Here is a 135139-nt window from a genome sequence, read left to right on the forward strand (position 1 = left end):
GCTCGCCCTCCTGCTGTCTATCGTGTGCCTCACGCGTGTGACACCCACAACGGATACACACTCCCAGTGTTGTCCTTCCAGCATCCAGATCCAAGAGTTAAATTTCATTTCTTTAGAAATTATCTTTTTTGGGGGACGGGGGTTGGTTTTTTGAGACAGGGTTTCTCTGTGTAGCCTTGGCTGTCCCGGACTCACTTTGTAGACCCGGCTGGCCTCACAGAGATCTGCCTGCCTCCGTCTCCCTGAGTGCTAGGATTATGGGTGGGCGTGTGTCACCATGCCCGGCCTAGAAATTACCTTGTCTCAGCTAATCTGCTATAGAAAATGAACTGAGACCCTTCCCAGGAATGAATGGTTTTGCAGCTGTAAGACCCAGGGCTGACTAGTATTCAGGGCTTGTTAACTCCTCCAGAGATGTCTCATCAGGGCCTACTCATCAGGGCCAGTCACGGGGTGTTGGGGGGGAGTGAAGGGGAAGGGGAAGAGTGTGGAGGTGCCTAGGTGCTTGTCATTTCACAGTATGGGGATCCCTCAGCTCTGCTGTGTATAGTGATTGCTGGGCATGGGGGACACCGGGGTTGAGGGCTGTTACCTCGACACAGAGAAAGGGAGGCTGGGGGATGGAAGGCGGAGTTGGGGATGGTGAGTGCAGCCTGTCACTGCCTCTCCACAGAAGAAATGGCTTGTGGTCACTGGCAGGACATCACGGCCACAGTTCTGTATCTGCCCTTACGCAGTCCTAAGCTAGATTGACAAAAGCAGGACCAAGCACCACTCTCTTAGGTTCAGGTCAGATGTCACCTAGGTTCCGCCCCTGGGGAATTGCTGACGTCACCGGGCGTCTGTCTCTGGAGCTCGTCTCTACAACAGGTCTTCTCTATCCAGGCCCCTTTGAAATCCATCTGCTCAACAGTTGTAAGCCCCAGCTGTTGCCCTGCCCCTCCAGGCAGTGGGGAGAGAATCAATTATCTCGACCTCAGCCTGCAGCCTGTGCCCCGGCCACGCCTGCGAAGCCGCGCTTAATGTAGCTCTAAGCACCCCAACAACTGCTTTTTACAGGGGTCCGCACCTGGCAACACCATAAACACCATCTCAGCTATCAGGAGTCTAAAAATCCTACCCCTCCTGAGGAGATAGGGACCAGCATGCACTGCGATTTCCATCACAGATGGCCATGTGCCCAGGTGTGAGTATTTATTTGGGAGATATATATAAATATATATATATTTATATTTATAAATATATATATATCAAAGATTTTTACAATTACATCTATGTATGCGTTTGTTTACTTTGCAGGTATGTGTTACAGTAGAGCTCAAATGTGTGGGAGTTTCTGCTCTCTCCTTCCAAGATGTCACCCCCGGTATTGAACCCCCGGCTAGGAGTGCCAGCAAGCCCTCTAACAGACTGAGCCATTTTGAGGACCCAAATAGACTTTGTTTTTGACATAGCGATACACTATGTAGCTCTGGCTGTCCTGGAACTCACTGAGTAAACCAGGCTGGCCTGCCTCTGCCTCTGCCCACCTCCCTACCCCCCGACAAGGTTTCTCTGTGTAGCTTTAGCTGTCCTAGACTTGCTTTGTAGACTCACAGTGATCCACCTGCCTCCACCTCCCTGAGTTCTGCCATCATGGGCGTGCGGCACCATGCCCAGCTCTCCGGACTTTATCTTTACCAGTGTGCTCTTCACACAGTAGCCTGTAATTGCCTTGTCTCTGCTGAGAAAATTCAGGCGTGTTACTCAGGTTTGTTTTTAGAACTCTTAACAGGGCTAATTGAGAATGTATTCATTGCTGACTTGGCCCCCTCTCCACCTGTGCTTTGATAATTATAGCAATAAGCATCGTGACTGAAACATCGTGACTGAACCATCGGCAGGGGCTCTGTGTCCTTCGGGACCCTTTCAGGATCTGGTGTCTGACTTGCTGGTTGTCTGGTAGGTGGCAGGCTCTATTGGACCTCGAGTTTTGAGGCCACTGGCCTTGCTTCCAGGGAGATTTGTTTGGGAATGTGTTCCTTGGATGCTTTGCAACGGTGCCATGCAAATGGTTTAAACGATAAGACACAAAAATGTAAAGCAAGATGGTTCACATTCCTTGGAGGAAAAGGCAGACCCGTCTAGGATGGTAAGCATTCCTATGAAAGCCTTCTTCATCTACATTCTGAATATGGAGGCGGACCCCTCCTCCCACAACTGCTGGGTGAGTTTAATCTCCAAAATCAGAGGATAACCGTATAAAGAAGGAGACATAACCCTACCTACTGAGTTCAAGGTGGGGCCTTTGGGAAATGATTCAGTTAGATTTAGTCCTTCTGGCCTCTGAAGAGAAGTATATTACACTGAGACACATATGCCTTCCTGCCAGGATGTGAGGAGGACAAGGGAATTGTGGTCCAGGCCTGTATGTGCCTTCAGGATCCAAAGCTGTGGGTTAAATACATACCCATTCTCCATATTGTTGCCTGCCCCAAATATGTTGCTATAGTAACAAAAATCTTCCTAGTGAGTGAGTTCCATCGACAGAACTCTTCCCTCCTTTGGGTGTCAGTAATTGGTGCAAAAGGACAAGTGTGTTGCAGCACAGGTGCCAATGGATGCTGAGGCTTGGACCCAGAGCCGTGCAGGAACCACTGAGCTACCTATGCTCCCAGCTCCAAAGCAAGACATAATTTTTTCGGTCATGTGCCAGTTTCTTGTTTCTGACTCACAGCACAGTTTGTCTTCATTTACCATCTACTTCCTCATGCAGGGTTTAGCCCGAGTTCACTAATATATGCAAAAAGTATTGAGATATAGTCAGATTATTTTAAGAGGACATGCTCGTTTTTCCCTTGAAGACCACATTTGCAGAAACACACTGGGGAAGGCGTTCCTCTTCTGGGGTCCCTCCTACTCTTTGGAGTTCTTTCTCACTTTTCCTTAAGAAATCCATGTTTGTATTGATAAAAAAAAATGTAGTAGAAAAAAAGCATTTACTAAACGAATAACAAAAGAAAATCAAATAACGTTGGAATAATACTTATCAAGAGGGGGGCCCTTCTGTTGTTTTCTTTGCAAACTATACATTCTTCATTATCAGCAGAGAATTGAAACTGTTACATCAAATTGACAGCACAAGAGACAAAGCTCAGAATTCAGGATACTATGTATTACTAGCCAAAACTCTAACTTAATGATAAGAACCCTCAGGAAATCCAGGCAGTGGTGGCTCATGCCTCTAGGCCAGTGAATCTCTGAGTTCGAGGTTAGCCTGGTCTACAGAGTAAGTTCCAAGACCAAATAAATAAATAAATAAATAAATAAATAAATAAATAAATCAAAAACAAAAACAAAAAGAATCCACGTGACGTCAGGTGCATAAAAGAACCAGTGAACCACCGGGCACAGTTTTCAGAAGCCATTGTGCCGGGCTGGGATGGGAACTAAAGTGAACAAAGCAGGCACAGGCCCTTCCATGATCAAGGTGGAGGGGAAAAGCAAGAAACAAAGCAAACCCAGATGATGGCAACTAATTTGAAGAGAATGGACCAGGTCCGTGTTGGCCCAGAGAGAAGGAACACAAGTTGTAGTCTGGGTAGTCAGGGAAGGCCTCATTGAGAAGGTGACATTTGACCCGACACTCCAATCAAGGAGTGAGTGGAAAAGGCTCTGGAAAATACTATCGATGATTGAAAGTAAAGACCGTAAGACGAAGCTTACGTATGTAAGGGACAGGGCAGGGTCGGCAGGGACCTGGTGATGGAGCGTGCGATGGTATGAGCCAGACTCGTGAAACAGACAAGCTCTAGATCTGGATCATGAGTGTGTGTGTGTGTGTGATGTCGTGTACATGTGTGTGCATGCTTGTGTGTGTGTGAGTATCTGTGTGTACGTGTGTGCCCGTGGGTATATGACGCGGTATAAATCTGTGTGCATGTTTCTGTGTGTGTGGTGTGTGTAGCATCTGTGTGAACATGTGAAAGCGTGTGCATTCCTGTGTGGGAGGGAGGGTGCAGGAGATCAGCCAGGCCCCATGTATAGTAGGGAAGCACCCTACCACGAAGGGATAGCCCTCTTTTATTTTAGATTTCGAGACAGAGTTTCACTAAGTTATTCAGGGTGGCCTTGAACTCATTCTGTAGTCCAGGGCTGCCTCAGTCTCCGGGGCAGTTGGGAGTATAGGCCTGTGCCACCAGGCCCAGCTTAGGGTTTGTGCTCCAAAGGTTCATTCCGATGTTAAAAACTCAGTACCCTGTGTGGCAATGCTGAGACGCGGTAGGACGCCTGAAGGGTAGCAACCTTGGAGAGCTGGCTAGGCTACTGGGAGATGCTGCCTCCCATGAGATGGAGACAGTTCTCCTGGGACCCTGGGGTAGGATCTACGAAAGAGGCAAACGGATCCTTGTGAGTTCGAGGCCAGCCTGGTCTACAAAGTGAGTCCAGGCCAGCCAAGGCTACACAGAGAAACCCTGTCTTGAAAAACCAAGGTGGAGGGGACAAAAACAAAAAACAAGATGAAAACAAGCAAACAAACAAGCAAACAAAAACATTGTCTCCTGCCTGCTCCAAGTTCCTGTCTTCCCTCCCACATAATCACTGCCCCCAGTGTGCTGGGAGCTCGGACACACAGGCCACGCCCAGCTTTTTACCTGCAAGCTACTGATTCAAACTCAGGTCCTCATGCTTGCTTACCTCGTGCTCCTACCCACTGAGTCATCTCCCCGGAAAGCTAATTTCTTTAAAAAAACAAAAACTCATTCGCTAGAGGATGCCTCCTGGGTGGGCCATGGGATTTCAAGGCTCCGGAGAAAGCGCCCTGCTAAGGTGACACTTGAAAGTCTGGAGAAATACTTGGCAGTGCCGAGCACAGCGGGAACGCTTGTTGCCCTGGCCAGTGGGGAGGAATCTAGAAGGCAGGGGAGGTGAGGCTGAGAGGCTCCAGAAGGCCTTCGGGACTCAGCAGGAGCACCCTCATCCTGAAGAAGCCTGGGCGTGGCTCCCCTTCCGGTCAGGACCACGGTGGAAGTAGCCGTGACAGAATGGGCTCATTTATACCGACGCCCCAAAGTAATAGAGGCCGGGTGGCGCCCGGGAAGACTCACAATTGCTGTCTCTGGCTAGTGTGGACAGAGGGTCGGGCGAGGGGCCTTGACCCCAGGGACACAAGAGGTAATTGAGACAGCGCCATGTTCTCAGGGGCAACCTCGTGGGTGTCTACACTGCACGCTCAAGGGTATGTACACGGAAGAAAGCCACATCCCTCCAGATCCGGCTGAGTGGCAGGGCAGGCTGGGTCCAAGGAGGACGGACCGGCCACCCCCGCAAGCGTCTCCTGTAATCATTCTTCAGAGAAACCTGTGTGTACTCGGGTGAGGAGAGCAGAAAGGAGGAGCGCCCGGTCATTTCGAGGCCTATCAGCGCGGGGAACAGCGGGCTCGGCTCCCGGGGTTAGCTGTTCCCTTCCTGTGTTTATGGGCCTCTGCCGGAGGCTATGGCTACGGTGCCCATAGCAACCAAACCTGGCCTTTACCTCCCAGGTGCTGAGCCTATAGCCGCGTGCCACCAAGGCCAAAGGATGGTAAGCCAGCGCTTTGCCAGCTAGGCTGCACCTCTAGCCTCCCTTTGTCTTAATTAAGCGGGTTTCCAAGTACTGACTCCACTTAGAGCCTCGCATGGGCTGGGAAAATGTCTTAGCAGGAGCAGCACCCCACCCTCCTCTCCTCCCTTTTAAAGCAGAACTTTTGTCCTTTAAGGATGCTGGGAGAGAGAGGGGGAGGAGGAGGAGAAGGAGGGAGGAGAGACTGAGAGAGAGAGAGAGAGATATGGGGGAGTGAACCTAAATGTAAAAACGTATTTATCTTTTTTCCTAGTTCATAAAAGTCACTCGACCGCTGTAAACCTTGATCTCACTTGTGAACCTCGGGAAGACCTTGCTGAGGGCCAGCGAGGTGTCTCAGCATGGAAAGGTGGATCCCTGGAGCCCTCGTGAAGGAAGGAGAATTCTAGCCGACTCTACAAAGCCGTCCTGGGAACTCCACGTGTGCGCTGTGACACTCACCCCCCCCCGCCCCCACACACACATACCGAGAAAAAAAAAAAAAAAAGAAAAAGCATTAGAAATGCCTTCCACCTGCTGCCAGCGTGAGCCAGAAGGTTCTCTGAACAGCACTCACAGGCTTTCTCAAGGTTAACATCAGCGATCCCGGCCTTAGTCCCGAGTGCTCAGCAGGCGTCAGTGTTAGAGCTCCCTCTGCTGGCGACACCACGAACACAACAGGCTCGCCAGTCTAAAAGCAGCCGGACTAGACCAAACCACTCAATGTTGTTTGTTTGTTTGTTTGTTTGTGGGTGCAGTGAGCTTTATGATGGTATTCAAGAGAGTAGGGCTCCATGGGCCCCTCCCGCTATTCTGGGGGTCTGGGATGGAAACTGTGAGGGAGATGCTCAATGTTAGAGCAGCTGAGGCCCTCTCTCTCTCTCTCTCTCTCTCTCTCTCCTCTCTTTCTCGTCCTTGCTGTGGTGGGAGGTCCAGGGCTTCTTACTCCTTGGAGGCCATGTAGGCCATGAGGTCCACCACCCTGTTGCTGTAGCTGAATTCATTGTCATACCAGGAAGCGAGCTTTACAAAGTTGTCACTGAGGACAATGCCAGCCCCAGCATCAAAGGTGGAAGAGTGGGAGGGAATCACTGTTGAAGTCGCAGGAGACAACCTGGTCCTCAGTGTAGCCCAGGATTCCCTTCAGTGGGCCCTCAGATGCCTGCTTCACCACCTTCTTGATGTCATCACACTTGGCAGGTTTCTGCAGTCGGCATGTCAGATCCACGACAGCCATATGGGGGTAGGAGCATGGAAGGCCATGCCAGTGAGCTTCCCGTTCAGCTCTGGGATGACCTTGCCTTGGCAGCACCAGTCGATACAGGTATGATGTTCTGGCAGCCCCATGGCCATCACGCCACAGCTTTCCAGAGGGACTATCCACAGTCTTCTGGGTAGCAGTGATGGCATGGACTGTGGTCATGAGTCCTTCCATGATGCTAAAGTTGTCATGGATGACCTTGGCTAGGGGGGCTAAGCAGTTGGTGGTGCAGGAAGCATTGCTGACAATCTTGAGTGAGTTTTCATACTTCTCGTGGTTCACACCCATCACAAACATGGGGCATCGGCGGGAGGGGCAGAGATGATAACCCTTTTGGCCCCACCTTTCAAGTGGGCCCCAGCCTTCTCCATGATGGTGAAGACACCAGTAGACATACCCGGTACCAGCATCACCCCATTTGATGTTAGTGGGGGTCTCTATTCTGGAAGATGGCGGTGGGCTTGTGTTGATGACAAGCTTCCCCTTCTCAGCCTTGACTGTGCCATTGAGCTTGCCATGGGTAGAGATGTACTGGAGCATGTAGACCACATAGTTGAGGTTGATGAAGGGGTCATTGATGGCAACAATCTCCACTTTGCCAGATAAGCAGGCAGCCCTGGTAACCAGGCGTCCAGTACAGCCAAATCCGCTCACTCCGACCTTCACCATCGTGTCTAAGGGACGAGGCTGGCACTGCGCGAAAAGATGCGGCTGTGTCCGGAACAGGGAGGAGCAGAGAGCCCACTCAACTGTTTCCTACATCCTGTCCGCCAAATCTAAAGTGGCTAAATTTTAAAATGGATTCTAAGTGTTTATATGGATTTAATTTTTTTAGTTTATTTTGTTTGTCTTTTGAAATGAGATTTTTGCTACTTTGTTTAGTCCGTCTTGAAATCGTGGTCTCAAGTGATCCTCCTCCCTCAGCCTCCCGAGCAGCCGGGATTAGAGGCAGACACCTCTGTGTCTGAGCCCAACTTTTAAAACATGCTTACAAACTGGTCATAGCCAGTGGCACCCACTTTATCCCAGCCCTCAAAACGCAGCAGAGGCGGGCAGATCTCTTTGAGTTCGAGGCCAGCCTGGTCTACATAGTGAGTTCCAGGACAGCCAGGGCTATCTAGTGAGACCCTGTCTCAAAAACAAAACAAAACAAAACAAAACAAAACAAAACAAAACAAAAACAAAACAAAACAAAAAAACAAAAAACAGGGGCTGGAGAGATGGCTCAGCGGTTAAGAGCACTGGCTGTTCTTCCTAAAGGTCCTGAGTTCAATTCCCAGTTCAATTCCCTACATAGTGGCTCACAACCATCTATAATGAGATCTGGTGCCCTCTACTGGTGCGTAGGCAGAACACCGTATATGTAATAAATAAAATAAATCTAAAAAAAGAGTTTAAAAATATATTAAAAAAAAATAAAACAAGATAAATGAATAAAATGCCTGTGCAGGAAAGCTTGTAGTTTCCTGTAAATTTATAGTTTGTCAGTCCTGCTTATGAACTGGTGTCTAGTCACTCCTGTGAGGAGACACCATGACCAAGGCTACTCTTACGGAAGAAAGCATCTAATTGGGGGCTGGCTTACCGTCTCAGAGGGTTAGTTTATCATCATGGCAGAGAGCATGGCAGCACGCAGGCAGACACACACGGTGCTGGAGAGCTGTCTGAGAGTACCTGCGTCCAGACTCACAGGCAGCAGGAAGAGAGACTGGGTGGGGAGTGAGCGTAGGAGACCCCAGAACCCGCCCCCGCAGTGACACCCTTCCTCCAGCTAGGCCACACCTCCTTACAGTGCCACTCCTTATGGGCCAAACATTCAAACACATGAGTCTACAAAGGCCATACTATTCAAACCATCACAACCATTTAAGGGCATAAGATGATATGCATTCTGTTTATGAATTTGTAAGAGTGTGTATTGCTCTTGCAGAAGCCTGGGGTTTCATTCTTGTCACCCACATTCCTCAGTTCAACTGCCTATAACACCTGCTCCAGGGAGGTCCAGTGTTGCGGCCAGAGCTCACATGTGCACACTCACACAGACACAAACATTTTCAAAAGAGCCACTAATGGTTCAAGACCAAGTGAAGCTCCCTTAGGAATCTACACCGAGAAAATCAGCAGACAGTGGGGATGGATGTTAATGTGAAAATACTATGCCTGAGTCGGGTATATACCTAAAGTGGGTGTGGTGGCCCGTCCCTTAATCCCAGCACTAAGGGAGGCAGGGGCATGCAGATCTCTTTAAGTTTGAGGCCAGCCTAGTCTACAAAGCAGGCCAGGGCAGTGAAAGCCTGTATATATACATATTCCTGGGTGTGGTGGTAGTATGTGCTTGTAATCCTGGCACTGAAGAAATTGTGCCAGCCTAGGCTAACCAGAAACTAGGCTAGCTGGGCCAGCCTGAGTTAGATATTGTGACCCCTCCATCTCCAAAAAAGAAAAAAAAGGTAAATACACTATTATTGTACTTTTATTTATAATATTAAGAAGCAACAACAAGGGACTGGAGGGATGGCTCAGTGTTTAAGAGCACTGGTTGCTCTTCCAAAGGACCCAGCTTCAAATCCTAGCGCCTACATGGCAGTTCACAACTGTAACTTCAGTTCCAAGGGGATCTGACACTCTCACACAGACATACACGGAGGCAGAACATCAATGTAAATAAAATATAGTAATAATGATGATGAAAAGGTATTTGTTTTGTTTTGTTTTTGAGACAGGGTTTCTCTGTGTAGCCTTAGCTGTCCTGGACTTACTTTGTACACAGGCTGGCCTCAAACTCACAGCGATCTGCCTGCCTCTGCTTCTCGAGTGCTGGGATTACAGGCCTGGGACACCATGCCCGGCTGTGGTGCATTTACTTTAAGAACTGCTGTGCAGCAATAAAACCAGGACTAGTTCAATCACATATAAGATGAAGTGTTAGAACTTGGAGGTCATGTTTTCACACAGCACAGAGTGACATAGAAAGTGGGATGAGGCTTGGAGATAAATCTACATCTTTCTGTCGATACAACTCCAGTTTTACAAAGAACAGCGGACTTTCACAAATGACAGGAATCAAAGGCACTCCAGACTTCAGAACAGGTGTCTCCCAGGGGAGAAGACAGGGAATTTAAACTTTTTTTTTTCCTCAAAGTTTGCTACATATTTCAATTTTTTTGTAATAATTCTGTTACTTTCATAACAAAAAAATGTGTGCAATCTAAAAGTCAGCCTGATTTGTGTTTCATAATCTTCATGGTTATAGATACAGAAATTGACTATCAGGTTTCATTAAAATCTAAGCTTGGGAAATAATTAAATATGTTTTTTTGTTATTATATGTATCTGTGTATATCTGTATGCAGTGAGAGCATGTGTGTGTGTGTGTGTGTGTAGGTGAGACATGAGATCTACCTCTGGCACTGTTCCTCAGGAGACATTATTAGACATTATCTATGTATCTATGTATGTATCTACGTATCTATCTATGTGTCTATCTGTGTATCTATGTATCTATGTATGCATCTATGTATCTATTTATGTATCTATGAGGCAGAGCCTCTCACTAGCCTGGAACTCATCAAGTACTCTGGCTGGCCAGCAAACCCCAGGGTATCAGCCTGTCCCCACTTCCTCAGGGCTGGGATTACAAGTGTGTGCCACCATGCCCTGCTTTCCTTCATAGGGCTCTGGGGATCACTCTTATGTCTTTGTGCTTGCAAGGCAAAGGCAAGCACTTTAGCGACTGAACTGTCTCCCCAGTCCCTAAAGCCCAGGCTGATCTGGAACCTCCTGGGCCATGAACCTTGAACTTCAGATCCCTGCTTCCACCTCCACAGTGTTGGGATTACAGGTTCAGTTTAAATTTCTGTCTTCCTTTTGTTTTGAGGGACAGTCTTGCTCTATGGGCCAGGCTGGCTTGAGATCTTTCCATGTAACTTGTGGCAAGCTTCTTGCCTCTGCCTCCTGTGTCCTGGGATGAAGGTGAGCATCCCTTCAGTGTGGGGCTAGAGTGGAACCCAGGACTTCACGAATTGCTCCAGATTAGCTACATGGTCATCCCTAAATACAGTTTGTTTTTAAAATTTATCTTTACTTATTGACTTTATTTTATATGTGTCAGTGTTTTGCCTACATCTATGTATGGGCACCACTTCCATGCCTAGAGCCTGAGGAGGCCAGAAGAAGGGGTTGGATCCCCTGGAACTGGAGTCACAGATATTTGTAGATCACCATGTGGGTGGGGGTAATTGAACTCAAATGCTCTGCAAAAGCAACAAGTACTCTAAATCACTGAGACATCTCTTCACATTTTAAACTAGGATTTATAGTTGAAAAGGTTTTCTTTTCTTTTCTTTTTTTTTTTCAATACAGGGTTTCTCTGTATGTTTCCTGGGCTGTCCTGGACTAATTTGAAGATCAGGCTGGCCTCAAACTCACAGAGACCCGCTTGTCTCTGCCTCTCAAGTGCTGGGATTACAGGCATGCGCCAACACAGCCCAGCTAAGAAGTGTTTTAACACAATCTTTTAATGGCTTAGTGGGTAAAATGTTAGCTATACATCTAGGAACCTGAATTTGGATGCCCAGACTCTCTCGTCATAGCAGGCTTCTTCAGTGAGGGCTGGTGACCCACACTCAGGTCTCTTTTGAGTACAGATCAAGTGCTTATAGTTCGACATCTCCCTAACCCCATCGTACTTTAAAAACATCGTTACAAAGTCTACAGTCCATGACTATTTTTTACAGTTTCATAAAGAACAAAAAGAGAGGGGTTTGAAGCTTCATAACCTAGAGAAACATCAACATTTAAGAAGCTAAAAATACTGGTTTCCTTGACTTTTTCACCCCACATCACACACAAGTAGCTAATTGTGACACTGTGCCTTTTGGGGGGTGGAGAGTTGAGAAAGGGTCTCTCTGCACACTCCTGGCCATCTTAGAACTCACTTTGTAGGCCAGACTGGCCTGGAACTCACACAGAGTTCCCCCTGCTTCAGCCTCCTGAGTGCCAGGTCTAAAGATGTGCCCTTTAAATATGCACGGATACTAGCCTTCAATCAAGAAAGGAAGGTATGTTCAGGTACCCTTTGAGCAGCTTCCTAGAGCATCTGTTTGAACAAGCTCTCCACCCATCAAGCTGTCCCTGAAGCTGCGCAGAGAATGGCTGTTATCCTCTGCTGCCTCCAGAGTCATCCTCCTCAGCCGCAGCCCCGACCCACTGTGTCTCTGAGAGAGGAGGGCGCCTTCTGAAACTATTGTTCGGGCTGGTACATTTCACAGGAACTCCCCACCCACTGCAGTCACAACTCATCCTCAGTCCATTATTCATGCCCCTTACAGCTTCCTCATGGGCGCTCTCAGCTCCTGCCAAGTGTAATTAAGCCGAGTGGGGACCTCCACAAGCGAACCACACATGCCGAACAAACTCTTCAAAACAGACGCGGCTGCTGTGATCAAGAGTCAAGTTTTGTGTGAAAAGAACAAGAGCCGAATTGTGTGTCTAGTCTTTTGTGCTCAGTGTTGGCCAGCCGCCCGGGGAAGCCAGTCTCTTAGTTCCGAAGAGTTTCATTTACATAGAGAGGAGGCTGGAAGAGTGTTGTGAAATTTCACACAGGGTACTGGAAGATCACATAAGGCTAGTGCCCGACCTATGGCAAGAATGACCCGCTTTTTAATAAAAGACTGGTACGTCAGGAGACGGACGGGGTGCTAAATGGTTGCAGAGAGCAGCCATCATCGCCTGTGGCTCTTCTAAAATCTCAGCAAGTATGGAGGGCTGTGGTACCCTGGCCTGCTGGCAGGAACCAGCTGAGGCCCTTTAGGAAGGAGGCCATCACCTCCACCAACTAGTCCCGTCTTCAGCTCTTTCATTTTTCACGGTTTCAGTTAACGGGACACAAGCTTGAACTGAAAATAGTTAAGTGCAAGATGGCAGAAATCAGTAGTTCCTGAGTTTAAAAAATCATTACTGTTGTAGTTTTAAAACAGCGTCTCTCTCTCTCTGTGTATAGCACAGGCTGTCCTGGAGAGTCACTGTATAGCTCAGGCTGACTTTTAAACCATGGCCATCCTCCTGTCTCAGCCTCCCAAGTGATAGGATTATGATTGTAAGCGTGAGCCCACCACGCCTGGCTTAAATGTTTATTATAGAGTTTCATTGCTAGTCGTTGTTAATTTTTACTGTGCCTAATTAATAAGAAACTTTTTTGGATACAGAACTACATAACTAGGGTCTGATGCTTCTTTTTAGTTCAAGCCATCCACTGAGGACTTAGAACACACCCCTCAGAGATGAGGTGGGTCTACTGTCCTCCTCGGAGGGGCACCCGAGCAGATGGACTCCCAGTGTGGTCTAGGGCTCAGCTTCAGCGTCAGATAGCATGGCGTCACTTCCGGTTTGCCTTTCCGTTTCAGGCTTACGGTGGATGGGTGGATGCTGGGAGGCTCAGCATCCACTTCCGGTCGCCATGCCACCAAGCTTCCTCACTGTTGTAGACTGTAACCCTCCGGAGCTGTAAGCCAGCATAAGCCCTTCCTTCTATATACTGCCTCAGTTGTGTGTTTGTAACAACAGGAAGGTAATGAATGAATACATACCATCATCAACAACCGTCACAAACTCAAATGCCGTGTTCCATCAGCACAGGAAACACACCTCTCTATACAACTGACCCCCGAATGCACAGATCATCAAACAGTTTAAAGCCCCGTGTTTTGTGACAGATCTATTGGAATAAACCACCATGTTATTTCAAAAATTATAACCCAGACTTGAGCTTCTGATGTGATAGGCCCCGAGGAAAGAAAGAAAGATGAGGAGCGAGTACAGATTTGATCCTCTGAGGCTACCTGGGTAAGCCACGGGTCTCTCTACCAGCACACGAATGCCAGGCAGTTGGCTTCTCCCCCTACCTGACGATTCCTTTTGCCGGAGCGCCTTGCTTCTGCAGCCGACATGCAGCTGGGCCGCTTGCCATTCTGTGGATAGTCCAGATGTAGCAGGTCTCGGCACTGAGCGTGGCAGATGTATTTACCCTCTGAAACAGAAAACACGGAGGTTTCCTGTGGACATGAACGGGGCTCTATCTATCCCATGGGCAAAGGGAAATCTAAATCCCCTGTAACAGAGCCACACCCAACTTCACGTAGTGAAAATAAATGAGTTGGCCCTGTCTGCTCACAAGAAAATGGTGAACTGTTTAATTCTAGGCAATCTTGGCTTTCTATGAAATCCAGTCATAACTTTATCGATTATCTTTTATAAAAGCAGGATATTAGGTTTGTTGGTTGGTTGGTTATTTTTTGTTTTTGTTTTGTTTTGTTTTTGAGACACAGTCTCACTCTGCAGTCTAGGCTGACCTCAAGGCTTGTTTTTGGTTTTTTATTTTGTTTTGTTTTAATGTGCATGGGGGTTGCATGCCCGGTGCTCATGGAAGCCAGTATAAGGCATTAAGTCACCTGGAAGTGGATTTACAGATGGTTGTGAGGCATCAGATGGGTGCTGAGAATCAATCCTGGGTCCTCTGGAAGAGCAGCCAGTGCTCTTACCTGCTGAGCCATCTCTTTGGGCCCAAACCCTTTATATTCTTGCCTCCACCTCCCTAGGGTTGCAATGACAGGGGTACACAGGCATGCCTGATTCACAATTTTAAAGAATGAAACAAAAGTCACATAGCATGAACTTCATGGTTTAAGCAGAAAAACTCAGTTGTTTTTTAGTATGTTTAAAATATTGAGCAATTTTGGCCACTATCTGACTACTAGCCATGTCTGCCTTCCCAGAAAAACAAAACAAAAACCTTTACAACCATTGCAAAAAGAAACCTCTGTGAGGTTGAGAACAGTCCTAATTTATGGGTGTAAATATAAATATAAATTTAGAAGTTCATGTAGCAAAACAGTAGCTCCCTCCACTAGAGTCTGTGACCTCTGGAGTTATGAACTAACAACCACTAATTGATTTTCTGTCTCTATGGATTTGTTTATTCTGAATATTTTATACAAGTGAATTATATGGCACATGGCTTTTTTTTTTTTTCTAACAACTTTGACTCAGAATATTTCCAAGGTCTGTCTATATTACAGCATGGTCAGAATTTCAATTGTTTGTACACACAAACAGTATTCTAAGACATGAATGGGTCATAATCTAATTCATTTATCACTTGATGGATTTGGGGTTGTTCCTTCTTTCTGTCTTCATTATTTACCTTTTAATTTTCCTTCCTTCCTTCCTTCCTTCCTTCCTTCCTTCCTTCCTTCCTTCCTTCCTTCTTTCCTCCCCCTCTCTTTCTTTCTTTCTTTTTTGAGACAGGGTTTCTCTGTGCATTTTAGCCTTTTGTTTATTTTGTATCCGGAGGCGGTTGAGCATGAACTTTGTAGATGACAGTGTCCTGTTGTGTTGTGATGTCAGAAAGTTGGAGACGCCTGGAGTGTTTTAGAGCAGGAACTTGAGACAAAGTGGCAGCTGTTTTTAACCTTAGCAAGAATTAGGGTAAAGGGACTGGAGAGATGGCTCAGTGGTTAAGAGTGGCTGCTCTTTCAGAGGACTGAGGTTAAATTCCCAGCACCCACATGGTGGTTCTAGGAGATCTGACACCCTCACACAGATATATGCAGGCCAAACATCAATGCACATAAAATAAAAATAAAAAATTAAAAAAGAATTAGGATAAGAGCAGAGTGCTGCTCTGAAGGGGTTCTCAGAGGAAGGTGGGCATTTTAAGAGCACAGAGATATCAGATCAGAGAGAAGGAATGAGGAGAAAAACAGTGGGGAGTGTGGGGAAGGAGAGCATGATCAATGAGCCTCGAGAACAGTTGTGGGGCTGGAGAGAGGCTCAGCAGGTAGGCGTGCACATCGCTCCTGCGGGGGACCTGGGTCCCCTTCCCTGCACCCACAGAGTGGTTCATAACCCCATGTAACTCCAACTCCAGGAGGTTTACTATCACCTGTACATGCGCTCATATACAAACACAGACTTAAACGTTTGGAAATAGTGCTAGAAGTCTGGGGAGATGAGAGAATACTTAAGAGCACTTGCTGCTCTCATAAAAGACATGGGCTCAATTCCCAGCACCCCACAGGAGATCTGACGATCTCTTCTGGCCTCCACAGACACCAAGCACACACTTTTGGTGCCCATACATACATAACAAGCACTCATGCAGACCTCTAAGATAAAAATAATGCTTTGAAAAAAAATCAAAATAAATCTTACACACTTTTGGTGCCCATACATACATAACAAGCACTCATGCAGACCTCTAAGATAAAAATAATGCTTTGAAAAAAAATCAAAATAAATCTTTCTTCCTTTCTCCTCCTCTTCTTCTTAAGAAAACAATTGGGTTGGCAATGCAAAGTGTCATAGCAGAGAAGATGAGCTTAGGGCCAGGGACTGGGAAGTCTAAGGCAGAGGAATTTGCCTGAGAGGACATGAGAGATGAGAGAGAGGGAGGGAGCCTCAAGAAGTCTCTGTGGAGATTCAGCAAGTCTCAGGGAGACCTGGGGCAGACTAAGACTAGAATTTGCCCACAGAGAACGTGGATGCCGGTACATTAGTAATCAGTAAAATATAGGTGCTACACCGATAGGGAAAAGCCACAGTTCTTTACCTGTTGTTATGTTGTGCAGGCGAGTGAGCTGGGCTGCCCTTAGCGACTTTTATGGTCCTGACAACGTCTATGTCACCATCTGCATCCTATATCGTCACCTGGGCCAGGTGCTTCTGTTATAACAGGTCTGCCACTCCCACCTGCTCTTTCTCTGCTCTCTCTTCTCTTGCACTCTCTCTGCCTCTGTTTCTCTTCTGGGGGCCCCCACCATGTCTCTCTCTCTTTTTTCTCTCTCTTAACACCTGTCACCCCACCTTATATACTAAGGTATAGATAGAATTCTGTATTTAAACTCAGAATAGGATAGGATATTGTTTTTTGTTTGTTTGTTTGTTTTATTTAAATGCAGGTTTAGTGGGAGCAGCACTTGGCAGGCTCATTGGTCCCAAGGAACAAAGTCATAGAAGTCCCCATGCTGGGGGAGACATAAAAGAACATGCACACAGAGAGAGTTGGGGAGAGAAAGAGGAGAGAGAGGAGAGGAACTGCAGAAAGGAAGAGGTCAGAATTAATCTTGAGTGAGGAAGAAAATGTGTCTTCTTGATACTAAAGAGCTCCCTCTTAGAAAAGTGTGCACTTTTTTAAAAAAAATATTATTTATACAATATTCTGCATGCATGTGTGCCTGCAGGGCAGCAGAGGGCACTAGATCTCCATATAGATGGTTGTGAGCCACCATGTGGGAGCTGGGAATTGAACTCAGAACCTTTGAAAGAACAGTCAGTGCTCTTAACCTCTGAGCCATCTCTCCAGCCCTGAGTGTGGGCTCTTACGCAGCTCACTAACTCAATTTGTGTGTGTTGGCTTTCCTACCATGTAAGCACATGTAAATAAGCAAAATGACCATTTCAATCTAGTTCTCCGGTAAGAACAGACAGCCTGAAACTTTTTTTTTTTTAAGGTACATCACTTTAGAGGGGGAAGAACATGAAATAAGGAATTGAAATTGGCCACCTTCTCCTGCTAACATAATACCTGCAAGGAGCAAACACAACCACAAGCAAAGTGCAAGATGGTCTCTCCTTGTCATGTAGTCTGGATAAAATGGGAATGGTCTTCTGAAGGAGCACTGAGTTACAAGACACATGGGCTTACCTGTAAATTCCATCCTTGCTGACAGACACTTTTTGTTTTGTGCTTTTTTTAAAGATACATTTTTATTATTTTAAAAATCATGTCTATGTGTATACAGGCGCTCCTGCGGGCCACACTGTCAGTGTCTCCTTGGAGCTGAGTTACAGGCAGTGGCAAGCTTCCTGGTGTGGGTGCTGACATTTGAACTCAGGTCCTCTGGAAGAGCAGCACATGCTCTTTACCACCGAGCCAGCTCTCCAGCCCATTTTGTGATTGTGACAGAGTCTCAGACTTGCTTACTGTGTAGCTGAAGATAACCCTAAACATCCAATTCTCCCCAGCTCCACCTCCCCAGTGCTGGGTCTAAAGGTATGTAATACCATTCCTATTGTGTATAGAATGCTGGGAAGTGAACCCGGGACTCTGTGCATGCCACACAAGCACTTACCAACTAAAGTACATGCCTAACTTCTTAAAAGGCACTTTTTTTTTTTGTAACACAGATAAGCATTGCCGAACGGGTGTGCACCTTACAATGAAAGGCGTGCTGCAATCTAACTGCCAGCGGTGCCCATGCTCACAGATACATCACATGATGGTGGTTAGCGAACTGAGGACGCTTAGCTGGGGCGTAGCTCAGGAGGGAGAGTACTTGTCTAGCAGCTACAGAGCCCGGGACTGGACCCCAGCACCACATATATTAGGCACAATGATGCCATAATCTCACCTGGCACTTGGCAGATCCAGGCGGGAGGACCAGCAGTTCAAAGCGGTGAGTTTGAGGCCAGCCTGAGATATATGAGATGGCCCATCTCAGGAAGATTTAAAAAAAAAAAAAAATGGTGCTGGCGTGGTGGTGCACACCTAGAGTCCCAGCCCGTAGGAGACAGAGGCAAAAGGGTCTCAGTGAGTTTGAGGCCAGCTTGTTCTACACAGTGAGAGCCTGTCTCGAAAGGGAACCACCAGCGATGGTGCCCCAGATGTTACAAAATCAGTCCCGCTGCGCGTCTACAAGGCAAGCTGTTCCCGATAAGTGACTCCTTAGTGCTGTAAGAGCCTCTAACACTGGAAAGATGGTCATTTGGTGCGCACTCAGCCTGCCCCGACATCTGTCATAGTTTACTGTAAAGTCGGGCAGCTTGGTACGCACATCAAGAAAGAGCAGGTCATGGACCAAAGTCAGAGGTTTCCTTTTCGAAACTATTCCAATATTCCAACCCTTTCACCTTGACAATCTCTCTTTCGCTCTACACACACACACACACACACACACACACATACACACACACAAAAGCCGCTCTCCCCCCATTCCTAATGGGAATGTTTTTCCCGTTTCTAATGCAGAGGCCTTGACAAGTCTTGGGACGGGGCATCTATCAATCTTTTTTCCCCTCAGTATTTTATTCCTGTTCAAGCGTCACAGAACATCTGCTGATAAGCAAGACTTCCCCATTTTCTGAAAACCCAGGGCACCCCGGCACCCCAGGCATCCTTCAGAGATACTGCGACGCCTCAATACGTTTCCTCAGTATTCACCCGTTCCACCACCCAAATGTTTCCTTGCTTGCGGAGAAAGACCTGGAGCCACAGACACCCAAGCCTGAAAGCTCTTTCGTCCTTTTAGGGGGACTCTGAAGAGCAAGACACATGTCCTCGGTATTTATAACTGGTCAAGGTTCCATCTGTTCCTGAGGATCAGACCTTCTGAGCTGTCCCGTACACTGTGGTCGCCGCCATCCTTTGTTCTACTCATGCAACGTTTGAAAGCCCGTTTGTCCTACAAGAAGCAAAGCTTCCTGGGGGAAATGGCTTATAAATGAACTCAGATGACGAGAAACCCAAACCCAGCCAGTCAGCAGGCCCGACTGAAGTGTTCATCCGCGGGGGGCCCCAGAACCAGCTGCGTCCTGCAACATCAAAGGCCTAAACAATTGAATCAACGTGGGTTCCTGATCCCTCCCCCGCAGCCCCCGGGCCCTCAGACATCTGACGCGAGGAGATAGCTTACCCGGTCTGTGGGTTTTCTTCACCTGAAAGTGGATTTTATCTGAGAGCTTATAAATCGCAGTCCCCATCTCCGAGCTGGGGCCAGCCCTGCTGTGTAGCACAGGGAGACAGCTGGGGGTGACAGGCTGAGAGAGCCAGCCCCACTGACCTGTGTGACTCAGAGCCTACCAGGCAGGGGCCTGGCCTCTCTCAAGCCCCGGCTACATACATGTTTCCAGCAGGCCACCAGCTTGCTCTGCCGCTCACCTCAGGGGCTGCCACACTTCCACACCTACATCCTACCCCTAGACCTCGCTGGAAAAGGCCGAGAGGCCGTAGGAGTGATCAGGGGTGCCTATTACATACGGCTCGTTAAGAGACTTCTGGACCCAGACACTGAGAGCTGGCTAATGTCTGGCAACTTTAACCGCCCCTGTTTCTCCATTTCTTCTGTAAGATGAGGAAAGTAATGGTTCCCATCTGATTCAGGTCATTTCAGTTTTTACAGATTGAACAGTGCTCCAGATTGAACCCACAGAGCCCACAGAGCCTTGGACAGGCTAGAGGCCACACAAGCCCTTCACCCCGGGGCTCCTTCTGTAGCAGAGGAGGCCAGAATGGGGTGTTGGATCCCTTGGAGATGGAAACAGGCGCTTGTGCCTGCTGTGACCCGAACTACAGTCCCCTTGGGTAGTCTTAACTGCTGCGCGGGTTCCAGCCTCCTGACTGGGTTTTAATAGGTGTGAAAAACGCCTAGGCGGCTTGTCCTGGGACGCGGCTTGGCGAGGGTGAGCCACTGATTTTAGCGGAGTCTAAAAAAAGCCCTGCGCGCTGCTTGTTAAGAAAATCAGCACTAACGGGCAGGGCGGCTGCCTGACCGGGGTACCAGGTTTTAAGGATCCTGGGGACCTGCCCATCATGTGACTAGTTAGATGCGGGTTCTCGGGGCTGGAGGAGGCGGAACACTGCGGTAATACATAGCCATGACCCGAGAGGGCTGGAGAGGCTCCAGCAAGGCTGCCGAGCGCGCGCAGGGTTTCAGATGCAGTCTGCAAGTCGTGAGCGCTGCTGGGCGCGTCCTAGCTCAGCATCTAGAGCCACCGCAGCCCCTCGGGAGTGAGGAATTCACCTGTGACTGCCTTCTCTCCCGGGAGCTCCACCTTCTGCGGGCCACCAGGCATGCCCTCCCTCCCTTACTCCCCCAGGACACTCTTCTTGGGAAGCGCGGAAAGCGGATTTTATCAGAGCCAGATCTGCAGAGAGAGAGGCTGTGAGGATTTGGTCAAATCCCCCAACCGCACAAAAATAGCAGTTCTTTTTTTTTTAACCCCCTCCTCAGCTGGTTCTGTCACTCAGCAGGGTGGCGTGATCCCCGGGTCTCAGTTGTCACCTATCTGAGATGAGCCATGCTCCCACGAGACCTCTGGAGCCCTACCATCTCTCCTAGGAGGAAGGTATGACATCACAGAAACCAGAGGCTGATCCTTAGTCTGAAACACCAGAAAGTTTACGTTTGTTTGTTTGTTTGTTTGTTTGGTGTGTGTGTCCTGGGAACGTGACAAAGAGTCTTACATATGCTAGGCAAATTATCTACCACTAAGCTGTTTTTTCTGCCTTAGCAATTTCTCTTGAGAGTAAATTAGAGAATTAGGGAGTGGCATTCAAAATTCCAAAGTTTTGTTTTCCGGGGGAGGGGGGAACGTGATTTTAAAAAAATATGATCATTTAGAGAAAAACAGGAGTAACTGATGACAGCAGCACGGTGTAAGTGTGGCTGATATCACTGTGTTCTGTGCATAAGATTGTTAGAATGTGCCATTCCAGCCCGTAGGATGGAGGCTGAGGGGGGAGGGGTTAGTCTGAGGTCTACACAGACTCTCTCTGTCTCTGTCTCCAAAAGGGCGCGAGGATAAAATGGCAATTGTAATGTTCTATACACTTTAACTCAATGAGACCAGCAAAGAGAAGCCTTCAAGGTGGTGTCACCAGCCTGCGGTTCTTGCACTCAGGAGGCTGAGGAAAGAGGATTGTGAGTTCAAGACCACCCTACACTGTGGAATTCAGAACCAGCCTGGGCTACTCAAGACACCATAACAACAACCCAAGCCCACCAACCAAAACCACCAAACAACAACACATTCCCCTGTAGAGGAGAGAGTACAGAAATAAGTCCACACACAGAGGTCAACTGACTCCAAGTGCAGAAAGGCAAGTCAGTGGAGGAGGGCTGGTCCTTTCCACAGTCCGGACTGAGACCCTAAGTAATTCTGATATCCCTTGCGCATATTTAATAAAGGAATCCATCCTGACACCAATTTAACACTGCCTGGCTGGGCAGTGGAGACACACACACCTTTAATCCCAGCACTTTGGAGGCAGAGGCAGGCAGATCTCTGAGTTCAAGGCCAGCCCAGTCTACACAGCAAGTTCGAGGACAGCCAAGGCTATACAGAGAAACCCTGTCTAAAAAAAAAAAAAAAGGATCCTGGTTCGAAGCATAAAATGTCCCATGATGACAGCTGGAAGAAAACTGCAATGGCTATTCTTCCTTGTCAACTTGCAATTTGACTATATCTTGAATTAACTAAAACCCAAGCAGCTCAGTATACCTGTGAGGAATATTTCTTAATTAAATAATAAGAAATGGGAAGATCCACTTGTTTTTCAGGACAGGGATTCTCCTGTGTCCTGGACTCGGAGGCTGGGCTCAAATCCTCAGCAATCGCCTGCCTCTTCCCCCCAAGTGCTGGGATTAAAAGGGTAAGACAGCACGCCCAGCTGGGAAGATCCACTTCTAATCCAGATCTTGTGAGGCCACGATACATCTTCAATCAGGGCCATACCTTCTGCTGGCAACCGAAATAAAGAACAGGGAAGAAGCAAGCTTTTGCTCTTTGCCTGCTTGTCTTTGCTCTCATTGGCAAATCCATTCCTTCACCGGCATTAGAGCCTACTTCTTTGGGATGCCAAGGTATATGGAAGCCCAGCTGAGACATCCGGTCTCGTGGACTGAACAAGCACTGGACTCTCGGACCTTCTGTTGGTACACTAGCTGGACTACAGCCTGTAAGCCCCTCTAGCCAACACGTAGATAAATATACGTATTCCGTTTGTCGGTTCTGTTCCTCGAAAGAACCCTGATTAACACAAGACCTTAGGCAAAGGTTTGTAAGACTGCTTTCTTTGTTTTACAATCTTATTTATTTATTTATTTATTTTACATTCTCTATGTGCACGTGAGCGAGTGCATGCCTGTGCCTGGGGCTCATGACTTGCAGGAGTCAATTCTCTCCTTCCACCAAGGAGGTTTGAAGATCAGGTCAGGTTCTCAGGCTTGGCAGCAAATGCCTTTATCTGCTGAGCCCTCTCACTGTCCTTACTCATCCACTTCTTTTGTGTGTTCGGGGGGAGGGGAGAGGGTGTGTTCATACTGAAAATTGAACGCTAGTCACCCCGTGTTCCACCACAGCTATGCGGGGCGCCTTAGGCAGAAGAGTGCTCGCCTAGCACACAGGAAGCCCTGGGCTCACTCCCCGTCACTGTAAAAACCGGACAGGTAGTGCAGATCTGTAACCCTAGGCAGGAGGGTCAAAATACAAGGTCAACCTCAGCTACATAGAGAGTTTGAGGGATGCACAAAACAAAAACCATGGGTGCAATGGTAGATGCCCATAGTCTCAGCTCCTGAGGTAGGAAGCTTTGCTTGAACCCAGGATTTTGAAATTAGTCTAAGCAATGTAATGTTAGTGTGTCTGTACACACACACACACACACACACACACACACACTGTGCATGGAAGCATATTGTATCATACATACATATTCTATTCTGTTAGTCGGGTCTAAAAGCTCAAAAAAAAGCTGGGCATAATGGCACATGCCTGTAATCCCAGTGCTCAGGGAGGCAGAGGCAGGTGAACTCTGTGAGTTCAAGGCCAGCCTGGTCTACAAAGGGTGACCTTTGCACTATCTGTGTGCCCCAGCCAGGGAGATCCTTCCCTAGGCCTTCATCCGGAGCTTGTTTGTCTCAGTCAGCCTTCCCTGGACCCTTATCTTGAGCCTGTTAGCTCAGTTCATATATTGAACCTATCTTTATGAAGATGTCACTTGCATGTTACCGAGAGTTTGGATGTAATCATGTCTTAGGCTTGTGTGCAGGGACTGAGTTAACTATTACTGGAAAACATTTCAGCAAATTGTGCTGTATTTAAATATGCCTAAGATAAACTAGTTGGGGTCAGTTTGAACCAACACCGACTACTGAGTTGTGTAGAATCAAACTACTTCCAGCCTCCCTCCAATTGTTACTCTGCTGGCTATGGTGGCTACAGACACCCTGCACCCCCCTTACCTTCCAGCTCCCACTCCCTCACCCCCTACATATGATAAGAAGCTTGTCAGAGACAGTCCCTGTTCCCCTTACTAGGGTACCCACTTGGATACTGAGCTGCCATGGGCTACATCTGTGCAGGGGTTCTAGGTTATATCAATGAATGGTCCTTGGTTGGAGTATCAGTCTCAGAAAAGACCCCTGTGCCCAGATATTTTGGTTCTGTTGCTCTACTTGTAGAGCTCCTGTCCTCTCCAGGTCTTACTAACTCCCCTTTCTTCCATAAGATTCCCTGCATTCTGCCCAAAGTTTGGTTATGAGTCTCAGCATCTGCTTTGATACACTGCTGAGTAGAGTCTGTAGCTGGCTCTTTGACCACCCCCCCAAAGGGGGGAATAGCCTTCCCAGGCCACAGAGGAGGACAATGCAGCCAGTCCTGATGAGACTTGATAAGCTAGATTCAGATGGAAGGGGAGGTCCCGGACTTGGAGAGGGGCATGGGAGGAGATGACGGAGGGAGGATGGGATTGAGAGGGAATGAGGAAGGGGCTACAAGCTGGGATACAAATGAATAAAATGTAATTAATGAAAAAAATAAAAATTTAATTAAAAATATAAATACAATTTTTCTATGATGTTAAACAAATAAATAAAATTTTCAGATTTATAAAATAAAAAAAAAGGTTGTCACATGATAAGAAGGCTCTTAGGAGCCTTAGGCTTTTTAAGAACAGCATCAGAGGGGCTGAATAGATGGCTCAATCGTTCATAGTACTGTTTGCTCTTCCAGAGGTCCTGAGTTCAATTCCCAGCAACCACTCAGGGGGCTCACAACCATCTGTACCCCCTAATGCTCTCTCCTGACATGCAGATAGAGTACTCACGTACAATCTTATGGAGGTGTTTTCTCAAGCCGGGTTTCCTATTTCCAGATAACTCTAGTTTGTTTTTTCCTCACATTGAGGAAAAAAAAATAGTTAAAATGATTAATCAACAATTAATTTAATTAAATCAACCAGGACAACGGTGGACTGTGTGAGCAGAAAAAGTGAGCTTGGCGCTTAGAAGCATGCATGCATTTCTGTCTGCTCCAAGTTCCTGCCTTGACTTCCGTGTGATGGGCTTATGGCTCTGAAGGGTCAGCCAGCACAAGCCCTCTCCTCCCTGAGTGGCTGCTTGTCTGAGTCTTTTACCGCAGCTGATAGAGTGGCTTACCACCAAGCCTCACGACTCAAGTTTGATCCCTAGGAGAGATGGAACCACTTGCCTACTGCCACAAGTGCTACACACACACACAATCAACCAATCAATGTAAAAGAAAGAAAAAATAAGTTCAAAGCTCCCATATCTGGCGTAACCCAGTGTGTCCCAGACATCAGCATCAGGACACACTAATCTAATGAAACTGTGTTCAGGTGCCTGGGGCTCACACAGGTCTTTAGAGGGTCGCACAGTGGGAGGGGGGTGGGGGGAGAGGCTGACAGGAAGGAGCTCAGTAGGGGGACTTAGGTTTATGGTCTAAGCAGGCCAGTCCTGTATTCCACACCAGCCTGCAGCTCTGATTTAATATCTTATTTCTTTACTTACTTACTTATTTAATGTAGGTGGAGCCCCCTTCTTTCACTCTCAAGCTCTCATCCTCTAGCCCTTCCTGAAGACCCAGAGGCCTCAAGCAGCTGAGGCAGAACGGCATACACTCGGTTGGGAGTCGTGGCTAGCTTCTTGGGTGAGGCTCTCACGGATGTCCTGGCTGCCTCTTTCTCTGAGGGAGGATCTGCAGTCAACAAGCCGAGCTCGGCGATGGGCTTCAAGCCGACACAGCTGATCCGAGTGACGTGGCAGCTTGGCCGGCAGGAGACCCTCACAACGACCTGTAAAATCCAACCCATCATTTTTCGCTTTTCACTCGTTTGTATCTTCAGTGTTCTCTTTTCAGCTGTGACCTCAGGCTTCCCTCCCCCATGACAGAGTTTCTCTGTGTAGCCTTGGCTGTCCTGGACTCACTTTGTAGACCAGGCTGGCCTCAAACTCACAGAGATCCACCTGCCTCTTCCTCCCAGAGTGCTGGGATCTCAGGTGTGTAAACAGGGTGAGTGCTGCTGGGCGTGAGGCTCTGATATATAAATGCACTGTCCGTTTCCACTCACTCCTCCCAGGGCTGAGCGTGAGGAACACGGAGGTGGTGGGCAGGATTATGGATCAAGGCAGCCAGCTTCCAGGAGTCCAGTGCTTTAACCACAACGCCACCACGATTCGTGCCCCGAATTCTAGTTCGCAAAGGGTGAAATGCAGAGTCTGGATTGGGAGGTTTGACACACAGGTACCTGGATACCCACCACCTCAGGATGTGGCAAATTCCTGTTATTTCTCCCCAGGGCCTATCAGGGAAACCTGATGGAATTTCTGTCACCTTACAGCTAATACTTTCTACTTTTCCAAGTCATTTGAGTGTAGCGGGGGTCTTCAGACCACAAACCCGTGCAGTCAGGATGACCGCCTTGGGGCTGGGGTCTTCCCGTTGCAGACCAACTTCTGCCAACATTGCTATAACTGTGTTCCTTCTGTATGGTCTGTGTGTAATAACAGCATCCCCATCACACAATGACACTCTGGTTACTCTCCGACTCTGGCCCAGGCTCCATCTGAACTGTCCAGGCACAATGAGTCAACAGTGTCAAACTCATCTCAGCTGTGATTGGCAGAGACCCTAACGCGCTGAACTAAAACCCCATTCTACCAAAGGTTCTGATTTTCTGATAATTTTTTGTATTCATTACTGTGGGTGATAAAATTTTTTACATTTTACATTTATTCAAAGATTTAGAAAACAAAACAGAACAGAACTGTACTGGTGCTAGAGAGTAGTTAAGCATGGTTTCTGTTCTGAGTTTGATTCCCAGCACCCACATGGCAGCTCACCACCGTCTGTAACTCAGTTCCAGAGAATCAGACACCCTGTGCTGGCCTCCTTGGCTACAGGCATTCAGGTGGTTCACAGACGTACATGCCAGCGAAACACCTATTTACAGAAAGTAAATGCAAGAACAACTATGCTGAGAGATGATGAAATAGGTAACTAATCTTTTTTGGGTTTTTTTGTTTGTTTGTTTCAAGACAAGGTTTCTCTGTGTAGCCTTTGCTGTCTTGGGACTTTCTTTGCAGACCAGGCTGGCCTCGAACTCATGGAGATCCGCCTGCCTCTGCCACCGTGCTGGGATTACATGGGTAGCGCTGCGCCACTGTGCCCGATAACTAATCTTTTTACCTCTTTAAAAAAATTATTTTTGCTTCCCCCCACCCCAGTGGCGTGAGAGGCGAGTGTTCATACTCACAGCTGTGCAGTCTGTGCAGAACCTAGGAAGACTGCCAGGCGTGGCGCCCGCCGTCGGGGAAACGAGCTCACAGGGTGAACGGACGTGGCCTGGAGATGATCCAGCTGCGCTCGCTGCAGTACAGGTTCCTGGAGCCCGTTCCGCTTCCCGGCAAGGAGCGATTTGCTGATGTGGACATTTCGGATCTGTGTGAGGGTGGGTGTGTGGCCCAGGTTTACGCCACCCGACAGTCCGTCTCCAAAGCTGTGGTGGCTTATTACCAAAGGTATGTGGGTGAAGCCTAAAAGGAGATTAAGATGCCCTCATCCAGTATGGTAGGACCTGCTTGAGGCTGACCCCTGTCACTGTGAGTCCAAGAGGTTTGGAGGTCCTGGTGCCTGGCCAGCTCAAGGAGCAAGGTTAACTTTGTAATAAACATCCTAGGATTTTAATTGAAAAAAAAAAATCAGTTTTCAATGCTGGGCGTGGTGGCACAGGCCTTTAGAGGCAACCCCAGGCGGATCTCTGTAAGTCTGAGTCCATCTTGGTCTACAAAGTGAGTTCCAGGACAGCCCTGGCTACCTGGGGAAACCGTGTCTCAAAAAAACTACAACAAAACAGAAATCATTTCCTGTGGTGCCGGGGTTAAACGTATGCTGTGTTCTATTACTGAGCTACAGCTAAAGCGCCAGTCATTTGAGTCAAGATGTAAAAATAATGAAGTAAAAGGAAATGGTCTCCATATCTCTCTGTCCTGAACCTTTACTTACTCCCCAGAATAACCAATTTGTAAAAGTGTAATAGAGGCTTCTCAGCGTTCATCAAGCCTGTGTGCGAGCAGCGAATGAAAGGGTACAGATTAGTTTCAGCTGAGAGAGTTGAACTGGCCTTTATTGTTCAACAGAGCTGGACACACTGCACCTGTAAAATGTCGTGATTCCCACAGATGTCCCTAGACATATGTTGTGAGACTTGCTGGTTCAAGCAACACCAAGGATGAGTTGCTCCTGCCTGGGGATCTAAGTCTCTTTAACACAGAAAGGCAGCCTTAATTTCCAATCTCCTTGATGATGATGTTTTCAAAAAAGGCATTCCACATTCACTAAGCTGTGTGCTGTCCTAGGAATCGATCCGACTCACCTTCACAGTCTGGATGAAGTGTGGACTCTCTTACACACAGCCATGTTCTGCTAAACTTTTTTTTTTTAAGATTTATTTTTATTCATACAGCATTCAGCCTGCATACAAGAAGAGGGCACCAGATCTCACTATAGATGGTTATGAGCCATCATGTGGTTGCTGGGAATTGAACTCAGGACCTCTGGAAGAACAGCCAGTGCTCTTAACCTCTGAGCCATCTCTCCAGCCCAGCTATGACAAATCCCATGGCAGGCAGGTCTCTCTCTAGTGAGATATCCCATGGTTCCTTAGGTGTGAGGGCCTCCACACATTTATCTTCACGGGGCTGAGGCCGATGGGAACAGAACAATAGAGGGTTCCTGAGATTGACCCAATCTCTTGCCTCTGTAATCACCTGAGGATTAGACTCCCTGCCCTTGGCCTCTCCGTCTTCAGCCAACAGACTCCCTGACTCCAGTCATGATCTCCCTGGCCCTCCAGTGTGAGGTTTGTTACTTGTTTCTTGAGATTTGAGGTTCTAACCAGGTTGGTATCTTTCTGGTGGACTTTGGTGTGTGTCTTCTGGCTGTGTACATGATGATGTGTGACACATGTTTTTGTACTTGTCTGTGTGAAGAACCATCAGTAAATTGCAGAGAGCTGGACAGCAGAAACAGCTCAGTGTCAAGAGCACTTGTTGGTCTTCCAGAGGATTGATGGATTTGATTCCAGGCACCCATGTGGTAGCTCACAATGATGTGTAACTCCAGTTCCAGGGGCTCCAATGCCCCCTTCTGGTTCTGTGGTACACGTGCATACACACACACACACACACACACACACACACACACACACACGCACACGCGCAGTTTGCTTTCAGAGGCCAAGTGCAGAGCGACCCTATAGATCGTGTGGAGTCACCTTGTCTGTTCGACTGCTTGCTGTCCCACGCTGCTTCCACGGCTGGCTGCAGGGAAAGAGGGATGTGTGGGCTTCATACTCTGTTGGCCCTTGTCTCCTGAGAGAGACCGTCTCTAACAGTCCGTGCAAGCCAAGCACTGGCTCTGACTTCCATAGGGTGCATGTGACAATGAAAGCTCGGCAGCCCATCAGTAATGCAAACTGCTACTGCATCTCAGTTCAGGGTGATGCGTGTGCTGCAGCGCTCCGCTGTCATTTAGGGCTCCCAGAGCCTGTCTGTCCTTCAACAGCCTGACACTCCAAACCTCAAGCCAATCAAAATCCTGAAGGCAGAATTTCTTTAGGAGGTCTCTCCTTCAGCGTACAACTCCAGGAAGGTTTCCCAAGGAAAACAAGCTCTCAGTGTGTGCAGCACGAAGCCGGTGTTATTCTGTTCATAAGCACAGCGCCTCCTCTGCACCCAGTATTGTGAGAACCACATACCTGCTCCTTCAACAGGAACCTGTGGACTGAAGACAGAGCTCAGCGGTGAGGTGTGTCTAGTGGTGAGATGGGGCAGTTGCTTCTGTGATTTACACAAACAGGAACAGCCCATTTTTGTTTCTCTAACCAGGGATACACAAGCACACAAGCTTTCTACATTAAAATTGAGAAATTTATTTTTTTCATGAAATAGTAAGCAGAATTTTTCATGAAATAGTTAACAGAATTAAAGTACAGAAATATACATCTTAAAACAACTGAAATCATACTAGGACCTGAATGACAATTGTACATTTATGACCAAAGGAAAATTGAATAGTTTAAACAATTCACTTTAAAGTTTTTGCTCAATAATTCACCTGAAATTAAACACAGGAAGAAAACTGAGGTTTGGGCACCTCATAAAATGAAATAATGCCACTTTACCCTTGTCAAAGGAAATGACCATAGTGAAACAGTGGTTCTATTCCCATCACAAAAGCCCTTGTCACTCCACCATTCACAAATGTGTCAACTATCAGTCCTTTCTGATTTTTAAGGACGCCAGTTTAAAAAATACTTTCCTTAGGCACCGAGCAATAGATTTGTCCAGCTCATGTGAAGAATTGGGGAGAGCACCCCAAATCATTGGCTGGTCATGGCTTTCTTCTACAGTTCACTGAGGTCAATCTGTCTTGTATGCTTACAGCAGCCAAAAATTTATATATATATATATATGTATTTGTATGTATTTACAAACTGTACATATTTACATGACCTCATTGAATACTGAATTGTAGAAATAAGAACGCCCTTCATAAAGGCATTCACTTCGTGCCCTAGCGTTATCCTCTTGTGCAAACTGGAACTTCCCAGAGTCCGTAGGAAGCTAAAGACAGTCCACATTGCGGAGGCCACCATCCATTGTTAAAGACCCAAACCTAGAACACATGAAAAGAGAAGAAAGATAATCTTAGCAGTTCCACTCACTTGCTCTCCAGCATCCCCCCCTATCTTAGGGACTGAATAGAGGACCATCATGCATGCTGGGAAAGAACCCCATCAATAAGCTGTCTCCCAGTTCCTGACATTCCAACACTAAAGAAAACAACTAGATTTCAGAGGAATGGTTTGTTACAATTGTTACTGTCATCACCATCACAATCATCATTATTATATAATATTTATATTATACAATATCATTAAGGACAACTCTGTGGAGTCAGTTCTTCCTCACACCTGTAACATGGGTTTTGGGAACTGAACTCAGGTCACCAGGCTTACACAGCAAGAGCTTTTATTTGCTGCACCATCTTGCTGGCCCAGGAATAGTTATTTTTAAAGAATTTAAACAACTGCAATTTGCTCTATTTCTTACTGAAAGTGCACTATTATATGAATGAGTACAATTCAGTGGCTGGGAAAAGCCTAAAAAGAAAACCATTTGTTGGGGCTGGAGAAGCGGCCCAGCAGTTAGAGAACGCTGGTTGCTCCCAGGTGGAAGTCCAGCACCTATGTGGTGGCTCACAGCCAGTTTAACTCCAATTCCAAGGAATTCAGGCTTTTCTGGCCTCTGGGGCACCGCACGCAGGTTCACACGCAGGTGAACCCTCCCCCCCCCCCCCGCCAATAATAAATAGGATGTTCACAAAAATACATTTTTAAGTGTTAATCAATCTGTAGTGTCTTAAGAGTGCACACATGCACCACAAACCACGATGCACTGAGGAGGCCAAGGACAGCAGGCAGTTAGGCCTCTCCTTCCACCATGTGGGTGGCCAGCTGGTGGCAGGCACATTCCCTGACCTGGGAGAATTTTAAGAGGAATTGGGAAGGGAGTGATGAAACTAAGAAGAATTGTCAGAACTGAGCTTCTTTGTCTTGTTTTAGTGAGGGGTTGAGTTTATAAGCCCAAGTACAGAGCTCAGAGTAGCGCCCTGCAGGGTAAGAAGATGGGGCCTCAGTGAGCGGAGTGTGGTTCTGGGGAGCAGAAGGAAGCAATGCTGGTGTGCAGGCAACAACCAGGGCCTCACTTCCTCTACACAAACATGGAGTTAGATTACTTTTTTTTTCTTTCTTTTCTTTTTGTTTTTTTGACACAGGGTTTCTCTGTATAGCCTTGTCTGTCCTCGACTTGCTTTGCAGACCAGGCTGGCCTCGAACTCACAGAGATCCACCTGCCTCTGCTCTTGAGTGCCGGGATTTCAGGCGTGTGACATGGTGCCTGGCTAGACTGCTTTCTAGATAACAGGAGTTTTAGATTTTTTGTTTTGTTTTGTTTTGGAGACAGGGTTTCTCTCTGTAGCCCTGGCTGCCCTAGAGCTCACTATGGAGATCACGCAGTCCTCGAACTTACAGAGATCTCCAACTTTTCTTTCTGAGAGCTGGGATTAAAGACATGTATTACCATACCTGGTTAGAAAATTTTAAGCAAGGGAGGGACATGAGTTATGTCAGTATTTCAGATTATTCTGGCTGTAAATACCAGTAATCTGTGGTAGCAGGTTACTATCACAGCTTTCCTGGGAGAAAGGAAGTTTGGGTGAGCGGAAAGAGGGGCCTTGTAAAGACTACTGAACTAGTCAAGGGGGAGGAGAGAGGCAAGCCCGTAAAACATTCATGTTTCAAGAGGCAGGACATGGTGTCCTTGGAGCAGTGTGCGGCCATTAGAGAGAGAACTACGCCGGAAGGTATGATTTCAGATACAAAAACTCCTAGAAGTGAAACAGGACATCCATGAGCGCATGGGAGAGGTAGGGCAACATTCCCAGTAGTCCCGGCTTCTGCTATGGGTCAAACATCCTCAATCTTACACCCTGAAACCTGCCATAAACCCAAATGAAACCTCTGAGTAGTGACAAGTGGCCACAGATGGAAATTCTACAGCTGACCTCACAGGCAAGCTGCACTTACAATGCAGGCATCCTAAGACGCTGTTTGGAATTATTTCCAGAGCACGTATACAAGGAGCATATGGAACAGAGGTAAGCGTCAGGCCTGTATTTGGGCCCCATCTCCACACTTGGTTATCCAGATAGATCCTGGCATCTCAAACACTTCTGGTTCCAAACATTTTTTTCTCATGTAACTGAATATGTGGGCTGGAGTGGGGGAGGGGCCACAAAAAATGACCATAGCAATAGGCTTCTGAATACACAGCAGCCAAAATTTAAGTCAAAACTAGAGCAAAGCTGAGGTGCTTCAGGCAGCTGGCACTGCATGACAGACTCTGCTGAAGGCTTCTGCCGGGCACCAGCATCATCATGCCATGCGCCCCTGAGCACTTCCTCTCAGAGGCTGTTACATCACAAGTGGCACAGGCTCTCCTGAAAATGCAGGTTTCTGCACTTAGTTTAGCCATGGACGATGACTGTTCCTCAGCATGTAAATATCAAACCAGCATGTCCGCACTGTGCTGTTAAGACAAATGAACTCATTCCTTAAGACACCACCTCACTTGCCTCTTTAGTAAATAAAAGGTATGCAGAGGGCTTTGTAGGCTGGCTGCTCAGCAGTCAGACCACTAGTGTGGAAAATCATGTGAAGAAGTTATTTTTTTTTCTTTTCTTTTCTTTCTTTTTTTTTTTTTTCAAGACAGGGTTTCTCTGCATAGCCTTAGCTGTCCTGGACTTGCTTTGTAGACTGGCCTTGAATTCACAGAGATCTGCCTGCCTCTGCCTCCTTAAGTCCTGGGATTACAGGTGTAAGCCACTGCCGTGAAGATCCTCACAGAGTCAAATAAGCAAGCTATCTATTAAAAATAAATGTCAAGCCAGGAGTAGTGGAGCATGCCTTTAATTTCAGCACTTGGGAGGCAGAGCAAGCAGGTCTCTGTGAGTTCAAAGCCAGCCAGGTCTACATAGTGAGTTCCAGTCCAGCCAGGGCTGCATAGTGAGACCCTGTCAAAAGCAAAAGAAAGCAACAAAATCAATGCCTAAGCCCAAGTCCTCCACCACACTGAGGGCAGGTAAGGGCTGAGACAGCCCTTCCCTTTCACTACTGCACCTTCTGAATCGAGGCGGAGCTACAGCAGGGCCGGGCAGAGCCAGCAGCAGCCCCATCAGGCCCGCACCACTTACCGCTCCAAAATGTGGTTGTTCTCGGCCAGCTCCTTAACCACACCTTCCATCTCTTCCTTCAACTTCTTCATACTAGATGAATAAGGCAAAGATAAACACAGAATTATATTTATATGTTTGTAATTTTATAATCTAAGTAGCCATGCAATAATACCAAGTAGAGCAGATATTAAAAATTTTGAAATGTGAGCCATGCACAGTGGCGCATGCCTGTGATCCCAGCTCTTGGGAGGCAGAGGCAGGCGGATCTCTTTGAGTTCAATGCTAGTCTGGTCTACAGAGTGAGTCCAGGACAGCCAAGGCCATATACAGAAACCCTGTCTCAAAAACCAAAACCTAAAAAGAAAAAACAAAAAACCCCACAAACAACAACAACAACAAACAGAAAGAAAAAAAGAAATGTAAGAACAAGATCTCAGACTGAAGTGAGAGCATGTGGCACCATTCTAGTTTCCCCAGGGTACTTCTTACCCAAGAGTCATCTCCACTAAGGTGTTAGAACTGGGGTAGACAGGGGCCATGGAGTGCTTGAGTCCGCTGGAGGCTGCAAGCATCTTCTGAGGCAGAGTTTCCTGTAACTACAACACAAAGGAAGCTGTCAGGAGCCAGGACACATATCACCAAGCAGCTTCAGGAAGGCTGCCCTGCCCCCAGTGCCTACTCGACAGGTGGCGTGGGAGACCCTGCGCTGGCCAGGCAAGTGCTTGACTGTGGATCTACAGTCCCAGCCCAGCGTTAAATTCCTGTTCCAAAACTGCCAGTGGAAAATGCTAAAATCAACACTCTTAAAGACAATTTTCGGGCTGGAGAGATGGCTCAGAGGTTAAGAACATTGGCTGTTCTTCCAGAGTTCAATTCCTAGCAACCACATGATGGCTCATAGCCATCTATAATGAGATCTGGTGCCCTTTTCTGGTATCAGGCAGAGTGCAGTGTAAATAATAAATAAATCTTAAAAAAAAAATCAATTTTCCTTACAAACAATAAAAGATTAATTATCAGGTGCTTTTAATTGTCCAACATCTAAAAACCAAAAAATGAGTGATGGGCCAGTAGCACAGCGGCAGAGGCGCCTGCTGCCAAGCCGCCGACCTGAGCTCCTTCTGGAGCCAAGGGTGGAAGCTGTCCTTTGGCATGCATGTGCTCACACAGATGAATACATGTAACACACTTTAACTAGAGTGGAAGTGCACACAGGCACGTGATGTCCCATGTCTCCTACAACCATTATGGAAGCTCTACTGCAGCAGTCCTCTTGTAGAAAGCTCTTTCCTATAGTACTTGAGGGCTGTACCTCATTAGTGTAGTCTTGATACTTGGACACTTCCTCTTCAATATCAAAACACTGATTAGTGAGTGATGACAGCTGTTTCCTGAGATGAAACATCTTTCTGAAAAGCAATGAGAGTCTTTTAGCGAGCAGCTCCTGGAGACGCTCACTTAAAATACACAATGTACACTATAGTGCAGACCACCCTCACCCCTCACAGACCTACTCACCTCAACCACTCGTCTGACTTAGCCAGAAAGACTTCGTACTTTCTGACACACTCATCTGTGAAGTGGCTCATTGCTTTTGTTGCATGGTAATACAGTTTTTGTCTACAAATTAGAAATAAGCAGAGACTTTAATGTAACTTCGCCATTTCTACCTCCAATTAAAAACATGCCAGATACACAACATTTATAGTGATTGTGGACTTGGGCTACTTAGAAAGCAGAGCTGGGGCTCCAGGGTTTGTAAGCCACCTGCATGCGTAGCTGTTGGGCATTGATCTGAGCCCCTCTGGAAGAGCAGTACGCCTTCCTAACCACTGAGCCCTCTCTCCAGCCCCAAATACTTATTGGCTCCAGTTAGTCAGGGTGGTTGTGCTGCTCTCTGTAAGCGCAGCACTGGAGGCGGGGACAGCTGAGTGAGCAGAACAAGGTCTTCCTCCCGTCATTCTCCTGTCTTAGTACTCTCTTGGCCAGGGACCAGATAAATGAACCCAAACAATGTACACCCCTAGTGAAAACCTCTCAGAGGCAAGATTAAAGTGCACTGTTACTGCAATTAATCCAACTTTAAGAAGAATCAAAGATATAAAAAAATAGCAACAGAAAAAATCAATCTTCACTGAATCTGGACACTTACTTATCAAATTTGTGGATCTGTTCTTCATTATAAGCTAGTCCTGGAAATGGGAAAGAACATACTTTTGTTGATGTAGAATTGACTGTTACACAAGATATTTTCTCCTTTGAGATTACTGCTTCAAAAAGGCTAAGAATTTTAAGTGGATATAACAGGTTTGGGGTGCACCCATTGATTTAGTCAGTATAAAACTATGATTTAAAAATAAAAATTAACTGTCAACATTTAAGTCAAGGGTATTTTTTAAAAGATTTTATTTGTTCATTTGTTTTACATATGAGTGCTCTATCTGCATATACAGCTATATGCCAGAAGAGGGGATCAGAGCCCCGTGTAGATGGCTGTGAGCCACCATGTGGTTGCTGTGAATTGAACTCAGGACCTCTGGAAGAGCAGACAGTGCTCTTACCTGCTGAGTCATCTCTCAAACCCATAGTCAGGGTGCTTAGAATAAAGCATCTATGTCTAGCTTTTCTTAAAAAAATGAATCCCAGCACTCAGGAGGCAGAGGCAGGTGGAGCTCTGTGAGTTCAAGGCCAGCCTGGTTGACAGAGTAAGTTCTAGGACAGCAAGGACTACACAGAGAAACCCTGTCTCTGAAAACAAACGAACAAACAAACAAAAAAAGGAGAGGGGTGATGGCCCAGGCAATATAGGGATGACAGGGCAGGGGCCCCATTTCAGATATGCCACTGACTTCAGGCAGCCATTCCTGTGTGCTACCTGCCTAGCCTCCAGAAGATGCAGGCTTCATACCCTTAGTTTAAGACAAGCAAAAGGTTGGTTTGACAATTTCCAACCACTTTCTGACACATCTCTTCAGCAGCTGCATTTAAGAGCACAGCATAGGAACGTACCACTTAATACTAAATTTCAGGGCATGGCGGCACACACCTGCAATCTCAGTACGCAGGGAGACAGAGGCAGGGAGATCTCTGTGAGTTCGAGGCCAGTCTGCTCTACAAAGCCAAGGCTACACAGAGAAACCCTGCCTCGAAAAAAACAAAAACCAAAATCTAAAAACCAAAACCAAACCAAACTAAACCCAACCAACCAACCAACCAACCAACCAAACAAACAAACAAACATACCAAGCTGATGCATCAGGAGAGCAAATAGCAAGTGTTACTTACTGCGTTCTGCTTTGTCCTTTTTGAACTGATAGTAAATCTCTGTGATGCAATTTAACAGGACTTGTAGTTTTTCTACACTATTTAAGGAAGAAAAACCCAAGTAAATAATTAGAATTGATGTAACAAGAACAATGAATAGGACCAGAGATTACCCACGAGGCTGTAACCTACTTCCTGTCTCTTGGATGGGTGCCTTCCTGATGTGCCCACGTGTCAGCCAGCAATCCCCCTGGAGACAACCTGCTCTTGATGTCCTGAAGACTGCTTTCTATTGTTCCCTGAGAACTGGAAAGCTAAACAGAACAAGGGATTAGGTCAGAATGCCCAATCAAAACAAGGGATTAGATCCAAATGTCCAGTCAGAGATGACCATCTGGGACTCTGGCTGACAGGCTTTGCCAACCCACCATCAATTTCTACGTTTCCATGGGAGGCTGATCCTGCTGTTGAGGCACTACCCTGATCACTGTTGCAGCACACTCAGGAAAACCTTTTAATTGCTGTTTTTAGGGACTGGTGCTGGTGGTGATGCGATATTTTAAAATTAGAAATTAGAATTTTATGGTAGGAATTAACTTGAGCAAATGAGCTACATCTCCTGCCCATCATTTTATCTCCTAAATCTTTTCTAGTGTTTTAAATATCATTTAAAGCGTGTAAGTAAATAAAGTGAAATTTTCATGGGACAGTGATTTATAATCTGTGATGCATTCTGACATTTTCTATCCTACCTAATACTGCCAGCTGCAAGGGGCGAAACCCCACAATGCATTATCACCCATGACTCACCCTTTGGAAAGCACTGTTCTAGATCTAAAGCTACAGAAAGGAACAACTAAAGATGACAGATCTGAGCTCTTACTAAGTTCCCTGTATTTGTGTGCAGCATAGGCAGGCTAGAGGACAGCCTTGGTGTCATTCCTCTGGTGCCCTCACCATTTTTTTTATTCATTAATTAATCACTTTACAGCCTGATCCCAGGCCCCTCACTCCTCTCCTCCCAGTCCCACCATCACACCTCTTTTCCCCTATTCCCCCTCCCCTTCTCTGAGGAGGCCCCCATGGGTACCAACCCACCCTGGAACATCAAGTTGCAGCAAGACTAAGTGCATGCTCTCCCACTGAGGCCAGACAAGGCAGCCCAGATGGGGAAAGAAATCCAAATGCCACCCCATGGGAGAGGGCCAACCCCCGACCTATGAATGACACTCTGCTGTGCTTGCAGGCAGGAGGCCAGCATAACTGACTTCTGAGAGGCTTCATCCAGCAGCTGCAGCTGCAGAGACCCACAGCCGAATACTAGGCTGGGCTTGGAGAGTCTTATGGAAGAGTGGAAGGAAGGATTGAGGAAGCTGGATGGGACAAGGACTCCACAAGAAGACCTACAGGGTCAACTAACCTGAGCCCAAGGGGGATCACAGAGACTGAACCACCAACCAAACAGCGTGCATGGGCTGGACCTAGGCCCCTTGCACATATGTGGCAGATGTGCGGTTTGTTGTTCAACTGGAGCATGGGGTGGGAGGGCTGGGGGCTGTCTCTGACTCTTTTGCCCTCACCACTTTTGAGAAACTTGGCTAGAACTCACCAAATGGGCTAAGCAGTTGGCAGTAGACGCTAGAAGCTCCCTCTCCAGCCCTGGGATTACAAGTGTCACCACCTTACACCGGTTCTTCCAGACTGGGCTCAAGTTCTACCAACCAGGCTATTCAATCCCCAGGCCTCAAATTTAATTTTTTTAAAAATGACATTGTCTTTCTTTCTGTGTACGTGTGTGGGTGTACACATGTCATAGCCCATGAGGGGCGGTCAGACAGTTTATGGAGCTGTAGTCTTCTGTCAGGAGGACCCTGGGAATCGACTCAGGATATTAGGCATGACAATAAGTGTCTTTATCCACTGAGCTATCTTGTGGGCCTCCTTCACACTCTAATTTAACATCCACATTACGAATTCCCTAAATGCTACAAGCTTGTAGGAACACAGTAGTTCTACATTTATTTAACTGCTACAACAACCCATAAGATTTAGATAAAGAAGCTGCCATTTTTCAGAGAGAGAAACCAAAAATGCAAAGAACTAATAAAGGCCTTATGACAGCTGGAGATTTGGCTCAGTGGTTAAAGAGGGCTAATTGTTCTTCCAGAGGACCAGAGTTCAATTCTCAGCACCTACATCAGGTGGTTCAAAACTGCCTGTAGTTCCAGCTCCAGGGAGATTCAAGGCGTGGACACCTGCACATACATGCACATAGCAGCACACATATACATATAATTTAAAAATAGTGTAAGTCTTTTTCAAGGCTCTTATGTAGCCATCAGGAGCCTCTGGGTAAACAGGAAGCCAGGTAGTAGCAATCAGCTCTCAGTACCTAACTATGTGGACTTCTGCTCTAATGAGTAATCCATTCAGACCTCCTATTTTGTGTTCAGCAAACTTATCCTTACTGCCTTTCCTAGTTACAGAAATAATTCACTGCCTGAGGATCCCTAGGATTACAAATCCTTTTCTCTTTCTTTCTTTAGTTTTTTTTTTTTTTTTTTTAGACAGGGTTTCACTGTTGTAGCCTTGGCTGTCACTTTGTAGACCAGGCTGGCCTTGAACTCACAGAAATCTGCCTGCCTCTGCCTCCCTGAGAGCTGGGATCACAGACGTGTGTCACCATGCCCAGCTCCTTTTCTTTAAGATATCTGATATTTTTGGATTTGCAGTTATTTCTGAGCCAGTGTAAGCACTTACAATTGACTGCATGTTAAAGAGGCACATTATAAATGTCCTTTATTACCACAAAGCATCAAGGATTAAAAACAAAGCAAACAAACAAAAATGCAGAAATTGTGGAGTGGGAGGTAACAGAGACAAGATACACACTTGTGTTAAAAATACAGAAAACTAGTAAAAAAAGCTGTATGGCGGAAATGGTGTGTGTGTATGTGTGTATTTAAGAATATAAATAGGTCTCTCTCACTCTCTCGGGACACCCCTTCCCTTTTCTCCCTCTCATCATGTCCTGCTCCCCCCTTCCCTCCATACCCATCTAATAAACATCTTGCATAGAAGAAGAAAAAAAGACTATAAATAGACTAAGATATGGGGAAAGGTAACCCTTTTCCACAGAGCTTCAGCGATAGCGCTGCTCTCTGCTCTCGGGAGGCTTACGCTAGCTCTCAGCAGCAGGGGAGCAGACCCCGGCCCTGTAGCTCTCAGGATTTCCCAGTACTTACTCTCAACAGTTTGGTATGTATGTCTGAAATTTCACCCAACTCTGCTGCTTCTAGGTTGATCTTCATCAACTTTTCATATCTGTATGAAAAAAGTACATCACAGAGAACAAATGAAAAATACAGGTTTTTTTCAGAGTTCATGAAATTTATTGTCATATTCACTTAATAAAAATTTTATTCAAGTCTCTATGCCAACAGATTCTGAGAAATCTTTGCTGCCTTCCCACACAGTTGCTACCCCTCTATCTGTGATTTCTACTTTAGAGGTTGCGGGTGCTGGTGGTTAAGGGTGTTCAGAGAGTACTTCGTGGGAAATCCTACAAGCATTTCCCGTGTTAAGCGGCAAGCCATTCTGAGTAGTCTGATGAAGTCACACGCAGTCCCTCTTCCCAGCCTGAGACAGGCAGGCCCTTTCTAATACAGAGCCACACTGTAACGTTACCCACTGCATGGTTACTTAGCAGTGATCTTAGTCGTGGGATGAACTGTCCAGCAACTGCAGGGCTTAGGTCTCATGCTTTGGTTCTGTCTGAGCTTGTTCGGGGAGTCTGGGAATTGATGTACTGGGAATCTGTACATATTGTACATCCATTATAAATGCACAGATTAGGATAAAATAGAGATGGCAAGTTAATTTCGAATCAAGTTATGCTGGGATACTGGTAAAGTTATATATGTAATTTTTAATGTATACTGTAGTTATACATATTGACTAAATTTAATTATATTTCCCTGCAGTACAAATAGTGTATCCTAAAACACCATTTAAGTTATCATTGTTACAAAGAGAAGAACAGTTAAGAATGGAAAATCTGTAACTTTTTTTTAACTTATTAAGGTTGTGTGTCTGTGCATGGAGCTGGACCACATATGTCCTGGTGCATGCAGAGGGCTGGCTCTCTCCTTCAGCCTTTTGTGGGTTCTGGAGCTAGCACTCAGGTCACCATGCTGGTTCAGTAGGCACATTTACCCGCTCAGCCATCTCAGAGACCCCTAAAGATGCTGTTCCTAAAATCCAAAAATCCCATCAAGGGGCTGCTCCAGAAGCTGCTTCTATTTCCCATCCAACTCCAAGATAGGTAAGGGGTGGTCCTACTCCACTGCCTGTCACTCAGGAAAGGTGGGGAAATGCCATCAGTGACGGTGCTAATCCCTTATGAGAAACCGGTGTTCTCGTGTGTGGCATGAGGCAGCCACTCAGCCAGGCTGCACCAGGGTCCAGCCCTGCACCGTGCCCTGCTGTGATAAAAGATAATTAAAACAGAAGCTTAGTGCTGAACAGTTACCCTGTTCCCGCCAGGACGTATTTACTCACACTTTCACAGTCTTTTCAATGTTTCTGATGCAGAACTCCAATGTGATCACCACTTCTGTCTTCTTGTGGACAGTTTCATTGAAATCATCTTTAACTAATTCACTGAAAAGCAATGGCATCCCCTTAGTTGAAGGACTATTTGTGGACTATCGTTAAGTATTACAAAATTCTACTTTAAACATATTTCATAAATTTTATGATGTTCTACCAACCGAGCTATCTGGGCTTACCATTTCATAAATTTTAAATGTCAAAAATTTTAGGGTCCTATTAAAAACATTTCTGTGTCATATTCTCAGGGTGGGCTCAATTGAACAGTTTTTCTTATGACTCACATCTGGGGCATTTATACTTCACAGACTATCACTAATTAGGTTAAAGTTTAGAAACCCAAGGCATTAAAATTACATTAAGGATCACACACTAACCACTAATCACACAACGGTCATGTAAGAGTTGTGTCATTAAGTTAATTTTGCTGCTTGTGGCACATGTGTGACCTCTGAAAGAGGCTGACACATGAACACATAATGAAAGGACCTCTGGACTACAACAGTGATCAGCAAACAAGGTCTAAACTGTTTTGTTTTTTTTTTTTTTTTTTTTTTGGCCTATAAATTACTTTCAGGGTGATAAAAAAAATAACAGATAAAGAGGACATCCCATGTGGCCAAGAAAGCCTAACACCCAGGCAAGAAAACCTGATACTGAGGGTTACACAAAAATTTTCTTAAAACTTACAGTACAGTAAGCAGAAATAATCAAAACCACTGACCCACTGACCATCGACAGGGAAACAAATGCCGTTTGTATCTGGCACGTTTAATCTCTTCGAGACGCACGCCAGGAACCAACCTCCACGCTAAGCTGTCCCAGCACTAAGCTGCTCGTGACAGCCGGTGACCACATGAAAGTCGTTACGAGCACAGGCCGTGTGGTTTGTTGGACACCTGCTAGCCACAGGAAAGGTGGGAAATGCCTGTGTCCTAGCACCTGGGACGTGGAGGCAGGAAGATCATGAATTTAAGACCTGCCTGGGCTACACGGTGGGCTCCAGGATCAAAAACCGAGAGCTAGGAATCAGAATGACACAAAGTGCAAACATGTCAGTGTCAACATATGTGGACTGTCACAAGTGTTAGACCCCCAGAAACTGCACTGAGGGGAGCCCAGGAAAGCATTCTCCGGGGGCCTTTCACATCAAGGTCACATGGTAGGTCTGCAGAATGCACAACCAACACATGATGTGTCCAACAGTAGCGTGGTTCTTGAAGGAGATCCATTTGCTCTTACCAGATGGACAGATGACCTTCATAAAAAGATTTTAAAAAACGACCCAAACCATATACATCTTGTGTGTGTATGGGAGGGGGTGAGGTGGAGGCCATGAGTCAGCCACCAGTGTCTTTCCTCTAGTGTCAACCACTTTTCTTTTTTCAGAAGGGTCTTTCTCTGAGACCTGGGATTTGCCAAGCAGGCTGGTTGGCTGAGGGACTAGCTCGTCTCTGTCTTCTCAGTGGTGGGACTAAAAAATGTGGGTTCCAATCACTTGTTCATTGTGCACCCTGCTTTTCAGATTGCCGTGTATTACTTACATCACCCATCGTACCCCCTTTCGCATTAACTCTTGGTAGAGCAGCAGTGTACTGGCAATTCTACAGGCGTAGCATACAACCCCCGTCACTGCCTGGTGAAAAAGAAAGTATTTGCTGCTGACAGTGGACAAAGTAAGAGAACCTTTACACAAAAGCATTCAGGATTTCATATTTTCTTTAAGGTGTATTTATTTATTATTTGTACAGCATTCTGCCTGCATGTGTACCTGTATACCAGAAGAAGGCACCAGATATCACTATAGATGGTTGTCAGCCACCATATGGTTGCTGGGAATTGAACTCAGGACCTTTGGAAGAGCATCCAGTGTACTTAACCTCTAAGTAATCTCGCTAGCCCAGGCTTTCATATTTTCATCAGATAAATAAATTACCAATGTCTAAAAGCTAGACAGATGGAGCTGAAGAAATGGCTAAGAGGTTAAGAGCACTGGCTGCTCTTACAGAGGTTCTGAGTTCAATTCCCAGCAACTACATGGTGGCTCACAACCATCTATAATGAGATCTGGTGCCCTCTTCTGGTGTGCAGGTATACTTGCAGACAGAACACCGTATACATAATAAATCAATCTTTTTTTAAAAGGCTAGACAGATGTAAGTAAAATAAACATTTCAATTCTTATCATTATATAAACATGTTTCAACAACAGAGAGTATCCCTTTTACTGAGTTCAAGAAAAGAAAAGAAAGGGCTGGAGAAATGGCTAAGAGGTTAAGAGCACTGGCTGCTCTTACAGAGGTTCTGAGTTCAATTCCCAGCAACCACATGGTAGCTCACAACCATCTATAATGAGATCTGGTGCCCTCTTCTGGTATGCAGGTGTACATGCAGGCAGAATGCTATATGAATAAAAATAAATCTTAAAAAAAAAAAGAAAAGAAAATATAAAACTCTTGGAATGGGTAATACTTTAATATGTTCCTAAGTCATGCATGGACACACGATACATTTATTACTTCACTTACTGAAAGTTCAGTAAGATACTAACCTTGGCCATGCTAGCATCACCATCTAAATCATAACGTGGATGTACTTTGGGTAGGGAAACTGAAATACAAAGGTAAAGATGTGAAGTTAGGAAGGGAAAGGTTTGGACAAATGACTTTATTTTGTATATGGCATGCAGGATGTCTACATTACACAGTCGTGAGCGCTCGCTCGCTCAGGCACTTTCCCTAGCACCAGCAATACGACAGCTGGGAGATGGCAGGAGTGCCGGATGTGCACTAGTGCGGGAGGGCCGGCATCAGACGCAGCACCTGTGCGAGGCGCTGGGCCTGCAGCAGCTGCCTGGGCCCGGGATCCTGGCACTGACGGGGTGGACACTGGCAGAACCCAGCGACTGCAGGCCAGCCAGCTCATTCCCGTACCAGCTAGTTAACTGTTTTCATGTACTTATGCTACAGCATAATTCAGGACCCAGAGAACCGTACTGCATACAGTGGTGTATGCAGTGCCACAGGGGCTTCCACGTGGGCTCTGAGACTGAACTCAGGTGCTAGGCTTTCGTGATCAGCAACTTCACCCAGGAGCTGTCTCGCCAGCCTCTTTTGTTTTTTTTGTTATTGTTGTTAAACATATTTAACGAAATGAACTCCATACTTGTCTTTCAATCTGTATTTAATATTGAAGTCTCAAGTGGATGCAAAATTCTGGGGAACTCTTTTTTTCCCCCCACCAGTAGGACAAATAATTTAGATAATTTCAAAGATGTAGATCTATTTTTTTTTCTTAAATTCTGAAGGATGACAGAATGTCTTATATATATACTAGCTAAAACAAATATTTGCTGAAATTTATGATAGCAATGTTATTTTGGGAGTTATCAAAACACTAAAAGAAGTTACAGGAAAACATGATAAACCATCACTTCATAAAACAAAATATTGAAGAAAATCATGACACCTTTCAACTTTGTAATCTTTATAAACAAATTTATGAAATTTTAACTCTTTTAGAAAGTTTTACATTAAGATCAATGTCAACTTTATTAAACTGAACATCAGTTTTACGATGACAAATGTTTTTTAATGGTCATTTAAAACGTGACAAAAAAAAATCACAACTTACTTTTTTCATATTTCAATCCTAAGATAGATAAGGTAGGTAAGGGTTCCCGGCTTATGACAAAGATAGGATTTTCCTCTGTGGTTTTGGGGAAATGCTGGGCTAGTCTTCCGAGTTCTAGGACTAAGCGTCGTCCTTCATAGATGAGTTCTTGATTTGAAGAACTAATTTTGGTTTGTTTGTAGACCAGCTCATGGAATACAGCAGCACTGTGTGGGGAAGTTTAAGAAAGGACAATAGAACGTTGGCTAGAACTGGAGGGAAGACCCGGACGCTGCAGCAACCACTCACCGTGAGACAGGGAAGGTTCTGAGAACACTGCCTTGTTAAGACGGACTCTAAAACGGCAGAAGTGAGAATTCCTTATTACCTGACCCTGTCTATCTTTATGTTGAAGGTCAGGTGACCTAAACATGCAAAGAGCCAAAAACAGGACCTGAAATACAACTATAAGACTTGTGTTAAATACACTAAGAAATTAGAGTGTTTTCAAAATGAGGTTTTAGAAGAAAAAGTAAATTCCCCGTGAAGAGAGTCACAAAATCCAAGAAAGCCAGCAACGTGACACGGCTCTACCTCAGGCTGCTGCTCTGACTGGCTCAGGCTCCGATGGCTACTTTAAGCTCAAATGGATGTCCAATACATAACAATGGCGCCAGCTGACTCAGGCTATAAAGAACCCAAATGTGATAAAAATCATCTGAGGTTATATTAGTATTGCTACGTTTACATTTTGCTTATCTTGTATTAGATCTAATTACTGGATTATTAATATCTAAATATGTTATCTAAACTGTGTCTTTTTTTCTTTCCAGTTTTTGGTGCTTGTGTCTGAAGTCAGGACTTTAAGCACACTCAACAGACACTTTCCCTAAGCTAGCTAGACCTCACTCCCCTTTTCATGAATGAAAAACAAATAAAACACCAACTTTTTAGAAACAGATTTATTTTTTCTGTATGTGTATGGGTGCTTTTTCTACATATATGTTTGCATACCACATGCATGTCTGGTACACCAGCAAAGGCCAGATGAGGGCATCAAATCCCCTGGAATTGAGAGTTAAAGACAATTGTGTTATAGCACCATGTGGGTGCTGAGAATCAAACCTGGGTCCTCTTCTGTGCTCTTGACCACGGAGCCAACACTTCAGGCCCCTTTTCATGAATTTTATGAGGTATTAAAACGGTTATATGTTGTCAAACAGATTGAGATACAAAGAATGAATCTGATTCTTCATTTTTTGGAGGGAGCGGTTGTTTTTTGAGGCCTATACAGCACTAGCTGGCCTAGAACGCTCTTTGTGGGCCAGGTTGGCTTTAAACTTGTGATCTTCCTGACCCTATCTCCCACAAAAAGCTTCTTCATTCATGATAATTTACAAGCAGTTGTAAGAAATAACCAGGCAAATGCTCTCTACCCAATTTCCTCAAGGGAAGCACCTTGCAACATAATAACTGCCACCACTAAGTATATTTACTTTGACACAATCCATATAACTCCTCCCAGGTTGACATGTAGGTGTGTATTTAGTTATATGCAGTCTTATTACATAACATTTTTAAAAATTTGCATGGTGTGTTTTCCTTTATGCAAAATAGATGTCGAATATTTCTTGAGTATCCATAAAGTTTTTCCTGCTAACTATGCAAATGAAACTATACTAAATTTGGAAATCTACTATACTTAAGAGTTAGGCTTTTGATTTTAAGGAGGGCAACAGCTTCAATAAAACAGCTCAGTTTAATCAGTACATGGCACCTAAAAAAGTCATAGAATTAGCTCTGTCAAACAAAAGTACAAAGGAACTTTCTTACCTATACATTTAAAAAAATTAATCCTTTTTAGTTCCGATAAGTGACATGGGTGCTGCTGGTGAAGGCAAGGCATCTTTTTTGTTTGCTCTCCTGGTTTAGGAGAGGCTTATTACATTATACAGTCACAGACAGGAGAAGAACACAGAGGTACTTACGTATTGTAGCTATGAATGTAAATCTTATGTGCTGTCATCTGCTGTAGTGAGAAAACGTGGATTATCATTCGGTGAAGTACATCACTAGTCTCTGCAAAGAACTGGTCAAAACCCCAGCACTTTTCCTGATCAGCTTCAAGGATGTTCGCAAGAACTGGGGTAAGCAGTGCTTGAAGACCCCTAAAATAGTATTTAAAAAGCTTCTTAAGAGAGAGTGTCATAGTGCAAAGCCATAATATCTACAACAAAACAAAACAAACAACAACAAAAACAAAGGAATTGTGTGGTGGTTTGAGTAAGAACAGCCCCCACAGGCTCATCTATTTGAATGCTTAGTTACCATGGAACGGCACTTCCTGAAAAAATTAGGTGTTGTTTTGCTCTCTCTGTCTCTCTCTCTCTCAGCTTTTCATTCCTTTTCCAGCATTCTCCTGCCACAATGATAATGGTCTCACCCTCTGAAACTATAAGCCTGCCCCCAGGTAAATGCTTTTTTTATAAGTGTTGCCTTGGTCATGGTGTCTCTTTATAGCAACAGAACAGTGATTAAGATAAATCACTATTATTTTCACAGGCTGCAAATCCTCTATCTAAAAAGTTTTGAACTAGAAATGTTTGAGTTTTAGAATTTTTAAAAAGATTTCGAGGTATTTGTACATATGTGATTATCATGGGGATTGGATCCAGGTCCAAATGCAAAATTTATTTTCATATATTCAAATAAACATGGCTTGGAGGATTTTAGTCTTTTTAGTGAGTCCACATTCTGGTTACACATGGGGTAATGTGCGGAATTTTCTGTTTATGGTATCATATCAGCATTCAACAAGTTATGAACATCACAGCATCTTCAATGCTCAACTTGCATTTTTATATTTTTTTAAAAAATTAAGATAGACAACTTTCTAGAAAACTAGATTACCTTCACCTGATACCCCTGCCAATGAATTAAGAATTGCAGCATGTTATCTGACCTGCTATGCATTACTGCCTTTGGTTCTCTCCTCTCAGACACCCTCACTTTCCCAAAACCATCATGGACATGAAGGCCTACCCAGGTGAGATCAGCTGGTCAGAACCAGAAACTCATGTAAGATACGTCAGAAAGTTTACACCACAAACTGTCTAAAACAGTAAAAAATGAAACTTTTTTTTCCCCTGGGGGAGTGAGGAAGTGGGTTGAGATAGGGTCTCTTTCTGTAGTTCAGGCTATCCTGAAACTCATTATATTGCCCAGGCTGGCCTCAAACCCACAGTTCTTCCAAATTCTGGGGTCAAAGGCATGAACTACCACTTGGCTTTTCTTTCTTTGTGATAATCTGACAATAAAATTTTTAGACTTATGGCTGCTAAATAAAGAACAAACCTGCAAATATTTGAAATGCTGGAGAAAGTACTAGGAATGCTTCTTTCTTTCTTTCTTTCTTTTTTTTTTTTTTTTTTTTTTTGACATGCTCTCATCTTGTGTGGCTCTGGCTTTTCTGGAACTTACTATATATAACAGACTGGTACCAAACTCAGAGAGCTCTGCCTGCCTCTGTCTCCCAAATTCTGAGATTAAAGGTGTGTGTCACTGTGCTGGGCCTAGAAATGCTTTTTTTTTTTTTTCTTTGAACAAACTGAATATTTTTTTTTAAATAAGGAGAATATTAAACTTGGTAATGCTTATTTTTTATAAGTACAATTTAAAAAAACCTTATTCCTAGTTACACCACTATTTGTGGTCCATCAGTATGACAGTCAAAATAAAAGTCCTTAGCATGATTCCTACATTGAAAAGAATTTTAAGACCCATGAGAACCAGCCTTAAGAACACATGCCCTATATCCTCAGGAAATTATCCCTAAAGCTCAGAGTATTTACACCACACCAAACACAAAACATCACATGGTTCAATTTAGTAAAAATAAAACTAAACTAAAAAGCCAGTGGTGATGGTCCATGCCTGTCATCCCAGCTTGTGGGAGTTAGAGGCAGAAGAGTTATCAGTCTGGGCTACATACTAAGTCCAAGGCTAGCCTGGGCTACAGAGAAAATCTCGGATCACAAAACTGACAGAAACAACAACAAACAACAAACTGACAGCCCTGAAAATACACTTAGATATTTGAAGGTATCCGTGATTTTTCGAACACAAGTTTGAACACTGGCGCCAAAGGTTAAGAATTAGGTACCCATACTTACTGAGAAAGACTACAAGACACAGGCATGTCTGCACTCCAGTCAATTGGTCCATTTTCTGCTTTCTGTACTCCAGATATTGCACCAGAAGGCTTTCCAGTGATTATTTTATACCTTGGGAGAAACAACAGCAGAATAAGATGAGTAGGCCATTACTGCACAGACTATTATTGGACTCTAAGTTTTTCCTCAGTTGCACCTACAGTCATCTACTAGAGCAAACTTTGTGACTGATGGCTACAAACAATCAAGACATGTTGAATCTGGCTGACTAAAGTGGAACGGCAGATATAAGGATACTATCTATATGCCATAATTAATTTTCATTTGGGCACCCAGAGTGCCATGAAAAGCATCTTGATGTTTACAACAAAAACACTAAGTTTTCTGTCTGAAAAAATTGGGGCACATCACTGAGTATATCTAGACTACAAATAGCACCTCATCCTTTTTACCATCCAAAGGCACAGTCAAGCAGACCAAAAGATACTACAAAATGAGCCATAGAATTATTCTTTTAAAAAGGAAGGAGCTAAAACTATACACAGCACAGTATCAGAAAATCCTTTGCACATTCTAAAAGCACACACACAGTAGGAATAGATGCTCTAAAATGATAAGCCAAATGATAAGTGTGATATAAAAACATGAGCAGAAGCCAGGCTGGCTGGGAAGCAGGGAACAGTGGGGATGTATGCAGCAAGTCAGGCAGGAGGGCTCTACGTCTCAAATGGGATCTTTCCTTTAAGAACCTGCATGAAAGCATTCAGCATTAATCGGCAGTATCTTAGGTCAGCCAAAGGACAGTGTTTCTGTCTGATCATTTTTAGTTTATCATCTAAGCAAACATGCTCTGAGCAAATCAATGTATATTTTTAAAACTAGACTCAATCAGTAAACCAACAGATACAGACTGCTGCTTCTTCCATGGAGGTAGCCATAATTTCTTCCTCAAGAGTTGTTTTAAAATAAAGAAATCAGCCAGGCATGGTAGTGCAGGCCTTTAATCTCAGCACTCAGGGAGGCAGAGGCAGGCGGATCTCTGTGAGTTCAAAGCCAGCCTGGTCTAAGGGAGTCCAGGACAGCCAAAGCTACACAGAGAAACCCTGTCTCAAAAAACAAAACGAAACAAACAAAAAAGAAATTAATATGAAAAATAAAGTGTTCACATGTGTTCAAACCAATTATAGAGGAATAAATGGAGAATTGAGGTTAATGCAAAGAAAGAAGTGAAGAGAATCATGACAGCATTGCTATGACATATAAATTCTTCACGAACTTCAAATTTTATAAGATTTACATGTCAGCTTAATCATGTGCAAATGTGATGCAGGAGCAACACGGCTGTGGTGGAGAAGAGTGAATCACTCACCAGGACAATCAAACAGTCATTTATGAGGATGCACCATTAGACATCCACTATCAGTGTTTGCACAGATGCGACACACTCCAGTAACATGTCCACAGAGTGATCATGCAGAGCCACCAGGAGGCTTGTGGTTCAGGTTTCCTTTCTTGCAAGTGACACACTTTGATATCCATTTTTAGAGCAGCAAAACTTGTAGTTACTGCTTTAAAAATGTATCTATGAAAACAGAAGCAGGTGACTATCTGATACAATTTACATTTAATGAGGAAACAAAAGGAGCCTTGGCCTTTGCTAAAGAAGAGGTTTAATAAAAAGGGCACTGCTGTAAAGCAAGCTCAGGCTGACAGTGCAAACATCTTAGTGCAATTAGTGGACATCTTCCTGTATAATCACGGTGTATTTCACTAACACACATGCAAATGTTCAAGCTTCAGCAAAAGCCATCACACTATCTGAACTTTAAAAAAAATAACCTTTATTTTAATTAGACATGCACGCACACAAATGAGGGCAGGTGCCCACAGAGGCCAGAAGAAGGTATCAGATACCTGGCAGATAATGTTATAGGCTGTTGTGAGCCACTTGACAGGGTGTAGGGAACTGAACCTGGTTTCTCTGAAGAGTGGGCGGGGGTTTTGTTTGTTTGTTTGTTTACCTTGACTCAAACCTACATATATCTGGGAGGAGGAAATTTCAATAGAGAAAATGCCTCTCCCTAAGATTGGACCACAGGCAAATATTTAACACAATTTCGTGATTAATGATTAATAAGGGAGGGCCTAGCTCACTTCGGGTAGTGTCAACCCTAGGTGGGTAAGTCCTGAATGGTTAGGAAACCAGGCTGAGCAAGAAAGCAGGCTGAGGAGCAAGCCAGTAAGCAGCACTCCTCCATGGCCACTGCATCAGCTCCTGCTGCCCTACTCCTGCCCTGACTTCTCTGAATGATGGGCTATAAGCTGTAGGATGAAATAAACCCTTTCCTCCCCAAGATGGTCATGGTGTTTGATCATTCACAGCAACAGAAACCCTGACAGTGTACAGATGAATCACATAATAAATTTCATTCCAGAAATTTCTCTTCTTGCTTTTTTTGGTTTGCTATTCATGACTTCGTGCATTGTTGTTCATTTCTCCAAAAATATGGCAGCATATAAATGCATACAATGCTATGTGGCTGGAGGGATGGCTCAGTAGTTAAGAACACTGACTGATCTTGGACAGGACCTGGCCTCAGTTCCCAGGACTGACATGACAGTTCACAACCATCTTTAACTTCAGTTCTGGGCAATCTTCTGGCCTCTGCAGGTACCAGGTACACAGACATATATGCAGGAAAACACTCATACAAAGAAAATAAAAATGCATACTATGCTCCACTACAGAAATGCTTTATCTCTGGATGGAAACTGTAACAACGGAAGAAAAATTACTGTCAAATGTCATTTTTAAAAAATAGTACATCAGTTAGTGGAAGGTAAGAACTGAATGTCATTTGTTCTATTTCTCTACAGAAGCATACTGGTTGTTGTTTCCGCTGCATGGAGAAAACTGACAAGCACAAAAAGTAGAATAAAGAAATGAAATGTGCTGGAGTCAAACTCAGGAAACAGTATACATGTGACAATGGACTGGAGACTAGATACTGTTTATACTCTTTGCACTTTTAAACATGATTTGGAAAACTATGCCAACATTCTCAGAAGGCTGCATTCTTAGTAAAATCCAGGTAGCATAAAGTATCAGAAAAAGCCAATTTTCATCCAACATATGGAGAAATGAGATACATTAGAAAATTGTTTTTAGTGAGACATGGTGATGAATGCCTGTAATCCCAGCACTCAGGAAGGCAGAGGCAGATGTATCTCTGTGAGTTTGAGGCTAGCCTGGTCTACAAGGTGAATCTAGGACAGCCAAGGCCACACAGAGCCCTTCTCAAAACACAAAAACAGAAACACACACACACATATATGATAAATATATATAAATATATATACATAATATATACATATATATTAGAAATACATGTGTATATATATATATATATACATATACATACACATAAATATTTCTAACTTTAGCTGGAGAAACCACTTACATCACTTCTTTATTCCTTCGAGGCCCCTCAAATGGTCTAAAGGGCAGCGACCCAGTAGCTGCGTGGTAAAACGTTACTCCGATACTCCAAAGGTCAACTGTGGCCCCGTACTTCTTCTGATGGTCTTTTCTTAGCACTGCTCTCTCATACATATCCGGATGCTAAAACAGAAAATTGTTATGAGTTTAAGACTTAAATATATTAAAAAACAAGTACTCAACAAGGCTAGAAGTCCTATCATGTCTTTCTAGCAATTTCACTTTTCCATTCTCTGAAGACTGTTTTGGGCTGGAGAGAAGGCTCAGTGGGTAAAGAAGCCTGTAATCAGGCCTGATGACCAAAGTGCAACCTTTGGAACAAACATGGTGAAGGAAGAGAGGTGACTGCCCCAAGCTGTCCTCTGACCTCTACAGGTGTGCCATAGCCACGTGCATTTCTCCAATAAGTGAGTGTAATAAAAATTTAAAACTCAGTAACACTAAACACTGACGGCACACTACTTTTCAGCAATTTCCCACTGTGCAGCTTCCCACCAAGGCAAACTGTCCCACTCCTCACTGCACTGAGCCAAACTGCAGGCTCTCCTGGCCAGTCGCTTCTTAAGTGTTCAGGTGCCTTTTCTTTTAATACAAATCCATTGCACTGGGCTCAGTGCTTAAGGGCACTGGCTGCTTTTCCAGAAGGCCCTGGTCAAATTCTCAGCACCACATGGCGGTTCACAAATATCTGTAATTCCAGTTCCAGGGCTTTTGACACCCTCACATAGATATGCCTACAGGCAAAACCCCAATACACATAAAATAAAGATGCATGCAGGCAAAACAGCAATGTACATAAAATAAGACAAATCCATTCCATTAGTACATAGCTATAAAACTAAGAATTTTTGCTGCTGGATTTTTGTTGATTTGTTTTGAGATAGGGTTTCATTCTATAGCTCTGGCTGACCTGGAATGTTCTATGTAGACATGGTTGGCCTTGAACTTGTACCCATTCTCTCAAGTGCTGCCTCTCAATTGCTGTGATCAAAGCTGTGTCAACACAACTGAGACACCTCTGAGACCGCCCAATAGAAAATGATAGTATACCTAGAAATCACTTCCTAATCCCCTTCTTACACAGCATATTCACTGGAACAGAAAACAGAGCCCGTCCTGAGGATTCCACAGTATTTCTAGGCTTGTGGCCGTAACTCCACCCGAAGCACACATATCCGGCTCTCAAGGTGAGACTTACCAAGTACTCTTCTGTGCCGTAGAGCGACACGAACTGCTCATCGTCCTCGAGCTCCCGGGCAGCCCCGAAGTCCGTGAGCTTGTACACAGACTGTCCGTCCTCCCCTATGACGCGCATGATGTTGCCGGGCTTGATGTCACGGTGCACTATGCCATTCTCTCGGAGGTGATTCATTCCTCCCACTTCACAGGAAACACAACAGAGTGGCTGACAACACGGTAGGCCTCCATTTGCACATGCACCTCAAACCCACGCCCAGGGTACACTCGCATTCACTCAAACTCAGAGTCCCCCCTCTACAAACACCCACACACACCACGCACATGTGTGCGTATACACATTCTCATGTTTCACCCACAAGAAGGAGTTTAGATAGGAATTATGGGCCACGGAAGTGTGCTGTCTCTGATAACTGTAAGGCTAATGGAACAAAAGAGTGTTAAGCTCAGGACATCCTGAGATGCTTTTGGTGATAACGATCCCAGAAAGATGAGTATCTTTCACCACAGCTTTATACTTTTTTGTTGTTTTCTTTTCCTCTCCCCCCCCACCTCTCTCTCTCTTTAAAGACAGGGTTTCTCTGTGTAGTCCTGACTGTCCTGGAATTCATTCTGTAGACCAGGCTGGCCTTGAACTCAGAGATCCAACTGCTTCCACCTCTCAGTGCTGGGATTAAAGCTGTGTGCCACCATGTTCAGCTCTTGTTTTATCTGTATTTTACTTTCAGATAAAAAAGTCACAAAAAATAAACTGGCTTCAACATACAAAACAGTTTAAAAATGAAGGCAGCAGGAGGGCACAGTGCGAGCCGCTTCCCCATAAGGACAAGTCGGTCTGTGTTCTTCTGAAGGGCAGAGGCACCGATGCTGCCGGAGTGAAGCTGTGGGGCTCACAGGCAGGTCATCAGCTGAGACCACAGGCATGAGCCACCAGCCTCTTCAAACACTTGACTCATGTCCAAGAAGGTATTATTTCACTTGCCTTTTAAAAAGTAACAGGATTCCTGGAATGCACACACACACTTCACATAACTTACCACTCATTTTCTAAAAGTACACCATTCAATAGTTTGTAATAAAGCTACACAACTGTCACCATTAACACCAGAACATTTTTATCACACTCCAAATAAAAACTATGTCCCCGGTCAAAGGAGCTCTCCCTACAGCCACTAGCAGGCACGCTCAGATTACACGTGCACTCACTCACCTGCTTTTTTGTTTTTTGTGGACTGACTGACTACATCTTTTTGTGAAGGGGATGATACTGTGATCTTCTGCCTCTCACTTCCTTCATTCTGCATTCTTTTAAGATTCACCCACACTTGAGCATGTGTCAAGATTTCACTTTTTAACTTCTCAGTTAAGAAATGTATTTATTTCTCGTGTGTATGTGTGGTTAGTTTTTGCCAACTTGACACAAACAAGAGTCATACAGGAGAGGAAACGTCAGCTGGTAAATGCATCGTATTGGCCTTTAGCACGCTTGCGCTATTTTCTTGATTGCTGAGTACTGTGGAAGGGCCCAGTCCACTGTGGGCAGTGCCGCCCTGGGGCAGGTGGCTCTGGGCGGTAAGAAAGTAATTGAAAATGAGTCCTAGGGCAAGCCAGTCAGAGTTCCTCCACAGTTTCTGTTTCAGTTCCTGCTCAGGCTTTCCTCAGTGATCCAGTGTGACCAGGAACCATAAGCCAAGCAGCCCCTCTCCTCCCCAGGCTGCTTCTGCTGTTTATCACAGCAGCAAAACCCCAACAGGAACAGTGTGTGTGGTGTGTGTGACTCTGTGATGTATGTGATTCTGTGATATGTGACTCTGTGATGTATGTGATTCTGTGATGTGTGACTCTGTGATGTGTGACTCTGTTATGTGTGACTCTGTGATGTGTGTATGACTGTGATGTGTGACTCTGTGATGTGTTGTGTGTGTCTAAGTGATGTGTGTGTGACTATGTGATGTGACTATGTGATATGTGATGTGTGTGACTATGTGATGGGTGTGTGACTGATACATGATATGTGTCTATGTGATGTATGACTATGTGATACGTGATGTGTGTATGGACTATGTGAGAAGTGAAGTGTGTGAGACTGTGTATTTTTTTAAGACAAGGTAGTGGACTGGCCTTGAACTCGATCCTTCTGCCTCCACCTCCCAAATGCTGGAGATACAGACTTGCCTTACCACACATCGCTTCATTTCTTGTCATGAATGAATAATATTCCATTATATGGATATAAAACATCTTAATCTATTTGTCAGTTGCTATTCGGGTTGTTCTGATTTTTTGGACTACTGTGAATAAATTTTTATGTGGATGTGATTTTAACTCCTTTAGTATGGCTGTCAGAATTGCCCAGCGCACAGTTATTTTATATTTATCTTCTTGTGGAACTGTTAAACTAGTCTCTAAAGGACTGCACCACTTTACGACCCTGCAGCAATGCATGGCAGATCCAGTTCTTCACTTCCTTGCCAGTGCTTGTTCTTGTTATCTTCAGGGTAAAAGTGGCATTTCATTAGAATTTCCTTAGTAATTACTGATCTTGAGCACTCTTTAATATACTTGTTGAACATCAGTCTAACCTTTCTTTTTGACAAATGTCTGGTCAAATCCTTTGACAAATTTTAAAACTGTCTTTTTGATAGGGTGTCTGGACAACACATCTTATGTGTGATCTGCTAATACTTTCTGTTCTGTGGGCTCTCTTTTTAGCTATTGTCTCAAATAAGTTGTGGTTTTACAATCTTTATTTTACATGCATGGATATCTGTGTACTAAGTGCATGCTTGATGCCTGTGGAGGCCAGAAAGGGCATAAGATTCCCTGGGACTGGAGTCACGGATGGTTGTGAGCTGCCATGTGGGTGCTGGGAATTGAACCTCCTCTAAAAGAGCAGCTAGTGCTCTTAACAGCTGAGCCATCTCTCAAGCCCTGAAGTAAGTTTTTAATGCCGATAAATCCAACTTATCTAATGTTTCTTTAGACACTTGTGCTTTTGGTGTGATTCCTAAAAAAACATTGTATAAAAGTCTATTGTTCTGAATGTAGGAGATTAATTTTTCATTCTGTATCATTAAATAATATATATATATAACCATATAAATAAACATACCCACATCTCGTAAAACAATTAAAAATTCTGATTCTGGTAGTCCATAGGCATTGGATGGCTCCTCCAGAACTGTGTATAAACTCCCACAGGGACAAAATTCCATAATAAGTACTTTATGTCTTGTTGTTGTCTGGGAAAAAAAAAAAGAGGAAGGTCACTAGTTGAAAATCAACAGGAAACCAACAAAACCAAAGCTGGTTTTAGGGCAGCGCTTACCTACCTGACCTCATTCAAATGCAGACTTGCTACAAAGATGAAGTCACTATGAATCCTTTCACCTGGGACTAATAAGAAGCTACGTTTCTGTAACAGCCTCCAGATTTCTACTAAATAAAGCTGACAAGCTGGACAGACAGTTCAGCAGTTACAAACACCTGCTGCTCTTCCAGAGGACCTGAGCTCAGTTCCCAGTACTCACACTGGATGGCTGTTCTGTTCTCCCCCAACACTAGAACACATGTGAGCATACACCACAAATAAAAAAATAAATCTCCACATATAGATAGAGCATATTACATATAAATTAAAGTTGAGTTTCACTGGAAGACAAGCCAGTGAAAACTAGCTAGATTTCAACCATAACATCACGGTGGCAGTGTTTACTATTTTTGTTCAAGTCACTTGGTTTCTTTTGCATCACAACATGTTTAGGATAAAGCTCATGCTTAGAATAAGTACTTTTACTTCAAGGCATGGAGTCCTAGGCTTACAAAGCAATGGGGGCTGGAGAGCTGGCTCAGTGGCTAAGAACATGGGCTGCCTCTTCCTTCCGGAGGACCTAAGTGAGTTTCTGTCACCCATGTCAGGGGGCTCACAACTGCCTGCAAATGTCCACTCCAGGGGACATCTCTTCTGGCTTGCAAGGGTACCTGCACCAGTAACATACATATATACAAATATACACAGTGAACATTAGAAACAAAATCTAAGAAAAACAGAACAAGAAACAAAACAAAACTGGGTGGCAGAACAACTGAAAGATCTCTCAAGAAGATCTGGTTTGCTCATTTCCATCTCAATTAATTAAAATGTGTCATCAATATAACAGTTTTATAAGGAAGAAGGAACCTCATAAAACAGTGATCATATGATATATATCAGCTTTAAAAATCTAAAATTTTTAATCTTAAAATATAGTGTTAATTTTTGGTTTTCTAAAAACGATTTTAATCCAGACCCCAAATACTTCCTTAATGTATTTTCTTTTCTCTGTTCAGCAGTCATGAAAAGAGAAATAATATAAAACAAAAAAAAGTCTTGTTTTATATAACAATATGTGCTGATGGCTGAAAATTTGAGAAATACATATAATTCCATCATCACAGAGTAATTAATAATGTTACATGCTTCATCTCATTTTTCTGATGAAACAAAGTATATTGCAGATATCCAGCATTATACAACAGGATCATATTACACACATACATTTTTTTCTACTTATGATTTTTAAATTCTGATTTCCCCCCCAATTTTTTGTGTATCAGTGTTTTGCCTGCATCTACATCTGTGTCTTATGTGTATGTCTGGTGTCTACAGAGGTCAGAGAGGGTATAGGAATTGGAGTTACAGACACTTGTGGGCTTGCCAAGAGCCATGCTGGAAGGGCCCGAGGCAAGCAGTAGGCATCATGGAGGGAGCCGACTGTTTTTGAACAGCTGATGAACAGGTGCACCCTGGTGCGGTCTAGACCAGGGATTCGGTCTCTAGATTGCTTCTTACTGCTGACTGCCTTTCCACATGCATCATTACTTTATTTCTCATCTATCTGGCATGGCAGGGACCTCACTGCCTATTGTTTCCTGGGTCTTTACACACTCTGTTGGGCAGATTTCCTGTACATCAAATTGAAGATGTACTTCCATGTAATAGTGCTGTTTAGATGAACTGATAACAAGTGATAATTCCTGATAATGATTTTATAGAGCTCCTGATTTGATTCAAATGATTTTAAACCCTCCTGCACCATAGCAAAAACTGCTAAGAATCTATGATTCTTCACATGTCACTGCCACGTAAACTGCGCTAGGGAGAAGAACAGGCTTGAGACAGACTTATGACCTAGGTAAACTTTTGCTCTAGCTCCAGAGGTAAAGTCATAGGTCTCAGTATGCACCATGATAGATAGCAATGAACAGAAAATAGATAAATAACTAGCTGTGGAATGGAAGACAGAAATATTATTTTGAACCCATAGTGAACTCATGGAGCCAAGAGGTAGTTAGAGTATGTTTAGTCAAGTGAAGTCTTAATGGAAAGACATAAACGATTATCTTGTTGTAACCCCTTGGACCCTGTTAACCTTAAACCTTGTGAGCCTCCATCATGAAAATCCTGATGTATAACAAATTGCTTTTATAGCTGTGGAGTAATTTTGCTTTTGATGTAAAATTATCTTAGATGGTATAAAAAGGCTTGAGAACAAAGAATAAATATTGGAGGTTGGAGCCTTTTGGGATTTGCTCCATCCAGTTATATACATGTATATATCTATATGTTTATATGTCTGCATGTCTGTATGTATGTGCACGTATGAAGCTTGTGAGAGTTCCTTTTGTCTCATTTATTGAAAAAAAAGTGTATATGTGAATGAGCAAGAATTTTCCTATTCTTTTCTCTCTCTTCCCGGCTCACACAGAGAAAAAAAAATTTTGTGCCGACTGCTTCAAAAAGTTAAAGCTTCCTCATCAGGTAATTAAGTGTTGCAGCCAGCAGAGAAGAGTCTACAGAGCAATTAACGTGGCTAACTCTGTGTATGCCTGCCTCAGTTTTTTACCCTGGCCTCTAAAAGCTGAGCTTTGGCATGAGCTGCTATGTGGGTGTTGGAAATCAAACCCAGGTCCTCTAAAAAAGCAGCCAGTGCTCATAACTTCTGAACTATTTCTCCAGCTCCCTGATTTTATCTTCACACAGACATACATGCAGGCAAACAATAATGCACATAAAATAAAAATAAATAAATTAGTTTTTTAAAATATATATTTTAATTTATTTAACTTTATTCTATGTGCATTAGTGTGAAGGTGTCAGATCCCTTGGAATGGGCATTACAGACAGTTGTGAACTGTCATGTGGGTGCTGGGAATTGAACCCAGGTCCTTTGGAAGAGCAGACAGTGCTCTTAACCACTGAGCCATCTCTCCAGCCCCCAATATATTAGTTTTTAAAAAGATTACGGGTTTGAGCCTTATGTCAGCCTTTAAAATTTTTTTGAGATAGGTTTGTGCTCTATAGGCCAGGCTGGCCCTGAACCCCTGACTTTCCTGTCTCATCCTCCTAAGCGCTTGGATTATAAGAGCTTACCACTACACTCAGCTAGCAATGGCATTTTATGGAGGCTGCAGGACACATCACATGTATCTGACTTGGGAGCGGGAGAGACCAAAGGTCAGCAGTGCAGGCAGAACACAGTGGAGCCCTGTGAACACCATCAGACACAGCAGAGGCTTGGGTGGGCCTTTCAGGCCATCAGTGCGGAGGAGCTCCCATGCCTGGAACTGGCTCACAGTCTACCCTGCTGGTGTCTGTACCCGTGGTTCGCATACAGGAGGAAATACAGTGCTCTTCTGAGTTCTCTTGAGTTTGGCTGGATTCAGGTAACTAGCTACCATACATGTTAACTTACTTAGCTTTTCTGTCAGTCTTTACTATACCATCAGGGTACCAATTCACATTTTAATGCATAAAACTATAATTTATACTTGATCAAACTTAATAAATAAGTTTGATCAAAATAAATATTATTGATCAAGAATAAAGTCACAAGGGTAAGGGATATACAATACAATAATATTTAAGAGATGATCTTTACTAAATATTTATGTCTAAAAGCAAGATGATTTCCACTTCATTATTTCTAAAATATTTTTCCTAAGGGTACAGTTAATATCTGCTATTTTCCCTAGAATTAATACTTTTATAATTAAGACTTTAATTATAAAATTGAATTACTACAAGTTCTACTCATTTACAAAGGCTTCCATCACTGCCTTTTTGTTTTGTGGTGAGATATTTATTCACATTTATGTGTATGTGTGTCTGGGTACCCCCAGAGGCCAGCAGGGCCCACAGGATCTCCCGAAGCTGGGGTCAGAGGTGGCTGTGAGCTGGGGGTGCTGGGAACTGAACCTGGTCCTCTGGAAGAGCAGCAAGTTCTTAGAAGTGCTGAGCCATTTCTCCAGTTCCTGTTCTTTCTGTAATTATGCACTTAGTTTTTCTTCCCTTTTTTTTTTCCTTCATAAATAATACAAGTAACCATTTTTTGTTGTTGTTCGGTTGATTTTTGAGACAGGATTTCTTTGTGTAGCCCCATCTGTCCTGTAACTCGCTCTATAGACCAGCCTGGCCTTGAACTCAAGAGATCTACCTGCCTCTGCCTTCCGAGTGCTGGGATTAAAGGTGCCTCACTACAAATAACCACATTTTATACCTCTCATCCTTCTTTTTTTTTTTTTTTTCCTGCTTTCATTCTACAGCATTTTGTTTCTATCTCTATGTATTTAAAAAAAATGGCAGGGATAGAGCATGACAGGAGCCACGAAGACCTGGTGTTTGGTGTCTTCTGAGTGGAAACAAGCACCACACAGTGGCAAGCCTGAACACTTACCTCCTCCTCAATAGCAAAAAGTTTGACAATGTTTTTGTGATTGAGTTTTTTTAACACTTCAAATTCTCTCATTTGAACATCCACGGGGCGAAGGAAGCTGATGTTATTAAATACTTTGACAGCATATAAGTCGCCAGTTTTCTGGAAGACAGACAAGACAGAGGAGTCAGTCTCACAGCACACCACACATCCTTCAGACCAAGCTCTGGAATCAGAGCCCCCCAGTCTAAAACAGGTAAAGAATCTGGATTCCCCAAAGGTCACTGTTTCTTACATTACAAACAGAACTGACAAGTGGCACACTGGTGGCCAAGCCAGTCAGCCATGTAGCAGAAGGTAACAGCTTTCTTTTGGAGAAGAAACTGAAAGTGAAACTACAGTGATTTCCCAGAGCCAAAATTTACAACTAAGAATAAAGAGACGGAAAAATTATACTCCACCTACAAAAATTTTATCAACATTATCAAAGGAATGCAATTCAATTTTTGGAAATTTTTGTCACTAGCTGTGTTAATGCATCTGTAGAAGTCTGAGAATCGAGGTCAGAGTGAACTTCCTGCTTAGATCATGCCGCTGCAGGCCGAGTGGACTTCCTGGCTGGCCCTTAAGACTGCTGTCCTGCATACCCGCCTTCAACCTGACCTAGACGGGGTGGGAGGCAATCTGTTCCCTCAACGCTGCCTTTAGAGGGGCAGGATCTTCCCACATACCGCAGCTCCCCTCCAGCTTCCCTCCTGTACCAAGTAGATGGTCTGTGCAGCGTCATGACACACAACTAGCTACAGCTTTTTAGCACTACAAAATTAACCTCGTTCTAAACAGTTCCAGGTTCACCCACTCCCTTGCAGTCTCTGGGACCAGCACGCTTCCCCCCGGGGGCCAGTACAAGCCTGTTTCTCCCATTCAGCCCCACTTTCCCCCTATTTATTCAAGGTTGCATTTCCTCAGAACCAGCTATTCTCGGGGTTCAAGTGTGACCTGCTTGAGGGCGCTAGTTAGGGCCTCTCCTTTGGACTGTACACCTCCTTTCCACAGATTCACAGTCACCTTCTTCCTCTGACCACAGAATCATTATCTTTCACAACTATTCACTGTTGTTAACAATCCCACTTCTCAGTATCAATATTTGAAGACTACTTTCTCTAAATGACCCCCATTGCCCAAGTCACACCAAATACAAAGAAATGTATATTTCCTTATATATGTCTCAAACTCAGTTTAACATAAGATTTTTTTCCTTATAATTTTATTTATTTTACTGTGTGTGTGTGTGTGTGTGTGTGTGTGTGTGTGTGTGTGTGTATGGGCAGGGGTCAGAGGCAGTATGCATTCCTCAGTTTCCTCTTTCCGCATATGTGACCTGAGGAAAAAAGGTGGGTTGTCACACTTGGCTGCAACTGCCTGACCTGCTAAGCCATCTCACCCCTCAAAAAGGAGGTTTCCAACAGAGGAGCAAGCAGTGGAGACAAAATGTTGCAGCGGACCCAGCTGTCTGGAGAGGTTTGGAGCCTCTCACAACCGTGAGGTAACTGGACGATGAGATTGTTCTGTATATTTACTGTCACAAGTCAAAGTTATTAAGAATTACATCTGCACGATCAGCACAGCCTTCCTACAAGTCCCTTGTCTTCACCTTCACCACAGTTGTCACACCCATGCACTCCACCCCACCCCCAACTTTAACGAGAGAGTCTAAGAGAAGGAGCACAAGTGAGATAGCTCAGTGCATAAGTACCTGCCATGCAAGTTTGATAGCCTGAGTTCAATCCCCAGAACCAACAGAAGAGAAGTGACAACTGAAAGCTGCCTTCTGACCGCCAACATGTGTGCCACGGCAGCGTGTCTGCACACACAAGGCACACATTAATAAATAAAACGGCCCTACAGATTAAATAAGCAATATGATTTACACGGCAGTATGTTTAAGAACATGGCATCCTAAGCAGTGCACAAAAGCGAGCATCGCGATGAAACACAAATTTAAATTAAAGGAACATAAGATTTTAAAAAAGATTATTTTATGTGCACAGGTGTCTTGCCTGCATGTATGGCTGTGCATTGTGCTTGCTGGTGCTCCAGAAGGGTGAAGAAAGCCTAAGATTTCCTGTAGCTGGTTACAGACCGTTGTGAGCCGCCATGTGGGTGCTGGCAATCAAACTGCGGTCCTCTGCAAGAGCAGCCAGTGCTCTTCGGCACCAAGGCAGCTCTCCAGCCCAATGGTACCATTTCCAAGAATGGGGACTTGTGCGCTTGTGTGTGGAGATGTAAACATTGAGTGCAGGTGCTTGTGCAGGGCAGGGGCATCAGATCCCCTGGAGCTGGAATTATAGGCAGTGTGGGCCACCTGACAAGGATGCTAGCAACCAGAGTCAGGTTCTCTGCAAGAGCAGTGTGTTCTCTTAACCCCCGAGCCATCGCTCCACTCCACACTCCACACCCTGCCTTTTAGTGCCATCGTAAATACTTGCAGTTGACATCGATATCACTAAGAACAATCACAGTGTCTGAAAATACATCTCTGGAGAGACTATTAATGACCAAATAATAAACTGGGTCACAGGAACCTCTTAGGCCAATTCTTATCCTCCTCAGATCTGTTATTTTAGATTTCCACAATATATTTTTAAAAGTACATCTTTGTTTCTTTGGAACTTTATGCTGCCTTAGGGTATCTAGTTTGATCTTATTCATCCATTTATTCTTTCATTCAGTGAACGTTTCAGAGGATCTAGCATGTCTAGGTGTTTACATGAAAGACACTCAGTAGCTGAGCAGAGAAAGGACCAGAACTCAGAAACTATCTAGTAATGCCAGCACTTTAAACTCGTCAGCCAGGTTATCACTACTGCCGCTTAGTTTCCAATGTGCCCTTCCTAATGGCTCCTTGACACAAAACCACACTTGTCTTGTGTAGGGCTTGCTCACTGGTTATATGTAACAACTCCAGGCCCACCACAGCACCTGACAAATACTAAGTAACGATTACATTAACTTGGAACAAAGGAAGGCAAAATGTCAGATGCATTTCAACACTAAATTCTGTTGTTCTCTTCTTGGCCCCAAACAAACAAACAAGCAAAAAAAATTTTTTTTTCTAGCAAAGAAATATCCCAAGAACAAAGGAAGTGAACTTAAATAAGGATCCAGAGCCCGTGGCCAATTCGAGAACCAAGAGGAAATCTCTAAAAGCTGTCCACGTGACATTTATGACTCATTCTTTACGAGCCATACAGCTGTTTATCACAGTCTCTCCCCAGAGAAAACAGCCCCTCACCCATGCATACTTGTCTCAGTGACAATTGTTTTGCTTTGTTTTATTTTGTTTGCTCAAGATAGGGTTTCTCTGGGTAGCCCTGGCTGTCCTGGACTCCCTTTGCAGACCAGGCTGGCCTTGAACTTAGAGATCCGCCTGCCTCTGCCTCCCTGAGTGCTGGGATCACAGGCGTGCACCACCATGTGACAATGTTCAGTGATAATCTTAAAGCTTTGGGAAAGCAAAATCACCCCCCCACACACGCTAAAACATTCAGTTCCTGTGTCTGAAAATAAGAATTACAAGGCTCCAGACATCACTCACCCTAAAACAAACTCATAGTGTTGAAAAATCAGTCACTATTTGAGCTACAAAAGGAATTCTTACTGTTATTTTTTTCAGCTTTCTATACATTTATCTCTAATTTCTTCATATTAAATTATTCTAGTTTTTTTTTTTTGTTTGTTTGTTTGTTCTTTTTTTTTTTCCTGTGTAGTCCTGACTATTCTGGAACCACACTTTACACCAGGCTGGCTTTGAACTCAGAGATCCGCCAGCCTCTGACTCCAAGTGCTGGGTTTAAAGGAGTACACCATGACTGTCCAGCTATTCTAGTTATCTTTAATTTCATCCTCTAATAGAGAACTCAACAAAATGCTAAATTTAGTTTTTTGATGTGTGTAGCTGGACTAGCTACTCTGTGGGTTTTTCTTTTTCCCATCCTTTATGCCCCCAGTTTCACCCCCTATCACTATATAGGAGAGAAAAAAGGACAGAGGGGAGAGAGAGAGCTAGAGATCCTTAAATCTAATTTATTTCTTCTTAGCTTATAGCTGGTTTTTGCTACTTTGTGGATTCTTCTTTTTCCCACCCTTTATCCCCCTACCCTGTTTTATCCCCTATTACTAGATAGGAGAGAAAGGATAGAGTGAGGGGGGGTGGAGAAGAGAAGGGGGCGAAGAAAAAAGGGAGTGAAGGAGGGAAAAGGGGGACAGAGAGGGGAAGAAAGAGAGGGAGATGGAGGAAGGGAGGGATAGAGAGAAAGGGAAGTAGAAAGAAAGAGGGAAAGAGAGAGAAAAAAAAGAGATCCTTATTGAACATAATTTCTTTATTGTTGCGTCTTTGAGCACAACTAACAAACCGTAACCGACTCCCCTGAATGACCAGCAACCACCAATCCTACCTGGCAGTGCGCTAGCATTTATATACCCATTGAAAAGTTCCCAGAATTCCAAACGTCGCACAATTGCAGAAACTCTCTGCAGCTGGCAAAACCACGCCTCTACTACAGCAAGATGCTAATCATAAACAGCTGCTGCGGCAGCCCAAAGCAGCACCATATCCCCACACCTGGGCTTAAAGGAAAACATACTTTTATAATATTTCTGTGGTGTTTTAGAGAACCCCAAATTCCAGAACTGTCACTACAGACCTGCTGCCAGGATCAACTGTTTTAACCTGACTCCCACTTCTACCAGCTCCGGATTACCTCACACTAGGACACAGCCTTCTAACTCCAGTTTCCGTGCTGAGTCTCTTCACTCCCACCTACCCTGTCCAATACTATTTTAGAGACAAGAACCACCTGCGGGTCCTATCACCGAGCATCTGCCAGTCCGCCCAGCCCTCCCTCCACTATATGTCACCGTCAGGAAGGCAGATAGGGAACACTCTTCAATGACTTCAGCTCTCTTCCCTCCTGTAAACTCACAAATTCTGGCATCACTAGACAGATATATTCACTGCCCCAATACAAACAAACTCATTCTTAATCACAAAAATCACAAAACCGCTTTCTTTAGACAACAACAAGTCAAAATCACAAAGCCAAATGTTCCCATTGAAATGTGCTTGTCAGAACATGGAATATACTCGCTTATATAAACCTAAAAGATATGATAAACATAATGAAATCTATACACCTAAAGAAGATAATCAAGAAAGCAGACATGGGGTATGATGATCAATCCTCATTTAGAAAGACAAATGGGATATGCATTGAACGTATGACAGGAGTCTACCGCAGAAAGCATCTGAAAGACTCTACCTAGCAGTGTTCCAAAGTAGATACTAAGACTCATAACCAAACCTTCGGCAGAGTGCAGGGAATCATATGAAAGAAGAGGAGTTTGATGTGGAAAGGATAGGAGCTCCACAAGGACCAAACATAGCTGGGCACAGGGTCTTTTCTGAGATGGACACTCAACCAAAGACCATGAGAGGATAAAACCTAGAACCTCTGCTCAGATGTGACCCGTGATAGCTCAGAAATCAATTGGTTTCCCATAGTAAGGGGAACAAGGACTATTTCTAACAGGAACTCAATGACTGGCTCTTTGACCTCCCTACCCCCAAGGGAGGATCAGTACTGTTAGGCCACAGAGGACTTTGCAGCCAGTCCTAAAAATACCTGACAAAACGGAGTCATATGAAAGGGGAGGAGGTCCTCCCCTATCAGTGGACTTGGAAAGGGGCAGGGAGAAGATGAGGGAGGGAGGGTGGGATTGGGGAGGGAATGAGGGATACAGCTGGGATACAGAATTAACAAAATGTAACTAATGAGAAAAATAAAAAAAAAAAAGAAAAAAAAAGAAATGTGTTTGTCAGGAGAAAATAAAGCAATGACAGGGTGAAAACACTGCACCTACCTTATGTCTTCCTCGGAAGACATTTGCAGTGGCCCCCTGGCCTAAGATATCAGACAAAAGCCACAGATGGTTAGAAGTGCTCTGCATCTCGGCTTGGTCAGGCGCTGCTCCTCACGCTGAGGGGAAAGAAGAGATTTGCATGTATGCTGTTAAGGAAATAACGCAACCGAAAAACAAATGTTAGCCAAGTTTGGCTTGAAGTAGGACTACTTATTATTTACTACTAGGCTGAAGTGCAGAAACACAGTCCAGGGTAAAAAAATATGTTCTAACAATATTACAGGATAAATGTTATGTGGGCACTGTGGAAAAACACCACCACCACACTATTAAACCACTTGCACACATTCGATTATTACTATTGTTATTTTATTTATTTATTTTTTTGAAACAGCATTTCTCTGTGTAGCCTTGGCTGTCCTGGACTCACTCTGCAGACCAGCTGGAACTCAGAGATCCACCTGCCTCTGCCTCCTGAGTTGTTGGGATGACAGGTGTGTGCCACCATTGCCTGGCCTCAATTATTTTTGTTATGCTTTGGAGACAGTATTTTGTGGTATCTCTCAGTGTTCTCCTGAGCTCTCTATATAACCCAGACTGGTCTTCTGTCTCCGCCTCCAGAATTATGGAATTACAGGTGGACCTGGTGTTTTTTGTTTGCTTAATTAAAAAAGATCTGTGCTTGAGTGTGAGCCTGCATGTGATGCTGGAGGAGTTGGGCGTATGGATCCCCAGGAGCTGGGCAGTTGTGACCAATCCACTGTGGGTGCTGGGAGCTCAAGCCCCGTTCTCTGCAAGAGGAGCAGGTACCGTAACCACTGAGCCATCTCTCCAACTCCCACATCTGCCTTTTTTTTTCATATATTCAATTTAATTTGCATTGCTGACCTGTAAGAAATATTCCTTTATCATCTGATATTGTCTCTGCCAATTAGAGTAATACTGACTACTTATCTACTCCAAGTATTTTGAAAGATTATTGATTTACAAAAAAAAAAAAAAATCGACACAGGGTCTTCTTACAGTCCAAGTTGGCCTTGAACCTGTAATCTTCTTGCCTTCGCCTCCCAAGTGCTGGGAGATAAGTAGAAATTAGGGTAGCACAGAAAGCAATAACCACGTGATTATTCCAGAGCACAAATTTTCACCTACGGGGAAACTGTAACTGAAAAGCACAGAAGCTATTATTCCTGAAAAGCCAGGAGCTCTTCTGCTGCTTAAGGATAGTTTCCTGGGCCAGTGAAATGGCTCAGTGGGCAAAGGGGCTTGCTGCCAAACATGACAACCTGAATTCAGTCCCTAGAACCCATGTGGACTATCTGTGCACGAGTCCACACACACATACCTGCACACACAATAAATACAATGTAAAAGACATGAAAAAGCACTCTTCTCCATAACTTCTAAATGGACAGACATACACATGCCAAGAATGCATTATCCAGTCTTAAGAAGCATCAAGTGCAGACTCGTCTTTTAACACAGGGAAGCCGTTTGAGGACGGCACAAGCACCATACACATCAGCCTCCTGTAAGCTGCTGTAAGGTTTGATCGCATCAGTCCATTTCCAGGAAGTCAGAACTCTGATCTTCCACGGATGGTTGGGACCATAGAAAACGGCCATGGGTCCAAGTTTCACCAATCTATTACACACCAGCTGTATTTACAGTTTTATTGCCTTTGTAATTTAGATAAGGAACTGTACATCCATCAGCCTATTTGACGTGAGCAATAAGACCCCCTTCTCACAAACAACAAAGGCATTTACCAGTTACTGTGTTTCAGTCAGGGGTGATAAACCCAAATATGTGATGGAAAACCTTGCCTAACTGAGGCTGCAGTGCTGTGAGGGCAGTATCGGCAAGTACTCATACGTATCTAGTGGATAATCGAAAACAATCAGCCAAGACAGCTGCTCTCTGTATAACACTAAAAAAACACGGGTCCACAATGGTGGCGATTTGAAAGTTTCTTCCAGTAACCCCCTCGTGACTAAAACATGACTCAGCACACCCCACCAGAGGCTTCCTATGTAAATGTCCCTAAATTTTGACAGGCATATAAGCTGGTATTCAACAAGTACGTTTTCCGGTGATGCTGCCCTCGGTCTACTTCCTTTGTTTAAAACGAAAGTTACTAAGGATAAAACAGGTTTGGTGACATGGTGCACGGACAAAAGTTCCAGAATTTCCAAACTCTAGCTCTGTGTCAACCATTTATTAGACAGGCAGTAGAGGTTCCAGATGGGAAAGGTCGGGTTTGGAGCATGCCTTTGACAGTTCTCCGGGAGAAGCTGTCTTGGGACGACAGAAAATACCAGGGAACTGGATTAGGGAAATCAATCCAGCAGCTCAAAAAGGAACCAGAGAACAGGGGAATCTGCATTTCGCCCGTGTTCACAGAAAACGTCTCGGGCCGGTGACCCCGGGTGCGAAGGCCTGTTCGGTCGCCAGTCTATTTAAAAACTGCCCACGGTGTCAGCTGGGCCAGGGGTGGGAGCGGCCAGCCAACTCCGCGGAGGGCAGCCCTCCTGCCCGGCCGCCCGGGCCCAGCCCCGGCGAGCGCGACGCTGCGGGGGCCCTGGGTTCGAAGCTCTGACTCAGCAGCCCGCCTCCCCGACCCCCCGGGCGCACCCAGCCGCCCCCGCCCTTCCCCCAGCCCTCCGCCCGCCCTTCTTACCCAGCCGAGTGTCCGCGGCTCCCGGGCCTTCTCGAGCCCCAGGCTACTTCCGGCTTCGCCAGCCCGGGCCGCGGAGCACGTGACCGAGCGCGGGGCGCGCCTGCGCGTGCGTGCTCCGCGGCGGCTGAGCGGCCCCGCTGCGGTCGCATAGCAGGTAAGGAGGGCGCCGCTGTTCCCCGGGCGGAGCTGGGGAATTCGGGTCCGTCTGCACCGAGGACCGAGTGCGGCAAAGGTGGCGACGTCCACGGTCACGGGCGGGCAGGATGCTGGCCGCTGAGGACAAGATTGGGGGCAGGTTTGTGTTTTAAGCATCACTTGCCGCATGAAGCAACTATCCGTTCATGGTATCTATCAATCCGTTTCTTAATTCGTTCTTTCAGGTTTTTGAAAATGGTAATACTGAGAATTTAAGCATTGAATTTGACAACTTAAGAGCTAAACTAGGCGTTGCTTCCGTGCACGACAGCACCAAAGCCCCCTTCCCACTTAGGATAGAAGATGCGACCTCCAGACCAAGGGAGCCGTGAATGGTTAAGGGCAGAGGCTTTCACTGGGACAAGGAACTGAAGCCGCGTATCCGCCCACTCCTGACCCCATTCAGACCAGTTTTCATCAAATGCACAACGGAGACAAAAAAGCCCAGTCCAACGAGTTCTTAGAAAGAGTTATTTTATTAGAATTTTCAACAGTTTAGGCAATGAAACCATTCTAACAGCAAATGCACTTTCTGCTTACAATTAAAATCTCTCTCAGTTCTGATAATGACACGAGTGACAGACAGGTCCATCCAAGTTTCTCCAACAGAAAAACCCACAGCTTAAAATTATGGAGGAAATATGACTAAGCCAAAGGACTTCACATGTTTTCCACGTAAGTGATACACATGAAAACACCACATAGTACTTTCTTAAAAGGCAAGCCACTTGTGAACCCATTAGCAAGCATCGAGATGGAAACAGGCGGTTGGTTAGGCATGGGGCCAAGCCAGGCACCGTGAAACCCGATGTCTTTTGCCTCTGTTTTCTTACCTATAACAAATGAGATTCCCCCTTGAGACAATTATTTGGGTGCTTGCCTTTAGAAATTAGGTACTTAATGATGGAACAGTTTCTTGATAATGACCGTACTTGGGTAACCTCAAGGAATGAAGATGAGAATTATTATACATGATTACATTAACATCCACTATTTATACACTCTGATTTCCATGTCCTGGTTTCTCAGGTCTAAACACATGTGAACCTATTGTAGGGCTTTAAGGAGCTGTGTATGGACTCCATGGTACAGTAATTCAAGCTAATACTGAGGCCTATGTTTTAATCCATTGAATTCTTATCAAGTTATGAGGTAGCTACCATTGTTTCCCCCATTTCTGAGTGGGACACCAAGGCAGGGAGATTCAACTTGTTCAAGGTCCTAAAATCAGTTACTGGTGTAAATGGTGTTTGAGCCTACTTAATCTGGGTCCAGAGTCCTTGTTATACAAGCTCTTAACTGCTGTGCTGTGCTACTCCCTAGAACACCTTGCAGTCACACTACAGCAAGAGATGCCAGTACATCTCCACAGTGAATAGAGTGCAGCAAGCAAACACCCAGTTTTGCTTGTTGTTTTGCTTGTTGTTTTGTTTTTGAAACCAAGTCTCACTCTAGCCCCGACTGGCCTCAGCCTCCTCTAAATGCTGTGATTACAAGCATGAGCCACCAAATCTGGCTCACTTACCTATTTAGAAAAATTTACGGAAGTACTATGTATACTTCATTAATCTAGTTTCATCATTCTCAGTTTTCTGTCAGTTTACTTCACTGCCTTTATTTTATAATGTAAGGAAAATACTGAGCATCTTTTGCGGAATTAAAAATCAGAAAAAATATTCATGTGCACAATTTAGAGTATAATATCGGGGAGGGCTCAGCAGGTAAAGTGCTTGCTAAAAACAATGAGGGCCTGAATTTGGATCCCCAGCGCCCTCAGAAGAGCTGGTGGCTGTAGCCTGAAGACTGGGCCATAGAGACAGGGTAGGTCAGCCAACCCAGCCCAAACACTGAGCTCTAGGTTCACTGAAAACCCTGTCTCAAAAAATAAGGTATTTGCCAGGTGTGGTGGCACAAAACTTGAAATCCCAGCACTCTGAGGTAGGCGGATCACTGTGAGTTTGAGGCCAGCCTAGTCTACAAAGTGAGTCCAGGACATCCAGGGCTACACAGAGAAACCCTGTCTCAGAAAACCACCACCACCACCAAAAGGTTATCAACCTCCCCATTCATATACACCCCCCCCCCCACTCTCAAAAGATTTTACGGAATTTATAGGCCACAAACCCCATGACAACACACAGCCAAGGGTGAAACCCAAGACAAATCCACCCTGAAATCGTTCTGTCCCCTCCCTCCCTGTTCTGTGGTGTTGGGGAGGAAACTCAGGTCCTCAGGCAAGCTTTCTACCACTGAGTAACACACCCTCTCAGATTTACTTTATTCCATCTTAAGCAGGTGCTCATGCAGCCCAGGCTGACCCCAGATTCACTATGTAGCTGAGGGCACCCTAACCCTCCTCCCTTTCTGTTCCTTTGTGCAGTACTGGGCTGGAACCTGGGCTTGCTTGGTAAGCACTCAGCTAATGGAGTTAGGTCCAGGCCTTAACTGGGCTCGGAAAACTGAAGCATGTATAGCTATGCTGCAGCAGTTTTGTCCCTCTTTCCAACACTGGTAGCACTGCTTTTCTAGCTTTCTCCTAGAGCACACAGCAGTAAGCAGTAACTGACTACAAAACCACAAACATACAGGTGGTCACACCTGGTGGTTCACACCTTTAATCACAGCAGCTGGGAGGCAGAGACAGGCTGTGAATTTGAGGCCAGCCTGTTCTATATATCAAGACCCGGTCTCAAGACAATAAAAAAATCCAGGTATACTGTGCTCTAAGTACATCTAAAAGCATAGAAAAACACTGGAATTTATAATTCTTTTATAGATTCATGGAGCTGATCTCGAGTGCATTTAAAGAGACCAGCTTAACAGACCTCGGTTGCGAGTGGCCTTTAGGGGCACAGTCAGTGAAATAAGGCATCCACATTCATATGTGCAAACCTTTAGGTCGCAAATCACAGAGTGACTGAGGTGGAAAAAGGAGGCTATTTGTAATAATTCCGGAAAAGACTTGGTATATTTCACTATGTAAAATTTATTTTATAAAAAATGTGTAACACCAGCACCTACTTTTAAACCGACTTATTTAGGAACCCATTCTCTTGTAGAATACATATTGGCATTGAAACAGTTTAAAGAAATGTAATGGCTATCTACAAAAAAATTACGTTTTGATTGTTAACCCCCCCAAAGCTTATGTGTCTGCACACATAAAACTGAACATTTCCAACTTTACATTCAATTTGTTAAGAGTCAGTTTTCTACGCTTTAGTTTTTATAAAGAACTTTAAAGTTTTATATAAAGAAAAAATTAAGGTACTAGGATAAATCTATGTCTTATAACAGCATTTTTACATAAACAATTTAAACTGGCATGCAGGCAACTTTACTTGTTGTCACATACCTGTATTGGGAAAAATTACATCCATTTTACAGAAAACCCCACATACACCGCAGTAAGCTCAGAACAATGTTAAAAGGCGAGTGTGAATGACACACAAAACCACTTCTTTATAAATTATTAACTGGATTCCTGATCATGACACAGGACAGGGAATTCCAATTCTTAGGGCTTTGCTCTCTGGAAGAATACCTGGAAAACAAGGATTGAAACAGCACAGGATCAGACACGATGGCTTTCTTCAAGGTTTACAAATGCTGCTCACCCCTTGGTAACAATACTGCTATGAGCAACAGCAGTCAGAGGAAATAGCTCTTATAAGCTTTTATTTATTGGTAAAGTTAAGCATGGAAAATTAAATTTAAGGAAGAAAAAAGTCAAAGATAAAAGATAGAAATTTTCAGTCTTAAAAGGTTTACTATTTATTTGCTGATTTAAAAGGTTCAGTATTTGAGACCACAGAAGAGTGGGCTAGATAGAAGCCATGCTAAGCAATGGCCCAGCACTGCAGTCACCCACAGTGATGCAAATGAAATGAGCACTAGAAATAGTACATGGTAGGCAATGAGCTCATCGAGAAGGACCATATTTATCACTATACTCCTAAGGCCTAGCGCTGCTGTTCACCTGACTGCCTAAGTGAGAGGAAAGGTGGATGTGGTGACTCACACCTGAGACCCACAAATTTGGGAGGCCAAAGCTCAATTCCAAGCTACTCTGGGCTACATAAGAGAGATCCTGTCTCAAAAGAAACCCAAATCAAGAAGTGCTAAGAATGGCTACTGTATGAGCAAAAGAAAGCACAAAAGGAGGCTGTCAAGTTAACATAGCCTAGAGTCACCAGAGAAGGAGTCTTGATTGAGGAACTGCCCAGACAGGAGTGGTCTGTGGGACACTCTCTTGACTGTTAATTGAGAGGAGGAACCAGCCAACTGTGGGCAACAGCAGGCCCTGGATTGTGTAAGAAACCCAGCAACTCATTAGCCTGTGATGAACCAGCAAGCAGTGCTCCTCCCTGGTCTCTGCTTCAAGTTCCTGTTCTGACTGCCCTCCTGCTGGACTGTGCCCTGTAAGCTGGGATGAGCTCTTCCTCCCCTAAGTTGCCCGTTGGCCATGGTGTTTGTCACGTCAGCAGAATGAAATCAGAACAGAGCACAACAAAGGCAAACTGAGAAGAGCAGTCAGAATTCCTGGTGAAGGAGGGCTGATGGTAAACAGGCTTGAAAAGTCTGAAGAACAGCAAAGATATTGTTTGTTTTGCTTTGTCTTTTTTTTTTTTTTTTTGAGACAGGACTTCTTTGTGTAGCTTGGCTGTCCTGGACTCCCAAGCTGGCCTTGAACTCACAGAGATCCACGTGCTTGGATTACAGGCATGGGCCACTGCACCTGGCTTACCTACGGAGCTCTTGGTTCCCAGCACTTTGTAATCAAGAGGCAGATGGATCTCTGTGAGTTTGAGGCCAGCCTGGTCTACAAGGCTGTGAGTTCCAGGACAATCAGGGCTACACTCACTGTCTTGATAAAACCAAAAAGAATTCTACTAATTTGAGCCAGGGAGCTACTTATAACTTGCTATCAATTTAGTGTATGGGGCTTTGCTTTGCAGTTTGTTTACTGAAAGTATTAAGGACAAATGAGAAACAGTTCTGGGTTCTGGCACATTGTGACGGTGCTCCTTGAGCAGAGAAAAGTCACACTTACTGGTACTTGCAGCCTCTATCTACTGTCTGGCACATAAGCAGTCCTCAGTATGGAACAGTAATCTCCAACAGGCAGGGGCTCACTATGTAGCAATCTCCAACAGCCTTTCTAGGCAGGGTCTCACTATGCAGTAAGTGCCAACAGCTTCTATTTCTACGCTGTGTCTCACTATGAAGCAGAGGCTGATCATTACTTTGTGATCTTCCTGCCTTCATTTTCCAAGTATGGGGATTACTGGCATGCACCAACTTAGGTGATCTGTTTTATTTATAAAATTTAATGCTTTTGATTATTAAAAAAAAACCTTGTTGGCTGAATCCCTTTGTCTTTCAAATGTTTCACAACAAAATGTAAGGAATTTATACTTCTGCTTTTGTATTTTTAGATCCTTTCAACTTAACATGAACTGTTCTCTAACTTTCCATCCTCTAATACCCATTTAATCACTTCATAAAACCATAAAACAACAAGGAAAACCCAGATGCTGGTTTTCATACTAATATATTCAGGCTATTTAGACAATTAGAGCAAATATCTAATTTTAAAGGTCTTTCCAAGAGCTTAGTACAAAGGGATTTGCAAAAATGGCTGCCAATTACTATGTCTTTTTAGAGCAGAGATGCCAGAGTGAGTCAGACCCTGTGCCCTCCAAGGTCACAAAAGATGCAAAAATTTTCCAAATACCCACCTTTAGGTAATTTTTAAAAACTTTAGCATCAGGCTGCTGAAGTGCTTGACAGAATTCCTGGGTTGATAAGGAAGGGAAGAGAAATGGGAAAATCTATTTAATTCAAGTCACAATATCTTTTTTTTGTTTTAAATTATAGTTAATAAGCACAACATAGCATGGCAACCACTTTACCTCCTTAGTACAGCAGTGTTAACTATGCATGCAGGAGATCTTACAGGATTTTTCATCATTTAGAAATGAACACCTATGCCTAGGTGAGATGGGAAGCTGTAGGTCTCAGTGAGAGACCCTGTCTCAAAAAAACAAGGTGGAAGTTCCTGAGAAATGATACCCAATGTGGACCTCTAGTGTCCACAAGCATACATACACACCACACATACAAAGAAGGAAACCCTGCTGTATACAACAAATACAGATAAACTTAAAAAAAGCTAAGCTACACTCTGTGTGATGCCTTCTTATCGCAATAAAACCTGAAAAAAAAAAAATCCAAACCAATCAAACAGTAAAACCGAACAAACCTCCGAAACACTGTTAAAGAACAAAGCAAATCCCTGGAATCTAGTTAAGTGGATTTTTTCAGGCTTGGTGGCCAATCAGTCATCCTGCTAGCCCCTTATACAGAGGTTCTAACTCTAGCTGACATTCAAATTCGGTCTGATACTTCACTAGCTGGATGTACACAAAAAGTGTGGGCAGCTGCATAACAAAGTATGTGCAATTATACTTGTGTCAAAGTACACAGTAACTTTGTAGCCACCTGTCTCAGAACAGAACTTCAGACTTAAACATTAAAAACTTGACACAAACCCAAGCAACTCTCTCTTGTGTTGTTTATTATTTAGTGTCTCTCTCTTTCCTCTTTCCTCTCTGTGGTCAGGATTCGACCCCAAGGCCTGGCACATGGCAGGCAAGCTGCCACTCAGCTGCATGTCTGACAGACCAGAGTCCTCACGTACTGTGATCACTGCTGGCAGTCTACAGTCTTTCTCCTTTTGCTTCTTCTCAGACAGACTTTCACTCTGCAGCCCCAGCCGAGCCAGGACTTACTGTATAATCGCTGTGTAAGGTAGATTCACAATCACAACAGCCCAGTCTCCTAAGTAGTGGAATTACATGCATGGGCTACCATGTCCACCTGAATGTTTTCTTTTCAAATGTGTAAAATACTATAGGATTGGAAAAGACAACAACTACACTAAACTTTGATTTTTGAAAGACCTTTGTTTTTATGTCTCTGTGCTTGCATGAGTTTATGTGCACCATAAGCCCTTAGAGGCAAGAAGAGGGCACTTGGTCTACCTCTGGATCCCCTGGAACTAGAGTTATAAGTGGTTGTGAAATCACATGTAGGTGCTGAGAACTGAACCTGTGTCCTGATTAAGAGCAGCCACTGCTCTTAACAGCTGAGTCCCATGAATTCTGATAGTTTGGCAGCAAGACTTAGTATCTTCCTAGGTAACAATATAACTAACATGACCCAATTACTCATAATTTCAAAACAGTGACACATACATAATATTTCTATGTCTCTTGAACTTCTGACATAAAAATATACATGACATCAGGTAGGGCGGGGGATTCCTCTCGGTTGGTAAACCACCAGAGACTGAACCTCAGAACCCATAAATGTTCCTAGTGTGGCGGCATGTCTCTGTAATCCCAGGACTGAGGAGGCAGGAACAGTGAAGCTGAACGAGTGAGGCAGGGGCGGAGGAAAGACTGTTTCAGAGGCGGACAGTGTTCCTAAGGATCGCACTGGAAGCTGCCCTCCAGCCTCCATATGTGCACACATGCACATGTACCATCAAGGCACATACACAAAGGAAAATATGTACAGTTACAGACAATGGCACTATTATTATGACCTATCACTTACTGAATGGTAGAAAATTAAATTTGTATTGGAGGTTAGTTAAGAATAAAAACAAAATTGTTCCATTCAATTTCATGAATTATTTGTAAGTCTAGACTCCATCCAGGCTATTGACAACAAAACAAGCTGAATACTATGGGGCTTTCTTGAATTAAATTTAGATATGAAGTATACACTCAAAATAATTCAATAAAATTATGAGCAAAATTTGTTTCGAGAGCTCTTACCTGAATTATTTCTGGAGCAACTTGTAAGGAGGGCAGGTATTCTTGTTGAAGATACTGAACACACTCAGGGCCCTGCAGATGAAAGATAACTGAGCCATCTTCTTTATGATAGAGCACAGACTCTAGAGCTGTGCTGCCCTGATTTGAAGCCTGGCTCTATGGAACTTGATCAACTAACTGCTCTAAGTCCCCAGTTCTCCGTCTGAAAAATTAGGTAATTGGAAGTATCTGATGAACTATATATAAGTATCTGTTTATTACATACAAACAACATAATATACAACAAACAGAAATTTGTTAGCATAACATAGCATTTAGCACATGTTAACATTATTTAGTGCTAAGTACTGCTAAAGAGTACTTCTAAAGCCACAACCTCCTGAGCACTGAAACAGCAGCAGCAAAGAAGGGTGAGACTGTCAGTCTGCCACAGAAAAGAATACAGACTGTGGGGCACTGAGAGAGGCCGGAGTGCTGCCGGGCTGATGACTATCTTCAGAAAGTAAAACACAGCCAGAAACAAGTAAACAGTATAAAAGCAGTGAGGTATACTCAGCTTTCCCGACACAGAGGGCTACAGGATTTAACAGTCAGTGATGACAGAGGAGGAGAGCAAAGACCAGGAAGAAAAGTTCTAGGTTGATGGAGGCTAAATACACTGCTTGCAAGGGACATTTCCTAGCAGCCCCGTATATAAAACTGAGGAAGTCAGCTGTGATTTATTCCTATTTCTGGGAGAGGGGTGCTAAACAAAGTGGGGCAGGAAGGATGATGCCACAAATAATTCCTGAGCCCTACCCGTTCCCAGAGAGTACAAAGGCACCCAGGAGACACCTTGAAAAACCACTTCCTTTTTAAGCAATGTTATTTCTGAGAGAACAGCTATTAAAAAAAAAAAAAAGGTTAATTTCATGTTTGAACTTGATAACTTCTGTGTGAATGGGCTGTGGAGGCCAGAGGTTGGTGGCAGGTACCTTCACACACTGCTCTCCACTTTGCTTTTCTCAGACTGGGCCTCTCCTTAAATCTGGAGTTGGCCAATTTGGCTTGGCTGGCCAGGCAGTAAACTCCAGGGATGACCCACCTGCCTGCACCCGCCCCTCCTCCCAGCACTGAGATCTCAGATGTGCAGAGCTCATCTGTGAGTGTCCTGAGTGCTGTGCACCTAACCACAGGTCCTAACATAGGAAGCCGCTGATGGGCAGAGCCATCTTCCCTGCCCTGCATTGAATAATGCATTTAAGGGCTTTAGTGGGTTGATGGTTCAATCTGAAAGTAAATTACCAGACAACATCAGTGGACCACACCTAGCATTTGGGAGGCTGAGGCATGGGCTGTGAATGTGAAATCAGCCTGGTGACACTTAAGGCTGTCTCAAAACAAACCAAAATCGATCTCTCTCTTCAGCATACTTTTCCCTACTTTAGCATCTGGGCTTTCTGTTTACCATCATTAGCACTCCTCAACCTTTCTTTTCTCCCTTTGCTCCTGGCCCTCTACTTAAATGGCCTCGGTCTCAACTTACTGTCCCCTTAGAGGAAATCTGTTAACTGTGGGGAAAGAAACTACATTGGTTCTGAAGAGTTTTTCTTCTCACCTTTCCATTAGTCTAACCCATTCTGCTTATTTCCAATGCACTGCTCACCATTGTCATACAACTGTGTTATCACTTAAAAGAGAGAAACACAAAAAAAGAACCCCTAAAAACCTACAATTTGAGGCCAGGGATATGATGGCTCAAAGGCAAAAGTGCTCATCACAAGCCTGATGACTGGTGTGCAATCCCAGGATCCCACAGTGAGGGAGACACCTCAAAGCTGACTTCCGATCTCCAAACCTGTGTTGTAGCATGCACATATCTACATTACACACACACACACGCACACACACGAGTGCACAAGAAATAAATACCTTTTAAACTCCTTTTTAAAAAGGAGGGTGTTTTTGTTTTAATCTGGAAAGTAAACTTGTACTCAAATATTCAAAATCAGAAAACAGCAACAATCAAAAGTCTGTTTTAAGAAGAATTTGTACTAATTTAGAACACCTTTCCTACGTGTTTCATCCCTCATTCTAAGGTCTCCTGCACCCACAATGTCACCAGTCTCCTCTGTTATGACTTTCTGCCCTTAGCTTTCACACAGTTGGTCCTGTTTTTGCTGTCTCTGTGTACGTATGTAACTGTGCATGACTGTGTGTGCGCCCACGGAGGCTAGAGACGTTGAATCCCTTGGGGTAGAGGTACAGGCTACCTGAGGGCCTTCCCGTGTGAACGTGAAGGATCTCTGCAAGAGCAGCATGTACTCTCTTCTCTGCTGAAGCCATCCTCTGCCCACCTTTGGGTATTTCTTTCCTGGTGCTTTAGGCAGAGTTCTTTTGTCCTGATCTTACAAGTTGTGATGGACGTACAATGAGGACTCCAAGGTCAGCATTTAGTTTTAAGTACGTCATACTCCTACTCCTAACAGCTCTCTAAACATCTTTCCCAACCCAACTGTCCGCATTACTTTCCAAATATTCACTCACATTCAACAACATACAGCTGCCAATCATCTACCCCACTGCACTTTTTAGCTATTGCTTCTGCCTGTATGTCTAAGCGAAATGATCTTCCACCAGCTTCACTATGCCAACACACCCGCTGTCCACCCCTTTCTTTGTCCAGAAAGCTCATCTGACCAGTGCCATTCATCTTAAGACAAACCCACCTTTCCTATGGGCTGCTTACTGTTCCTTTGGGCATCTTTAGTCCTGTACTATTTTACATATCCATTGAAACCACTTAAACCACTGAAGAGTTATTCATGCATTGCTTTTCCTTGATCCTGAACAACAGAAACCAGGGATTACCCTTCTGCATTTTTTCTACAACACAGTGGCCCTCACCCTAACTAGCAGCACAGGTATAAAGGAAATGCTGTTGAAATGAAACCTTCAACTCTCTACCAGAAGAAATTCAAACTTAGAGAAGGCCCTGCAACAGAGATCCAGGGAACAGGCTGCTCTGCAGTGAGCTGCATGCAATCTGAGGAAATGCTGGTCGGCGCTGTGTCAGATAAGGTGGAAATAGGAGTTTTTGTTAAAAGAAAAAAAGCACTCATTTTTAAATGTTGGCAACTAACTCAAGTTATCTGAAAATACCTGAAGTCATATTTAAATAAGACTGACTAGAAAGAGCTCTGTGTTTAGAATTAATCCAAGTCTCTAATCATTTACTGTAACCACAGCATGTGAGAGCTAAGGCAGGAGGATTGCTATGAATTCATAACAGGCTGGAACTCTGTGCAATCCTGTCTCAAAAAGCCAATAAATAAGTTAGCAAGTAAAAATAAGTCAACTAATAAAAGGCTAAAGCAATCACTTGCTTGGCCAAGCGCCTGCAGTGCAAACCCCAGGGCCTGGGCTCTGCCAGTGTCTATCTCACAAGCACAATGGTTCCCCAGGTGGCCTGCCAGCCCACACTAACAGTGAACCCCAGGACCCAGGGACAGGCCCTGCCTTGGAAAACAACGAAGACAGCAACATCTGAGGTAACCTCTGACCTGTACAAATATACGTGCACCTCTCCCACCGGCTGCCTCTCGACTGCACACACACACACATGCACCCGCATGTGCATACACACACACACGGAGCAAACATGGCAGAGAAATCTGACTGTACAGAAGTTGAATGTGACGGACAGTAACAGTCACTGCTCCTTTCATTTATCCCCCAAATCAGTACTGATATCACCTTTGATGGGTCAGACCCAACTGAAAGCAAAAAGCAAATACGGGGTAAGAGAAGTGAAGTAGCAAGGACCATAAGCCTTACCCGTTTGAGATGAATTGTTTTCAGAGTCACCGCACACTCAGAAAGTGCCTGTAAAAAACAAGTTTAAATTTTTAATAGGGGCAATATGTTACAAAACTAACCTCTTATCCCTCCTGCCTCCAATATCAAGGAAAATATTCATAGCTAAGAGGAAAGAGTGGTTTTAAGGTAAGTAGGCCAGACAGAAAAAAAAAATAGGAAAAGCAAAAGACAAATTACTGGGGCTGGAGAGATGGCTCAGTGGTTAAGAGCAATGGCTGCTCTTCCAGAAGACATAGGCTTAGTTCCCAGCACCTACATGGTGACTTCAGCCCTAAAGGATCTGACTCCCTCTTCTGGCCTCAGAGGGCATTAGGTACGCATACACTGAAGCAAAGCATCCACAGACATAAAAGAAAAAAAGAAAAGCAATACAAACTACAGTCCTAATGTGGTAGTATGACTTTTAGTGAAAAAAAAAAAAAAAAAACAAAAAAAAACAAAAAAAACAACATCCCCAACACTCTAAAAATGGGATCTGGGACCCATCACACGAAAAGAAAAATGAGTTAATGCTGTTAAAAGCAGGAGAAGATGTTAAACAGAGTAGCAGAAGGGTATGATGCTACATACACATGGTACCAACACCCAGGAGGCAGAGGCAAGGGATTGCCTGCAAGTTTGAGAGTAGCTGAGAGTAGCCTGGCATACACCATGAGATCCTGGTGTACACTGTGAGGTCCTGCCAGCTAAGGCTACTCAGCAAAATCCTGTGCCAAAACTCAAAAGTAAGCAGGGAGAGAAAGAGGGACATTAAAGAAAAGACAGGGATAGGAGGAGAAGGAGAGTGAGAAAGACAAAGAGAAAAATGGGAGAGAAGTGGGGGAAGCGATGTGCCTTCATGGGAAGGCACCTGTCCAGGGTAACATCCTCAGTGCTGCACCCAGAACAGGAAAAATAACTGCAGAAAGTCATTAATCATGTATGAAAACAATCTATGAACAATACCATCCCATCATTAGAGAAGCCTCTATGAGGGTACGGGGTAAACAAGGACCTTGAGATGCTTACCAATACTGTCTGTGCGTCTGCCAGGTCAAAGGTCTGCTTTAAAGGTGCTAGGAAGCAGGCAGGGACAATGTGCTTATAAACAAAATCAGCAAATCCCACTGGTCCATCTTTACCTCCTATCAAGAGAATGCAAATTTTCATCTTGCTTAAAAAGAAAGTTAGTCAGTCCCCAGTTCCTGCTCTCTTTGGAGCAGAGTTCTCCTTCATTTCTGACGGTCCCAGGGAACAGTAGAGAATGGAGGGTTAAAGCCCCTATCAGGCTGGAGCTGTTGCCCATTGCTGGACCACTTGATTAGAATATGGAAGACCTCTACACAGATAAACTGTCTCAAAAAACAGAGCAAATCAAGAATATATAAGACCTAGGGTTCCAGTCCTAGCATTGAGGGGAGTGGGGGTGGTCTCAGGAGAAAACCTCAAAACAAAGTAAAAGCAAAAACTTCATCTCACCCCAGAGCTCTACCAGCTTTGAGAGGATGATAAAACATGTCTTCTGTGCAATTGGATCTGGATAGTCAACGGCTCCCTGGATAACAGTGATCAGCACCCGTTCTACATTCTCTGCACCTGAAGAGAAAAACTAGACTTTAATTTCAATAGGAAAAACCCAACCTGATACACTTACTTCAAAATATATAGTAAGTCAAAACACATACATATTGTTATAAATTCCCTTTACTTCTTTTACTAACTGGGCACCTAAATTCTAAGCAATGAAGAATGAAGATTCCTTTAACAGCTTGCTCCCCTGAATTCTATGTTTTTGGACCTTGCCGTGTAGATCAGGCTGGTCTCAAACTCACCGATGTCTGCCTTCCCTTGCCTCCTGAATACTGGATCTAAAGGCATACCCATGTGATGGTTTGAATGAGAATGCCCCCACATAGGTTCATATATTTGAATGCTTGGTCCTCTTGCTGGAGGAACAGTTAGGGAAGGATTAGGAGGTGTGGCCTCGTTGGAGGAGGTTTTAAAAGCCCATCTTATTCCCAGTCAGCCCTCGCTCTACCTTGTGCCTCTCAACTACTGCTCCAGAGCCACGCCTGCCTGCTGCCATGTGCCCTGCCATGGTGGTCATGGAACCAGCCTCTGACACTGTTCTGTAAGTTGTCTTGGTCATGGTGTCTCATCCCAGCAATAGAAAAGACCACACTCACCATGTCCAGGTTACTCCTCTTCTCTTTTTAAGAAAAGGTCTGAAGAACTGCCCAGGCTGGCCCCGAATGCATCTGACTCTCCTGCATCAGCCCCACTGGTTAACTGGGACTACAAGCCCTCACTGGTTGGCCAGTGCCAACTTTTAATTTCAAGATGGCAAACTAGCCAGCAAGACTCAACTGTCAGGTGAGTTCTGGCCCGTGTTCACTCTTCTACTTCGTAGCAATCAGAGAATACAGGAAGAGAGAAGCTGAATACAGTTAAGTCTGAGGCGCTCCCCTGGCACTGCTTCCACTCACCGCTGACCCCTCGGCGTACAGCTGTGACAGGGAACTGAGCAGACACACCCGGCCGGCACAGTGCATGCCCTACCTTGATTTGCAATCACTTCGCTCATTCCGCTGCCGGTGACTGTCTGCAGGAAGGCGAAGTAGCTCCTCCGCAGCATCTGCTTCTCCAGCGCAGCCGACTGGTCGTTGTCCTCTGCTGGCCGCAGCAGCACTTCAAAAATGGCATGAAGCAGGGGCATGAACATCTGCTGTAAAAACGGGGACACCTGGACCTGGAAAGGAGAACAAGTGTCATGGCACCTCAGAAGTGACGTGAAGCTCTGCTTCTCATGGAGGATATTTACATACTTACTAAAAACATACACACAACCCAAAGACTCAAGATTAGGTTCAACATGTATGGGCTGGACAGATGGCTCAGGAGTTAAGGGCACTGGCTGCTCCTCCAGAGGCCCTGGGTTCAGTTCCCAGCACCCACACAGCAGCCCCCGTCAGCTGCAATTTCAGGTCCAGGAGATGTGACGCCCCCTTCTGGGTTGTCCAGGCAGTACACACGGAGCATAGGAATGCGTTTGTACAAACCCCACACACACAAACGTCAACGAGCTCATCTTAAAACTGGTTGTGGGCCAGAGAGATGGTTCAGGAGGCAAAGGCTCTTGCTGTACAAGCCTGTGACCTGAGTCACCCCAGAACACATGAAGGACGGAAGGAGTGCACGGACTCCACAAGGCTGCTTTGGCATGCATATGCACCCATGGACACACACTCTCTTAATAAGTTAAAGAATGAAAGAAGATTTTGAGATGAAATAACAAGTGATCATAATCAAAGTTGAGCACGAAATATTTTCAAGTTTAAATTCCAAAGTGAAAAATAAATCCTAAGAAATGAATTCTGTAAAATTAAATAACACATGTGACTTCCATTAGTTAAGTTCCTGAACTACCCGAGTCCCAGTTTCCTCATCTATAAGGCATAATCCTTACAGTTAAGGTTACTGTGAGGAGTACAGAGCAACATCTGAAAACCTTCAGGGTAGATTTGAACACGGCAAGCATTATGGATGCACTGGCCATTCTCCCTAGCCAGTTCCTACTGTTTGTGAGTTTCCGCCTCTAACGCAGCCCTCGGGGCATTGGTTACTTTTAGACTCTTGTTCCAATTCCAAGCCTGCATGCCACCAGTTTCCAGGCAGGACTCTGTACTGATGTACTTGCTGCTCTTGGGAGTTTTTCCTGCCACAATGATTGACAGTTTTATTAGAACATCTGCTCAGGGGGCTGGAGACGTGGCTTAGTGATTAAGAACACCTGCTGCCCTTGCAAAGGACCTAGGTTCTGCTCCCAGCACCTACACGAAGGCTCACAATTCTGTGTTCTGTAACTCTAGTTCCTGCTGATCCACCACCCGCTGCTCCTGACCTCCTCAGGTATCAGGAATGTACATATACATACATTCAGGCAACACACTATTAGACATAAGAAAAGTATTTTCCAATCTAGAAATCTACCTAGTGTTACCCACTGACACAGAAAGCTATGGATAATGTTAAACATCACTATGATCCACATAACCGAGTAATTTGTCATTTAGCAGACACAGGATAGGCAGAGGGGTGGCTCCATCTGTACAGAGCTTTCTGTACAAGCGTGAGCACCTGACTTGAGTCCCCAGACCCTGTAATGACAGGTGGGCATGGCAGTGTGCACCGGAAGCGAGGCACTGGGAGGATGGAGGAGCACGAGCTGGCCAGTCTAGCCCATCAGTGAGCGTCACCTGCAGGGACACAGCACCTGTCAAAACTAACCTGCGGGTGCTGGTGGCCGCCCTCTGGCCTCCACATGTGAGTAACCCACCTCCACAACATGCAGTAAAAGGTATCTGGAATGCATGCACCTAGTGCTATGTCTGCAGAGGATGGTTAAGGCTCAAGAGTCTTAGCACTCTGGTCTGTGGTACCTTGAACTTGGCCGTAATCTGGTTGATGAGTGGAATGAATTCCTGGAGGTCTTTGGCTTCACAGTCTTTGAGCATGTGTTCTGAGGCAGATGGGATGAACGGAAGAACCTCTTCCTCTAGGCAAATGATCATTCGATGAAGGAAGGTGCGAACCCCACTTCTGAGAACGTCCTTTTGTACAGGGCAGCTGAGAGCTGGCAAGAACGTCTGTAAACAGTCCAGGTAAACTTCGGAGCAGCCACACTGTTTCACGGTCTGCTTGTTGCTGAAAGCCTTGCTGGTTCGACTACATGACCAAAACCCAGGCAGTTAGAAGTTCAGTGTTAAAAAATAATGCATAAGAGATGGCAAATTGACAACCAACTATTTCTTACATCAGAATTACTTCTACCCTTAGTTAATAGTTACATGAAAATGACTACTTCCACATAGGATTACAGAATAAAACGTTAAGTAAATTAAGCAAATAAGAAGTGGTTAACCATAAGCTGAGTCAATCCACCTGCTTTTCTAAAATCCTGATAGTCGGCAGGAAAAGAATGCATTTACTATGTGTTTAGTATGGCCATTAGGTAATCTGTACACGTTCATGAGATTTTGAAAACAACCTCATCACATCCACTATCAAGTTACTCCCATCACCCAAAGCCTGGCTTGTGCGGCAGTAAATGGCATACAACAACTTCCCAGTATAGCATTAGCAATAGTTTCCATTTCACACTGTTAACAAAAAGTATAGGTAAGGGGCTGGAGAGAGGGCTCAGAGATTAGGAGCACCGGCTGCTCTTCCAGAGGTCCTGAGTGCAATTCCCAGCACCCACATGGGTGGGTGGCTCACAACCATCTATAATGAGATCTGGTGCCCTCTTCTGGCATGCAGGTGTACGTGCAGGCAGAACACTGTATACATAATAAAGAAATAAATATTTTTTAAAAATGTAGGCAAACTAAATGGCTGCTTGAAAACAGTTCAGTGTGTCCCTGTTAAAAAGACCCATTTAAGAGGTTCTGCCTACATGGACACACAACTTTACAATTTTATTTGCAATTTGGCTCACCTGGCGAAGCCAACCGCATGGTTGAGACTATCTGCAAGGGATGCTTGTCTCTCTTCATCCTGCGCCATCATCAGTTTTTCCAACAGAACCTTAAACCTCTCCATCAGCGGTGTCAAGAGGTCCTTCATCAAGGCCTGCTTACTTTCAGCAGGGTACTCACTATTAACAATCAGCGCCCCAGCCGTTTCGTAAATGAAGAGCTGATCATCACTGCTCAGCAACGACTGGTAACCATTCTCCTACAAGGACACTTTGTCTTAACTGGGTATTTTCACTTTACTGTCTCTCATTTAACTTAGTCAAGAAGCAGCAGGAGACAGGAAATATAACCTACCACATCGGCTCATATACTAATTATTCATAAAAGTGAAATTTATGCCACAATCACAGAATGAAGAGAAAACTTAAATGGAAACAGAATTAAAGACTCATAGTTTTGATCCTGTGCTGGGCTAAGGGTATTGCTCCTGGTACCATATGTCCTCATGAGTGATGTTCTGGGGTAACCCACCAGCACTATATATGAGCAAACAGATATGTAAGTTAACTAAACCTTAGTCCCGACAAAACTCTGCAAATGACCCTACGATGATTGTTACTAGGACTCTCTGAATGCTTATGTTGCAGGAGTTAACACAACTGCTGAGAAAAGCTGGCATTAACTGGCCGCCAGTAGTTTGGCTTTCAAAAAACACATGTTTTGTTGGGGCTGGAGAGGTGACTCAGCAGTTAAAGAGTATTGGCTGCTCCTGAAGAGGACGAGGGTTCAAGTCCCAGCACTCACATGGCAAGCCTTACATCACCATCTGTAGCTACAGTACCAGAGGACTCAGCGCCCTCTCCTGGCCTCCGAAGGTACCGCACAATGTAGTGCAGCTACACATGCAGGCAGCAAAACACCCACACATACAATTAAGAATAAATCAAAACCACACGTAAATCAAAATGTACTTATAAATGATCTCAAATCCTTTAGAAAAATGACACTCAAAGAAGTAACACTAAGTCTGAAGACAAAACTTCAATGTAAGTGGCACTGAGAATGACAAATATGATCACCTAAGAGAGTAATTTAAAGATGAAGTTTTTTCCACTTCATCAAATATTTCAGTTACATTTAACAGTACAGAAAAATCAGAACATAGTACACAGAGCCAAATTCCTTCCATTACTATCATGCTTGTATCAGAACAATTTTGGTAAACAGATTCGAATAAACTTTGCATACACAACTCTTCCCCTCCCCCCCCACTAGTTAGAAACAAGCCAAGCCCTCAAAGACAAAGCTGATAGCATTCAGTCTCAATGATTTCTGGAGAAGATACCTGGGAGATACTTACAGGTGGAGAAAGGGCTAATAAATCTTGTATTCTGTTCAAAATATCTTCTATGTAAGGATTCATTTGCTTACTGAATAAAATGAAAAGGGAAATCACAGGTTAAGTAATATGCTCACAAGCTGCTCAAATATCAAATCCCCATTTAAAGAGAAGGAAGCCAAAGCCACTCTCATTACTAACGTCAGCTTATGAACAATTTAGAGTCTATGTGATCCAATGCACTGTCCACTGCTCTAAGTCTCATAAAGGATACTACATATTGGGGCTGGAGAGATGGCTCAATGCTTAAGAGCTCTTCCAGAGGCCCCAGGTTCAATTCCCGGCACCCACATGGCAGCTCACAACTGTCTGCAACTCCAGTTCCATGGGACCTGACACCCTCACACAGACAAACATTCAGGCAAAACACCAATGCACATGAAATAAATTATTAAAAAACCAAAAAGAATACTGCATACAAGAGACCATGTTAGAAATTATTTTCAGGCCGAGGGTATCCTGGTGCAAGCCTGCAATCCCAGTACTTGGGAGGAGACAGAGGCAACAGAATCACAAGTTTGTCATCTCCAGGACCAACAAACCAACAAAAAATATCCTCCCTGGCCTAGGGAAATGACTCAGCAAGCAAATGCATTTACTGTGTAAACTCGATGGACTGAGTGTGACCCTCTGTTCTACAGTGTCTCTTCTTCACACATTTGCCATGGCACACAGACCCCACATACATCAAACACACGCAATGTAATACATAAAATTTACAGAATAAATAAAACAATATAATAGCATAAAATTGCATAAAAATATGCAAACGGCCACCTGTTCGTGCCGAGTACAGTAACTGGCTGCGGAAACAAGTCGTGGAGGAGACCACTAATGCAGCCCATCAGTGCAGGAGAACACAGGGCTAAGAGCAATACTCACTTGAGAGACTTGACAAATCTAGAGAACAGGTAGGCGGTTCTGCTCCGGACCTTTGCGCTGGAATGCCACAGGCCCCTGTGATCTAAGAAAGCCATCTGAAGAGAGAGACACTCATTACTTCTGTTCTGATTCGAGGATTTCACTGTCACATCAAATTGTACTTTTTACCAGGAACACGTAAGCAATGTTATCTCTCTCATACACGCACGCACGCACGCACCCTTAAGGACTCGTTTTACAGAAAACTACCACCCAGGCTTCAACTTCTGATTCTGAGAAAAGTTACAGAACAAGGACAGACAGGGTCTCATCACTGGAGCCGGAGTGCGGGGCACACTCACTAGTACACACGGAATGTGCTGAGGTTCAACTGTGAAGAACTTCTCATATCGGACAACAGTTTCGAAGAACTCCAGGGTCACAGAGGTGTGCTGGTAGGAGCTGACTCCTGAGGTTACCAACTAGAGGGGAAAAAAGGAAGAAGCCTGTTCGTGTTTACTGCAACATCCAAAAATCCCTCTGCAAAAACACAGCAAGCTCTAACCATCAGGAAACTGAGCTTACAGCACAGCACAAAGCCAATGACGCTCACAGGAACAGACCTCATCCACCTACCGTTCGCATCATGTCCTGCAGAGCACTAGCTTTTGACGCGTCACCTGAGAAGTGAGCGCCATGGGACACCGGGAGAGCCTCTGCCAGCATGTACAGCAACCGCACCGCCACCTCCACTTCCATGAAGCGCGTGTTCTGCCAGTTCCTACCGAGCACAGCATTGCATGTCAGTGAGATCTGAACACAGACTTCTGGAGGACTCTTACACACAGGGCAGTAACAGCAAAAATCCTTTCGATGGCACTGCCACCTGTGAGGTGCCCACACGCCCATAAGCACCCCTCACTAACCATGCTTCTTCAATGGGAAGGGGACAAGTAACAGTGTGAGGGGAGAAAATGGTTGAAATACATTAAGTGCACGTATGGAAATGCCACAATGAAACCTATTATTACATATAATGAGCATGCTAATAAAAACCATTTAAAAATGTCTTGAATGATTAAAAAATCATACTATTAGATAATTTTGTCAAGCGATGTAATTTATATCAACAGTGGAAACAAGATAAATTACAGGCCCAATGAGGAGTGATGAAGATTACATGACTCAGTGTGGCCTATCACCAGGAGGAGCTGACAGAAGAGCTTACTCCAACAGCAAACTTACTGGAGTGTGGCACTGAACACTCTGCGCACAGAAGCCAGCACCAACTCTGGCGACACCTGAGCAAGTCTGTCCAACAGTAACTTCAGCTGCTTTCTGTATTCTACAAACATGGCTTCATCTTCACCCTGTGACACAAGGGAAAAGCCCTGACTCAAGGTGTAAGGCGCCAGCATCAAGACGCTCACTGAAGAGCACTTGCAGCCAGAGCCTGACAGCCTGCATTCCTTCCCTGCAGCCCCAGGGTGGGTGGAGAGAGCGGATGCGCCCTCCAGAGCAACACTCTGGCCCACACTCACAACTGCACACACAAAAATGGTAAGTAGCATCCAAGGCCCAAGTTGTAAAGCCTGAGGAGGGCAGGGCTGACCGTGAGCAGCCAGTGTGGGCTCCCAAACTTGCCTGCTGTCTTCATTCTCCCTTTATCCCCAAGTGCTAACAGCGTCATCACTGGGGCTAACATGTTGCTTATTATTACTACCCTTTGACATTCACTCCAAATAGAACATTTTAGCACGCACCTAACCAACACATGCCCTGGGTTTCCAGGAAGCACTGGACAGCCCCTATATATAGCGGAAAGGTGATGTTCTCAGAACTCGGGGCAAGACTTTTAGCTGAACAAGCCTAGACAGTTAAGCCTCATACTTGTCCTCACCTGTTGGCTGATGACTTGGGGCCTACTGACAGGGCCTCAATCCAGTACTCTTATTAAATGTGAGATAAAATCATCAATAATACTGTCAATTATAAACTCAATGTTACAAAGTATTTTTCTTCCTTTGGGTTGCTACAGATAATAGTCTACGGCCTACATGTAGTAAGTAAAGGCTCTACCACTGAACTACATCCAAACCCCAATTTTTTAATTGCAGCCCAGGCTGGCTTCACATTTATGCCAATATCCTTTATTTCCTAAGGCTGCCAACTGCTGGGATGTTGTGGATATAAGCATGTTTTTATTTTGGTCCCAGGTGTGGGATGAAGGACTGATTCAGATGGTCACAGCAGCAGACTATTTGCCTCATGCAGGCTCTGAGAGGGGCTCTTTGCCAGCTGCAGATAGTTTAAATCTAAGGACTCTGGAGAGAGAATAAATTCCAGAGCCCAGAGAGTGGAGATCGGAGAAAGAACAACGCTGATCCTGCTTCCCCCTTGCTGCTCCTGCTTGCTGTTGTGAGACAAGAAGTCAGAGATCTCCTGGAATAAGGACTGGACTGTCTCCAAGGAACCCGATGACACTAACCAGTAGGAAGCAACTAAGAAAGAACTGTGACCCCCCTCCCACTAACCCTTTCTCTCTCCTACCCGTTGTTGGGGTGATGGAAGGAACTGGGATGGAATAGAGAGAAAAAGATAACAAATGTAAATCGAAGCATTTTTAAAAAGTATGACAACACTGGGATGTCAGGCATTTGCCACCACGCCCAGCTTACAAGATGTGCGCACACGTGTGTCCCACAAGTTCCCTCAGGTATTGTCCTTAGGAGCTATGCACCTTTTGTGTGGATGAGACACGTTCTCTCATTACAACCCAGACTCGATGCCTAGGCTAGGCTGGCTGGCCAGTGCACTCCAGGGATTCACCTATTTGCCTTCCCAGCGAGCGAGCACAAGCACGAACCCTCCAATCCAGCCTTCAATGGTCGTCAAACTCTGATCTTAACGTCTACACAGCAAGCATTTACCAAATGACTCATTTCCCCAACCTCTTAGAAAGCAAAGGATCCAGGTCTCTGTGAGTGCGACTCCAAACTTATATCAATATAAATAACATCAATATAAACATGGTTGATTTAAAAAAACATTATTTTTTGTTTTAAAAGTCTCTTAGATGGAAATATAAAATACTAATGTGATGCAAAGAAACAAAATTAAATCTGACTTTCCTTTGATGCAAAATTTCTTACCTCATTTTCAAAGTTATATTCTTCATCATACGTCAATTTTTTCATAACGGCCAACATGATTGCCTAAAATTATTAATAAAGTAACATTTGTTAACTGTTTTTAATCTGGAAGTTGAGCTACATTTCAAAGTAGATTTCAGACAAAGACCTGATCATCAGCCTTAGATGGGCATTCCTCTCCCACTGCAGGGGCTCGGGGAATCTCACGGAAGAGGTGGAAGAAGGAAGAAGGGTCAAGTGCTGTGCACAAACCCGAGCTACAATTCACCTTGGAGGGAGGCTACTAACCCTCCCCCTGCAGGGTTATTTACACAAATAGGACTCCTGGGAAAAACCCGCACCACATGGTACAGAGAACTCATGACTGAAACTTTGGAAAGCTAGTGTGGGCTTTTCAGTGATGCAGCTGTCTCTGAGATGCCTCTGCTCAGGTAACTAACTCCTCACCCACTCACTGATGGGTGGTGGTGGTGGTGGGGGTTGTGTGTGTCTGTCAGTAGTTTATAAGAAGCCACTTACCTCTACATTAGCTTTTTGCTGATCCGAGAGCACTGGAAGCTTAAAATAAAATGTAAACAATAATTTTATTTGGTTTTCTGATGTTATACTTGTTTATCAAAGTACTCTTCTAATCAGTATCTCCTAAAACATACACAGGAGCTGGTGGCACAATTAGGGAGTAGAACATTTTCCCAGCATGCACAAGTCCCTGGGTCCAATAAGAAAATAAAATACAAACATATCTGCTAAATAGTTTGACAGCACATCTATAGTTAACAGATTCCTAATTTAAGATGCAACAAGTGGATCTCTGTTGAGTTTTTAGACCAGCCTGGTCTACAAATGAGTCTAAGAGACCAAGGCTACACAAAGAAACCCTGTCGAGAAGAAAAAAACAAAAAAAACCCAAAACATTTAATAACATTATGTCCAATAAATAACTTGATATACAGGCAGTAATATAGGTTAATTTGAGTAAGCTATTTATCGTGCATTTAGAAAGAATTACTGTAAGGTAGTAAAGGATGCTTTTGGTTTTTGAGGCAGGGCCTCACTATGTGGCCATGCCAGCCAGAAGCGCTCTCCGTAGACCAGTCTGGCCTTGAATTCTGAGATCTACCCCTGCCCCACCAACAGCCGAGATTAAAGGCATGCACAAGTACTCCTAGTTTTTTAAAACAAAGCAAACCTAAACTATAATGCTGTGGGATGATCAGGTTCTACAATCCTAAAATTCCTGAAATTCCGCATGCAAACAGTTATGCACCTAAGAATTAAGGAAGCTTCGGGTGGAGGGGTGATAGGGATCACCTAGCACATTCCAGGTTCTGGGCTCAGTTTCCAGCACTGCAAACAACACCTCAGCAGCCCACCTACAAAGAGCGCAGGGTGTAGAATGCTGACTTTTGAGTGTGACGTGGCCACTGCACTCACGCACTCAGCCCCTATGGTTAACTGCACAGGAATGGGCACCAACATTCTGACGTGGACTGTGGTGTGAGGGGTAGGGTGCTGTAGAGGCCTTGTCCCTCCCTGAGGAACTGCCATGGTTGCTAAGGAATGGGCAGACATTTTCTTCGGTGATGCAGCCACTGGTAAAGCGCCCATGCTCCTGTACACAAGCCCTCACTAGCTATGCTAGCTACGCTCCTGTAAACGACTGTAATGGAACCCATAAAAAACAAAACAATCAAAAAACAATGTGTGCCTTTTGAGGCAGGGTCTCATGCTGCTCAAGCTGGCCTTCAACCAGCTGTATAGCAGATGATGGCTCTGAGCCCAGTCCCCACTCCAAGTGCTGGGATTACAGGAATGGCTCACCATGTCCAGTCAGTGTATTTTAGAACTTAATCATCTTCTGTTTAATTTTTTAATTTCTTAAATGAAAATAGTATAAAAAAGAAATACAGTCAATATGTAACCATATATAATATCTATATACATATTACTGGACAAGGCTTATGGGTCTTTCCTTTTTACTTTTTTCTGTATTTTCAATTTTTAACAGTTCTGTATATCTACTAGACAGAAAGAGTGACGACTCACCTGTTTCAAAATATGAAGGTAATCATAACAAAATCCAATAATGTTAGAGGAAATGTCATCGTCCTCGTGAACTAGCAGCTGTAACATAAGTGGTACTTTTGTCTCAATAGCTTCAAGTGCCTCTTGAGCATTCTTCACAGCCCCGTTCTTAATTAATTTAGTCCAGCTAACTATCAATGACTGTCCCATTCCATTTACCAGCTTAGAAAATCTGGCCACGAAGTCCAAATCTTCTTCCTGTAAGCAAGAAGCAGAGACTTTGATTACAGCCACCTGCCTCAGGGAAGAGGAAAACCTTTGACCTTTAGCATGAATGCAGTGCCAGCCAGTAACAGGGTTCAGTCTAACAAGGATTGTGTAATCTGTGTCTCACATGCAGGGGTTAGTGTGTGTGTGTGGGGGGGGCAGTCAGTTTTCTCCCTCCACCATGGGTTTCAGGAATGGAACTCAGGTCACAAGGGTCTCAGGCTTTTCTTTTTTAAATAGTTTATTTAATTGTATTTTGTGTGTATTTTAATGAAGGTGTTAGAATCCCTAAAAATGGAATTACAGACAGTTGTGAGCTGCCGTGTGAGTGCTGGGAATTAAACCGGGTCCTTTGAAAGAACAGACAGTGCTCTTAACCACTGAGCCTTCTCTCCAGCCCAGATCATAAGGACCTTAAGGAAGTATTTTTATATGCTGAGCATTTTTCTGGTTTTCAGGGCTCAATGTTAAAACAACAACTGCCAATTTTGTCATTATGATAGGAAAATTAATCAGCATTTGAATTTTTCTGCTACCATTATCACGTAGTAGTACTCCAAAAGCAACTGTTTTTGTTTTCTTAATAAAAAAAAATATTGTCTACGTTTCGTGTTTTTGCCTGCATGTATATCTATGCAACTGTATGCCTGGAGTTTAGGGAGGCTGGAAGAGAGCCCTGGATCCCAGGATCTGCAGTTACAGACTCTGCGAGAGTGGCCACTGCTTGTGACACTGCTTGTGACACTTTTCCATCCCTGCGGCACTTATAAAAGTGATGGTAGTCCTGTGGCATTACGTTTGTCTAAAAACAAAAGTGTAAGAGAGACGCTTCAGAACTTTCTGACCGTTCAGTATACTAAGCACGGTCCTTCAATGTCAATGCTGGCGCACTGTGTATGTAATGACTTAACAACAGCCCTTTCTGAACTGCCAATGTTACAGGCAGACCTGGATTATTTCCATTATTTACCCTTAAGCTGTTCGCCCACAGACAGAGGATTGCTCTTTACAATTTCAGATTTCCTTTTCTTAAAAAGCCCCCGGTATTAAGTAAGACGGTAGAAGGGAATAAAGCAACCTTTGGTCCATGAAGAAGGAATGTACTAGAGCCATATTACTGACATCATCACCACAACAAAGATGTCTTAGGACCAGGCAAGGCCGCTACCAAGCCTGACAACCAGAGCTCCATCCTAGGACCCAAAAGGAGAGAGCTGACTCCACAAGGTTGTCCTTTGCCCCCCTCCCCCCCACCAAGAGCACTATGGTGTGTGCATGTGTGTCTGGCGCACACATACACAGACACACACTAAAAAATATATATATTTTATATATATATATATATATATCTCAAAGATGTCTGAGGAATCCTTTTCCTCACGCAGCACTGTAAACTTGGAAAATGCATGTGTCATCCTGACTGTGTACTCATCCAGAATGAGTATAACCAAATGAGCATGGAAAATGCTGCAGATAATAGATGTAGCTCTCAGAATGTCCAAGGACATTCCCCAAAACTCAGAGAGGGAATTAGTTTCTTTAGCAGTTTTCAAAGCTTACCTTTAAGATAGTCACTGACCTGGTCAATGCTGAAAAACCCAGCAGTCTGTAATACTTGACACAAGGATTCTACTAGCTTCATCTTATCCACAGGGTCCATCCCTTTATTTACAATTTCAAACAAACAGTCACATGCTTCTTCCCGCAGAACTTCTACTGACATGTGACCTAGCAGCATATTTATAAACCTGGGATGGGAAATGAAGATGTTAACATTTTCAGCTCATCAGTTTTAGATGCCGACTGTGCGGGTTCAGAGTTTAAGCCGCATGGGCACGCACCTGTCATTGGCTATGAGGGATAAGTCTATCCAGGAGACGTAAGCCCCAACGACCTCAAGGCACTGGCACAGCACTTCTGAGTTAGTATACTGGTAACTGTGTAGAATCTGGTACCACGATTCCACCAGATTTGGAATGCACTGTTCTCTCATGGCATCTTTTATCAGAGTGTTCCTGCGAGCCTCCTGAAAACAAAGCACCAAAGACAGGGAAGATTATGAGACAGCACTTGGCATTCAAGTACAGTTGCACACAGCGAATTCCTCTACAGGAGACGTCCAGGCCTGTTAACAGTCCCCACCTCGGCTTCCTATTTATCTGCTCTAAAATTACATCCTGTGATTCTCTGTGTTTCCTCTTTCCGTTCTACTCCTTGGTGCCAGACTTAATTCATTAAATACAAACTATAAATAAACATTGTTTAAAATTTTAAGCATGTGAAATTATTTCTAAGTATTAGACAAACATAGTACTTACTTAAGCTATTTAGAAATGGCAGTGACTTAAATGTACAATATCCTTTATATTATGTACATTTAAAGATATTTCCAGTGGAGCTGTTTCTTTTTCTTCATAAGATAGGCAGAATAGTCTCAAACTTGAGAGACTCCCATCCCAATTTCCCAAGTGCTAGAAACATCCAGTTCAAATTCCCACACTTGTTTTCTTTTATTAAAGATTTATTTTACATATGAGTGTTTTATCTGCATGTATGCCTGCCAGAAAAGGGCATCGGATCTCATTACAGATGGTTGTGAGCCACCATGTGGTTGCTGGGTCTTGAACTCAGGACATCTGGAAGAACAGACAGTATTAACTTCTGAGACATTTCTCCAGGCCATGTTTTTTTGAGACAGGGTTTCTCTGTGTAGCCCTGGCTGTCCTGGAATTTACTCTGTAGACCAGGCTGGCCTCGGAGTTAGACCTGCCTCTGCCTCCCAAGCGCTGGGATCAAAGGTGTGCGCAGCCACGGCCTAGCAATTCCCACACACGTTATACTTTTATACTGAAGTGAGAGAGATCAAACCCCAGCCTCTTGCACACTAGGCAAGTGCTCTGCAGCTGAACTGACTCACCAGCACCTTTAGGAGTAAGGCTGGAGTCACACTGTCCTCAGCTGTGAGAGCTGTAAGACTTTCTTGGCAGTGCTGAAACAGTACACCCAATCATAGCATTATATCAAACCAATTTAAAAAAAAGACAACAGAGATGTCTAGATGCATAAAGAAAGACCAGGAAAATGGGCTTGGGTGCTATGACTGGCTGAGACTCTGGGGGGTGCGGCACTGACATCCACATCACAAACCAATGCTCTCTGCGTGTTCAGAAGCGTTAAGCGTGGATGGCATTTCACAGGACCGAGGGAAGGTGAACTCTTGTGCTCCACTGCTGACTACAGTGGCTTAGCTGTAAAACTACATAATGCTCTGATTTCAATCTATGGGAGAATTAAATTTCACTGATGGCAGATTCAAGATGCTAGGCATGCCTGTAATTTAGGAGAAAGACTGCCTGTCTTATGCTCGTTGCCCTGCAAACCCTACAGGAAGAAACCCTTCCATGCGAGGCTCCTTGGGAGGGTACTTGCCTCTGACGTATGGACTACGTCACGATCTACCAACTCTGAATCAATGGCCATGAGGATGCGCAGGTACAGGTCCACTCCCCGTGGGTTTAGGTTCACAACTGAGAGAATGTCAAAAAAAAATTTGGGCCATTTCGTGAGATATTCTGTAACAAAAAGCAAGGCGAAGACTTGGGCAGCTTTATTTCGTATAAAGGTCTTCTCTGGTTGGGGATTCAGCATCTGGCAAACAGAAACATCCATGAAATTAAATTCAGACTATTTAAATGCATATTATTTTATTTTCTATTTATCATTAGTTGGCAAAAATGCAACTAAACTTCAACATTGCCCAGATCAGTGACAGCATAGCTGTGCAAAATTACTCAAGTGTGTGTGTGACTGGTTACACGACGAACACAAGAATAATGCCTATAGCCAGTGTGGTGGCACAACACCTACAATCCCAGCATTCAGGAGGCAGAGGCAGGCAGATCTCTGCAAGTTCGAGGCCAGCCTGGTCAACAAACTGAGTCCAGGACAGCCAAGGCTACACAGAGAAACCCTGTCCCAAACAAAACAAAACAGAAAAACAACAACAACAAAGCAAAAATGGATGCCTCTTAGAATTTCTATTTTCTTACAGTGCTGGAGAATAATCTGTACTCCAGCATTTTTTTGCAGCAGGGAAGTTTTGCTTGTTTTGGATCAGGTCTTACGATGTAGCTCAGCCTGGCCTCACTCAGAGAGAGCCACCTGACTTAAAAGCCTCTGTGTTTGTGTGGGATCTAAGGTTTGAACTGCCAGGCCCAGCCCAGGCCTTTGTTTGTCTGTTTTTTGCTTCTGTTTTGTTTTATTTCAAGCCCCACGTTGGCCTCATTGACAATCTCCTGCCTCTGCCTCCTGAATACTAAGATATAGGCATGAGCCAAGGAATCTCATTCATTTTCATGAACAGAATTTTAACAATTGATGTAATTTCTTCTAAGAAAAAAAAAAAAGTTCAATTTTTTTCTTTCTTTGGCTGACTCTTAAAGGAAAAAACTGGTTACATTCGAAGCTTTATAAGTTAAGCTTAACTACAATTAACCAAAAGAAATGCGTGTGAATAAACAACTCATTTGGTCCTCTGTAGAGGCTGTGTCAACACAGGCCAGCTCTAAGGAGCAAACAATGAAGCAGTTACTGTCATGGAGTTTAATAACACCAATAAATTCTAGGGGCTAGAGAGATGCCTCAGCAGTGAGGTACACGAATGTGGAGAACCTGAGTTCAGCTTCCAAAGCCCATATTGGGCAGTTCACAACCACCTATAACTCCAGCTCCAGGGAGTCTAACAGTCTCTTCTGTGGGTACCTCAGGTTACATACCCACACACAGGCATACTCACAGACACATAAGAAAGCTTAAAAATTAAAAAGAACTAACTTTTTAAGCTAAAGTTTCAGCCAGGTGTGGTGGCAGGTACCTTTAATCCTGGCAGTTCAGAGGAAGACACGGGAGTTCTAGGACAGCCAAGGCTACATAGTTAGACCTTGGGTCCAAAAAAATTTTTTTTTAAAGTTTCTACAATGTTATGGAAAAGCATAACAGTTTAGGTTATTAACACTATCTTAAGTTGTCATTGTTTCTGCCCATGACCTTCAAGACCAGTCCTTTAGGTATGAAAGAGGAAACAGTTGACACAGAATGAAATGCGTTTTACCTGAGCTTGAAGCCATGAGAGAAGCGTCTCCCTAATCAGCTGCTGTTGAGCAGTGCTTAGTTCTGAGTACCTGTTGAAACAGAGAACAGTGACTACATTTGGGGTCTGTGGTTGTGACAGTCTCACCTATTTGATGTACAGTGTTTTATAGCATTCAGGAATCCCATTAGCAGTTTTAAGGAATCAGAGTATCAGATAGGCTACAGTCATCAACCTCAGACTTATGGCTCAGTTCATGACATCTGTGTGATTTTTCAGACTATGTACTGAGGTATGTGGTCTACGGCATCAGCCTGTAGGCGAACTAACTCAGTTTAGAATAAATCAAAACACATTCATAGACCATAACTACTCTGTTAGTTTACCATCTGTATTTTGGTTTCCTCAAGGATGAAAATCCCGATTAAAATACACCTGTCTCAACAAATCTTTGAGATTAAAAAAAAAAAACAAAACAAAACAGCAAAAAGGCCTTACTTGTATTTAACTTGATGTTCTAATACTTGGAAGCAGAAAAACTTTATGTGATCATCACTGAAAAAGCAAAAGGAAATTAGACAATCAGAGAATAAACTGGGGAAAGAAAGGCAAAATACCAGTAACAAGTGTGACATTCCTCAAACTAGGCGTCCTGGCTGGCTTTCTGCTTACCAACGCTATTTGACGTTATTTTTATTACTGTCGTTGTTTTCATGGGTACAGACCCCCTGGCCTCATCAATTCCAGGCAAAGTCTCTACCAATGAGCCACAGGACCAAACCCTCTGTTTAAAGGGTTAAGAGAGCTCTAACAACAATTCGCGACAAGTGGCTGCCCCATTACATTTTACATGCCACAGAAGCACAAGCTCTAATACATACCCTAAACACAGTTCTTGGTAAATAGAGGCCATTTCCCCAGACTCTAATGAGAAGAGTAAAGGTTCCTGCAACAATTTCTGTGCTTTGCTTTAGAATGGTTAGAAAGATGAAACGGCACAACTGCAAGAGACTGATCAAATCAAAGATGCCATCTTTGGCCTACTTGAAACTTAAGCCTCATTAGTCAGTATTCTCAGAGCCAAATACAAAATAAATAGGGTAGGTAGGAAAATTCTTAGACCACCCTCAAAGTTCATGCAAAAAAACTAAACTACAAATAAAGACACCTTTGTAAGATGGGGGGAAAACGAACAGTCCATTATCTATTTCTAACTCCCTCTTTAGGTATGATACAGGCAACGGTCCTGACAAAAGTCCTACAGAGCCCCAGAAGCTGCTCAGGAAGATGGACGGAGTGTGAGACAGGCTTTGTGCAGGGACTGTGTTTCCTATGAAGAGCAGTAGGAATGGAGACTCTAAGATGGGGGAAAGAACAAGTCAAGCAAGAGGTTGTGGCCAAACAGCACCATGGGCACAGCAGTCAGGACTCCAGCCAGAAGGCCAGCACTAACCCCCCGGGCTTCTGCTAGAGAACTGTTTTCCACAAGTGTTGCTAGGCCTGTTTCTCCCCTTTAATAAGAAGCTAACTATGACATGAGTATACAAGTTTTTGTTTCTGTGAAACTGTGTTTGTTGCTTTTGAAAGACTAAATAGAAAAAGACACATTGCAGGACAAGCCTTTCCAGTGGAAAGGCCTCAGCAAGCAGGACAAAAGAATGGGAGGAAGATCTGGAGGTCTGCTTTCGCCATCCTCAATTCTCCACTGAGGCCCATGCTGGAAAAAGTACAGGGAGGATTACGGGTGCAATGACAACTAATGACAAGACCTTGGTCCCAACACCAGTATCACATCAATATTCAGTTACTATTTGTTGTAACTCCGTTACCAACTCCAAATAAGACAAAGACATGTTTAGTGCGGCCTATTCTGGTGAGGACTGGCTCTCAGGTACATAACAAACATAAAAGGACAGTTTTACTGAAAAATCAATTCTGGATTAGCTCAAAAATTGGTTTGCTATTTTTCTTTTCACCCTACTAACAGTTTTCTAAAAGGCAAGTCATAAAACGCTTTTTATAAAAACACTTCCCAATGGAAAAATTAAACTGCTGCACAGTGATGCTGCTCCTTCCAGACAACATGGAGTCTGTCTGTCTTACCTGTACGTCTTCTGTGCCAGTGCCTCTGCACACACCTGCCAGGCATCTGGGGAGATCTTTAACTGCTCAAAATAAGCCAGGGCCTGCAAGGGTGCAAAGCAAAGCAACATGTTTGATACACTCGACAAAGGATGGATTGAGCCAAAAATCAACAACAATTTGGACTTAATAAATCAACTAAAACATCCAATGCAGGCCTCTGAATATGTGCAAAATGCAGACCACGTCTGAAAAAAGATCAGTGACCAACTATTAGTTAGACACTTAAGACAGTTTCCTTACAGCAAAGGAGATGGCGCAAGAACACCCTGCAGATCACTGGGTTATGAAGATGACAGGCGCAATGCCTCAGTGTTTTATCAAGTACATTAAGGTATATTAAGGTATTAAGGTATATACAACTGTAAAAGGGTCTGTGAAAGGATGACATCAGCAAACACACCCTCCCACCATAAGTAAATGCTAAAAGTAATAGAACTCTCAGCCCAGTGACTAATCTGGGATGGACAGAGCAGTAACATGTGGAGAAGATGGAGGGGTCAATCTCTTAAACCCCACCTTCTAAGCTGAGCACTTTATGGTCTAAGGCAGGAGGCAGAAATGCACAGAAGCCCTTGACCCTTCTAAGCAGCTCTTCCATTTGGCTGCTTCTGATTCGAATCCTTATTAACCAACTGGCAATGTTAAGCTGAGTCCTGAGCCATTGTAGCAAATTATCAAATCTGTGGCAGGATGTGGTGGTCCTTGATTTAGCAGGCAGTCATCAGAGGTACAGTTGGTCTGGATGTCAGTTTCTACAAAACCAGGGCTCTCATGGGGAACATCTCAGAAGCTAGGAAGGCAGACAAATGAGGTCACTTCCGCTGCTAATGTATCACTCACAACAAAGGGAGAGCTCAGCATACTGTTTCCCTTATGCAAGAGGCAGGTACACAGCTCTGGTGGTAGACCACCTGCTAGGGTAGGAGCCCTAGGCTAGATCCCAGGCATCAGTCAGGCGTGGTGACGCTTATCTGTTACCTAAGTACAAGGTGGAGGCAGAAAGATCCAATATTCAAGGCCATTCTCAGCTATGTAGCAAGTCTGAGGTTAGCTTGGGCAAAAAAATCAAACGAAAGGTTTTATTTAAACTAAAGTTGGGTATTTAAATCAGAGCTGGGGATGGAGTGGGGGAGGAAATAACCGCAGCTCTTTCCATGTTTGTCTCTGGATTTGGAATCCACGCATTACCACGCTAGAAAAAAAGTCTGTAAGCCAGGCCGGGTGTGGTGGTGCAGGCCTGTAATCCCAACACTCTGGAGGCCGAGGCAAGGGATCACTGTGAGTTCGAGGCCAGCCTGGTCTACTAAGCAAGTCCAGGATAGCCAAGGCTACAAAGAGAAACCCTGTCTCAAAAAAAAACAAACCAAAACCAAAACACTAGCTCTGATAAAGTCCTTGGGAACCCCACATAGTGAAATTGTTCTCACAGACCCCCCCAAAAAATTACCCAAAACCAAACCAGAAAGCTTTCAAAAACTCAAATGTCTAGGAGCGCCTTTGCTTAGGCTCAATTCCCACTACTATGAAAGCAAGCAAACAAAAATTCAAAATTGTTTGACACATATAAAATAGCTAAAAGCCTTTAATTATATCAACATGTAAAACTGCAATGTCCCAGCTACTGGGAAAGAAGGTAGCCCCTATGAAAACAAAAGTCCCTATGAAAACAAAACCATTTATATACCGAAACCGGGACTTCTACGATTCTGACTAGATATTGCCACCTAGATTCCTATTATCTGCTATATTTGGAGGGCTGGTTACTCATTTATCAACAGAGCATAGAGCATATCAGAAACTGCTTGGGAGGTTTTTTATCTATTCATTTTTTAAGCCACTTTTAAAAGTTTTTACTACTTAGAAGCAAAACAGATAGAGATGTAATACTTAGTGAGACCCTTAACACCTGCTCACTTTCCACTTCTCTGCTAGAGGAGGAAGAAAAGCCCCTCCTTCTTCCGAGTAAACTTCACAACACTCACATCTTTAAAAATTAATTAAAGGCTTCTTCTTTTAGAGTCTTCTTTTATCATTCAGCTAAGGTCCTTATTAAGTTTATATGCTACATTAGGTTTAGCTGTTTACATTTATCCACATATTCCAGCATCTCCTAATGGACTTCTTGCCACAAAATCGCTTTACGTAACTTAAAGGGTGGCATGCCCAAACTGCTTATTTCCATCCTGCAAAGACGAAACAAGGGGGCTAGCTGTCACTGAGAGCTAAGCAACTTGCAGAACAAGCTAAGAAATGAAAAATTAAAACATGCACCACGACTGCACACGTCTCCTACCGTTGTAACCGTGTTACAACTCTGCAACAATTAGACGTGTCCGATGCTGCACAAAGACCTGCCTCAACAGGTCGGATTTCAGCAGACAGTTTAACGAAACCCGGTCGCAACCGTGATGTTCTAATATTCAGAGCACACCTCACCTCTGTCTGGCTCTATTAATGTTTACTCAAATTATACCTCCACAGTCGGATGTGTTTTCTAAGTCCACTCATGCACATTTGCGGGTAGTAGGCTTTTAAACATGAGGGAATCGCCGGACTTACCCTTTGCCTGAAGTCTGAATCGGCGTTTGGATTTAGCCCTAAAAGCGCCTGCTCATCCATCTCTGCTGCTATTCCTGGAGTTTCCTGATCACAACAGATGTGGCTTCTAATCCCACAGAAGAATCCACAATCATCTGCACACACAAAACAAAAAGATGACTGTCTGGAATGTAAGACGTGGCTGAAAATACTCAGCTCCTGAAGAGTCAAAATCCACCTAAGCTCACGGAAGGGAGCCTGGGTCTCCCAGAGCGGACCCTCCAGCACAAGGCATCATTTGACGAGCTCGCCGTTCAGGCTTTCGGGTAGAACTGTCCTGCAGAGCTGACCGGCCAAGGACAGAAAGCAGTTCTAGACACGTGCATGCGGCGTTGGGACCTATCTGCCGCACAGTGTGTGCCTGGGAAAAGACATCTATATTCGCTTCTTTCCGTGACTGTAAGAAATCCCCTACTCTCAGATACGAACATAAACCATCTTCAGAAACAATGAGACTGGCTCCCCTCAGTTTAATGCCCTTACTACACATGTGTCTGCATGTTCTTCTATGTTTGTATGTACAGGTGGAAGTCAGAGGTCTCTATTATGTCTTCCTCTGTGGAATCTCACTAGATAACTTATTTTTGTCTACACGTAGGACAAGAGAAGTTAAATAAAAAAAAGGGGGGGCTAAAGAATGAAAAAACAGTCATTTAGCTTTGGAACAATGAGTAATTCTGCCAGCCAGTTCTAGAAACATCTTTCATAAATGACTCCTCTCACTTCAGCTTTCCCCGTTCCACAGCTTTCCTCTCCCTAAATCTCTTGAAAGTAATCTACCTCACAATACAGTCTAATATTCTCAAGCCAGAACACAAAAAGCTCCCAAAGCCAGCTAGTATTTGACAGACTGCCTGCTTTTCTGCATACACATGGAATGAGATTATGATGTGAACACTGTCCTCGGGCACTTTGGTGGGTAAACTGCTTCCTGCACTCTGACCTGGACAAAATGACTCCCCAGCATCCATATGAAAGCTAAGTGTGGTAGAACTGGGGCAGTGGGGGAACAGGCAGATCCTCAAAGCTCTCTGGCCAGCTACTCTAGACAAACTGGTGAGGCCCAGGTTCAGGAAGACCCTGTCTCAAAAATTAAGGTGAAGGAGGCATTCTGATAAATATGTATTATATACATATATGAAATTGTCATTAGCCGAGCTCAGTGGCCCAAGTCTATAATCCCAGCACTCGGGGGAAGCAGAGGAAGGTGGATCACTGTGAATTTGAGGCTGGCCTGGTCTACAGAGCCAGTCCAGGACAGCCAAGACTACAGAGCAACCCTGTTTTGAAAAACCAAAGAGTGAAATTGTCGTTATATAGTGAGAATCAACAGAGAAGACAAGTAATATAGATCCCTGACTCCTGCACATATACACTCACAGACACACCAAACACACAATTTTACTCTCTGGAACACTGTGAGGATAGGGAAATTAGGTCTTCCACTCCTATCATAAAGCTATAAAACTTTTTTATTTATCTATTCTTAAATTATTAGAGCCATAGAGAACTTAAAAGAGACCGAGAGATAATACATGGTGTACCGCGCAGCCTTGTAGGGTTGGGAGCCAAGCCTGGGCTGCAAGATCCCTATACTTTTCTGTATCGCTTAGTCCTTTTGGAATAAAAAATCTGGACTCTTAGGCTTAGAGCCTTGGAAAGAAAGCTCAACCTCTCCTCTCACCACTCACAGGAACTCTGCAGGCCACAGCAGCACAATCTAAGTCCCTACTGCCCACAGGATTAAGATAAATACTTGTCAAGAACCCCTCACAATCTGCATGCCATCCAGTAACACCACTTTGCGGGCAGTTCTCAAGTGGTATTCTACTGTTGGCTCTTTTCAGCTATGAAGGTAAACCCCGCCGACCTTCTGATTTCAACTTACAGACTACTTCATGCTCTGATCCCTACTGTCTGACCCTACCAAAACTGGATTAAATACCCCGTCCATCCAAGCTCTACCACACTGTCATGGATAACTTGGTTACTCAAAAAAAAAAAAAAAAAAAAAAAAAAAGTCTGGGAAACATGCATCACTGTGTTCCTAAAATTTCAAAACACAGGTTTTAAAGTTCTGGGTTTGAGGCTTCTGATTCTCCAGATCCACATGGTGGGAGACAAAAACTGACTCCTCTCTCCACATATACAGCATACACTCACACGCACCTATACATAAACAAGATAAAGAAATATAATGTTTAAAGTTTGAGATGTATATTCCAATATTATTATTAAAAAAACAAAACAGAAACAAGCCAGGCAGTGGTGGTGCATGCCTTTAATCCCACCATGTAGGAGGCAGAGGCAGGTGGATCTGAGAGTTCGAGCCAGCCTGGTCTACAGAGTGAATTCCAAAACAGCCAGGGCTACCCAGAGAAACCCTGTCTGGAAAACCCAAGCAAGAGAGCAAGCAGTCAACCAAGCAGCCAAAACAAAACAAAAAACCACCACCAAAACAGTCAATAGTCAGAAGTATAAACCTTTTAATACCATGGCTTGGGAGGTAGAGGCATGGGGATCTCTGACTGCAAAAGACAGCCTGGTCTATCTACATAAGGATGTTCTGGCTAGCCAGAGCTACACAGTGAGATTGTCTCAAAAACAAAACAAAAACGGAGGCATTCGACTCAGTCAGCAGGAAAAGAGGCGACGTCTTAAGGACTACAATGCGTGCAAAGCATGCCCCCAACATGTTATAAATTTAGAGGTAGGCACAGAAGATGAACACTCTTAAAGTAGAATGGTACTGTGAACAGACGGTTCCACCAGGAAAAGGTAAATACTATTCCCCTTATTTATCCTTAGAGAGAAAAGTCAGTTTAAGAATTTCTGTAAACCCATGATTGAGAAATCCTCTAGACTTCCTTTAAATTATCCATTGCTTTGGGGGGAAACTGCTTAAGCTTTTTGTCATTTCACACAAGAGAAAAAAAAAAGCCCCAACAACAATAACAACAACAACAAAACCCTAAGCAAACTTGTTACAGTTGTCCACAGAGAAGGAATTCCTTACAAACCTTCGTCTTCTACACATTCGGAAAAAAAAAAAACAAAAACAAAACACTAGGATGATCAAAACAGACGTGGTAAATCACCCGTCTGTGAATAAAGCTCAGCTGGAGTTAAAAGGTAACCATTTCCCATTAAAGACTGGAAAAGGACGCTTACTATTCTGACCGACAGAGCCTTGGAAGCTTAAACATTGTTACAACATGGTAAACATTTATACCACCTCCAAAGGTGGATGCGCTGGGGGCGGGGGCGAGAAATACACTTAAAACACGAAGTCTTCATTTTTCCTTAGCCATTAAGTCAAGAATCAGACAATGTGGAAAATTCCTCCACACCTACTTAAGCCTGTTTGAGAACGACTTAATCTTTCCAGCCTTTTAACATCAAGTTGACAAGTCGCTTTAATACAACGTAACTTCCCCCGGTAACAACTAATTAAGGCTTTCCAAAAGTACTCGTTTTTCAGGTTACAGGGAAACATCACGCTTCTCCACCGCTGCAAGACTATAAAGAAGCAAAGAGGAGGAAAGGGGTGTCCGTGCTGGCAAATTACTACGAAGAGATAACACTTTCTCCATATTTATCCCGGGGTGGGGAGCAACTCAACTTTGAGGTCTCTACAGCTGAAATTGGTGGGACGCGCTCCAAACCGATCACAAACAGGGTCGGTGGGGCAGCCTCTTAGGCCAGCCTCGACCCCTATCCTTCTCCCAGATCCCTCCCTGGGCGAAGCCTCGTGGCCACTAGGGTGATGAAACACCCGGCAACCGGCAGCCACGCACTCGGGACGCAGCCGCCACCACTCGTCCCACAAGCCCAAGTCCGGCCCTCCCGGCCACGCAGGGTGCCCGGCCCGCCGCCCCCAGCCTCTAGCTACCATCACTCCAGTCTCTCTTCCTCGCCCGTACTCCCGAGGGCCGGCCAGCCGCCGGGAGCGGCGCCGCACGCAGGGAGTACAGAGGGCGGCCCTCGTCCTTGTCGCTGTAGTCCTCCGCTACAGCCGCAGTGCTAGCGCCGGAGCCGGCCCGGGCCGCGCTTGTCTCGGCGCTCGGCGTTCCCCGGGCGCCTTCTCCTGCGTGGCGCGGAGCGGGGCGGGGCGGAGCGGGGCGGGCAGGTTGGCGAGCCGGCGGGCGGGGTCGGTGGCCCTGGAAGGAAAAACTGCGCAGGGGCCCACTAACGCCGCCGCTGAGTCAGCGCGAGGCACGCCTCCCTGCGTCCTGCCGCGAGGACCGGCACCAGCAGCAGCCGCATGGAAAAGGCGCAGACGGCAGCCCGCGGGCTGGGCCCCGGGGGACTACGACTCCCAGCATGCAACGCGCAGGGGACGCTTCCGAGCGGAGGGCCGCACACGTGCTCCTTGGAGCTCGCAGGGGGCGTGGTCGACGGGCCTATGGTGCATGCCGGGAGAGCGCATCCGGCCCTCCTGTCCACGGTTCCCTGGGTGCCTCTAGGATCTTTTTCTTTTTTCTTTCTTTTTTTTTTTTTTTTTAAGACGGGCCACGTTGGATCCTTCTTTGAGCGGCAGCATGAGTTCCGCTCCACGTCTTCCAGAAAGGGCTGCTGCTCAGATGCTGGATGGAATAGAGTACTCCAATGAGGTTGGGGAGTGAATGTGGTTCAAACCACGTGTTGAGTCAGTGGTTGAGTTCCTTTACAGTGGTTCCACGTGGCAAGAGTCCAGAAGCTTAAGGATGTGACGGTTTTTAAAATTTCACTGCATCTTTATTTACCTGTGTTGCTTTTGAGGCAGAATCAGCATTCCATAGCCCCTGCTGGTCACTTGGGGCTGTTGCTTGTTTTGTTGTTTTGGTTTCTCAAGACAGGTTTCTCTATGTATCCTTGGCTGACCTGGACTCACTTTGTAGACCAGGCTGGCAGCGAAATCACAGAAATCTGCCTGCCTCTGCCTCTGCCTCTAGGAATAAAGGCGTGCGCCATCACTGCCAGGCTTAGTCACTCGTTTAAGTTACCCAGGGTGGCTTAAGGTCTCAGCCTTCAACCTCACAAATCCTGGAATTACAGGCATGAGCCAGCATAGCCAGTTTAGATGTTACTAGTTTTATCCACAGAAAGGAAAGCATCCCGAGAGATGGTGGCAAACGCTAATCCCAGCACTCAGGAGGTAGAGGCAGGCAGATCTCTGAGTTCAAGGCCAACCTGCTCCATAGAGGTAGTTCCAGGACAGCCAGACCTACATAGAGAAACTCAGTCACAAAAAAAAAAACAAATCAAGAAAGAATGGAAAGGAAAGCATTCATAAGCAGTCTGGTGCTTTCTTTCTTTGCTCACCTCCTACTGTTGCTTTGTTTATTCAATCCGGAGTTGCTGTTATTTTGTGGGAGCAGTATAAATTCCAGCTGCTTGCATCTGAATCCTGAGCCTAGTAAATCCATCTCAGTTCACTCACTTTAGGTAGAGTGGAATAGTACCAACTTCTGAGGTATGGTTTGGCTAATTTCGTTTTGAGGCAGGGCCTCACTGATGAGTTTGAAACTTGCTGGCCGTAAGTAACTCTTTTGAGCCTAACTCTATAACCACATAGATGGAATAGCTACCCCCAGCCTTTCTCCACCTATTTTTTCTAGGCCCACTCCTAGGCCAGGTGCAATGGGGACTGAGGTACTGGCTGAATACTCCATTGAGACTCTCCTGGCCTTACCCTCGATCTTTTTCAAGTGGCACAGTTGAGCTCTGCAAGATAGCCATTGTTTGCCTAAGAAGATATTCCTGCACCACAGCTGACTATGTTCAAAACAAAGTGTTTCATGTATGGCCCTTTATGTATAACATCTTTAATGTCAGGCTTCCAGTCCTGGTGAGACCTGATAGGCTAGGGTCAGATGGAAGGAGAAGAGGACCTTCCCTATCAGTGGACTGGGGGAGGGGCACGGAAGGAGATGAGGGAGGAAGGGTGCTACAGCCAGGATGCAAAGTGAATAAATTGTAATAATTTAAAAAATTAATAAATGAAAGAAAAAAATGTCAGGGTTGAAAAGATAGATCAATAGTTAAGATCAATTCTTCCAGAGGTCCTGAGTTTGATTGCCACCTACTTGTGATTTCAGCTCCACGGGATCCAAAACATCTAGCCTCTGCTTGCATCCACACACATGACACACACTGGAGGATGAGTACACAAACGCAGGCATGCATGCACACATGATAAAAATTATATATATATATATATATATTTAAAATGTCAGGTTTGGATTTGCTTCCTGTCCATTTCAATATATCCTGAGTCTGACACAGCACCAATCCCTTGATCCAGTTTAAATGAGTAACTGCATGAATTTTTCCTTTAGCTGTGAGACTTTGCTAAAGGAAAAATTCATGCAGTTGAGTGGTTCTGTAGTGTATATATGTCCAGCATATCTCAGTGCTTCATCTTTAAGAATTAGTGTGACTACACTGGCTTGTCTTTTTCACTTACAAATAAATTCATTTTGTGAGAACTTTGTTAAGCATTGTACAGGGCTTATCTACAGCTTATCTACAGTTTATTTACTATAATTTATTTATTTATTGGACCTTCCCTATAGTTCAAATGAGATTGTAAAATTCTCTTCCAGTTTTGTAAGTGTATTATTTCAGAGTAAATAAGGAAGGTTGGACGGACTCCAGCTAGAGAAGACCTGAGAGGGATATTAAGGATCCCAAGTAGTGGCTGTTCTGTCCATGAAGAGATGGTCAGTCTCTCATCTCAAACTAAGGTAAGATGATGCTGGCAAAAGACACTTGTCATTTTAGTGAAAGGCATGTAGTCTGACCTTTCATCCCATCATGTTTGAGTATGTGTTACACAGTAGACACGGTTCTAAGTGTTTATACATTAGTCCTCACAACCACTGTATAGTCTCAATTTAATTATTTAATTAATTAATTAACTTACTTACTTGTTTGTTGACACAGGGTTTCTCTGTGTAGCCCTGGCTGTCCTAGACTCGCTTTGTAGACCAGGCTGCACTTATTCTTTGAGCACTGACTGAGTTGACTCCACCATGAAGCCTTTCAGATTTCCCTAGGCTTGTGATTAATCGTTCCTTTAACATGTCTTGCCTTTAACCTCTTTCATCATTAACATATTGTAATGCTTTTAGTCTGTATTAAATCTGTGTGGTTGTCTGACGTATTAGTCTGTAGTCAGGATAGTTGTTTTTAGCCCCACCTGGCCTGAATTCACAGAGACCTGACTGCCTCTGCCTCCTAACAGCTAGGACAAAAGGAATGCCCCACCACACCTAGACTCTTGAAAAAAATAAAAATAAAAAGGCTATTTTTGTTTCTTAAGACTGGATCTCAAGTGGGTTAGGCTTGGCCTGGAATTTCTGGATGAGAACTCTGTATCCTCTTGACTTTGCCCTATGAAGGGATTAGGGACATGCTCCACCCTCCTCAGCTGCAGTGGCTAGTTCTTAAAGACCGGAAGTAGTATTCTGGTTCTGTGTATGTACAATACCTTTTCAGTAAACATTTGCAGAATGTTTACTGACGTATGTTGAATACAACTTTTAACCACTGAATTCTGTGTCACATTCTCTGCCTAGTTAAGCCTAATTTCACTGTTGGTGGAAGTTCATTCACAGCAGGCTTATTGGCCAGAAAAGAAATGGAGGGGGTGTGGTCAGTTGGTAGACTTCTTGTCCAGCATATACAAAGCCTTAGGTTTGATCCCACAACGATATAAAGCTATAATTCAACTAAGCATGGTGGCTCATTCCTGTAACTCCAGCACTCTGGTTTTGTTTGTTTGTTTTTGTTGTTTTTCTGAGACAGGGTTTCTCTATGTAACCCTGACTGTCCTAGACTCTCTGGCCTCGAACTCACAGAGATCCACCTGCCTCTGCCTCCCTGAGTGCTGGGATTACAGGTGTGTGTCACCATGCCTGGTAACTCCTACACTCTGGAAGTGGCTGTAGGAAGATTAGTAGGAGTTCAATACCTTTGGGAAAGAAAAGGTTGGAAAGTAGGGTGGGTATGCTGTCTTAATTTTTTTTATTAACACCTATTCAGGTTTTAAAACCTTACCTAATTTTATGTGTATGAATGTTTCCATGTATGCATCACCATGTCTGGTGCACATGGCTATCAAGAGGGCAATGGATCCATCTCCTGGAACTGGGGTTAGAATGTTTGTAGTTAGCACGTGGGTGCTGGAAATTGAGCCCAAGTCCTGTGCCAGAATTAAACACTTTAAACTGCTGAGCCATCTCTCCAGCTTCCCCCTTTTTATTAGATATTTTAATTTAGTGTGGAAGCCTGAGACCAGGATAAGAAAGGACAAGTGTTGGTGGAAAAAGTCTGTGTGCTTCATGTGGTGTGAGCCTTCACACTCGTGAGGCTGTGGGGTGCACACCTCTGTGTGCCCAAGTGTGGAGATGGGGGGAACATCCGGTGGCTTCTTCTCACTCTCCATCTTACTGAAGAACTGGAATCCTGAAGTTTTGGCTGCACTAGCTTGCCAGCCAACTCTCTGGATCCACTTGTCTTCTCCCCCTAAATTTTGGGGTTATAGGCATGGGCAGCTAGCTTTCAAAAGGAGTTTCTTTTATTATTTTATGCATATATGCATTTCGTGCATGCCTGCCTGGTGCTCTTGGGGACCAGAAAAAGGGCTTTGGATCCTCCGGACTCCATGTGAGATGCCATGAGCTGCCCTGTGGATGGTGGAAGGGCAGCCCTTCAGAAGAGCAGCAGTCAAGGGCTCTAACCCCCACAAGCCGTCTTCTAGCCCCAGCACTGACGTGTATGTGGGTGTTGGAGACTCAGGCTCAGGTCCTTATGTTTTCAAAGGAAACACCCTATCCACTGATCTAGCTCCTCAGCCCCAGAAAATGAATTTTTGTTTTGCTTGTTGTTTTGACTCCATCTATGACTTTTTTCTTTTACTTTTATATATTTTTTTTCATAAAGTATATTCTGACTAGGGCTTTTCTTTCCCCAATGCCTTGGTTCTTCTCTAACTACTCTCCCATCCAGACCTACACCTTCTCTGTCTCCTTAGAAAACAGTCTTCTAAGGAATAATAATAAAATACTACAAGATAAAGCAAAACCAAACTGGAACAGGACAAAACAAACAGAAGAGAAAGAGCCAAAGGAAAAAGCCTAACAAACACATAGATGCAGAGACATGCTTGGCACACACATGAATACCATGAAAAACACACAAAAAAATGAAAGCCATAATGTATACGCAAAGGACTGTAGAAGTTTGAAAAATCCTCTTCGTCAACATGAGATAAGGCACCTCTAAAGATGCCCTTGAATGCATGTTGTGTTGACAGCTGTTGCTGGGTATGGGGCCTATCCTTAAGAGCCTTTCTTCCCCAGTGAGACTCCTGCTCCTCCGGAGAAAACAATTTTTTTATTTGCAAGTGCTTCTCTATGGATTGGAGACCGACCACTTCTGGGTTAGAGATTGGGTGTGTCCATGTCTCCTTTCAGCTCTAGGGCCCCGTCTGGTGAGGACCCATGCAGGCCCTCTGCATGCTGGGAAGTCTCTAGCTCATATGGGCATCAGTCCTGTTATGTCTAGAAGGCTCTATTTCCTTGCCATCCCCCAGCCCTTCTGGCTCTTATATTCTCTCAGCCTCCTCCTCTGCAGAGTTTACTGAGCCCTGAGGGGAGGTATTTGATGGAAATGTCCCATTAAGGCCGAGTGTTCCAAGGCCTCTCACTCTGCATATTTCCAGAAAACGTTTATGTATTTTCAAGTGGACAGCATTTGCAGGTTTCCTTAGATTTTGTAGCTTTCTCTTCTGTATGTCCTCTGATTGCTGATTAGTATAGTTAGATGAACAGTTCCCATTCACGCTAAGGAGAATCCAGGGGCTTCCTAGATCAGTCTCCCTCTTGGTTATTATTGTTAAAATGCTATGTGTATGAGTGTTGGCATTAGTTTTAAAAAAAGTTTTATTTCTCCCTACTCCATCCAAATCCCTTTCAACACCCCAACACCAGGTAAGAAGATAGTTTTCTTTCTTAGCTGCTTCCTGCTAGTTAGGGTTCTCAGGTTCCTTGGTTCCAGTCCAATCCTCATTTCAGGAGATCTCCATCTTCTTGTCTCACAACAGCAACGGGGAACAGCAAGAGGGAAGCAGGAGCAGCCTTGATCTTCTTCCTCAATCCACTCTCTGGGCTCTGGCATTTATTTTCTCTCCAGAGTCCTCAGATGTAAACTCTCTGCAGCTGGCAAGGAGCTCCTCTCAGAGCCTGCATGAGGCAGATAGTCTGCTGCTGTGGACCATCTGAATCAGTCCCACATCCCACACCTGGCACCAAAACAAAAACATGCTTATATCCACAACATGAGTGTTTTTGTCTGCATGTATGGAAGCTCGCCATACATTTGTTGTACCCACAGGAGTCAGAAGCACTCGGTGGAGTCCATGGACCTGGGGTGCTGAGCCATCTCTCTAGTGCCATCAATTACCCTTCAAAGTTCACTCATTCACCACAGATTTCCTAGTGTCCACTTGCACTATCTCTTTTCAGTTTTAATTTGAGGAAATATGACTTATTAAAACAAGTAAGAGGGGCTGGAGAGATGGCTCAGAGGTTAAGAGCACTGGCTGCGCTTACAGAGGTCCTGAGTTCAATTCCCAGCAACCACATGGTGGCTCACAACCATCCAAAGTGAAATCTGGTGCCCTCTTCTGGCGTGCAGGTGTACATGCAGACATACTGTATACATAATAAATAAATCTTTGAAAAAAAAAAAAAAAGCAACAAGCTGAAAAAAAAGTAAGAAAAGAAAAAACAAAGAAAACAAAGCACCTTAAAGATCCCTAGACCTGTTGCGAGTTAATTCTAGTTTGACATTTTTTACTTCATAACATGCAAATAAACAAAAATGATGTTCTTGCAAATGCTACAGCATAGTAGTACAGCAATTGGCTAGTCTGTGTGGGGTTGGAATCCCAGCCACAAAACCAAAAGGACTCAAATGGGTATTTATTTTAAAATGCTGTTCTTTTGTTTGTGTGGTGTCTTTGTATTAGACTCTGATCTTTGGTTGAAGCCAGAAAATTTATACAGGAGCAATTTCAACTTGATATTTTGGAAGCAGAGTAACAATGACAGGAAATCACATGCTTGTGGAACTTACTCTACTTATTTATTTTTTTAAAGGCTATTTTATTTGTACCGGTGCCTGTGTGTGGCGCCGGCGCCTGCGCGTGCACAAAAGCCAGAGGAGAATGCCTGGGAGCAGGGAGTTACAGGTGTTTGTGGGATTCCTGGCACGTTATTGTCTCTGAACTCTGGTTCTTGATTGGGTAACAAGCGCTCTTAACTGCAGAACCGTCGGTCTAGCCCTTGTTCTTCAAATAGTATTTATTGTTAGGTCCTTGCTTTTTGTTCTCTGTGGGGTTTTTGCTTGCTTGTTTGATTGATTTTGTTTGTGAGACAGGGTCTCTCTCTATAACCCTGGCTGCTCTAGAACTCACTAGATGGCATATAGACCAGCCTTGCCTGCCACCACTGAGATTAAAGGCATGAAGCACCATACACAAGTGGCCCCTATTCTTTGGTCTTTGTTTCCTTGAAACTGTCTCTTTCTGTAGGGCAGGTTGATCTTGAGTTTGTAGTAATCCTCCTGCCTCTGCCTACCAAGTATAGGCAGTGGCAGGTTACAGGCACATGCCTTCATGCCTGGTCTCTACTTTTTATTTTTCTTTGAGTTTTTGAGACTGGGTTTCTCTGTGTAGCCTTGGGCTTGCTTTGTAGACCAGGCTGGCCTCGAACTCAGAAATCCACCTACCTCTGCCTCCCGAGTACTGGGATTAAAGGCCATGCCCAGTGGTCTTTAATTTCTTGATCTTGTACTTTTTGCAGTGCTGGGAATCAAATCCAGAGTCTTATTCATGCTGTCAAATCCTTTACCACTAAATCACAACTTCAACCCTGTTTCTGAGTTCTTTTCCAGCTTTGCTAGTCATAATAATGCTTTGGTATTGATAAGCTCTTGTTCTCATCCACAGACAGGGAAATTGAAGTGTGGAGTGACTTTCAAGGTCATTTACTACTGAGGGTGAGGGCTGGAATTAGTTCACCTGCTTTCACTGTGTAATGCTCATAACTAACTACTGTGCTTTCAAATTAATTCTAGCTACTAACCCTGGACTCAGGCCATGTTGATGGAAGTCAATGGCTGTGCCTTTTGAGGTTTGCCCCACACAAGTAATGCTACATTCTTTTGGTGGAAACGTTTATCAGATGCTTGATCTCTCAGAATCTGTGCCAAATGCTTCTTGAGTGTGGATGGGCTTTGAAGATAAGGAGCAAGTGCTTATCTGGGGTGTTAGCCTACCTCTGGAAAGATTGGAAAAGCATAGGGGAACATGAACACATCAGTACTCCGGGGTCCTCACTTCCTCTCTTTGGCAGGCAGGGCAAGTGTTGGTGCTGCATTTTTATTATTATTAGTTACATTTTATTAACTCTGTATCCCAGCTGTATCCCTTTCCCTCATTCCCTCCCAATCCCACCCTCCCTCCTTCATCTTCTTCCTGCCCCTTTCCAAGTCCACTGATTGGGGAGGACCTCTTCCCCTTTCTGACCCTGTTTTATCAGGTATCTTCAGGACTGGCTGCAAAGTCCTCCTCTGTGGCCTAGCAGGGCTGCTCCTCCCTTGGGGGGTGGAGAGGTCAAAGAGCCAGCCATTGAGTTTATGTAAGAAATAGTCCTGAATAAACTGCATTAAAAAAAAAAAATAGTCCTTGTTCCCCCTACTAGGGTAATCCACTTGGTTACTGAGCTACCATGGGCTACATCCGAGCAGAGGTTCTAGGTTATATCCATACATGGTCCTTGGTTGGATAAACAGTCTCATATAAGACTCCTGTGCTCAGATATTGCATTTTTACATATGATTAGACTTAGGCTCAGGAAGGTTAGTGATTTTTTTTTTCCCCTAAAAATCTCACAGATAGTGAGCAACAGAATTAGTAATCTAATCCAGTCCTCCTGGCTCCAAATCCAGTAATCTTTCCTTTGTGGCTAATCCCAACTCTGCAGTCTGAATTTTGCTTTTTCCCTGGAAAAAAGCAGGACACTACAAGACACTGAGTACCTGGATGTCAAGACCCTGCCTTCCCTGTGAGTTGCCAAGTGCAAGATCATCAGTCTCTCTTGTGTGCTTCATCTTAAGGTTGGTGTCTTGGTCACCAAATGCTGATTGTCTCCTAATGGGCCTTTTGGCACATACAGGCAGTTCTGGCCATACTCCAGCCATTCTGTGTGTCTTGGTCCCAGGAAGTGGATACAGAACAGTGGGCTGGAGTGAGGCTTTCCCCCATGGTCTTTGCTTTCTACCGCTGACGTTATTTGTCACTGAGCTGCTGTGAGGGTAACTGCCAGGCACAGAAGGGGGCCCTTGCCTTGCTGTTGGCTTAAAGTGGCAAACTCCTATACCAATGAAGTTTTGTAGCCCATGGGGAGCAGGAGTCGGATCAAACTCGGGGCACTCTCAGTGCTAGGCCGTTTGAGATTTTGCCAGCAGGTGGCACTTGTTCCCCACTCCTACCAAATGTGCTCTATTAATGCCCTCTGTTTGACTAGGCCTAAGCACTTCTTTCCCTATTGTAGTGGGCTAGTCCACAATATCTGGTTAGACATTGCAATAAGTGTAGACTCCTCCCATGATGAATTTGAAATTGTTTATAATAGTAAAATATAGAAAGGGAGACTATAAATCCCTGTAAGGTGCGTCAGCTTTTATTAAGGTCTGCTAGTAAACAGAGGGATAATACAGTTTCATTGTATCTTTTCTATATGTTTTTTTTTTTTTTTTTTTTTTTTTTTTTTGAGCCAGGGTCCTGCTGTGCAGCCCAGAACTCACTAGATCAACAAAGGCAGACCTCCCGCTTATGGCTGTTTTCAGGCCTGTTTCTGGAATGCTGGGCCTACAAGTGTGAGCCAGCTCCATCTTCAGGTCTGTGGATGAATGAGAAGGGCAAAAAGGATGGCTCTTCTCGGATTTGAAATAAAATGGAAGTGCACACCCAGGGCAAGTTTCTGTCCTGCTCCTCATCTCGCTAACGTAAGATGCCCTGTTATTCCCGTGTGGACTGTAGATGCAGTACCTTTGTTGCTCTGCATCTCTAGAGCTATACAACCCACACCCTGTAACCCATCAGCTTTGATTTCCAGGTCCCTTCAACCGTGCATTCATCTTCCACTATCCATGGAGTTTGTATGAGACCTTGTGGCTCAGAAGCTGGACAGAACCTCTAGTCTCGCCCCGCCCATCGCTGTGTGGAGTGAGGATGAAGAGAAGGGGTGGGACCCGGCGGGGCAGGGGGCTCAGGGAAACCAGACGGCGGAGCGGGTTCCTGAGCGTCCGGGCGCAGTGGTGTCGAGGAGGCTTTGTGGCACGCTCGGCCTCCACCGGGTGCAGTGTAAGTACAGCTACCCGCACTCTTCCGGGCCGCCGGTGTCGCCTGGCCAGCCCCGCGCCTCCCTGGCGCGCGTGAGCAGCCGCCGCCCGAGCCGTGCGACACGGTCCGCGCCTTTGAGCCGAGAAGCACACGTTCCAGGATGAGGTGCTCAGCGACCGGCTCACCTACCTGACTGTGGACCCGCCCAAGTCCGTCTGGAGGATCGTGGGTCTGCGGATCGTCGTGGCTATGGACTTGGTGAGGCTCACGGGCGGGCATCCTCCCTCCTCCCCATCTCTTGAATCAGTGAAAGCAGGGGGTTGCTGTAAAATTTCAAATGAAGACGTCCTCCTGTCCTCCTGCCCACCCTCTGCTCCCTACACTGGGCCGGCAATGTGACAGCTCGTGCCTCTACAGAAACACGCCTGATAGCCAGCAGCTTCCTGTTCGTTGAGCGCCTAGCGCCTAGTCTGTGCCGGTACAGGGCGGCTACTTCCTTGTAGCTGAAGTTCAGTCGGCGTGTGAGGACTGGTCCAGAATAGGCGAGTGAGTGAATGAATTTGCAGGATGTGCAGAGGATCCTGGCTCCTTTCAGGCCGGCCACTTGATGCAAGCTGGGTAGGGAAACTTCCTGGAAGAAGTCATCAGAGCTGAGAGATACAAAGTGGCCTCGCTTAGCTTTGCCCTGTTGTTTACAGTGTTGCCACTGTATCCCTTTCCTCAGGGAACAGATTGGCTTTAAGGACCAGCAGCCAGCTGGAGGCACAGCCTCCTCTGCCGCTTTTCCTCTCATTGCCTCCAGGTCTCTTTGCTTGCCAGGTGTTCCTGCCTTTTCCCACTGGGACAGGTGTCTCACCTTTTACTCTCGCTTGCCTAAAGTCTGTGCCCCCAAGGGAGAAGTTGGCAAGGCTCTCGGTGGAGCCGTTTTGCCCAGAGAATCGTCACTTGGTCTCAACACATTTAGAAGAAAATAAAAAAAATATATTTTTTAATTCTACTCAGATTTCCCTCTTCAGTTGTGGCCACTTTTGTTTCTTTAAAACCTTTATTTAATACACTTTATTTTGTGTGCACATGTGTGTGTGTGTCATGGTGAGAACGTGGGGGTCAGAAGACAGCTTGTTTAAGTCAGTGTTCTCACCTCGTGGGTCTTGGAACTTGAACACAGGCGTTCAGGCTTGGCGTTAAATAAGCACCCTTAGCTGCTGAGCCACCTCACCAGCTCCTTCTGTTCGTCTGTCTCTCTATCTATCTAAAGTAAAAGAAGTAAATCCTTGCCACTCTTTTTAGCTAATTAAAAAATTAAATCGACAAAAATTTTAAAATTGAACCCTGGTCTTGTGCCAGACGAGCGTTCTACCACTGTACCGCTTCACAGTCTGACCAAGCATGTTAGAGCTTTATGCACCCAGCACTTTTAACTAAACAAACATGGGTTGTTTTGATGAAAATGTGATTTTTTGATACTGCTATTCTTCCCCGAGACAGACGGTATATTGGTAGCTGTTACACATCCTAATTTAAGGCCTCGGAAACAGAACAGCACCAAAATACTTGTTAGGGCCCGAAGAGCCAAGAATCCCTTAAAAAGACACGGACAAGGCTTAACTTTCAAGATTGCAGGAGAATATTTTTGTTATTGAGGGGATGCTGGCCAGCTTGAAGGAGGCGAGCATGGCTCTGGCAGGCCTGGCCCTTCTCCTCAATTCCCTCTGCCTTGCTAAAAACCATTTTTACATTCCTAAAGCTAGCCCCCCCCCCCCAAGCTATTCCTTTATTTGGCCAATTCCCCCTTCTGACACTGACTACCACTGTCTAGCTATCAAAGAATTGAAGTCCAGCAATCAAAAGTTCCCTTTGGTCCACCTAATTAACAAGCCAGTTAATTAAACATCTCACCCTAACACAGGGGTTCTCAATTTGCACATATACCCAGAGGCAGTCCTTTGTCCTCTGGGACAACCCCCCCCCCCTCTCTCTCTCTCTCTCTCTCTCTCTCTCTTTTTCTCCCTCTTCTTTGTTCTTTTTCCCTTCTCCCTCTTCCTCTATCTCCTGTCTTTTTTCTTATGCTTGAACTCTGACCCACTGGAACAAATAAATCTCCTTTGTGCTGAGAACTTGGTCTTGGGGGTCCTGAGCTAATAGTTTTCTTTTCATTTGTTTTTGTTTTTTGAGGAAGGGTTTCTATGTATAGCCTCTGTAGACCAGGCTGGCCTCAAACTCAGAGATCTACCTGCTCTGTCTTCTGAGTGCCGGCCCAAGGGCTGAGCCTCCTGATTGGACTTCTCACCTCCAGAACGGAAAGGAAATAAATTTGTGTTGCTAACTGCCAGCAGGGCTGTGGCGATGCGTTATAAGGGCCTTACACACGTGTTTTCCTTTCAGCATTACAAGACAGTGTGCGGTTAAGCTCATTCCTCCAACAGATGAGCTGCAGGTTGGTCTGATGCTAATTAGTGGCCCTCTGTGCAAACCTGCCTGAGTCATTACACCTGATTGGCTTGTTAAACAGCCTATACCTGGGCAGGGCAGAATGGGATAGGCAGAATGGGGTAAGGTTCCCGGGCTTTGGAAAATTCCATGAGGAATCACGGGAAGGACACCATGGGCTACGTGGAATAAAAACCATGTGGTACTGGAGAAAGGACTCCAATGGTGGCATGAAAAGGCCCAGATGGAGAATATAAGCAAGTACTGTGGGATAATGGATGAAAGGTAGTTCAGTTGAGGAGGATTAAGGCAGATGGCATTGGATGGAGGCTGGGAGATGGGTGGTGAGGATATTGAGACAGTGTAGGTGAAATGTCTGCCTGGCCCAAGGTAAATAAAGCAATTATAAAATCTAACAGATGTCTGTGTCTTATTATTTGTGTTAGTGGGCTAAACAATACCGCTGTGATAATCTTAGGTCTAATAATAAATAATAGTAGGGCTGGAGAGATGTCTCAGAGGTTAAGCACACTGGATGTTCTTCCAAAGGTCCTGAGTTAAATTCCCAGCAACTACATGGTACCTCACAACTATCTACAGTGAGATCTGGTGCCCTCTTCTGGTTCTCAAGCACACATGCAGGCAGAATACTGTATACGTAATAAATAAAAACATATCTTTTAAAGAAATAATAGTAAACATCAGATAGCCCAACACTCATTTTTATTTACTATAACACTAATCGCCTCTGAAATTTTATAAAATAGTTCTAAGATTATTATAGTCTAGAGACTTACACTACACTCCGTAAGTTTTATTTTATGTTTAATTACACGGACGAGAGCACAGGAGCCTGTGGAGGCCAGAGGCACTGTACGCTGCTGGAGCTGGACTCACAGGCGGTGACGAGCCGCCCAGCCTGGGTCGTGAGGAACTAAACTTGGGTTCCTGCAAGAGCGGTGTGTGCTCTTAACCGCTTCTTTGTGTAGCCCGTGACTGTCCTGGCCTAACTGTGTAGACCTCGAACTTTGTCCTCCACCTGCCTCTGCCTCCCTGAGTGCCGGGATTACAGGTATGCACCACCACTCCGGCTTTGCTTTTTTTATTTTTTATTTTTTTTTATCCTTAAGGAAATCTTATTTAAATTCATTTTTGATGACAGAAATACTTAAAACCTAGGCCTGGGAGTGAGGAGTCAGCAGGACTACATGTGGAGCGATCTGCTGGTGCAGCTGGGAGTTGAAAGGTGAGGTCCTTAGATTCTCTGGCTCTAGAGCACTCCCGTGGGTGGGAGGGGCAGCAGAAGCCTCTAGTCTGGAGCCTCAGTGCTTTCGGGCTCTGGCATGTTAGAGAAGGAAGTTCTTTTTCTGGTAGTTTTTAGACCCTTGTAGCCCACCATTGCCTCTTTTGGTCCCACAGGCCAGGTGTAGTGTGGGAACAGCACTTCCCTTACAGCTTCTGCTGGTCAGCTCTGGGGTTGATTGGTGCTCAGGGGTCTGTTCTCAAATACAGTCATTTCTTTAGTTGCCTGCAGCCTTCCTGGTGATTAAGCACACACTTGTTTTTAAAGAAAATCCCAAAGCATTCGATTTTTACCAATAAAGTCTCAGGGGCCAGGTGCTAGGTGAAAACCTGCTAGCTCAGAGAGGCAGAGAAAGCACCCAACTGGCCTTCTTACTCAGCAGAAGTCCCAGACAGAAAACACCTCTTCTCATTCTCCACGCTATCTTAAATACCCTTCAAACTGAACGTCCCTCCTTTCTACTTCCTGTACATCTCTCTATCCGTCCTCTGGACTTCCTCTCAGTCTCCACGATTTTTTTTCTCCCCGTGTTCACTTCCTGTCAACTGGTTGCTTGCTGTGCCTCTTGACCTAGGGTTGACTTTATTTAATCCTGTTTACAGAAAAGGATTAGAGGCTCATTAAAGGGCTAAGGATTAAAAAGATTAAGGGGCTAAACCACAACCCAACTAGAAACAGGTGTTTCCAGTTCACACTCTCAAGGTTCACAGTGTGATCAAATATCCTGCAACATCGCATTCTACTTGGGGCTACCTTCTTTGTACCAAATTATTTTTTCTACTGCATCAGGCTTCTTCAAGCTAATTGAAATGTACTGTGGGCCAGGCATAGGGGTACACACCTTTAACCGATCCCAGTACTTGGGAAGAGGCAGGAATATCTGTGTGAGCTTGAGGTCAGTCAGGATTATATAGCAAGACCCTAAGGAAAAAAAGGGCTCTGGTCTATCGCTCACTTGACAACTTACATTGTTGTATTTATCCTCTGACCCAATCAGTCTTCTAAAGATTTGTCCTAAAGTAAAAAGAGAAGGATGCAATGGGAGATCTTGTAAGCCCACTTCCCATCACCCCCCCCCCCTTTTTTTTCTGAGACAGGGTTTTTGTGTGTAGGCCTAGCTGCCTTGGAACTCACTCTTTAGACCAAGCTGGCCTCAAACTCAAGAGGACCACTTACCTCTGCCTCCCTAGTGCTGGGATTAAAGGCATGCACCACCACCTCCTGGCCTCATAAAAACTTTAAAAAATAAGACTTGTTTTCATTTTATGCATATAAGTGTTTTATCTGCACATATGCACATTCAGTGCCCTCAGAGGGCAGAAGAGGGCAGAAGAGGGCATTGGATCTGAACTGGAGTTGCACTTGATTGTGAGCTAGCATACGAGTCCTGGGAATTGAACCCAGGTCCTCTGCAAGAACACCCTCTACTCTTAATAATGAAGCCATCTCCCTAGCTTTTTTATTTTAGTTATTTCTGTGTGGTTGTTTTGCCTGCATGTATATCTGTGGACCACATGCATGCTTTGTGTCTCGTACCACAGAAGGCCAAAAGTGGGCATTGATTCTCTGGAACAGGAGTTACAGATAGGTGTGAACCACCATATGGGTGCTGGGCACCAAACTCAGGTCCTCTGCAAAAGCAAGTGCTCGAACCAGTGAGCCATGAACTGCTGAGCATCTGTTCAGTCCCGTTCTTTTTAAAACAATAGGAAGTTTGAAGCAATTCAAAAGGCCCACCACAAACTGACCAGCTGTATAAGACTCAAGCATTTAAACTTATTTATAGGATTGGGGTCGTAGGTCAGTGCTTTCGTGTTTTTCTAGAATGCGCAGGGCCTCAGGGTTGAATGTGCAGAGCTGCAAACACCGTCTAGTACTGTGGTTTAAAGTACTGGCTCTGGATTCAGACCATGGGACTTTCTAATTGGTTCTGACATTTGGAGCCCTGGGGTCTGTGGGAAAATTCCTTAATGCGCTGAGCTATATCCCCAACCCTACAAATAGGTTTAAATGCTTGAGTTGGGTCAAAGAACTCTGTCCAGTGTGGAAATAAGAGGGAAATTCCCCACCAATTATTCTGCTGAAGCTTCCTCAGAATCTAGCTTCTCACAAAAATGGCAGTGTTGGGAGAAAGTCTACTGTAGTGAGAATTGTATAACTTTGTTATTAAAAAGACCACACACACACAGAAATATGGGCATATGTTTTTGTTTTAATCCCAGGTGTTGTAAGTGGTTATTAATATTTACTATTGTTTTATCTTCTTGTAACGCTGCTGTTAATCCTCAGCGGCTGTATAACCAAATCACCACACAGAGACTGGGTTTTTAGTTAACCTAGAACACAATGCTGGGCAGTATTTACTCCCTCCTAAACCTCCAAGCCCTCAGTTTCCTAACATTTAGATTTCCCACATTATAGTTGCTTTTTGTGAAATCTTAGTTCTGGTTCATGCTCCACGTCCTCCAAGATCTCTCCTCCAGCTCTGCTCTTCACGTGCTCTCCTCTCCTTGAGCTTCTCCTCCTTCTCACCCCTTCCTGTTCTCTAGCTCCTCCCCTCTTTCCTGTCCTCTGGCTCCTCCCATTGCACAACATTGTATCTAGTTGCTTTATTTGCGTCCTGTTTACACAAGAGTTGAGACAGGATGCTTACAGTGAGTATCACAATGCAATATCCGGATTGAAACCAGAGAGTTGGGGGTGGGGAAATCAGCATTTGAATTAACAAGGGTAAGGCATATACATTTTAAAAGAATATTATACCAACACCCAGGTGTAGGGACTGCACCCAGGTGCAGCAGGTGACTATGATTTGCCTCATGCTCTAGCAGAGACGTGGTTGTACCAGCTGCTGATAGTTTCTGTGTGTGACATTTGGAATCCAACAACATTTGAGAATGCCATTGCTGACACTGTCTGTGCAGCTCTGAGTCTGGGCCCCTCGCAGAGTCGGGCTGGAGGTGCCGCCCCCTTCTGTCAGCGTCGAGGTTTACTCCGACCACCTTCTCTGTGTCACACATTTTCTCCTCTGAACTCCTCCTCTCACTTTTGCCTGGTGACTTATCTCTTGTGACAGCACCGGCAGGTTGTTCTGGCTCAAACTGAGCTGGTTCAGCTCTGAAACTCTGCGGTTCCACACAGCCTTTGACATTCTTCAAGGTGTCCATGGTGCTCGCGTGGGCGCTGTGAGGGCCAGGGCTCACATGGACGGTAGGCTGAAGGCGTCCCAACAACCCTGGGTGCTTTTCGTTGTGTTGTTTCTGGACACCTTCGTCTACGCTGCAGTCAGCCCGCTGGCGGCGCTGGCCTCCATCCACGGATGTCCCCTCGGTCACGGGCTCTTGCTCAGGGCCTTCGGCGCACTCTGGGGCCTTTAGTTGTAACTGAGCCTCTTCCTGGGGTTTCCATATCTGACCCTCGCCCGGCTCTTCACACCCAAGCGCTATTTCACGCTGTTCCTGTGTGAGCCTCTTCCGAGGCTGGGCTGGCTCCTCAGAGCGTACATCATTCCCTCGCTTTTCCTGGCATTTCCTGGATGCTCATGGCTCATCTTCTCATTGGCCGGCTACGTCTTCGTGTCCCCAAAGGGGAAAGTGATAGGCCCAAGTTCCCACGACTCAGAGGTTAAGCCTTTGGTTAATGTTCCCTATGATACTTTTGAAGGGACCAAACAGCTGTGCAGCCATGACAGGCTTCACAAGATCCTGTAGCCCGAGTTTCTGTTTCCTGCTAGTTTCCATAGTTGCTTAGATCACGTTTCTATTTCTCAGAACATGAAACTATAGTCCATGGAAATGAGATACAATAATTCACAAGCGGGCACACACAGCCACAAACAAACATGTATAGGCACACTACATGCATGTACAGGCATTCACAAGCATGCACAGTTACAGACAAGCAGACACAGGTAACAAAACACGTACACGCACTTGAATCCACAAACACCCGCAAGCATACACAAACACACACAGGCATACATAACCACAAAAAAATACACCGCCACACACAAGGATGCCAATAAAAGAAGCATGCACAGACACAAAGAGAGTAGTTTTGTTATAGCCCGGCAGGGGGCGCACACGCTTTTAACCCCAGCATTCAGGAGGCAGAGGCAGAATGAGCTCTGTGAGTTTGAGGCCAGTCTGGTCTACAAAGCAAGTCCAGGACAGCTAGTGCTACACAGAGAAATACTGTCTCAAAAACAAACAAACAAAGCAAAACAAAATAAAAAAACTGAAACTGAACAACAACAAAGACAAATGGAAGGCCAGGCTGAAGAATGTTCCCCTTGTAATGTAAGACCTGGGGTCTCACAGCTCAGGAGTTCAAGATCGCGCCCTTACCAGGAATTCCCACAGACCACACTCGATGCTAACTGCTCTTAACTTCCTCTCTAGGGGAATCAATGCTCTCTTCTCTTGCAAAAGCAAGAGGCTTTTTTATTCCAATCGCGATAGGGACACCCCTCCAAAGGCAGGAGACGACCCCGAGCAAGCAAAGCACAGGGTTTTTATACTTAAAAATCTGGCCACTTTTGCTCTATACATTGATTGGTCTGCAAGAATAGCATGAAGATTGTTTACAGCTAGTTGTTTGCAGTTTTTGGCCGTTTGTGAGTTTTCTCAAAACAATTCACCCTGCCCTTATTTTTTTAAAAACTATCTCGGAGCAGTTCATCCTGCCGTTGGAGAGCTACGTGCCTCTGGCTTTAATTCAAGGATGGGAATAGTCACAGCTGTTTTTCTTTTACAGTTGTTTTCATTCTTGGGTGGGCCCTCAGTAATAAAATAATTCAATAATCTCCCTGAAAATCAGAAACAATAATCTAGTAACTGCCTTGAAAAGTCCTCAAGCACTTGACCAATCAAATTAAAGGTTAGTTAGAAAATTTTGTTTGGCTAGTCAAAATGATGTTACCTGGGCACTTTTTGTTAGCACTCTTTGTTACGTGGGCATACTTAGTTACCTGGGAACTCCATGAAATTCCCCCCTATCTCCCAGATCAGCACCAACCAGTCAGTTTATGACACGCTTGCTTCTGCTAAATTCAAACCGACCATGTAACTAAAATCCCGTTCCTTGCTCAAACCATAATAAAAACCCAGCTTTGCAGCGACTCAGGGCTCCCTCCTAACCCACTGCATTGGATGGTGGGGAGTCCGAGCTTATGCCCGTAATAAAACTCTTTGTTCTTGTCTCCTGGCAGTCTTTGGGGATACTGAGATCTGGCACAACAACTTTCTTTTCTTCTTTTGGTCTTTCCTAAATATTCACAACAAGGCCCTGGAGAGATGTTCAGGGTTTAAAATCACTTGATGCTTTTTCAGAGGTCCTGGGCTCATTTTCCAGCACCCACATGGCAGCTCCAAACTGCTCTTAACTTCCTCTCTAGGGGAATCAATGCTCTCTTCTGCTGTCTCCACACTCATTGTATGTTTGTATATAGTACACGCAATGTGTGCAACAAAATACTAACACACATAAATAAAAAATCAGCCAATCTTTAAAACAGCAATGAAAATCCCACCTAAGACAGTCCCAAAGTCTATAGTCCTCCAAACAAAAGCATGGTCCAGCCTATCTCAGCAATATCCCGGCTCCTGGTACCAACTTTCATCTTAGAGTTTCCATTGCTGTGAAGTGATACCATGACCATGGCAGCTCATATAAAGGAAAAGATTTCATTGATGTTGGCTTACAGGTTCAGAGGTTTAGCCCATTATCATGGCAGGAACCATGGTGGCACACAGACAGACACGGTGCTGGAGAAGGCGCTGAGAGTTCTACATCTTGATCTGTAGGCAGCAAAAGGAAACTGTGAGCCACACTGGGGGTAGCTTGACAGTGTGAGACCTCAAAACCAGCCCACACAGACACATACATCTTCCAACAAAGCCACACCTACTCCAACAAGGCCACGCCTCCTAATAGTGTCACTCCCCTGGGCCTATGTGGGCCATTTTATTCAAACCAACACACACTCTTAGGAAGTGACAAGCAAACAGTGGTTTTCAAAGGAAATGAGACCTAATTGGAGAAAACATGGCATTGCAATAGAAATACATGTGACAAGACCATATTAAAAAAGATTAAGATGGGGGAGGGGGCAGGGGGAAATTTTCCAAAGGAAAAAGTGAGGATTACAAAGGCTCTTTAACAACAGTGAAACAAGTGGGACTTCATGAAATCAGAAACCTTCTGTCCTTCAACGGAAACTGTTAGTCAACTGGGGAGGCGGGCTATGAAAGAGGGACAGGAAATTATTGCAAGATATACATCTGATGGATGATTAACACCTATAGTATAAAGAACTAAAAACAAACAAAACAAAAAAACAAACTTAACACACACACAAAAAATCTACCCAATTAAAAAGTTGCCTGCAGCGCTGGAGAGATGGCTCAGAGGTTAAGAGCACTGGCTGCTCTTCCAAAGGTCCTGAGTTCAATTCCCAGCAACCATATGGTGGCTCACAACTATCTATAGTAAGGTTTGGTGCTCTCTTCTGACATGCAGGTGTTACATGTAAGCAAAACACTATATACATAATAAATAAAAAAATTTTAAAAAAAGTTGGCTATAGAACTGATTCAAGAGTTCTCAGAAGAAAAAGAATACAAATGCCCATGGATTTATTTATTTATTTTTTAATTCTTCACCATTCTTTGACCACCAAATGCTGTTAAAGGTGTAGGGCCGCAGAACTCTCAGGCACTGTAGGTGGAAGTCAAACTGGTAGGCCACTATGGGGAACAATGTGGCAGGTCCTCCAAAAATTAGAGAAAAAGACATTTCTTAGGCATATACCCCAAGAACTCTATTGACTACTACCAAGACTTGTGCTCATCCATGTTCAGAACTGTTCTAGTCACACTAGCTAAGACATGGAAACAGCCTAGATGTTCATCAACTGATGACTAGAGAGTGAAAATGTAGTACCTATATTCAATGAAGTTTTATTTAGCTGTAAAAAAAATGAAATTATGAACTTTGCAAGTAAATAGAGGTAGGAAACAATTGAGTGAAGTCAAAAAACAAAAACAAACAAACAAACAAACAAAAACAACTGGGTGAAGTGACCCAGACCCAGAGAGACAAACATTGCATGTTCTTACTCATCGGCCACAGGATGTGGATCTTAATGTCGAACTGTAGATTTGTGTGTTTATTTTGGAATACCTGAAGAATCCAGGAGAGTAGAATGGGGTCATCGTAGAAGAGAGGGAGGAGGAAAAAAATTTTTTTTCTTTAACAGTATTGCTCCCGTTAGAACAACCCCCTCCAGCAGATGGCGCAAGAGCCAGAAGCTGAAGGACTGCACAAATTCAGAATGGCCACCAAGAAAGCAACAGATTGTCCTACAGACCCCCAGAAGGTGTGCCGCCTCCTGGAGTCTCCCATGGGCCCAGTGAGCTGTGCTTCGGACATGTGACACTATGCCGCAAGCCGGTGCGGTGGTAGGCAGCTGAGTGCGCAACGATTCGCTACAGTGGCCATGGGAGTAATACACTTACTGATCAGTTGTGGGAGGATTGAATGAGAAAACTGATAGGATTCTTGGCACAGAGCTTCATCTATCATCCAGGATGATCATCCAAGAATTGTGACTGTTGCGGTAGTTAACTTTTTTTAAAAGTTCAATATTGACTAAATTAATATGTCAAATACAAGTCCAAGTATTTAGGATTTACTACCAAACAGGCTTGATCTAATGAAGAGGACACTCACACATTTTTTCTAATAGGAAGTTTATAATGTTTTGTATATTTGTTTCATATTTTATGCGGCTATAACATTTTGGGGAGGGGAGTCTTTTCTGACCGGAGAAATACTACCTTTCCAAAGCAAGTTAACTCACACGGGTAGTAATGAAGTTCTTGGTAAACAGGCTTTCATGTATTCCTAAGAACCTGTTTTATTTCACTCTAAGGCGCCAAGCCACTATTTTCTTCATCACACCTTTGCAGAGGGCCGGGTACTATACATAGAGGACAGCACTTCTGCCCTTAAATGAACTGGGGTTTTTCTTTTTTTAATTAGCCAATCCTAAACTGTTTACCTTGCACTGCCAGTAAAGGCCAGTGATCCATGTTTCCCTTCACCTCTGCTCCTTTCTCCTGATCAGCTTCAGTGTTTTCACTGCATGGCCCTGGGTAGCATGCTCCCCTCTTTTTTTTTCCCAAGGAGAATCCGTAAGCTTTTCAAAGTTTAAGGTGCACAGGTCTATGTCATCACTCAATTTCTTTTCACAAATTAAGTTCTGGCACAAAGCTATACTTAAGAACTTTGGAGAGTCTAGCACGCCATCATAGGGCAGAAGCTAAAAGAAGTAGAGTCAGCTATGTTGAGATCGAAGGTATTTCAAGACCTTTGCCCATTGGCATTTGAGGTACCCAAGTCTAAAGGATACATTTCTATTCTTAAGGAAACAATTCTGTTAGGCAGTGGGTAATTAGTGGTGTCTCCTGCCTGTAAACCCAGCAATCAGGAGGCAGAGGCAAGAACAACTTTGAATTTGAGGCCAGTCTAGTCCATACAGCAAGATGCAGGCCATCAGGCTACATAGTGAAACCCTTCCTCACCTCTGCAAATGCCAAAACAAACGAACAAAAAAAAGTCTTTAGTCAGACATAGGCACTCCTACCTGTAATTCCAGCACTTGGGGGCTGATACAGAAGGCTCAACATGAGTTTAAGGCTAGTGAGTCCCAGGCCATCCTGAGTTATAGAGTCAGACTCAGTCTCAAAAAAACAAACACATATAACAACAACAACAAAAATAAACTCATCCACCTCAGTCCTTGAGGTTTTGTTCACTGCTAATAAGCCACAGGCTTTGTGTCTATATCGTTCAAGGTAGCAAGAGAATAAAAATGAAAAATTAGTTGAAATCCTTCTACCATTTAAAAATAAAAAGGCTCCTTTTGTTTCACATTGTACTGTAAGCTTTGACAGCAACAAGGCTTCCTTGCAGTGGTGAGCCTGGGCTTTTCTTCTTTCACCTATGAGTGCTTTGCTTGCCAGAATGGATGGTCAGGGCCATGACCTATGGCTGGGCATCTAAAGGACTGTGAAGCGTCCAGATTCTTCTGAGAACTCCATCCCTAAATAGCCACAAAATTGTGAATGCAACAGAAAATCCTGGCAGGGCTTACACTGTGCTGGGCTAACCCTGTACTCATAATCAAAGTTCTGCAGGTGGCCAAACCACTGATAAAATTCCAGAGTTGCACAACTTCCTTGCAAAAGCAAATAGGGTGGTGGTCTGACTCCTGGGGTGAGAATGTCCTGCTTTTTTAAATCTCCTTCGGTCAGAGTGAAGGGCAGCCCTTATTGGTAACTTGTCTTTTAGTAATTTTGTTGTCGTACAGGTTAACAGATCTTAGCGGACCTACAAGAAATATGAAGAAGACCTATAAGAATGTTGCAGGTTAAAAAAAAATGTCTACCTGGCTGTAAGAGAGCCTGCCCCCTTGGTTTCAACCATCAACTTCAGAATCTTGATGCTAGGTGTAAAGAGGACTCCCTCCTTTCACAAAGCTTTAATGCAGTGAAAAAGAATTTCTAGTGAAATGTGTGGTGTGCAGTTGTACCGGACATGACCAGGCAGTTAGCTTAGACACATAATGTTTTTTTATAACTGCAAAAGCGTCGCTTTGCGGTTTGGGGGCGAAGACAGTCTAGCAGGCACAGTTAGAGGGACACAACGCTTCAGGCTTGGAATGGGTCTTTTGCTGTGCTCTGTGTTTGCTAAGTTCCTTCTTGTATTCCTGCTCACATTTCTTGTCAGCTCAGTCTGTATTGCTGTGTTGCACTCTTTGCGTGCTGAGAATCCTCAGCTACACTATTATCCAAAGTTTCCTTTTACACATCAACTCTGGAATTATTCCGGGGAGTGATGGGTGGCATTTAATGCCTCTGGTTGCTTGGAACTTTTCTGTCTTCTGTAAGGAGCTCTAAAGCTGAGAGGATTCTTCCCACTTTCTGCCACACAGCAAGCCACATGCCTTTCGAGGGGGAAACTAGTACACACAAAACGGGACAATTCACACTTAATGATTTCTCCTATGCTATATATAAAGGACTTGCTGACTGGAACCAACCAGGGTTTGTTTAACCATGTACTTCTGCCATCACTGTGAAGAGTCCTATCTATATAGGGTACTTGGGGAGCCCTTAACTATTATTTGAACCTATTTATCTGTTGGTTGGTAGAATTTTCAGGAAGAAAGCACTTTGGAGACAGCTGTTCTGGCTTTCTTAAAACCACAGTAAGTTAAAGCATGGAGCCAAGTAAGATCATGCAGTGGCTTCTTGTCATGTAAAAAGCACACCTCTCTCTCTTGAGAGGGAACTGCTAGAAGATATCCCCTAAATGGTCCATCTTGGATGAAAAGAGCCTTTTGGGGAAGGAGAAGTTTCAGACAAGGCATGGAGCTTGATCATTGAAGTCTGGACAAGATTTCAGATGTATTTCTGTCTTCTTTGTGGATATGAGGACAGAGTTGTTCAAGGAAGCCCCAGAAAGAGGCTTGGAGCACCTGGGGTTCTATAACACAGTTTTCTGTACCAAGTCATGTGGTCAAGATTATTACTAGCTAGCATAGGCCAGTAGCTCAGTGGTAGAGCACTTGTCTGTTAAACATAAGGGTGCCTAAAGCCCTGTGTTCAGTTCCATTAACACACACACACAGACACACACACACAGACACACACACACACTGTTGTTACCAGTTGCAAGGTCATGAAAATTAATCTGGATGAGTGCCATTTGAGGTTGACTTTTACAGATGAGGAAACTGAGGCTAAGGGGAAGAATCTTGACAGCATCAGATTTTACCTTGCCATTTTTTCTAGTACTCATCACACCCCTTCCCTGATTTATTTCTCTCCATAGCACTTATGACTGACATTGTGTTCTTCATTTCTTTTATGTTTATAGTAAGTTCCTCCATGGAGTTTGATCCACTGCTGTCTGCCCACTGAGGACAGAGCTCAGCACAGAGTGGAGCTCATTCAATATTTGCTAAGTGAATGATCCCTTGACATGGGCAGAGTACCTACTCGGATACCAACCTATTTCAGCAAATAGCCTTGAACACTAGGCTGCATCCTAGAAAATAATGACCATGGCTGTATTAATACAAAATGTTAACTGGTATCATCAGACTTGTCTTTGGCTTAAGAAAAAAAATTTTTTTTTATATATTTAGATACATGCCACAACAAAAGACAGGGCTTTAATCAAAAGTCTTACCTTAAAGCTCTCATACACTCAAAAAAAAAATTCTAGGCTAATAAACAAGGTTTGTCTTCTGGTTGAGTAATATCATTCTTTGCCTTTGAAAACAGGCTTATTTGTGGTTGATTTCTCTTGTTGCTTTCTTTCTCTTTCCTACCTCTTTCTTTTTCTTCCTCTCCCTCCTCCTCTTCCTTCTTCCCTCGACTACTTCTTTCCCCTCCTCTCTCTCTTTGCACTGTGCAGACTGGTATTACAATCCTAGGTTCAACAGATATGTCATGTGTCAGATTTTTCAGTAACTGGAACCACAAAACACACAACATTATGCCTAGTTTGTGTGGTTTATAACTGGTTTCTTTAATAATTGGAACAAATTTATCAATTCCTGCTATGTTCTGCTATTAATTTCCACATGGCAATCCAGGACAACTTGGTAAAGTGTCTACATAGACACGTCCAGATCTACACGGAGTAGATAAAAGTTTCAAAGTAGAAATTTTATTGGCTACTT

The 135139-nt window shown here is 44.4% G+C and overlaps 2 protein-coding genes, 1 long non-coding RNA gene and 1 pseudogene across 7 annotated transcripts; 1 reads left to right on the forward strand and 3 right to left on the reverse strand.

Annotated features, from left to right (window-relative positions):
* Window positions 1–6522: 6522 nt before the first annotated feature.
* Window positions 6523–7511, reverse strand: LOC110549045 (glyceraldehyde-3-phosphate dehydrogenase-like; annotated as a pseudogene).
* A 22312-nt stretch (window positions 7512–29823) lies between these two features.
* Tbk1 (TANK binding kinase 1) lies at window positions 29824–70484 on the reverse strand. Of its 2 annotated transcripts, none has more exons than XM_021637854.2 (21): window positions 70365–70484; window positions 67685–67800; window positions 61784–61924; window positions 57181–57310; window positions 54070–54251; window positions 52834–52994; window positions 49373–49483; window positions 47189–47368; window positions 45222–45427; window positions 44140–44198; window positions 43133–43224; window positions 41538–41639; window positions 40223–40301; window positions 37170–37291; window positions 36999–37075; window positions 35866–35905; window positions 35232–35333; window positions 35026–35122; window positions 34203–34309; window positions 33732–33803; window positions 29824–30593 (listed from the first exon to the last, which is right to left on the reverse strand). In XM_021637854.2, exons 2-21 carry the CDS (start codon window positions 67769–67771, stop codon window positions 30542–30544), a joined length of 2199 nt encoding a protein of 732 aa, XP_021493529.1. In that variant the 5' UTR covers window positions 67772–67800; window positions 70365–70484; the 3' UTR covers window positions 29824–30541. The 2 variants fall into 2 exon arrangements, with proteins under 2 accessions (XP_021493529.1, XP_021493530.1); XM_021637855.2 differs by having other exon boundaries at window positions 67685–67830; window positions 70365–70459.
* Window positions 70485–71016: 532 nt separating this feature from the next.
* Xpot (exportin for tRNA) lies at window positions 71017–109558 on the reverse strand. The gene is made up of 25 exons (XM_021637852.2): window positions 109149–109558; window positions 105218–105351; window positions 102617–102699; window positions 101012–101068; window positions 100535–100604; window positions 98854–99072; window positions 97266–97450; window positions 97004–97172; window positions 95179–95415; window positions 93652–93690; window positions 93133–93195; window positions 91226–91350; window positions 90617–90761; window positions 90343–90462; window positions 90002–90096; window positions 89081–89150; window positions 87741–87979; window positions 86683–86968; window positions 84803–84992; window positions 83723–83839; window positions 83273–83388; window positions 82223–82270; window positions 78407–78478; window positions 76301–76357; window positions 71017–74103 (listed from the first exon to the last, which is right to left on the reverse strand). Exons 2-25 carry the CDS (start codon window positions 105275–105277, stop codon window positions 74077–74079), a joined length of 2889 nt encoding a protein of 962 aa, XP_021493527.1. The 5' UTR covers window positions 105278–105351; window positions 109149–109558; the 3' UTR covers window positions 71017–74076.
* Window positions 109559–109657: 99 nt separating this feature from the next.
* LOC132652453 (uncharacterized) lies at window positions 109658–121619 on the forward strand. 4 transcript variants are annotated; one of them, XR_009590039.1, is made up of 5 exons: window positions 109658–109869; window positions 111844–111984; window positions 118324–118423; window positions 119087–119314; window positions 119425–121619. It is a non-coding gene; the product is annotated as an uncharacterized LOC132652453 (long non-coding RNA). The 4 variants fall into 4 exon arrangements; XR_009590038.1 differs by having other exon boundaries at window positions 109658–111984; window positions 118321–118423; XR_009590037.1 differs by having other exon boundaries at window positions 109658–111984; window positions 119412–121619.
* The last annotated feature ends 13520 nt before the right edge of the window (window positions 121620–135139 follow it).

This window comes from Meriones unguiculatus, chromosome 2 (assembly GCF_030254825.1).
Source record: "Meriones unguiculatus strain TT.TT164.6M chromosome 2, Bangor_MerUng_6.1, whole genome shotgun sequence".
Lineage (NCBI taxonomy): Eukaryota > Metazoa > Chordata > Mammalia > Rodentia > Muridae > Meriones > Meriones unguiculatus.

Coding starts and splice junctions, on each gene's coding strand:
- Tbk1 (XM_021637854.2), bottom strand. CDS start 67,771: ATGCAGAGCACTTCTAACCATCTGTGGCTTTTGTCTGATATCTTAGGC. Junction 37,076..37,169: donor ACCCATCCAAGAGACAGGAA/GTAGGTTACAGC, acceptor TTCCTTAAATAG/TGTAGAAAAACTACAAGTCC. Junction 35,123..35,231: donor AAGTCAGACGAGTGGTTGAG/GTGAGTAGGTCT, acceptor ATTGCTTTTCAG/AAAGATGTTTCATCTCAGGA.
- Xpot (XM_021637852.2), bottom strand. CDS start 105,277: ATGGATGAGCAGGCGCTTTTAGGGCTAAATCCAAACGCCGATTCAGAC. Junction 95,416..97,003: donor GGTTTTTCAGCATTGACCAG/GTCAGTGACTAT, acceptor TCTTGCTTACAG/GAAGAAGATTTGGACTTCGT. Junction 82,271..83,272: donor CAGACGCACAGACAGTATTG/GTAAGCATCTCA, acceptor TGTTTTTTACAG/GCACTTTCTGAGTGTGCGGT.